Consider the following 144,179-nt stretch of genomic DNA (forward strand, 5'->3'; position numbering starts at 1 on the left):
ATTTCACAGTAACTTCATTGCGGTGTTAATGTAAGCCTTATATGTGACTTATAAATAAACTTTACTTTCTTACTTTACTTTTCTCTAGCCCAGCGGTCTCCAAACTCTGATGTGGATGCGGCCCCCGGGGGGGTGGATGTGGCCCACGGGCTGTAGTTTGGAGACTCCTGCTCTAGCCCTATTGTCCAAGGCAGAGTCGACATGGTTTTATGAAAGGAGAATTGGGTGTTTGGCAAATTTATTCGAGATTTTTAAAGGTGCAAGTCACCAGGGTAGATATAATAAATTGAGGATAACTTGATGTGGCTTGAATTCACAAAAGCTTTACTGCCAGCAATAAACAATTGTATAGACAAAAGGTAAGACTGAATTGATAATGCGACTGAACAAGCTCCTCCCAGACTCCAACTGTGGGATCTCCTCAACCCAGGGTGCATGCCCTCACTCCTGATTGGTTTAGTTTCCCACCTTGACAATCCATAGGGTCTGGCCTGATCACATGGCCCTCAGGCAATGCCCACTTAAGGGCTATGCTACAACAGTAGATAAGGGTGTAGCATAAACAGGGCCTAGTTTTAAGGCTGATAAAATTGGATATCCTAAATTAAAGAATTGGGCATATTAAAAATCAAACACAGTCAAACGTCAGGCAGGCCAGTTGTACAATACACAAACCTGTCTGGGCCTGATTCATCAGTCTCTCCTGCACACTACTGGTACTTAGCAAGAGATCGTTTCACCCCATTGAAATGCACCAGTCTATTGTTAGAAGCCCAGATCGGGCCAGACTTTCTATCACCAAGAGTTCCTGCAGTTGGCATGATCTGATAACAGGTTACATGTAAGCAGCAGCATGGAGATGGACACCTGAGGGCGGACCCTCGTGTCCTGTCTGTCAGGCATCAAGAAACCCACTGGGTATTGGAACCCCCCTCCTGGGACCTCATTGGCCGGAAGCCAGAGAAGTTTCTGGAAAGGCGAGCAGGCAGGGGATAAAGGAACACATTTTTTCAGACACCAGGGGTGAAGACTCGATGAAGGAGGTGACCCTTGACCATTCGGAAGGCCGACCAGAGAAGGAAGGAAGGAAGAAGCTGCCATCGAGACTCACCTTTGTGATGACTGACCAGAGGGACTCAGAGAATCGAGCCTGCAGTTTTAACCGAACCATCTTTGCAGGTAGTATATCTGATTTTGGGGTATCCTCTTGTTTTATATGGGTAATTTAAGGGTTAGTGTTGAGCCTTTACTTGTGTTTGTCCTTTGCCCATCTTGCAAGTAAGGGCACCGGGGTAAAACATTGGAATAAGTAAACTAGTCGAAAGCATCAGAGATTTTAAAATTATAACAAGGGGGATGTAGCACATTTAGATTTGCAGAAGGTTTTTTGTTTAATAAGATCCCACACAAGATGCTTTTATGCAAGGTTAGGATTCACGGGTTGGTGCGGGGGACACTACATGAACATGGATTAAGGATTGGTGAATGGACAGAAAAGGAAGAGTAAGGAAAACTGGGTGGGTCTTTATCAGAATGGCAAGATATAACAAACTGGCTCTTATAAGGGTTAGCACTGGAGTCAATAACAAGAATGAGGGGACTGTGTGTAATGTATTCATATTTGACGATGTTATAAAGCTAAGTGGGAAAGTAAGCTGTAAGGTGGAAACAAGGATTGTACATAGTGCTATAGACAGTTTAAATGATAGGGTAAAAGGTGACAAAATGAGTACTGTTGCGAATTTGTATAGAGTAATTGTAGATTGGTGTTTGGAAAATTGTAAAATTCTAGGGAGAAAGCATTGCATGGGCCCTTTAAAAGATGGTGTTTTTACTGTGCTTTAGATTAAAAAGTGCAAGTACACAGAGAGCACAAACTGAAACATTTGTATCAAACAGCCAAGCAGCAGTTTTTACCAAGTCTACAGGCTTTTTGAGTTTTTTGAATTTAGCCAATCAATTTGAATCAGGCACAAAGAACCGATTAAATTTAGATCTGGTGGTTTTGACAACCTAGGACCAATCCCATTGTGGGAAATATTGATAAGTCATCACGGGTATAAAAGAGGGGAGAGGTGCTGTGGAACAAAGAGAGAGAGCAACTGGCTCCTGCAAAGATAACAGCTCACAGTTCTGAGAGAGAAGTGCTGGCTCTCCTAGCTTCATCTATGTCTCAGAGAAAGTACCATTTAGATAGCAAAAGTCCCAAAGAATAAAGATGTTTCAGTCAGAAGAATCAACAGAGAAGACCCAAAATAATCCAGAAGTAACATAACCTGGTTGTAATTTGGAGAGTGATTAAATTCTATTTTTGTTAATGAGCGGGTATTGTATTTATTGGAACAACGTACCATTGGAATCTTGTTCTATTCAGGAATAGTTAAAAGTTAGAAGGGATTTATTTGGTTTGGTAATAGTTTAGTTAATTTGCTCACTGTTAGTTAGATAAATAAATTGTTATGCGTTGATTTTAGAGAGAGTGTCAGGGATCTATTTTGTATTTAACCACTAGAAGTTGCTGAAGAGCAGGTCACACCATTTCACGCATTTTTTACTGATTATAAGGTGAGGGACTCATCTTTGGGAGTTTTGGTGTTGGTTCTCAGAGGGGGGAATCAACTTCCGCTTTATAACAGCACTATGTGGTGAGGTGTAAAGTACTTTGATAGGAAGGATGCTAATCCAGAACACTTTTTTTGAAATGTGGGAGACAAATAAATACTGAGGAGGTTTGAGTATGTTTGTACGCAAATTACATAAAGTTAACATGGATGTAATTAGAAAGGCAAATCGTAGGTTAGATAAAAGCAAATTACTGCGGATGATGGAGTCTGAAACCAAAAGAGAAAATGCTGGAAAATCTCAGCGGGCCTGGCAGCATTTGTAAGGGGAGGAAACAGCTGACATTTTGAGTCCAGATTACCCTTTGTCAAATCTATACGGTATAGAGAGTTGGGGACTTTTATTCCCCCACTGTTCCCCCTATTTTATTCTCCCTTTACTTACCTTTTCTTCCCCTTTGTTTTCCTTCCCCCCCCTTTTCTCAATTTTACCTCTCTCCCACCCATCCCCCTCTCCCCCCACATCTTCATCTGTCACAGTTTACCCTCTGATTTCAGCTTCTCTGCCATTTGGCCTTTCCCCTTCTTTTTGTGGCTATTTCTCATCTTTCATTCCCTCACCCCGCAGTATAAATATCTCCCACTTTCCACATGCAACTTTCCACTGTGACAAAGGGTCATCTGGACTCAAAACGTAAGCTCTTTCCTGTCCTTACGGATGCTGCCAGACTTGCTGAAATTTTCCAGCATTTTCCCTTCTGAAATCATTTATTCGCCTTTCTGCAATGGGTTTGGAATATAGTAGCAAGGAAGGTTGGATTTATCCGGGAATCTTGTGATTTGACCTGCCATGGGAGATTCGGCAGCCCAGCCAATAATCCATTGGGAATGATTATCCCAGTCCGCTGCGCTGACATCAGCGAGGGCCATTTTACAGGCTTCCCGCTGAGTGCCTGGGCTTCCGCATATCTCCATGGCAAAAGTTTCTGACATAATCGTCTCTGCACTGGAAATCAGCGTGGAGCTGATTGCAATGTGGAAATGAGTATTTCCATATCATTAGCAGACCCAGGACTGAACTCTCTGGGCCCGTTAGCCTCTCCCCATCCAACAGGAGTGTTACACTCCAGCGGGGTTCACAATGGGGAGCTGGCAGCCCAACCACACTGGAGTGGAGAGAAGCCATTGAGGTGCCCTCAAGAAGCTGGGGATAAGGAGGACATCCTCTGGCAGTGGTAGCCTGGCTCCCTGGCACTGCCCAAGGGACATACTGGCAATGGCCAAGAGGCACCTTGGCACTGCCCACCGGGGATGGGGCATAGGGAGTGGGGCCTAATGGGGTTGGGGCCTATTGAGGGGGGGGGGGTCTGATTGGTGGGGGTGGGTGGTCCCATTGCCACTCTGCCAGAGGACGCAGGCAGAAGGAGGGAAGAGGAGATTGGGCTGGCCATCTGGATGGGTGGGGGATTGGGGTTGTCGGGGAGGGGGTTCTGGGCTTGAGGGGCTACAGGGCTGCCTGTCGGGGAGGGGGTGGTGGTCAGTACTGTCAGGGGGTTTCAGGAGATCAGGTCTGGCTAGGTGGAGGGTCAGAGAGATTGGGGCTTGCTAGGAAGGGTTGGGGGGAGGGGTTGACCTGGACAAGTCCAGGAGATCAGCGACCAATGGGTCGGGTGGGGGGGTTAGAGAGGCAGCAATGGCGGGGGTGGGGGTCACAGGCTGGCCAGCAATTGGGAAGCCGGCAATGCGGGGTCTCTGCGCATGCACCGATCTTGGTGCTGACAGATTAGCGCATGCGTAGTGGCACACTCAGCTCTATTATGCCAGCTTCTTGGGTGGGAAGAGGCTAGTCCCATTAGTGCACTCTGTATTTTCTGGATGCGCTCACCCCGAAACTGGAAAATCCCACCCAATGTCAACGGACCTTCCCATGATCCACCCCCCAAATTGTTACGATTCCCGTGGCAGGCAGAATGAGAAAATTCGCCCCAAAGTTTTGAAAAAAAATGTCATTAAGAAAAATGTTCCATGTGATTTATTGTTATTAACATAAATTTACTTCTGGGCAGATAGGGACAACAGCAAATCTTTCTCGGGTTTCTGTTAATATGAACTATTGGATCATTTCCAATTTTCCCTCCCTCTCTGTGAGGCTGTATTTCACCTCTATGCAATATCTCCCCCTGCTGGCTTGAGTAACATTGACCGTCCATCGTGGAAGGATAGAATCACAGAATCCCTACAGCACAGAAGGAGGCCATTCAATCCATTAGGCCTGTACCGACAACAATCCCACCCAGGCGCGATCCCCGCAGCACCACCCTGCTAATTCCCATGACATTAAGTGGCAATTTTAGCCGATGGAGACCATTCGGTCCATCGGGTCTGCACCGATTCTCTGAAAGTGTGTATTACCCAGGTCCACCTCCCGCCCTATCCCTGTAACCCCAGCATTTATCCTGCTAATTCCCTTAACCTACACATCTTGGGACACTAAGGGACAATTTGCCATGGCTAATCTCCCTAACCTACGCATCCTGGAACACTTAAGGGCAATTTAGCATGACCAGTCCACCTAACCTACGCATCTTTAGACTGCGGGAGGAAATCGGAGACCCAGAGGAAACCCACGCAAGAATGGGGAGAATGTGCGAACTCCACACAGTCATCCAAGGTTGGAATTGAACCGGAGTCCTGGTGCTGTGAGGCAGCAATGCCAACCACCGTGCCGCCAAAATGAACCCATTTGTTTTGACCGCATTTGTGATGGTGTTTCAAATAAGAACATAACATAAGAACATAAGAAATAGGAGCAGGAGTAGGCCATCTAGCCCTTCGAGCCTGCCCCGCCATTCAATAAGATTATGGCTGATCTGTCGTGGCTCAGTTCCACATTCCGCCCTCTGTCCATAACCCTTACTCCCCTCGCTTATCAAAAACCCATCAACCCGCATCTTAAAAATATTTAGCGAGGCAGCCTCCACCACCTCAACGGGCAGAGAATTCCAGAGATTCACCACCCAATAACCAGAATAATTCACTCTCCTGGTTAAAGGTTGATTACAGCCCACTGAGCACCCATGCAGACATGGAGAGAGTGTGCAAACTCCATGCAGTCACTCAAGGTCGGAATTGAACTCAGGTCCTTGGCACTGTGAGGCAGCAATGCAAACCTCTGTGCCACCGCGCCATCCAATCAAAGCGGAGGATGTGGGCACTGATCCCACTACCTTTCACATACCAAGCGAGAGCTAATTCAGCTTAGAACGTTCAGTCCCACCCAGCCCAAGCATAGAGCTCTCCGACGTATAGTGTCACAATTCTCACTCAGGTTTCAGAAAGGCTCTGCCGTTCTGTGACACCAGGGGGAAACCATGCACCACATGTTTCCGAGGCAACTTTGGTGATTTCCTGCAGAGCCTGAAAGTTTGTATAGCTAAAAGAAAACCTTTTGGCAGGCTATCAGTTTGGTCATACAAACATTGTGTAAGCTCGGTGTTTAAAGTGGTTTTCCAGGATTTAACATCAAATATTACGGTTTCAATAAGTACTGACGGTAACAAAGCATGACAGAATGTGTTGACATTTGCAGCTTTAGCTGTTTAATGCTTTGTTATTCTGAGGATTATTAGTTTTGATGGATCCATTCAGAAAGCCTTAGGCAGCCTTATGCTAAATCTGGAAGATTTTGAGCCAATGCATTCAAATCTCGGGTATCCAAGTAGAGATAAGCTGTTAAGAAAATATCTCCATGTTTATAGCTCCCTCTTAAGGACATAACTCTAAATATACTCAAAATCAACACTTCCTGATCACTTTTCCTTCCTCCTAATCCTCAGCCAATACTTGGGTTAGAATTCTCTGACCTTGCCCGGGGCTGGGATTATCTGGTTCCGCTGCTGTAAAAGAGTTTTGGTTAGGTTTACTTATTGGTGTCACAAGTAGGCTTATGTTAACGCTGCAATGAAGGCACTGTGAAAATCCCCTAGTCGCCACACTCTGGCACCTGTTTGGATACACTGAGGGAGAATTTAGCATGGCCAATGCACCTAATCAGCACATCTTTCGGACTATGGGAGGAAACTGGAGCACCCGGAGGAAACCCATGCAGACACAGGGAGACTATGCACAGACAGTGACCCAAGCCTAGAATCGAACCCGGGTCTCTGGCGCTGCGGGGCAGCAGTGCTAACCGCTGTGCCACTCTAAGCGCCAAAGTCACCATTCTCACTGGCAATGGTGGCAGACAAACGACATTGGAGAATTCAAGCAATTGTCTTTGTAAGGTTTAGGATTTTGAGGAATAAACCCTTTTACTTAATGAAATCACAAATAACATTATATTACGTTGTTAGCATATCTTAACCCAAACTAAAACTACTAAAATCAACAGACCACATCCCATCATAATATCAGAGTTTAAAGATTTACTTTGACGCAGATCAATTAAAACAATGCATTTGTTTTTAAAAAAGGGGTGTTACCTTAAGTTCAGACTTATTCCCTCAAAATTGATTTTAAAAATAATCTAAAAGCAAAATAAGGCGGACTTTTGAATCTGAATCAAAAACAGAAAATACTTGAAAATCATAGAATCAGAGAATCCCTACATGCAAAAGGAGGCCATTCAGCCCATCGAGTCTGCAACAACCACAATCCCACCCAGCCCCTATCCCCATAACCCTTACCTATTAACCCTACGAACCTCCTGACACTAAGGGGCAATCTGTGGAGAGAGAATAGGGCCAATGGCCGGAACTCTACCACCTCGACCATGCTGATTCCGGGTCAGATGAGGGTCCGACAGCAGAGCTATCCATTGACTTCGGGCGGGAATTTCTGGTCTCGCCCAAGCCAGACCGTAAAATCCCGCCCAATGTTTCGAATCTGGATCCAGACTTGAAACGTTGGCTCTATTCTCTCTCCACAGATGCTGTCAGACCTGCTGAGATCATCCAGCATTTTCTGTTTTTGGTTAAAAAAAAGCTAATTGTCTTGCGGCCATTAAGACAATTTACAGTTGCTTCAACTCAAGTCTTAAAGGAACTCTGTCAAAAATCAATTTTGTTTCTTCACAGCCTATCGCTTTCCTGTCCTCCAAATACCTTGATGGTTAATTGTCTAACATAAATTCAAACCGATCCTTTTTTTAAAGTTGTTAAGGAATAAATTCCAGATATATTACAAGATTCTAAAAATGAGAAGATTTTCAGTATGATGCAGTATTTTGCAGTATGTGCAGAATCAAAGCAATGTCCCACTCAATCATTTCAAAAAAGTCTCCCTGTATGCTGAAAGATTTGATTTGATTTATTATTGTCACATGTATTAACATGCAATGAAAAGTACTGTTTCTTGCGCGCTATACAAAGCATACCGTTCATAGAGAAGGAAATGAGAGAGCGTAGAGTGTAGTGTTGCAGTCAAAGCTAGGATGTGGAGAAAGATCAACTTAATGCGAGGTAGGTCCATTCAAAAGTCTGATGACAGCAGGGAAGAAGCTGATCTTGAGTCGATTGGTACGTGACCTCAGACTTTTGTATCTTTTTCCCGATGGGAGAAGGTGGAAGGGAGAATGTCCGGGGTGCTTGGGGTCCTGAATTACGCTAGCTTCTTTTCCGAGGCAGCCGGAAGTGTGGACGGAGTTAATACATGGGAGGCTGGTTTGCGTGATGGATTGGACTTTGTTCACAACGCTTTGTAGTTCCTTCCAGTCTTGGTCAGAGCAGGAGTCATACTAAGCTGTGATATGAAACAGTTAATCCCTAAAACTGAAGGACACGAAACAGTTAACCCTGGCACACAGGGGGAATGAACTGACCCCTGGCTGATTCAGAAACCAGACAATGATGCAACTTAACTGCAGTCACAGACAGCCAGCAATTCCTGTTTTGAGAATGATGTACACCTGAATAAGCTAAATGCCTGTCACTGTGGGAGGAAAATCACACTGAACTTGTGTTATGTGAACAGCAGGAGAATCGTCCATGCCCTTTTCAGTTCTGCGTGGCTCAGGATACTAAAAAGACCACGGATAAAGCAGGGAGGAGAGTTGGACAATCCAGCAGAATGTTAGTGGACTGCATCCCTGAGGTCAGTGACAGCTTGACTTAAATACAATGATAAAAGGACAACATCAAAGTGTAGATACTACAGCCAGGAGAAGAAGGATGGGGACAGGTCATCTCCAGATCCAGGTTTACAATCAACAACAGTAACAATCAGCTGTGTGGGTGACTGTAAACTTCAGTCAAGACCATAATGTTGTGAAGTTAAGTTTGTCAAGTGTGGTTCCTTTGAAAGCTGGTTTTGTCTTCAGTGCATGAATGTTTAAAACACAGGATATGTTACATTTGTAACAAAGACCAAGCATCGGGGTTGCCGGCTTCTGAATTTGGACAGCCTATCAGTTTAAAGAAGACATTCAGCTATCAGGAACTTATCATATTTGAACTTGGCTGTTGTTGATGCCATCTGACCACTCCTGGTGCAGGAAAATTATTAGATCATCAGGGTTATAAAGAGGAACTTAACTGCCTGCTTTGAGTTCAGTCCAGTTCAGTTCAGCTGAAGAGCTGCCACCTCTAAACACCTAGAGGGGGCAAGAGTGACTCCTGCAAACTTAGAATATCGCGTAAGAAAACTCCCCAAATTTCTAATGAAGGATACCAAAATCAGAAACAGTGTACAGATAGCAGAAGTGATGGAAGAACTCCAAAGGTTTGCCAAAGCTAAGACACCCAGTTGTATATTTTTTTGAGAGTGACTAAAATTCTGTTGTTAGTTTTTCTGGGGGCAATGAATGGACTTTGTACTTATTTGACCAACATTCCAGAAGTATCTTACTTTAATCCATATGCTACTTGTTTAGTTAAAATTCCCAGTTGATTAAATCAATAACATTAATTTTCCCTTAAAGTTAGTGTCTAGTATTTCTGTTAATAAACCTCCAAATGTTAATGAAGGACAGTTAACGCCTTCCCAAACAACTTTAGCAGATCACGAAGAGAGGTAGTCCTCTTTAGGGAATTTGGTCTGGCTTCTCAAAAAGAGATCAACCTCTGCTTCGTAAGAACATTAGAAGTGGGAACATGAGTAGGTCGTTGGCCCCTTGAGCCTGCTCCACCATTCAATAGGCTCATGGCTAATCCGACATTCCTCCCGTCCACATTCTGTCCCTTTCCCGCAGCCCTTGATTCCCTTACTGACCAAAAATCTACCTATCTCTTAACTATACACATGGGGCAGGGCTGCTCACGCCAATGGAATTCTTCCGTCTCACTGCAGTGATCGGAGATCTGGCTGAGTGCCAAATTCTCCATCCTCTCTGGCAGGGGCAAAGGGGTGTAAACTGAAGGGGAATTCCGGCCAAGGATCCTGCCCCCACTCCTCTCTGTGGTGAGGAGTTCCAAAGATTCACAACACTCTGAAAGAGGAAATTCCTCATCACTTCAATCTTAAATTGGCACCCCTGGTATTCTGAGACTATGCCCTCTTGTCCTACACTCTCAGCATTTACCCTGTAAAACCCCTTAAGAATCCACTACATTTCAACAAGGTCACCTCTTATTCTTCTAAATTCCAATGATTAGAGTCCCAACCTGTTTAATCTTTCCTCATAATCATAATCAGAAAGGGGTTTGTCCTGTGGAAGTTTCAGTCAAAGGGGTTTATACCATGTGTTGGGTCCATTCATTCATCTCTCTTTTATTGAACAGAACTTAAAAATATTAACATTACAGAAGCAGAAAAGAAAAAGAAAAGCAGCCTTGGGGACTGGCTCTTACTGCTAGCCCCTGTACTCAACACAATGAACTGAGCTTGAAACAAACTGAAAGCGCACACTAAAACACAACTATATTTTGACCATTATCTCATCATTGGAAATGTTTTCCTCAGACCTTCTCCATCTTCAAAAAACAATCCTTGCTGCTGTTGTTATACTGTTGTTTGCCTGCACTGTGTATCCTTCAGGAATGCAGTCAATTTCTATCCAACCTTTAGCCTTCTGATTCTACATGTAGTCAAGTCAGCAGTCACTTTTTTAAGCTTAGCAGAGTCAGTTGCATAGGCAGAAATGTTTTAAAATAATATTTCTGAAGCAAACAGGGCTAAGCATACATGTGATCTCTCACCATACTTTTGTAGGTTCAGTAAATGAACGAATTCAAGGTTGAACCAAATCCTTGCTGCTTGTACTTTGTTTCTGTAATTCCGGTGTTCAACAACCACTAAAAGGAAGGAGGGAACGTGACCCCTTGCAAAGCTTCAACGATCAAACTACCTCATCAACAGATTGCTGTCATAGTTCAGCAGCATACCTGCACTTACTATGAAATCGATGGATCATGCCTGCATGATGATAGATTCTTCAACTGACACCACTAAACATTTTGCCCATGAACAGCACAATGCTATGTCATTTATGTGCATCTAATCCAGAAGAGTTTCAGGTCACTTGGGACCCCCAGGATGTTGATGGTGGAAAATATGATGATAGTAATACCAATGAATGTCAGAACTAGGTGTTTAACATTCCTGTCAGCATTGGTCATTGCCTATTACTTGTGTTGAACACGTGTTACTTGCCATTTATTTGTCCAATCATGGATCTTGTCCAAGTCTTTGTTGCATGCTGACATGGACTGCTTCACTTTTTTGAGAAATTGCAAATGGAACTCATGATGTTGGCTACAGTTCACTCAGGAAGTTTGAGTTGCTGTGACAAAAGCAAATTTTATATGCCTGTTGGAATCTGGAGTGATGAGTAGTGATGGCAAGGTCTCCAAAGTTCTTTCCATCGCATAGCTGACCAGGAATCTCCTGCTCTTACCATCTGCCATTGATGTGTGTTGGAAGAACTTGCAGGCAGATGCTCAATCTGTTTGGCCACATTATAAATGAACCTTCCCGAGCTATGAAATCCTGGGATTTAAACCAGAAGCTTCTGGTTCAGAGGTATAATGGCTTTAATCAGGCAATGGATGTGGGCCTGTTAGAATATGAACTTCCTGATTAAGGGCCAAATTGATGGGCCAATCAGTGAGCCTCTTATTTTGTACTAAACCAGGTGTGTCAGTTCCTCTGGGACTCTGAGTGTAGACTGCTGACTGAAAACACTCTGTATGCTGTTGTCTGACTTATAAATAAAGGGATTTTGGTAAAGGGACTTCTGCCCTGAGGACTTATTACAAGAGGCCCAGATGCCATTCACTGTGCCAAAAAGACTTTCAAATGGAGCTGGAGACTAAGTAAAGATCAGCTTCTGATGCAAAGAAGGTTGTTAATAAAGGAGTTCAGGCATTGCACTATAAGACACTCCTACAGCAATGTCCTTTGCACTGTGATAAGTAGCCTTCAAGAATCACCAACCATCTTCTTTTGTACCAATCACGAGTCCAGCCACCATTGCGTTCTGCTCCTGATTGTCATAAAGTTCAGGTTTTGTTTTAGAATTCTTCAGTTCCGCCCTCAGTCAAAGGCTGCATCAATGTCAAAGGCAGTCACTCTCACCTCACCTTTGGATTGCAGCTCTGTTGTACCTGTTTTGAATAAGGCTGTGACGAGTTCTGAAGCCATGTAGGCCTGGCAGGCACAAACTGAGCATCAGTGACTTGGTGATTAGTGTTTAAGTGCTGCTGGATGGCACAAATGAGGGAAACAATATGCTCGGCAATTACAGGCAATCCAGCCTTTTGTTGAATTTGGCTAACGTTTAGAGACATTAGTCTGGAACAAAGTTAATTGGCATTAGGAAAGGTATGGGTTAATGAATGAATGTCAATGCAGAGTTATCACGATTGACAAATTTGATTTAATTCTATGTTGAAGTGATGGAGAGGATCGATAAGCAGAGTTGATGTTGTATATATGGGACTTCCAAAATTGCTTGCACCAGAATGACGTACAATATGCATGCAGACCAGAACTGTGCCCATAGTCAGAGCACAACAATGCACAGTGTACAGCAGGGGAGGCACTGGCATTGTGGTGTTATTGCTGGGCAAGTAGTCCAAAGACCCAGAGCTCTGGGGACCAACGTTCAAATCCCACCATGGCAGGTGTTGAAATTTGAATTCAACAATTAAAAACCACTAGACCCACTCTAGACCCACAGCAATGCGTTTGAACCTTAACTACCCTCTGAAGTGGGACTAGCTAACCACTCATTTCAAGGGCAGTTAGGGATAGGAGATAAATGCTGACCCAGCCCGTGATGCCCAAATCCCATGATCGAATTAGTAAAAAAAAATATTGAGTACATAGACCAGCATGGTAGTCAGACCATAACTGTGCTCAGAAGAATCTCAAAGACCACAGGGAACATGCTTCTTTTCAGTTTTTGCTGTTTTTACTCCAGTGTGCAAATATAAAGAAGCTTCCCAATTCCTAATATAGAAGCTGCTGAGAGTATATTTCCACTCAGCTCATTCTATTCATTATCCTCATTGGACTTCTTCCCTGCATGAGATCAGGCACCAGGGTGGCACAGTGGTTAGCACTGCTGCCTCACACAGTAAGAAGTCTCTCAATACCAGGTTAAAGTCCAACCACTTCATTTGATAGTAAACTCACAAGCTTTCGGGGTTTGCCCCTTCATCAGCTTGTGAGTTTACTATCAAATAAATTGGTTGGACTTAAACCTGGTGTTGTGAGACTTCTTACTGCGTTTACCCCAGTCCAACGCCGGCATCTCCACATCATGGTCTCACACAACGCCAGGGACACGGGTCCGATTCCTGACTTGGATTCACTACCTGTGAGGAGTCTGCATGTTCTCTCCGTGTCTGTGTGGGTTTTCTCCGGCTGCTCCGGTTTCCTCCCACAGTCCGAAAGACGTGCCGGTTAGGTGCATTGCCCATGCAAAATTCTCCCTCGGTGTACCCAAACAAGTATCTAGGGAATTTTCACAGTAACTTCATTGCAGTGTTAACATAAGCCTATTTGTGACAATAATAAATAAACTTAACCTCCTTTTCTTTGTGGGCTTCTGGTGTACTTTTTATTGATTTACAATCCAAACAAATTTTAAATCAACCCCCCTGCAATAATCTGAGGCAGTCATGGTCAAAAAGTAAATATTGATCATTTTGATACATTTTGTTTTTGCTTTGCTGCCACATTTTAGAAGAAATTCTGATTCCTTTTGGTGCAATTTTCCGTTCTTTCAGTTTTGTTAAGGAAACACCATGCAACTCTATGTGTAATTAGCATTTGAAAGTAAAATTAGATCAATATTTCGCAAGATTAAGATGGCTAGCAATTTCTGTATTGCAATAGCAGACCTTCTTTTTCTCAAAACCCACAGCAGCGTCAACATATTTGCTGATTTCAGATAAGCGACGGCAATGCACGGCTTAGGATCCCGAAAGATGTGCCAGTTACATGACGTTAACTCAGCATTACTGTCTGACAGCCATTAATGTCCTCAGGATGAAGACTGTGGCAATCCAGCTGAATTTAGGCTTAAATAAGTTTTATACACATATTGGCTATTAGCACAAAAGAAAAACAGAAAACTCTTGAGTGGGTCAGGCGAGAAAGACGGAGTTAAGGGGCGGAATTCTCCTATGTCACCACTGGTGGGGTCAATGATGGCTGAGGTGGGGGAATATCACGGGAGGTCCCAAAATTGGTTTCACGCCGGCTTGTAATTATAACGGGATCTTGCAATTCTGCCCATCGTGCCAGATTGAGACCCTCACTAGAGAGTAGCTTGAAACCATGCTGTACCCCACTAATGGGGTGTAGGTGAAGGCCCAGTCAGAATTTTGTCCCCTTGCCCAATTCTCTGTGATGCCAGCAAAATGTTTGTCAGTCGAGAACACGTCTAGGTCAAGGTGGGGGTGAAAAAGTTGTAACTTCCCTGAAGAAAGTCTGGGGCTGCCTTTGAAGTTCCATATCGGGTGGCACTGTGGCACAGTGGTGAGCACTGCTGCTTCACAGTGCCAAGGATAGCTATTACAGAGGCAAAAATACAGGATGACAAAGACTGGGAACTGAATATTTTGGTTTGATTTATTATTGTCACACGTATTAGTATACAGTGAAAAGCATTGTTTCTTGCGCACGATACAGACAAAGCAGACTGTAAATATAGACTGTAACACTACATTCGATACCCTCTCCTCCCCTTCATAGAGAATGAAAGGAGAGGTTATCCAATATAGAGTTGGAGTCATAGCTTGAGTATAAAGAGACATTGACTTAATGTAAAGTAGATCCATTCAAAAGTCTGATGGCAATAGGGAAGAAGCTGCTCTTGAGTTGGTTGGTACATGACCTCAGACTTTTGTATCTTTTTTCCAACTGAAGAAGGTGAAAGAGAGAATGTCCAGTGTGCGTGGGGCCCTCGGTTATGCTGGCTGCTTTTCCAAGGCAGTGGGAAATGTAGACAGAGTCATAGAATCATAGAACCCTACAGCGCAGAAACAGGCCATTCAGTCCATCAGGTCTGCACCGAACACAATCCCACCCAAGCCCTACTTCCATATCCCTACATATTATACCCACTAATCCCTCTATCCTATGCATTCCTGGACATTAAGGGACAATTTCTTAGCATGGCCAATCAACCTAACCCTGCACATCTTTGGACTGTGGGAGGAAACCGGAGTACCCAGAGGAAACCCATACAACACGAGGAGAATGTGCAAACTCCACACAGTGACTCGAGCCAGAAATCGACCCTGGAGCTGTGAAGCAACAGTGCTAACCACTGTGCTACCATGCCACCCAACTGAGTCAATGGTTGGGATACTGGTTTGCACAATGGACTGGCTATGTTCACTTTGTAGTTCTTTGCAGTCTTGGTCAGGGCAGGAGCCATATCAAGCTGTGATACATCCAGAAAGGATGATTTCACTGCTGCATCTGTTAAAGTTATTGAGAGTCATAGTGGACTTGCCAGATTTCCTTGGCATTCTGAGAAAGTAGAGGTGTTGGTGGGCTTTCTTAACTATAAAACATTGGAAGGGTTTGTGACATTTAGGAAAGAGAGGAAGTTAAGAACAATTTGAGGGAGAGAAGAGGGTTCCCAAGTCAGGTATTTTAAACTTAAATAAGGGCAATTATGAGGTGTGATAATATGAATAGGGCCTATTTTTAAGGCTGATAAGATTGGATATCCTAAATTAAAGAATTGGGTATATTAAAATCAAACAGTCAAAGCTCGGGCAGGGCAATTGTACAAATACACAAACATGTCTGGGCCTGACCCATCAATCACCCATCAAAGGTCATTGCACTCTACTGATACGTAGCAGGAGATCATTGCACCCCATTGAAATGCACCAGTCTATTGTTAGAAGCCCAGATCAGGCTGGACTTTCTGTCACTGAGAGCTTCTGCAGTTGGCTTATCTGATAACAGGTTACACGTAAGCAACAGCGTGGAAATGGACACCTGGGGGTGGACCCTGGTGTCCTGACAGGCAGACATCAAGAAACCCACTGGGTATTGGAATCCCCTCCTTGCTCATCGACTGGAAGCAAGTTTCTGGAAAGACAAGCAGGCAGAGGGATAAAGGGACACATCTCAGACACACCAGGAGCGAAGACTCAACGAGGGAGGTGACCTTGACCATCCGGAAGACTGACCAGAGAAAGAAGGAAGGAAGAAGCTGCCACAGAGATTTACCTTCGTGACGACGGACCAGAGGAACTTAGAGAATCGAGGCTGCAGTTCAACCAAACCATCTTTGCGGGTAGTATACTTGAATTCGGGGTATCCTCTTGTTTTATGTGGGTAACTTAGTTAATAGTGTTATTATTAATAAACCTGTTGAATCTTTACTTCTGTTTGTCCTTTGTCCATCTTGCAAATAGGGGCACCTATAAGCAAACTGGTTGAAAGTATCTGAGAATTAACAGATACATTTGGCACCCCAGATGGTCCTTCGATAAGAAGTGATACGTTTCTCCGAAGTCAAACCTTCAATTCTAGGCTCAATGTGATAAAGCCTACCAAAAGGCACAGTGTGCTGTCAGTGAGAGAGAGAGAGGCTATGCTGCAACAAGTAGAGGAAGTTAAATGTAAATGCAGTGATCTGCAGGCTGCAGCGAAAGTTTTGCACCAAGCAGGAAAAGCAAATACAGCCCATGCAACAGACCACTCCAAAAGCCTGCGCGAGATTGAAGATTTAATATTACAACTAGTCATTAAAAGGGGTGTAATGTATGCATACACCACTGAAACGGGGGATAGTGAGCCAGGGATAGAGTGGGGGGGATTTAGAAGAGGATACCTTCCCTTATGCAACAGCGAGTGTCACTGCCGACTGGAACACCCCACCCCCCCTTTCTTCCCAGTAATGGAACCAAAGGCACCAATTAATCCAGCCCCCATCTCGGAAAACTCACAATGGCGGACGGTGAGATTTGAATTGAATAAAATCTGGAATTAAACAGCTAATGATAACTGTCAGAGAAACCCATTTGGTTCACTGATGTCCTTTAGGGGAGGAAATCCGCCGCCCTTAGTTAGCCTGGTCTACATGTGACTCCAGACCCCAATGTGATTGACTCTCAAATGCCCTCTGAAATAAAGGGCAGCTAGGGATGGGTAATAAATACTACTGCAGCCAGCGATGCCCACATAAGGAATTAAAAGAAAGATGAAAACATCTGGCCTGTGGTGTGTAATCCCCTGCTGCGAGTTTAAGATAACTGCTATTTAAGTTGCTGTAAAATGACTGACATTTCATTCTATATAATTAAAAAACAGTCAAAACAAGAAACAATTTAATGAAGTGGCTTGCGCTGATGTTTGGAATAATTATATGATACAGTTCAAGCTGATGACATGGTAGGAAACCTACGAAGTGAGAAAAGGCAATTTTACTCCACATGTCTGTCATTCATATTGGAATCAATTTTAATCCTATCGGGTGACTCAAAACTTTCCATAGCCAGGAATACATGTAGTTGGCTCATTGGAATGCATATAAGACATAGGGAATCATAGAAACCCTACAGTGCAGAAGGAGGCCATTTGGCCCATCAAGTCTGCACCAACTCTCCAACAGAGCCTCCCACCCAAGCCACATCCCCAAAATGCCACACATTTATCCCGCTAAATCCCCCTAACCAGCTCATCTTTCGACCGTGGGAGGAAACCGGGGCACCCGGAGAAAACCCACGCGGGCACGGGGAGAACGTGCAAACTCCACAGAGTCACGCAAGCTCGAACCCAGGTCCCTGGCGCTATGAGGCAGCCGTGCTAACCGCTGTGCCACCCTAACCAAAAATAAAGTAACACCATTTTTTGTTTTAGATGGCTATGGAAAAACAAAGTTATCAAAATGAAGTATCAAATTGAAAAATAATTTTATTCTGTTTTGTTGATAGAATTCAATATCTATGATATCCAGTTGATAAAATGTCTCTAGATTTCGGCCACTTAATTCAATGATCCTGACCGGTCAATATTGGTTTAAAGTTTATTCATTAGTGAAACAAATAGGCTTACATTAATAATGCAATGAAGTTAGTGTGGAAATTGCCTAGTCGCCTGTTTGGGTACACTGAGGGAGAATTTAGCACGGCCAATGCACCTAACCAGCACGTTTTTTGAAATGTGGGTGAAAACTGGAGTACCCAAGGAAACCTACACAGGCACAGGGAGCACTTGCAGACTCCAAACAGACAGTCACCCGAGGCTGGGAATCAAATCTGGGTCCCTGGCGCTGTGAGGCAGCAGTGCTAACCACAGTGCCACTGGCGAAATGGAGAATTTAGCATGGCCAACGCACCCCTTTTGGACTGTGGGAGGAAACCAGAGTACCCGGCTGAGTGCTAACCAGTGTGCCACTGGTGAAATAGTTCAGGGAATCAATTTTTAAAATCACTCCCCCCCCCCCCCATATAAATAGACTTTACACACAATACTTGCAAAGGTATGCTCTAACTTAATGCAGCCGTGGCAATCACATAAAGTGCAACCCTGATCAATTTGGTTCAGTTTGGTTGAGAGTGGAGGTTTCAAGTAATATTTACATTACATGAAACGCAAAAGGGCAATACTGCAGATGTTGGAGATTTAAAAGAAATGCAGGAAATTGCTGGGGAGGGGAGAAATCATGCTGCAAATCTCCAGCAGGCCATGCACAGTCTGTGAATATCCAGATAGTCAGTACTGGTTAGAGTGTGACACCAGGAGAGTCAGTGGTGGTTTGACTGTGACACATTTTTTCCCTTTCGCTTCTGGTTTGCGTGAAGGGTGCGGTTGTATGTAGTTCCAACCCTTCTTCACTGAATGACACCCTGCAGAAGTTGATTTACCAGGTTTTTTTTTGAGGACTGATGTTTGCCAGTGATGGGTTGCTGTGGCTGTGAAGAGGTGAGTGAGACTTTAGAGTACAGTAATGTGCCTGAAATGTTGTCTGGGGTTCGATACTTTGTGACAGTGCTTTAATAACTTTGTTACCATTTTTCCCCCTCCCTCTCCCCTTCTGTGAGATTGGGTTCTGTAATCCTGCTAGAACTCTTTATTTTTCAAAATATCAGTAATGAACTTTATCACTGTTATCCCACCCGCTTAAAAAAAAACTCAACCTGTACAAAAGCTGTTTTTAAAAATTGTTTTCCTTCAAACTTGCAGTGGTTGGGTGTTTTGTTTTGCACTTGGATTTAATTGCAGAGAAAAATTTAATGGTTCTCCCTTTACACTATAATTAGTCAGGTCCCTTCAGTGACAATTTGACAGTGAATGTTTGTGTGGGCTTACATACGGCAAAAGTGGTTTCTGTGGACAAGTTCTGATTTAAACCCAGCAAAACTGTAACCTGCTGAAAACTGGAGGGGAAACCCGTCGGTTCATTTTGAGGCAGTGCATTAGGAAAATCCTCCACATGCTTCCTGATTTGGGGGAGGAAAAATGGTGAGATTCCCAGCCCTTCAGAAATGCAAAATGTTTTAGAACAACAACAAGTACGTATACACACACACACCACACACACGCATTGTGAATTTATTGAAACAAAGGGCCATTTCATTTGTGTTTTTGCAAGCTATGGTTGAATGATGGTCGTTGTGCTGGGAGAGGCGTTACTAGGCGGAACGAGAAAGAGAGAGAGAGAGGATAATTTTCTCCTCTATGGCTGGAGTTTGAAGCAACTTCCCACTGATATTGATGGTTGCAGTCAGTGGTTTTACAGGGCCCTGTGTCAGTGAGGAGAGAGTGAATAGTGTTCACTATTTTTAAAACAGTGCTTTCAGTTACTTCTTATTTCAGGTTTTGTTTTAAAGTGCAACTTCTGTATTCGAAGGGAAAGTGCTGCAAGTTTTTATGTTGCACCAGGAACATATAGAATTATTTAGAGTCTTGATATGCAGATGAACTTGCATGCTATCTTAATGAAGGCAGTGTCTACATAAAGCAGTAGATCAAGTAATGTTTACTGTTCTCAAATCAGGTTTTGAGTGTAACGTTAGTTTTTATTCATTAGTTAGATGTGGGCATTACAGGCATGTATTGTCCTCAACAAAAGATGTCCCTCGTTGCCCTTTAGAACATGGTGTGAAGCTGTCCTATTTAAATATGGTGTGGAGATGCTGGCATTGGGGTTGGGATGGGCACAGTTAGAAGTCTGTCAACACCAGGTTAAAGTCCAATGGGTTTATTTGGAATCATGAGTTTTTGGAGTGTTGCTCCTTCATCAGGTGACCTTCCTGATGAAGGAGCAGCGCTTCGAAAGCTCATGATTCCAAATAAACATTTTGGATTTTCACCTTGCTTTGTGAGACTTCTTACTATTTGAATACAACTGAATGGCTCGCTAGGAGAATTCATGAGCCATCTGGATTGTGGTGGGTCTCGAGTTATATGTAGACCAGACCAGGTGAGGAAGATTTATTTACTCCTTGAAAGGATTAATAAACCAGGTGGGGTCTTTGTTAATCCAGCAGGTGGCTTTATATTTCAGATTTATTCCACTAATTAAATTTGAACTCTCCAGCTGCCATAGTGGGATTTGAACTTGTGTCTTGAGATTATTAGTCTAGGCTTCCAGACTTATTGGCAGCCTTCATTCTCAGGAGGTCTGCGCTGTGTTGGTCCACACTGTTAATTGTTGCTTAGTGTGACTCAGGAGCCCCACTCTGTCTTGATGTTTTCTGCTGTAGAGGAAGGCAGCTCAATGAAAACAGAGGAAAGCAGAACCCCATACCATCTCAGTCCGCTGCTTGTCTTCTCCACACAGTCAGCCATCAGTGGTCATGGCCCTTGGTCACTGTCTCAGTTGCTGGTGTCATTGTCCACCATTTTCTTATCACGCTTGTAGGTATTCCGGTCATGAGGTTATGGGTGCCCAGTGGTCAGTTCACCAGACAGAAGATCTTTGGGTAGATAGCTGCCATCCACTGGATGAATGTGGCTGAGGCAGCACGGACTTCATTGGCTTAATAATCCATGTATGCTGATGGAGCTAGCGTGCTCCAGGACCTGTTGCCTTTATCCTGCCAAGGCATGCCGAGGATGTGTCTTCGGACAGCAAAATTAGAAACTGGATTACAAATCAGGAAAGACGACCATTATGCAATTGTACCATGATGAGATACAGAAGAACAGTGATAAATAGGGAGTGAATGGTTGGTCTATCTAGCCCGTCCTAAAAATTGATACCTTTTGTGTACCACAATACCTGTCCTCTCCGATCCATTTTGCACCATGTGCATTGGATGAGGAGGAAAAACCCACAGGTTTAAAAACTCAGGTCAACTTGGGCCAGGAAATTGCTTCCTGACCACCACACCCAGTTCAGAGGAGGTTCACTGGATTGATTCCAGAGATGAATGGTTTGTCGTATGAAGAGAAATTGAACAGTTTAGGCTGGCACTCTCTGGAATTTAGAAGAATGAGGGGAGATCAGATTGAGGTATACAAGATGAACCCAGATCCCTGGCACTGTAAGGCAGCAGTGCTAACCACTGTGCCACCGAGCCGCTCGTAGCAGACAACTGGAGCTGCTTACAGCTTTTCATCACCTCGGTGTCCCTCTTTAAAAGGGAACACATTGCATTCATATTAAAACATCATGAAGGCTGACAGAGATTGACAAGGGAGGAGATAGTGATGGGAAGACTTGCATCGTGAGATAAATAGGAGAAAAAAAGTAATTAGACACAGCACAGCAAAAAAACTGACAGCTATAAAACAAAAAGCATGGAAGACATTTAGTGAGAAACATGTTGGCAGAGAAGGTTCCTTTCTGCTGGAACAGTAATGGACAAGATTAGCTGAGCTGCATAATAACCATGGCAATTAACTTAATTTTCATAGAAAAAATGAATAGGGATCTTGCTTCTGATGGGCCCTTCGGCCTACCACATTTGCGTTGACACAGATGCCTTTCTAATATTTTCTTGCCTCTACATGGTCCCTATCCCTCTCTTTCCTGACTATTCATGTATCTATTGAACGTTGTTATAGAATCTGCATCCACCACCACCTCTGGCAGCACCTTCCAGGCATTCAGCACTCTGTGTGAAAAACTTGTCCCTTACAAATCTATTAAACTTTTCCCCCTCTCACTTTTAACCTATGCCCCTGAGTAATTTGACCCTGGGAAAAAGATTCTTGACTATCTACTCTATCCAAGCCTGTCGTAGTCTTGTAAACTTCTATCAGATCCCCCTTATCCTCCGATGCTTCAATGACAACAATCCAAGTTTGTTCAAAATTTCTTCATAGTCCAAATCAGGCAACATCCTGGTATGTCTCTTCTGGAGCCTTTCCAAAGCATCAACATCCTTCTGGTCATGTGCTCACCAGAATGGTAAACAACACTCTAACTGCGGCCTACCAAAGTCTTATACAGCTGCAACATGATATCCCAATTCCTGACCTATGAAGGCCAGCACGCCATATGCCTTCTTGGCCACCTTGTTCATCTGAGTTGCCACCTTCAGGGAACTGTGGATTTGCACACCTAGATCCCCCTAAATGCTAATATTTCCAAGATCACAGAGGGATTTGAAAACAAGGGCGCAAATTTTGAAATCGAGACCAGGAGTTGGTAAAACTGTGTGCACGAGCTTACCAGTAACAAATGCTGCACGTTAAATATACTATTCAGCATCACACTGCCAACCATAAAATGCAGCAATGGAATACTTAAATGGGTACACATTTCAGAGCAACAAAATCATAAAAGACTAAGTTAATCCCATGTGTTACACTGTCAGCTCCACTCGAATTTGGTTTTTATTTGGGTGTTCTTAAAATTGCAAAATATATGGTTTGATAATGGGTGAAGGTAGTTAGTGTATTATGACGCAAGTATAGTTTTGGATAAGCTCAAGTTTAAAGAGCCCAAGAGAACAGTTCTTGCTTACAGTAAGGAGTGCTTTATTTGGTTTGATTTACTTTTGTCACATGTATTAGTATACAATGAGATGTATTGTTTCTTGTGCTCTATACAGCCAAAGTATACCATTCATAGAAAAGGAAACGAGAGAGTGCAGAATATAGTGTTACAGTCATAGCCAGGGTGTAGAGAAAGATTAATTTAGTTCGAGGTAGATCCAGTCAAAAGTCTGACAGCAACAGCGAAGAAGGTGTTCTTAAGTCGGTTGGTACATGACTTCTGACTTTTGATCTTTTTCCCGACAGGCAAAGGTAGAAGTGAGTATGTCTGGGGTGTGTGGGGTCCTTAAGTATGCTGGCTGCTTTTCCAAGACACTGGGAAGTGAAGACAGAGTTAATGGATGGGAGGCTGGTTTGTATGATGAACTAGGCTTCGTTCACGACCCTTTGTAGTTTCTTGTTACCTTGGGCAGAGCAGGAGCCATACCAAGCTGTGATACAACCAGGAAGAATGCTTTCTATGGTGCATCTGTAAAAGTTGGTGAGAGTCGTAGCTGACGTGTCAAATTTCCTTTAGTCTTCTGAGAAAGTGGATGCATTAGTGGGCTTTATTAACTATAGTGTCGGCATGGGGGGACCATGTCAGGTTGTTGGTGATCTGGACACCTACGAAATTGACGCTGTCGACCATTTCTACTTGTGAGCAATAGGTGAAGATGCTGTTAACACATATATCTGTACAGCATAGAGAAATAGCTTAAAGTTAGGTAGACTGGATATAGCCAGGCACATTGATAACCCACATTATGGAAACAACTGTGAGTTTAGTCACAAACATAGGACATAAGGTTCGATGCTGCTAACACAGCAATAGTTAGGGATAATAAAAAGACTGCCTGTGATGTGGAGATAACACCAGAGGTGTGATGTGCAGTGAAGCATACACCACATCCTGCAGGAATGTAAGAGGCCCAAGTTACAAAAAGCAAATGGTCTGCAAGATGTGTTGTTTTTACAACTAAGCATAGAAGGGGGAAAAGGTCACTGAGATAGTCGGGACAGCAGTGATTAAGTTGGCAAAGGATTGATTACCGCCAATCTGAACTGGACATGTAACAGTGTTGGATAAGATGGATGAGTTTACTAATGCACTCTTGTGATAACAGGAGACATGGTTAGATGGGGAGTAGAGGGGATGGGAACTTGGGGCACCTCGAGCAAGTAGGGGAATGACAACACATAGATGGGACAGGGACAGGGACCACCAATTGGGGGAGAACAACACATTGCAAAGCCATTACAATGCTTGTAAAAAAAAGTATAAAATGTGCTGCAAATCTATGTAAGGTGTGCCTATTTTGTTGGACACCCGGTCTTGCAAGAACGTTAAATAAAAATCTTGCTCCTTCAGAACTTGACTTGACTAAATTGTTTGACTGTGAGCTGTGTTTCTCACATACTTCATCCCCATTGATGTAGACATGTGTGCCTTCCACCACTCTTCCTGAAGTTGATGACTATCTCCTTTGTTTTGTTGAGATTAAAGGAGAGATTATTGCCTTCGCACCAGTTCACCAGATTCTGATGATTCATTGGTGCTTTTACCATTTTGCATAGTTTCCCTATCCCCATTTCAATTACCATCTTGAAGCTGAGCCTTCTTGAACTGTCATAGCATTGTCACTTTACAATTAGTCTGTCTTTATTTCTCTTCCTTTCCCCTGCTTTTGCTTTCACTGACTGGGATTCCTCGCCCATTTTGAAGTATTTTCATTGTCCACAGCCGTATGCGTTTTGGACCTGCATTTAGATAGCACCTTTCGCAACCACAGGGCATCCCAGAGTTCATTTTGAGCCTTGAAATTCTTTGAAGTGTAGTCACTCTTGCAAGAGGGGGAGAAAAAAACGGTTATTTTCGAACACTTAGAGGAAGTCAAATTTGAGTGCTGCTGACGTGTGAAATAGTTGTTTTAGGGGAAGGGTTCTGAGGCAGTAAAAATCTTCAATTTCTGCGTTTGCATCTGGCAATATGATGTCTGCTGATACACTCCATGCAGTATTTGGCACTCCTATATGTAAGAACCACACCCATTCATTGCAGATCTCGTTGGAAATGTTTGTGGTGCAGACTAATAGTTCACAAGACAGGAGGAGTTGTGTTTCAATTCTGCTGGCTGTTCTAATCAATCTTCAATGTAATGCACAAAGTGAATTAACTTGAACCACATCTGCCATAATGATGTTTCCACTAAACTATAAATTGTATCCATCTCTCTCCTATATGGAGCCCACACTGGGGCTCAATATCATCAATTTAGATGAGTAAAGTAACCAAACTCCTCTAATTGTATTTACAAATAATATAGTGGGTTTTATAACTTGTTACTTTGTGCCTCATATACTGAATTATAGATGTTTTGGTTACATTGTGTAACAGGATGTTTTTTAGTCTTTTGTTATTTTATGTTTGGCTGTTGGAGCTCACCAAACTTGATACATTCGGACATCAATCTGCTTTTGGGCTCCGTTCCAGATTATCTGTCAGTTTACTCGCAGTCTTTGGCTCGGCCAAGGTTTCAACAAGCTCTATGTCCGCAGTCCAAAGATGTGCAGGTTAGGTGGATCGGCCATGGTAAATATGTGGAGTTACGAGCATAAGGCTGGGTAAGATACTCTGTCGGAGAGTTGGTGCTGACTCAATGGGTCGAATGGCCTCCTTCGCTGTAAGGATTCTATAGCTGAAGCTTTGGCACACGAGCAGCAGGCCATGTCCACATACAGTCCACGTAGGGCGGCACAATGGTTAACACTGCTGCTTCACAGTGCCAGGCATCTGGGTTCGAATTCCAGCTTGGATCACTGTCCGTGTGGAGCTTACACATTCTCCCCGTGGCTGCGTGGGTTTCCTCCGGGCGCTCCGTTTTCTCCTGCAGTCCAAAGATGTGTGGGTTAGGTGGATTGGCCATGCTAAATTGCCCCTTAGTGTCAGGGGGACTAGCTAGGGTGAATGCACGGTATTATGGGGATGAGGCCTGGGTGGGATCATGATTGGTGCAGACTCGATGGGCTGAATGGCGGCCTTCTGCACTGTAGGATTTTATACTGGTGGGCTTTCAAGCATATATTTTGAGGGGTGGGGGACAAACTGCATCTGAGCATCCATTAGAGAACGGCAGTGACAAGTGACGGAGGATGATTCTGGGAGAAGTTGGCTCACACACCATAACTAACAAGGGGATTGCAGAGGAGCTAATGTCAATGAACGGTAAAGCCTGACAAATTACATTGCTGTAGTGTTTTCCCCTCTCCTGTGTTTGCCCGGGCTAGGGTGGAGTAAAGGATACAGGTAGCCAATGAGATTAAATTGAGCCTTTACCTGTTGCAACTTTACAAAGCCTTTTGGCTAAGATGAAGTGTTACATCACACCAGGGAGAGATGCAGTGTCTTGTCTTGTCAGCTTGGATTTTGTTTGTCCCTCATGTGGAGTCCATGAATTGGATTCAATTTAAATAGCTTTTTTTAGTTTGGAATAATAAAAATACCAACGCAGAAAGAGAGAGAAGGAGGAGAACGGCTGTTAGATAATTGCTCGTGCCATAGGAACTGCAGTGTTTCAGCAGTGTGCATTGTCTTGATCAATGAGGATGGCAGGGATTTTGAGAAAGCTTGTGATGCGTGTGGCAGGCAAGATATGGGAACTAGACATCCGGGAAAGTCTCATATGCATGAAGTGCCAGAGGTTAGCAGTCTGTGAACAGCATGTAGGTGATTTGGAGCAGCGACTCTTTCCACTGCGTGCCTTAGAAGAGAGAGAGAGGTAACAAAAACAGAAAATGCTGGAAAATCTCAGCAGGTCTGACAGCATCTGTGGAGGGAGAATAGAGCCAACGTTTCGAGTCTGGCTGACCCTTAGAGGAAAATAAGTTAATGTTAGACAGTCACCACGGCATTGTCAAGGGCAGGTCATGTCTGACAAATTTACTTGAGTTCTTTGACAAGATGACACAGACAGTGGATGGGGGGAGTGCCGTGGATGTTGTATATTTGGATTTTCTGAAAGCTTTTAATTCAGTGCCACATGACAGGTTGGTTAGCAAATTAGAAATGTTTGGGATTGATGGGTCCTTGACAGCATGGATTATAAAGTTGGCTAAGAGATAGGAAACAGATGGTAGGTACAGGTGGACATTTCTCAGGCTGGAGACAAGTTGCTCCCCAAGGACCCTTGCCTTTTCTGATATACATATAAAATATACATTGGGCGTTTTAGAACGGAGTTGAGGAGGAACTTCTTCACTCAAAGGGTGGTGAATCTCTGGAATTCTCTACCCGTTGAAGTGGTGGAGGCTGCCTCGCTAAATATTTTCAAGAAGCGGGTTGATGGGTTTTTGATAAGAGAGGGGATTAAGGGTTATGGGGAGAGGGCGGGAAAGTGGAACTGAGCCACGACAGATCAGCCATGATCTTATTGAATGGCGGTGCAGGCTCGAAGGGCTAGATGGCCTACTCCTGCTCCTATTTCTTATGTTCTTATTGTTGAGGGCACAATCTCTAAATTAGCAGATGATACTAAGCTAGGGGGAATAGTGCATTGTGAGGGTGATGCTGAGCAACTTCAGAGAAACATTGGCAAGTAGGTCAAATGGCCAGATACCTGGCAGATAAATTTCAATGCAGCAAAATGTGAGGTCATGTATTTTGGTAGAAGGAGCATGGGGAGACAATACAGGCTCAGTAGTACAACTTTGAGGAGAGTACAGGAACAAAGGGAACTCGGGGTTCAAGTGTATAACCCTTTGAATGTGGCCAGGCAAGATGAAACAGTTGTTACAAAGGCTTTTATTATTCTTGGGTTTATCAATCGAGGCAGACAGTATAAAAGTAAGGAAGTGATGCCACACCTCTACAAATCATTGATCAGACCACATTGAGTATTGTGTTCAGTTCTCGGCACCTTATTTAAGGAAGAATATTAAAGCTCTTTAGAGACAGTGCAAAGGAGGTTTACTAAAATGATCCTATGAATGAGGACTCGAGGAAAGATTAGAGAAATTGGGCTTACTCTCCTTGGAGCAGAAAAGGTTAAGAGGTGACCTTACTGAAGTATTCAAAATGATAAATAAGGATATTCTGTTTCCACTATTTGGTATGTCAGTGACTAGGGATCACAATTTCAAGATGGCCAGCAAGAAAGCTAGGAGTGAGATGAGGAAAATATTCTTTATACAGAGAGTTCTTGGGATTTGGAACGTACTACCTGGGAGAATGGTGGAGGTCATGAGTCGCAAAAACCCAGCCTGCAAGTGCAGCAGGTGGTCAGGAAGGCGAATGGGATGCTGGCCTTCATAGCGAGGGGGATTGAATATAAAAGTAGGGAGGTCTTGCTGCAGCTGTATAGGGCATTGGTGAGGCCGCAGCTGGAGTACTGTGTGCAGTTTTGGGCGCCGCACCTGCGCAAGGATATTTTGGCCCTGGAGGGAGTGCAGAGGAGGTTTACTAGGCTGATACCGGAGTTGAGGGGGTTGAGCTATGAGGAGAGGCTGAATAAACTAGGCTTGTACTCGTTAGAGTTTAGAAGAATGAGGGGAGATCTCATTGAGACGTATAAGATGATGAATGGGATGGATAGGATAGAGGTGGAAAGACTCTTCCCGCTCAAAAAAGACAGTAGGACTAGGGGGCACAGCCTCAAGATAAAGGGGGGGCGGTTCAGAACGGAGTTGAGGAGGAACTTCTTCACTCAAAGGGTGGTGAATCTCTGGAATTCTCTGCCCGTTGAAGTGGTGGAGGCTGCCTCGCTAAATATTTTTAAGAAGCGGGTTGATGGGTTTTTGATAAGAGAGGGGATTAAGGGTTATGGGGAGAGGGCGGGAAAGTGGAACTGAGCCACGACAGATCAGCCATGATCTTATTGAATGGCGGGGCAGGCTCGAAGGGCCAGATGGCCTACTCCTGCTCCTATTTCTTATGTTCTTATGTTCTTATGTTTCATTCGTGGGAGATGGGCATCGCTGGCTGACCAGCATTTATTGTCCATCCCTGGTTGCCCTTGTTCAGAGGGCAGTTGAGAGTCAACCATATTGCTGTAGATCTGGAGCAAGACCAGGTAAGGATGGCAGATTTCCTTCCCAAAGGACATTAGTGAACCAGATGGGATTTTACAACAATCAACAATAGTTTCATGGTTATCAGTAGATCCTTAATTTCTGACATGTTTTATTGAATTCAAATTCCACCACCTGCCGTGGTGGGATTCGAACCCAGGTCACCAGAACATTAACTGAGTTTCTGGATTAATAGTAATGTCACTAGGCCATCACCTCCCTGAAAAAGGTGATGGCTTTAGTAGTATTATGACTAGACTAAAGTGATGAACTTTGAGGGCTACAGAAATAGGGTGGAGAATGGGACTAGCTGGGTAGCTGTTTTGAGAGCTGGTGTAGATTTGAGGGCTGAGTGGCCTCCTGAGTTGTAAAATTCAATGATTCTGGCAGTTCTTCAGAAGCTTTAACCTGTGGTGGTGAAGGACCCAGTTTCTGTGTTGCCACAATCAGGCACAGTGGAAGACTTGCCGCTGGAGAGGCTGTGCACTTACAAGGAGAGATTTAAGCTGAAAATGAGAATCAAGCTCGCACACACACAGTGCGGAGGACACTAAACACATCACATCAACCTTTTGGACATACTTCACCAATTAAAAAATCATTTTGCTTAACAAAACAGAGTTAATCTTTGCTTTAATAACAGAGCTTAGTCACAGTATTGCTTAAGCTAGTTCACACTTTAGAGATGTTTGAGAACTTAATGCTTGAGAGAGCTCACCTAATTTACAATTGGTTAAAAATGGAAAAGCTAGTTTAAACTGAAGGAATACAGATGAGGTTCTGAGACCAAATGAAGTACATCCATGGACCCAGAAGGAAATGGGAAAGCCTAGTACTAGGAATTATTGTCCAACATTTTGTTGGAGGATGAGAGGGTGACCAAGATAATACTCACTCGCCATACTAACCTGAGCAAGATCGGTTATCTTAACCTTTGCAATGGGGAACATTTGGACAATTAAGTTAGGCATAACATTTGTATTGATATTGGATAAATGACAAGGAGCCAACACCAGTTTTGGAAAGGAAAATCTGTATTTCCCAATCTTGAGCAGGTGACAGATAGGATGACTTGGGGAAATGCACTGAATTCATTTTATATGGATTTTGAGAAGGCACTCAATAAAGTATGACAATACTGTCGAAGGATATGAAACTTAGGGGAGGGTGGTACATCTGGATTAAAACGTGTTAAGAGTGAGGGAATGAGGTTAGGATTTCAAGGGAGTTTAAATGGATAGAAGCGGATAACCATGTCTCCACAGGATTCTCTTCATGTATTGTTTCTGTTCACTTTGTATGTCAATGATTTTGATATAGGGCTGGAGAGAATAGTTTTCAGATGATTCTGAAATAGAATACATTGTAAGTAATTCTAAACATCATTTGCTGAAATGATAGAATGGGCAAGAAAGCGGCAGCTGGAACTTGATTTTAGTAAATGTGAGGTGGTACATACAGGTTAAAACAAAGGTTGTAATTATTAAAACAGGTATTTTGCTTCATGCTGATTAGAAATGATTTGATTTATTATTGTCAGATATATTGGGATACAGTGAAAAGTACTGTTTTGTGCATGCTATACAGACAAAGCAACATTCATAAGATACATAGGACAGAAGGAAAGGAGTGAGTGCAGAATGCAGTGTTACAGTCATAGTTGGGGGTAGAGAGAGATCAGCTTAATGCAAGGTAAGTCTAGTCAAAAGTCTGATAGCAGCAGGGAAGAAGTGTTCATGAGCCAGTTGGTATGTGAAAGCTTCTAAAACTACTTCTGTGCTTGGCAGTACAGAAAACATTGAAGCAATGGCATGGCTGGAACACTGATTCACGAGTATAGGGTCTGCTATGCAGTAATATAAGGACAGACTCAAAAACTGGTGTTGTTCTCAGAAGAACAGAGGAGTGAGTGACGAGTTGATTGGTAAAGGAACGGGCAGAAATGGACTGTTTCCAGGGTCTAACAAAGGACCATAGATGCGCAAGAAAATGTTTGCGATCGGAAACAACACTCATTTTCATATTGTTCTGAGGTTGCAGAATGTGTATCTGGAGTTAGCAACTGAAACAGAGATCATAAACCATTTAATATATGTCTCTGCTTCTGGGTACTTTGCTCTAAGAAGGTGTTGGCAACCATGGGCTTCCTTTGGATCGATTCATGCTTAAAACTACTGCAATGCTGTTGCCTTCTGCAGTATGGCTGTTTGGCTAAGATTAAAAGTAAAGTTTATTTATTAAGCATAAATAGGCTTACATTAACACTGCAATGAAGTTACTGTGATAATCGGCCTAGTTGCCACACTCCGACACCTGTACGGGTACACTGAGGGAGAACTTAGCATGGCAAATTCACCTAACCAGCACGCCTTTCGAACTGTGGAAGGAAACTGGAGCAACCGGAGGAAATCCAGGCAGACATGGAGAGAACACACAGACAGTAACCTAAGCTGGGAACTGAACCTGGGTCCCTGGCACTGTGAAACAGTAATGCTAATCGCTGTGGCACTGTAAAGTTGATGAAGTGTTAGATCAAGCCCGGGATGGGATGCAAAGACTCATCCTGTCGGCTCGGATCTTATTTGATCAAGCCCAAAAAGGGATGCAATGTCTCATCTAGTCAGTTTGGATCTTGTTTGTTTCTTATATGGGGACCATGAATTGGATTTAATTTGAATTGGGTTTTTTGGTCAGAATAAAAGTATCGCAAAAAAAAGGCTGACCAGGGAGCGCTCCTGCTCTTGCTGCCTACCATCAGGCATATTGGAAGGATTTGCAACCTGTTGGGCCACACTATGAACACTCATTCCGTGGCTGTCAAGTTCTGTAGCGGGACTTGAATCTGGAACTTCTGGCCCAGGGGAAGGAACGCTATCCACTGTGTCAAAATCTCACACTACATTAAGTAGTTTAACATGAGGACGTAACGGCTTTGAAAGTAGCGTGGACACGTGGGTTTAGAATTGCTGCTCGTGTCGAAAACTCATCAAACAGGTTGGGCCAGGTACACAGCTTTAGTTTTGCATTTGCCTTCTGTTCGATTCACACCCCGTGGTAAAACTTTAGAAGGAAACAACACAGAAGAATTTGAGATTCAGATATATCCCTGCTAAAAGTGAACGGTTGAGTTACTAAAGGGGAAGGTGAGAAGGGTTCGCCATGGCAACAGTAGCAAGTATTCTGTCAGTCTGGTGAAGTTTAGTATGTGCCCTCTAAGTTGAGCCAGAAGAAGACCTTAAGTTGACCTCCAGTGTGATCACGTAGAAGTGGCACTGTTTTTGTTTGAGGGACATGATGAACCAGAAGATTATCTTGCAATTGAATCTGTGTCTATATATGCCGTGTTTATGAACCCAACTCTCCACTCACCTGATGAAGGAGCAGTGCTCCGAAAGCTCGTGATACCAAATAAACCTGTTGGACTTTAACCTGATGTTGTGAGACTACTTACTGAGTCCACCTCAGTCCAACGCCGGCATCTCCACATCATTTCTCAAGGACCACCTGGGTACACACAAAGATGCGGGAGAGAGGGAGGCAGCGAGAGTGAGCACCCCCCCGCCCCAATTCCTTGTAACCAGGATCTGTAAGCGGTCACTTTGGCCGGATACAGGAGCATATCCGTGGAATGGTCCACTGAATTCTGTTCAAAACCGGGTGGTCAAAAGCCAATGACAGTAAAGTGCGATCGTGCAGCAGTGGCATTTCTCTGCTCTTGTTTGATATGACGACGACGTACTTTCTAAGCAATGGTCCAGTACCTTAGAGCAGAACCACCTTACAAAAGAGCAAGGAACAGATTCACTTCCCAAAAACGATTGATGACCAAGAAAGACATTGAAGAACTGTTTAGATTTCCAAGGAAAAAGCCTGCTTTAGTATATAAGTATTGATATTTGTCAGACTGCAGTTAAAGAATCATTAAATTAAATTAAATTAAATCATTAAAGTTTAAGAGATCCGTGGATAGGTTTATGGACGAAAAGGGATTGGTTTAGGTTAGTGGGTCATTGTTTTGTAACTGGTCGGCGCAACATCGTGGGCCGAAGGGCCTGTTCTGCGCTGTTATGTTCTATGTTCTATAATTGACCTGTTTCTGAGTCAGAGGGCAGAATTTTCCAATCCCGCCCATGATGGAATCATAGTGGGCAGAACACGCACCATGCCTGTGTGTGGGATCTGCACGTCTGTGTGCATGTACGTAACAGTGAAAGATAATGTTAGCCTTGGTAGAAAATATTGTTTCGTTCCATGATCATAGAACAGAATCCCCTACAGTGCAAAATGAGGCCATTCAGCCCATCAAGTCTGCACTGACCCCATGCTCTACCCCCATAACCCCACGTACTCTACCCCACAAATCCACCTAACCTACACATGTTGGGACACTAAGGGAAAACTTACCATGGCCAATCCACCTAAGCTGCACATCTTTGGAGTGTGGGAGGAAACCGGAGTACGAGGAGGAATGTGCAAACTCTCACAGACGGCAATCTAAGGTTGAGATTGAACCCCGGTCCCTGATGCTGTGAAGCAGCAGTGTTAACCGCTGTGCCACCGTGATTGGACACTGTATAAGACAGATGGCAAACAAAAGATGAAATTCAGCTAACAAAGTATATTTGCAATTTAAACATAGCATAGTTCAGGAAATGTAATGAACCAAGGGAAGCAGATGGACTCGGATGCTGAAAACTCAAGGGTTTCACAATGCTGAATAGTGCTGCTAAGAATTAGGACACTTGGGTTCCCCATAGTTTTGTGTCAAAGCTGGTAACCTGACCCCTGCTGCATCACAATGAAGATAATTTGGACAAAGAGATGTCTGAGTAGATGTGTTTTTAGGTACATGTACGTAATGAAGGGTTTTGTATGGAATTCCCCAACAAGAAAGTACCTGGATGGGAGCTCCTCGTTTTCCCCACTGAATTGTCTGCAGGATAGATGTTTCGCTTGCTTGTGTTTCTTACTTAGAAAATCAGCATCGAATTGAATTGATTTCTGGGCTGGTCTTGGAGCCTCCTTTCATGTGTAGGATTCACTTCAGATACCATGGTCGCACAGTGGTTAGCACTGCTGTCTCACAGTGCTAGGGACCCAGGTTCAGTTCTGGCCTCCAGTGACTGTCTGTGTGGAGGTTGCACGTTCTCCCTGTGTCTGCATGGGTTTCCTCCAGGTGCTCCGGTTTCCTTCCACAGTCCAAAGATGTGCAGGTTAGATTGATTGATTGGCCATGCTAAGTTGACCCTAGTGTCAGGGGGATTAGCAGGGTCAATCTGTGGTGTTATGGGAATAGGGCCTGAGGTTGGTGCAGATTCAGTGGGCCGAATGGCCTCCTTCTGCACTGTAGGGATTCTATCAAGAAGGATCCAATGTTTAATTTTTACTAATGGAGGCAGGAAATAGAAAAGAGGGATCGGGGAATGATGTGGATTGTTAGTTCAGCTGCAGATAGAAGATTGTCCAGCTTTACTGTGGGAGGGGATCTGAAAGGCACAGAGTTTGATGTAGCAGGGATAAGGATTATACTTACTGCTGTACGTTTGCCAAAGTGAAGTCCACTAGCCAAGCTGCTTAATCTTGCTATCGCAGACTCGTTCAAATACACCTCGCAGGTGCCATAGTAAGATTTCAAAAGTTGGAACTCTCCTGGAGTGTTTGACGCACAGCAGGATTTTAATTCCTTGCGTGTATTTACAAGTCAAAGCCGGCATGAAAATACTGACAGCTGGGTGTTCAGGATTGTACTTCAGGATTAGGGCTATTAATTGAAGGTGGAGGTTTTGTCTGGTGGTGATTCGTACCAGTAACCTTCCATCTTGGCTAACTGGCTGCTTGTAATTCCTATTACCTGGGCTGCTGTGAATTGCTGTCATAATTAAGCCAAGTTCTCCTCATAGGTAATCCAATTGTATTTAATCGCACCGTGTTGTAACCTTGGAGGAGTCTCGCGAAGTAAAAGGGTGGCACCAGACTTAAAGCGCTGCATTTCAGTCTCAGTCTAGATTGTTTTGTGTCTGTGGCTTTGGGCTGAGACACAGGCTGGGGACCTTGTGGCTCACGAGAGTTTTGTGAGAAATGGAACATGATTTCATTTCCTGTTCTAGTTAATAAGAATTTCTCTTCCTTGATGCAGAATCTTTGTAATCGGGGAGGCGATGTCCTAGTGGTATTATCACAGAAACTTATTACAGAAACTTAGCTATATGATCTGGGGTCCCGGATTCAAATCTTGCCATGGCAGATGGTAGAAATTGAACCCAACAAAAGATACCTGGAATTAAGAATCTAATAACTGTAAAACCGGTGCGGATTGTTGGAAAAACCCATCTGCTTCACTAATATCCTTCAGGCGAGGAAATTTGCCATCCTTGCCTACATGTGACTCCAGAACTACAGCAATGTGGTTAACTCTCAACTGCCCTCTGAAATGCCGCTCAGTTCAAGGGTAACTAGGGACGGGCAATAAATGCTGGCCAGCCAGCGATGCCCACGTCCCACGAATGAAGTAAAACAAAGGGTCAATGACTTGCCTACAGAAGCTTCAATTTGTCGTCAGCTTTTAGCTTGATTCAAAATGGTGACTGGAATTTTGGGCCTACAGTGAACTGAGTGAGATTTCAAAGAGGGTGGGTGACTGGTTTAAAAAAAACACACTCTGTATTACTTCTGATGGTCCCTAAGGCTCACTGGTAACTTAAGTGCGCAAGGATGATAACTTGTTGCAGACACCACATGACTGATCGATTTCTGGGCTCTTCACCCTTTAGTTTGTTTCTTTCTTTTTCCTGCACTCACTATGACCACTTAGTGGTTAGCACTGCTGCCTCGGAGCACCAGGGATCTGGTTTCGATTCCTGGCTTGAGTCGCTGTCTGTGCGCAGTCTGCGTGGGTTTCCTCCCACAGTCCAGAAAGCATGCTGGTTAGGCCACGCTGAACTCTCCCTCAGTGTACCCAAGTAGATGCCGGAATGTGGTGACTAGGGGATTTTCACAGTATGGAATAAAACCAATAGAGTGCAGAAGGAGGCCATTCGGCCCATTGAGTCCGCTCCGACCACAGTCCCACCCAGACCCTATCCCTGTAACCCCACGTATTTATCGTGCTAATCCTCCTGACACTAGGGTCAATTTAGCACGGCCAATCAACCTAACCCACGTATCTTTGGACTGTGGGAGGAAACCGGAGCATCCGGAAGAAACCCACACAGACGCAGGGAGAATGTGCAGACTCCACATCGACAGTGACCCGAGGCTGGAATTGAACCTGGGCACCTGGCGCTGTGAGGCAGCAGTGCTAACCACTGTGTGGCCTTCAGATTCAAATTGCACCATCTGCGGTGGTGGGATTTGAACCTAGTTCCCCAGGTCTTACCCTGGGTCTCTGGATTACCAGTCTATTGGCAATGCCACTATGCCACCGCCACCCCTCGATAACGCCATTGCAGCGTTAATGCAAGCCTACTTGTGACAATAATAAATAAATCTAAATTTTATTTGCTTCATCACGATACATCATTTCTCTCCTGTTGAATGGATTTTTTCACGGCTGCGTTCTCTTGGATGTGGTTGCTAAACATGAAGGGAAAGTACTAATGATCAGCATTTAACTCCAGACTAAACCAAGAATCCTAATTCATTCGGGAGAGGCCCTTGTGTTTGCTACAGCACGAGTTTGAACTGCAGTGTTCAAAATGTTGATACCCTTCACCCACCAGAATCTTATCAATTCAGGCCCATGGCTCTATAATGGTATTCCTGTTTGGAACTAGTGGAGGAGGGAAGCCATTCATGGCAATTGGTGCAGCATTGCACTTCTTGCATCTTATATGAGCAAGCTCAGGAAATAGCACCCACGCTTCTGTGTCAGGACTTGGGGTTTCAAGTTCTGTTTGACAACCATGAAGCTTGCACTCTGATCTTGCACTGCCAGCTGCTTTGCCTAGGAAGCTGTCCTTAAGCTATAGTGCTGACGAAGATGCCACACCTGGTGGATAGTACTGCTGCCCCACAGCGCCTGGGACCTGGGTTCAAGTCCAGCCTCAGGTCACTGTGTGGAGTTTGCACATTCTCCCCATGTCTGTGTGGGTTTCCTTCAGGTGCTCCGGCTTCCTCCCACACTCTAAAGATGTGCGGGTTAGGTGGATTGCTAAATTGCTCCTTAGTGTCAGGGGATTACCTGGGTAAATATGTGGGGTTATGGGAATCGGACCAGGGTGGGATTGTGGTCAGTGCAGACTCGATGGGCCAAATGGCCTCCTTCTGTACTGTAGGGATTCTATGATGCCACTTGTACCATTAGTTCAGGAGGCGATTGAAGATCGCATAGAATTCCTACAGTGCAGAGTGTGGCCATTCGAGCCTAACTGTCCGAAAGAGCATCTTTACCCAGGTTCAGTCCCCTCATCCCCGTCACCCTGCTCATTTGTGACGGCTGATCCAGCTAATGTACATATCTTTGGATATTAGAGGGCGATGTAACCAATCCACCTAATCGACACATCTGTGGTACAGTCTAAAGAACAGAAAGTTCTTGAGTTCCAGTCAACAATTAACCAGTGGCACCAAGAGAGGTTAACTCTCCATTCATCCGACTGCAGTTTGTGATCTTGCAGATTGTTGGAAAGTAATTGATTGGTGGGGTTTACAAAGAGTTAATGAAGCTGCAAATGGTCATTTATGCTTTGCATCCACTTCCTCCGATCTGAATTGGCTTCACCCCCTCAGCATTACCTTCTATTCCTATCTCTCTCATGCATTTATCTGCTTCTCTCCTCCCCCCACCGCTCAATGTATGATAGGACCACTCAAAAGTCTGACAGCAGCAGGGAAGAAGCTGTTCTTGAGTTGGTTGGTACATGACCTCAGACTTTTGTATCGTTTTCCCGACAGAAGAAGGTAGAAGTGAGAATGTCCGGGGTGCATTTGGTCCTTGGTTATGCTGGCTGCTTTTCCAAGGCAGTGGGAACTGTAGATTGAGTCAATGGATGGGAAACTGGTTTGCGTAATGGACTGGGCTGCATTCACTACCTTGTGTAGTTTCTTGTGGTCTTGGTCAGAGCAGGAGCCATACTAGGCTGTGATACATTCAGAAAGGATGCTTTCTATGGTGCATCTGTAAAAATTAGTGAGAGGTGAGGCAGACATGCCGAATTTCCTGAACCTCCTGAGAAAGTAAAAGCATTGGTGGGCTTTCTTAATGATAGTGTCAGCATGGAGGGACCAAGGCAGGTTTTTGGTGACCTGGACACTGAGAAGCTTAAAGCTATTGACCATTTCCACTTCTTGCTGGGAAAGCAGGTCAGGAAACTGGAAAGTGATGAACAGAAAATAATGGGCCACGGACTTGCAAGTTCTGCTCCCTCCCTGAAATGCTGGAACCCTGAACTTGTTCCGTGTGTACGGAGCATTTTGAGACGTTTTCCGCAAGATGCGCTGACGAGCCAAATAAATGCAGATGACTCACAATATGGAGCACCTATTTATAACTTAGTGGTTGCTTTTTCGTATGTGCGCAACGTGTAGTTTCCAAGAAAATTAGTATGTGCAGGAAGCATGTAGATTAAAGTAATGCCCTGCCATGTTGGTGATCTGTCACCTACATATTGTTAGAAAGAATGTTCAATTGACTTTATAGCCCAATCATTGCCTTTAGTTGAATGAAGCTACACGCGTGAGCTTGTGCCCAAAACAACTGCACAAATACTTGCAGTGCTTCTTTTTACTGGGAGGTACCACTGTGGGCTACTGAACTAATTATCCGGAGACCTTGGCATGAGCACAGGACGGCAGCGAGCCAATTTTAAATTTCATTAAATGAATCTGGAATTAAAAAAAACTGGCATTGGTCTCAGTGACTGAAATTACTGGATTGATATTTGAAAAGTAAAGCTGGTTCACCAAAAACTTTTAGGGAAAGAAAACCTGCTGTACTTGCCAGTAAAGCGTGCAATGATTTGAAAGTCTCCACTCGGGCTGTGTACAAGCCAGCCCCTTTTCTATGCAAGTGCGGCCATGCTAATATATATGAAGGGTCCACACAATTAAATAAATCAACCTGCACTCGCTTAAAATTTTAATGGGAACATTGGTCCTTCTCTTTCTGCCCTGTATCTTTCTTCAAACAGTGGGGTTGACAATCAAGTGCCTTCTAAAGCAGTCCATGTTCAAATGCAACAAGATCTGGACAATATCCAGACTTGGGCTGACAAATGGCAAATAATATTCGCACCACACAGGCAATGACCATCACCAGTAAGAGACACTCTAACCACTGCCCCTTGGCACTCAGTGGTGTTACCATTACTGAGTCCCCAACTGTCAGCATCCTTGGGGTCACCATTGACTAGAAACTCAACTGGACTCGCTGCATAAACACTGTGACTACAAGAGCAGGTCAATGGCTAGGAATACTGTGGTGAGTAACTTATCTTCTGACATCCCAAAGCCTGTCCACCACTTACAAGGCACAAATCAGGAGTGTGATGGAATACTCCCCATTTGCCTGGATGGGTGCAGCTCCAACAACAGTTGAGAAGGTTGACACCATCCAGGATAAAGCAATGTTTTCTCTGGAGCGTAGGAGGCTGAGAGGTAATCTTATAGAGGTCTATGAAATCATGAGGGGCACAGATCAGCTAGATAGTCAGTATCTTTTCCCAAAGGTAGGGGAGTGTAAAACCAGAGGGCATCGGTTTAAGGTGAGAGGGGAGAGATACAGAAGTGTCCAGAGGGGCAATTATTTCACACACAAGGTGATGTGTGTCTGGAACAAGCTGCAAGAGGTTGTAGTAGAGGCGGGTACAATTTTGTCTTTTAAAAAGCATTTAGGTAGTTACATGGGTAAGATGGGTATAGAGGAATATGGGCCAAATGTGGGCAATTGGGATTAGTTTAGGGGTTTTAAAAAAAAAAGGGCAGCATTGACAAGTTGGGCTGAAGGGCCTGTTTCCATGCTGTAAACCTCTATGACTCTATAGTACACTTAAATGGCACCTCATCCACAAACATCTACTCCCTCCACCACCGGCGCTCAGTAGCAGCACGTCTACCATCTACAAGATGCACTGCAGCAATTCACCGAAGACCCTTAGATAGCGCTTTCCAAACCCATGACCACTTCCATCTAGAAGGACAAAGGCAGCAGATACACGGGAACACCACCACCTACAAGTTCTCCTCCAAACCACTCGCCATCCTGACCTGGAAATATATATAGCCTCTCCTTTGCTGTTGCTGGGTCAAAATGCTGGAAATCTCTCCTGAACAGCACTGTGGGTCAACCCACAGCACATGAACAAAGAACAAAATCAGCCCGGGAAACAGGCCCTTCGGCCCAACGAGCCTGCGCCGCCACCTGAACACCACCAGTCCCCCAACTCCACCCACGACCCCTGTCTAATGTTTTATGGCCATCCAGATTGAGGGAATCTGATTTAGGGACAATTTATTACCTCCAATCAGCCTAACAGCACATCTTTGGGGTGTGGGAGGAAACCGGAGCACCCGGAGAAAACCCACGCAAGCATGGGGAGAATGCACAAACTCCCACAGACACCGTCCCAAATCCATGTGTCTGCACAGCAATCAGCGATAGTCACTGAGCTGTCGTCTTGCCCAGTATCTGGTCCAGTTTAGGCACACTAACGACATGAAGCACTAGGCCAATCTCGAACAACCAAGAGCAGCCCCAGTACGACCCATCGCGTGTATGCCCCTCATTGGACACGAGGCGGAGCGACTTAAAACTTGTGAATGAAAAGAGAAAAAACATTATCATCATACCATATCCATTTACATTACCAGGGACGCCCCAATGCTAATGACCCTTATTTAAAACAATCTCCTATATCCACCCATCTCCAACCCAGTCATGTGCCTGTCTAAGTTACTCTTAAATGACTCTAGCGTGTTTGCCTCCACCACCTTACTTGGCAGAGCATTCCATACCCCCACTACCCTCTGTGTGAAAAACCTCCCTCTAATATCTGTGTTGTACCTCTCCCCCCCCCACCTTAAGTCCATCGCCCCTTGTCCTACGTGTCTCTATCGTAGGAAATAGCTTACCTCTGTTTACTCTATCTATACCCTTCATAATCTTATATACCTCTATTAGATTGCATGGATTGCAATGATTCAAGAAGGCAGCTCACCATCACCTTCTCAAGGGCAACTAGGGATAGGCAATAAATGTTGGCCAGCCAGCGCCACCCATGTCCCAATAAAGAAAAATGGCTGAGCAGGTCAATCAGTTGTATTCAAGGTGACTTGACACCACTTTTTCAAGGTCATTTCAGAATGGCCAACAAAGCTCGTATCCGGAGAGCTAGTTAAAACATACAGCCAGCAAGAGTGTTAACTGAACCGAAGCTAATGGAGAAAAAGATCATACATGATCCACAAAATCTCTGAGCGATGATCCCGATTTTCAATTCTTTTAATGTATTGAATGTAATCAAACCAAAAATTACCGTAACCGTAAATGATTCTTCTCCATAAAACTCCAGAAATTAAGATTGGTGTGGGATCAGACTTGGATTCTGATGGCCATTAAGATTGTCACAAAGCTGATGTATTTTCATTAGTTACAACCTATTGCACAGAGGCACACTGTACCTACAGTTCTGGTTAGTTATAGTTTGGCGTCGATGGTTTTACCTACCTGTATCCAGTTTAACCTGCATTTATTTTGTAACACAGTATCTGTCCTTGAGCACAGGAGGACAGGAAGGGCGGGGGGGGGGGGTGAGAGATGCTGACTTTCAACAAATCGTGCAAGCTCAAGGAACATTTCCCAATGTTTTTAGTTGAAAGACCCTTGTTTGAATGGATTGATAATCATGAACACCCTGCCTAGAATCATAGAATCCCTACATGCAGAAGGAGGTCATTCAGCCCACCAGCACCAACCACAATCCCACCCAGGTCCTATTCCCATAAACCCACATATTTACCCTCTACTTCCCCTACACTATGGGCAATTTATCACGGCCAGTCCACCTAACCTGCACGTTTGGCGTACGGTTGGAAACCAGAGCAGCCGGAGGAAATGTACGCAGAATGTGTGAACTCCACGCAGTGACCCAAGCTGGGAATCGAACCTGGGTCCCTGGCACTGCGAGGCAGCAGTGCTAACCACTGCACCATCTAAATAACATTATAACATAGTCACTATGAAGATGCTGCATCGAATTTTAATAGTGTTCTTAAGATAACGGGATTTTGGGTACGCCTGCTTCTTACTGCAGTCTTGGTCTGTGTTTCAGAACGCCACCCATAAATCATTCCTTGTAAAAAAAAATTTGTTGTCTCTCACAAAGTTGATTGAATTGTAGAATGTGGTTCCTCAATACACTCATCAAAATCCTACGTAATTCAAAGGAGAATTTGATTTACTCAGTCTGATAAAGGCCCAGACGAGAGTTGGCGAAGTGGTCAAAGGGCTGGAGGCTTGACGCAGTTAAAGCTTGCAGTATTGTTCAGCGCTTTAATCCAAAAAATCTCAGCATCTTAAATCAGGGAGCAGATTTGATTTGATTTCTTATTGCCACATGTATTTATGCAGTGAAAAGTACTGTTTCTTGCATGCTATACAGACAAAGCATAGCATTCATAGAGAAGGAAAGGAGAGAGCACAGAATGTAGTGTTACAGACATAGCTAGGGTCCAGTGAAAGATCAGCTTAATGCACGGCAAGTCCATTCAAAAGTCTGACAGCAGCAGGGAAGAAGCTGTTTTTGAATCGATTGATACGTGACCTCAGACTTTTGTATCTTCTTCCTGACAGAAGATGGTGGAAGAGAGAACATCCAGGTTGCGGGGAGTCCTTCATTATGCTGACCGTTTTGTCAAGGCAGCGGGAAGTGTAGACAGAGTCAGTGGATGGGGGGGTGGCTGATGCTCCTGAGAGTGAATGGTGGCAAGAAGGAGAGCCGACATCTGTCCACAGCATCCTGTTGTCCACACGTATTATTTCCTCGCCACATTCCACCGTACCCCAGAGCACCCCCACCCCCCCCAACACAACCCTCCACCACGGTTTCCCCTTCACCTGGAAGAACTTCTCTGTGGATGCCCTGTGTTTGGTGGGTCCCACTTTGAGAACTGCTGCCCCAAAGAAAAAAATAATTATTTATTGACAGCACGGCTTCTGCAAGTTGAATAATTACAGCTCTGTTAAATTTGACTGGCTTTGCTGTGTCGCTGTTCCTGAAGAGAACAGCCCCATTCAGTCCAACTGGTTATTTGTTTTTGTTCAGGGCTCCACGAGACAATGGAAACCGCTCGAGCAACGCAGCTGCACAGATGTCCTGTGGCTATTGATAATTATTCTCTTCTCCATTGGCATGGTAAGTTCAGCTTCAGTTTTTTTTTCCTTGTTGAAGGTTCTCCTTTATCAGAAACACTATATTCTTGGTTCGGATTTTATGGCTGGTGCCTGGTGTTCTTTAGATATGCTGTAGGATATACAGCACTGAAATGGGGTCTTTTGGCCCACCACTCCATGCTAGCACTTGTGGTCACATGGTGCATCTTCCATCTTCCCTCATCTAAATATTATCGAAATCTTCAATTCACCTCTCCCTGGTGTTTATCACCTGATGAAGGAGCAGCGCTGTGAAAGCCCGTGATTCCAAATGAACCTGTTGGACTTTAACATGGTGCTGTGACACTTCTTTCTGTGACCACCCCAGTCCAACGCAAGCATCTCCAATCATGTTAATCTTAAAATCCCAGCAGTGTAAAGGGAAGTCATTTGGCCCATCGAGTTTGCACCAATTCTGTGACAAAGAATCAGCCCCCTCCCTGTAAGCCCACACGTTTATCCCACTAATTCCCCCTAACCTACGCTGAGGGAGAATTTAGCATGGCCAATGCACCTAGCCAGCATGTTTTTCAGACTATGGGAGGAAAGCAGAGCACCCGGTTGGGGGGGAAAAACTGCACAGTCACAGGGAGGTAAGTGACTGTGTGGAGTTCATACTGAGGCTGGAATCAAACCCGGGTCCCTGGTGCTGTGAGGCAGTATTGCAACCACTGTGTCACCATGCTGACTCTCCTTTTGAATTCATCAAAAATATCACTTCAGCCACTTCCTATGGCAGAGAATTTCACATTTGCACCACTCTGGATCAAGGCGTTTGTTAGTTTACTCTCATTTCCTGCTTGGTGACGTTTTAAGACTGGTTTCTGATTTTTGCCTTTTCCCTCAAAAGGAAACGTTCTCTGCATGAAATCAAGCATAACATTTTGTAATGTTCAAGACTTCCGTTAGGTCACCCTTCGGTCGTCATTCCTCAAGAGAAAGGGGATACAGTCTAGTCCACCCTCTTCCTGATGTGGACAAACATGGATTTCTGGCATCGTCCTTGTAAATCTTCTCTGCACTTCTCTCTCATATGTTTACACAGTTGTTAGCACTGCGGCCTCACACTGCCAGGGACCTGGGTTCGATTCCCAGTTTGGGTCACTGTGCGAAGTCTGCACGTCTTGTTGTGGCGACTAGTGGATTTTCACAGTAAATTCATTGCACTGTTAATGTCAGCCTACTCTTGAATAACAAATAAACTTCAAATGTTGCTGCATTCTTATGACATCACGATGATCAGAACGTTGCACAGGATTGTAAATATGCTCTCACCAAGTTTAGCATTACTATCCAAGTTTTCTCAATTCTATCCCTCCTAGAAATAAAGCCTTTTAATCCAAAAGGATTGCTGTCTCCTATCACCAGACCCTTGCAATGATAATTTGATTCCATTTGCTAATCTGGGCTATTTAGTGGATTTTTCATAGATTTCACCATCAATACTGCCATGAGCAAGGCTCATTCGGCCCATTTACGGTTGCGCCAACAAACCCATAAAGCCTCAGGGTGGGAAAGCATTGGTAGATCTGCAATTAGCTAAAACGGAGCCCCAAGCTGACCCAGCGGGAAGCAAAAAGTCCTGCGTGTGTGAAAAATCATGTCCTTCAGCTGATTAGTCTTGCGACCAGTCAGAGGTTTACAGCGTGGAAACAGGCCCTTCTGCCCAACTTGTCCATGCTGCCCTTTCTTTTTAAACTCTGAAGCTAGTACCAATTGCCCGCATTTGGCCCATATGCATTTATACCCATCTTATCTACGTAACTGTCTCGATGCTTTTTAAAAGACAAAACTGTACCTGTCTCTGCTACTCCCTGTGGCAGCTTGTTCCAGACACTCACCATCTTCTGTGTGAAAAAATTTGTCCCTCTGGATCTTTTTGTATCTCTCCCCTCTCACCTTAAATCTATGCCCTGTAGTTTTAGACCCCCCAACCTTTGGGGGAAAAAATATTGACTATCTAGCGGATTTATACCTCATTATTATAAATCTCTATAAGATGACCCCTCAGCCTTCTACACTCCAGAGGAAAAAGTCCCAGTCTAGCCAGCCTCTCCTTGTAACTCAAACCATCAAGTCCTGGTAGCATCCTAGTAAATCTTTTCTGTCCTCTTCTAGTTTAATAATATCCTTTCTATAATAGGGTGACCAGAACTGGACACAGTATTCCATATGTGACCTGACCAATGTCCTGTACAACTTCAGTAAGACGCTCCAACTCCTGTAGTCAATGTTCTGACCAATGAAACCAAGCGTGCTAAATGCCGTCTTCACCATTCCGTCCACTTCTGACTCCTCTTTCAAGGAGCTATGAACATGTACCCCTGGATTTCTTTGTTCTGTAACTCTCCCTAATGCCCTACCATTAACTGAGTAAGTACTGCTCTGCTTCAATCTACCAAAAGGCATCACCTCACACTTATCTAAATTAAACTCCATCTGCCGTTCGTCAGCCCACTGGTCCAGTTGATCAAGATCAGTCATGCTTTAGAGAAATTAAATGTCCTATTTCCCCACTCCACTCTTTTGAGCATACTGTCTTGCGACACTACTTGTAGCAACCTTGATTTTAATATCCGGGAGATGGTGATATAGCGTAACCAGACCACTAATCCAGATTTCTGACTACAAATCCAGATACCCAACTACTAACTCAGAGGCCCAGGCTAATAAGTTCAGAATCAGCAATTGTTACCCAACTGAGTAATGGGGACATGACTTCAAATTCCACCATGATAGCTGGTGGAATTTGAAATTAGTTATTAAATATGAAAGAAAGAAGAAAGAAAATTACAGCACAGAAAGAGGCCTTAGGGCCCTCCAAGCCTGCATTGACCATGCTGCTCAACTGAACTAAAACCCCTAACTGTTCTGGAGACATATCCCTCTATTCCCATCCTATTCATGTATTTGTCAAGACACCCCTTAAATGTCACTATCATATCTGCTCCCGCTACTTCCCCCAGCAGCGAGTTCCAGACACCCACCACCTTCTGTGTCAAAAAAAAACACTTGCCCCATACATCTCCTTTAAATCTTGCCCTTCGCATCTTAAACCTATGCCCCCTAGTAATTGACTCTTCCACCCTGGGAAAAAGCTTCTGACTATCCACTGTGTCCGTGCCCCTCATAATCTTATAGACTTCAATCAGGTTGCCCCTCAATCTCCATTGTTCCAGTGAGAACAAACCAAGTTTCTCCAGCCTCTCCTCACAGCTAATGCCCTCCATACCAGGCAACATCCTGGTAAGTATTTTCTGTACCCTTTCCAAAGCCTCCACCTCCTTCTGGTAGTGTGGTGATCAGAGCTGAACACTATATTCCAAGTATATATCCAAGAAATATCAAAGCTGGTTTCAGTAATGGTGACTATGAAGCTATCATTGCTTGTCATATATAAAAAAAACCATCTTGTTCACGGATTTCCTTCTCTGAAGCATATTAACCGTCCTTACCTAGTCAGGTCTAAATCTGACTCCAGACCCATTCCAATGTGATTGACTTTCAACAATCCTCTGAAATGGCTCAACAGTTCAAGGGTACTTGGGGTTGGGTAACAATTGCTGATTCTGCCAGTGATGCCCACGTCCCATGACAGAACAAAAAGAATATTAGCAAATTTGTGGACTGGCATACTTTCACATCCTTCTCCTAATCCCAAGCTTGGAGGAATATGCTGTTGAGGGTTCTAGTTTGGGCAGAAGGGAGAATTGTGTTTATTCTTCCAGACCATTCTTTATTGGTAATGTATTTCTGACCTATTGCCAACAACTTTATCATGCCGCTTTCAGAAGTAGAAACAAACAGGAAGGCATATGTTAATGTCGGTACAAAGGTGCAACTTGAAAGAACCAAACTGACCATGCATTCTTTCCTGTTATCTTGCCTGAGGGGAAATTGTGCAAGGCTGAGTTTCTGAAGCCTTTCTGAACACCTGAATGAATTGACTGGAAGTTCTGAGCAAGCAGTGTGACTAGTGTGTAGGCTAGTGTGTGTCTGCTCATGATCTAACTGCATCATCATCCTCAGTCCTGTGCTTTCACCAAGCTGAGAACATTGCTACTTCTCAGGGTCCCTCTGATTTTGTTTTTCCCTTGTTGTTTAACTCCTCTTCTCGCTGCCTTCCCCCACCCCTGTCTTGTTCCCAAGGCAGATACACCAGCTGTGGGGTCATAACTCTCACGGGTCGACAATTCATGGGTGCATCTTAAGTAGGATTTTCACCTTTTAAACCTAAATGGCTGACGTCTGCAGACTGATCGGCTGTGGGTGAAGTTTTTAAGCTTTATTTAGGAGTGTCACATGTCGGCTTACATTAACACTGCAAAGAAGTTCACTGTGAAAATCTCCTTGTTCCCACACTCTTGACTGTTCGGGTACACGGAGGGAGAATTTAACCATGGCCAATGCACCTAATCAATACGCTTTTCAGGCTGTGGGGGGGCGGGGTGGATACCGGAGCGCCCGGAGGAAACCCACGCAGACACGGGGAGAATGTGCAGACTCAGCACAGACAGTGACCCAAGCGGGAAATCGAACCCGGGTCCCTGGCGCTGTGAGGCAGCAGTGCTAACCACTGTGCCACTGTAAATAGAGCATGATCATAAACTCAGCCTGATACTGTGCACTCTGCTGTCCACAAGTGCGTATTTTCTATTTGTGATCTCTAGGCAACGATAGAGTCTGGAAGAATATTTCCTCCCTACCCAGCAACTACCGCCTCCTCCCTCCCCCCAATTCAGGGATGGACCTCAGTAACTCTATTGTCCTGGCTGATATCAACAGTTCGTTCAAATTGGGCAATAAACCTGAGTCATCCCATAAATTAGGAATAAATAGTGATGAAAGATTTCCCAAATCCAGAAACATGGTGTACTGGCACAGATAGCTGTGAACTTAAAAAGTCTAAAACCTCCATAGTGTGGCCCTCGAGGGTCCCTAGTCTATTCACATACAGGTTGTTCTACTTGAGAAGGCAAGTTGATGAAGAAGGATGATACTGCAGCCAACCTTATTCAAACCTACATTTATTTACAGGCTGAAATGTTACAAGCATTCACCTCCTAACTCGAACACCTCAAAATGTAATAAAATCATAGAATCTTACAGTGCAGAAGGAGGCCATTCAGCCCATCAAGTCTGCACCAACCACAATCCACCTAGGCCCTATCCCCATGCGCTTACCCGAGCTGGTCCTCCTGACACTAAGGGCCAATTTATCATGGCCAATCCACCTAACGTGCACATCTGTCGGACTGTAGGAGGAAATCGGAGCACCTGGAGGAAACCCATGCAGACACGGGGAGAAAGTGCAGACTCCGCACAGACAGTGACCCAAGCTGGGAATCGAACCTGGGTTCCTGGCGCTGTGAGGCAGCAGTGCTAACCACTTGCCACCTGTATATATGTGTATATATTTGTTCAAATGAATTCCTAATTGATGTCCTTCCTCTGCACATAACTAAACAGAGTTGATATACAATTATAGTATAAGGGCTGCTTGGTGGCACAGTGGTTAGCACTGCTGCTTCATAACTCCAGGGACCCGAGTGCACTTCTGGCCTTAGGTGACCGTGTGGAGTTTGCACATTCTCCCCATGTCTGCATGTGTTTCCTCCGGATGCTTTGGTTTCCTCCCACAGTCCAAAGATGTACGGTTAGATGGATTGACTATGCTAAATTGCCCATTAGTGTCCCAAGATGTGTCGGTTAAATGGATTAGTCACAATAGATGTGTGGGGTTACCGGGATATGGTGGGGGGAAAGAGCCTCAGTAAGATGCTCTGTCAGAGAGTCAGTGCAAACTAGATGAGCCGAATGACCCCCTCTGCACTGTAGGGATTCTAATACAGGTGAACAATTTGACAAATGTGCGCCCTAAACTGCTCAAATTGGGCATTACTGATGTACTTTTGATGTGCTATGACTGTCAAAACTGCAGTTTTCTTTGTGTGAAGCAATTTGTAATGTACTGCCATAATACAGATTTGACCCTCAGCTTTTGATATGTTCTTTTTAAGGTTGTCATATGTGGCTTTGCAGTAGCTACTGGAGCAGCACAGAGGCTGATTTCTGGCTATGATGCTTATGGAAACATTTGTGGACAAAAGAACAACAAAGTGGAGGGAGAAGAATGGAGTGGCCTTGATCACACAGAGAATAAGTAACTATGTCATCAGCATTCCAGAATGATGTGTTATAGATGTGGCACTTTATCAAATGGCTTCTTGGAATCTTATGTCCACCGGTTCCCCTTTGTCCACAGCACAGCTTATTTCCTCAAAGGACTCCAATGAATTTGTTGAACATAATTTTCCTTTCACAAAACCATGTTGCCTGTGCCTGATTACCTGGTACAACGTCATTAATAATGAGGAGGCAGTACTCTTAGAACATAGAAAAACTACAGCACAAACAGACCCTTTGGCCCACAAGTTGCACCAATGATATCCCTACCTACTAGGCTTACCTATAACCCTCAATCCTATTATGTCCCGTGTACTCATCCAGAAGTCTCTTAAAAGACTCTATCGAATTTGCCTCTACCACCACCACCACCACCACCACTGACGGCAGCCAATTCCACTCACCCACTACCCTCTGAGTGAAAAACTTAGCCCTGATATCTCCTCCGTACCTACTCCCCAACACCTTAAACCTGTGTCCTCTCGTAGCAACCATTTCAGCCCTGGGAAAAAGCCCCTGAGAATCCACCCGATCTATACCTCTCAACATCTTATACACTTCTATCAGGTCACCTCTCATCCTTCATCTCTCCAAGGAGTAAAGACCGAGCTCCCTCATAACGCATGCCACCCAATCCAGGCAACATCCTTGTAAATCTCCTCTGCACCCTTTCAATAGCTTCCACATCTCTCCTGTAATGAGGCGACCAGAACTGAGCATAGTACTCCAAGAGGGGTCTGACTACGGTCTTGTAAAGCATATTATTATAATACATTACTGTTGTGTTATAGAACATGCTAGAACCCATACCTTTTCATTCTCGAGATTTTATTAGCAATCTGGTGTGTGGCATATTATGTGGAATGTGAATTTGTTGTCTGATAATGAAAAATGCAAAGTTTCATTTCTGAATGTAACAGCTGAGATGCTTAAACATTATATTGAAGCTCCAGGAACCCTTAATTAAAATTGCCTTTTAAACATTGCAAATGAGGTAAAGTTTTGGAGAAGGGGAATTGGGAGTTGGGTTGTTGCCTGATGACAGGTTCTCCGCTTCCACATGAAAGCCTCTTGAGTCCTCAGCTTCAAATATTGCTACTGATTGTGCCTCCAGAGCTCTGGAATGTGGACTGAAGAAAGATAACCCTTCTGCAAACTGTGTGTGCAATGATTAGAACATCTCGGAGCTTAACATATGTATACAGAGGTGATGTTTCCCTCTGTGTGATTTTGGAACCAGCCAAAGGGATTTTTTTCACCTCGTAATCTTATATGGGAGTAGAAGTTATTAGCTTAGGTAAATTAAAGCGGGATCTGCCAATCTATCATGAACAAATGACAGGTCTTTATTTTAAAATTGTTGACAACCTTATTAAAACAATTAACAAACTAAATAAACTCTCCAATAGAATGCTGTCCGAATAATACAAGAATCATGAATGAAACAAAGGCTTATAAATTCCAGTCATTCTCAAAAAGACACAGACACACACACACGTGTGCTCTCGCTCTCACACCCGCTCGCGTACTCGCTCACTTATCAGAAGTCTGAGATCTTTGCTGTTCAGGTCTGATACACCTTCTGAGTTGGTCTACTTTCCGACTGTAGTTGGTAAGTTTTATGAAGGCGTACGTTAAACTGCAGGATTCTATATGAGAGATTCACCTCTCCGTCCATCTGACTAAAGAGATGGCAAGGTTACTCTAAAGTTATTTCCCCTTGTCGGGGTTTAAATACTGGAATTACCTCACAGTAGTCCTACGATCTGAGTGGAGGTCACAGAAGGAGAAAGCCATGGGGGGGCTTTCAAAATAAGGGTGGAGAATATGTTGGTTCCAGTATTCAATTTTACTTGATGGAAAAATATGGCTGAAGATGTGCTTTTTCCACTATAACCTTTGTTTACTTTTTTATCTCCCTCAGGTATGTTTTTTTCTTGGATCCTTGTGACATTGATGTGAAAACTTTCAGGCTCAAATCCAAGGCTCTATGTGTAGCCAAATGTCCATACACTGACCTGAACACACTCCAGGAAATCTACAATTTTGCCATACAAAATGGTAAGATTAAATATGTGGTCGTGGGAGTGAAAGGGGAGGAGCAGAATCTGAGTTTAGAGTGTCGTTTATTTCCATTGTGACCTTTGCTTATTTTTGAAATGATCCAGAGCAAGGTGGTATAACCTTCAGATTGAACGTGAGGGTTCGTGACTGACCCCTCTGCAATCTTTTTCAGTTTGGAATGTGGGAACCAAAAACAGGCACAGGCCATTTGGCCCCTCAAGCTTGTTCTGCCATCTAATAAGATCACGGCTGTCTTGATGACCTTAAATCTGCATCCCATCTAGTCCCTTGTAACCAATCACCACCTGGTGATTGGTATGGTAGCACAGTGGTTAGCACAAAGGCTCTCAGCGCCGGGGACCCAGGTTCGATTCCAGGTTTGGGCCATTGCCTGTGTGGAGTCTGCACATTCTCCCCATATCTGTATGGGTTTCCTCTGGGTGCTCCTGTTTCCTCCCGCAGTCGGAAAGATATGCTGGTTAGGTGCATTGACCGTGCTAAATTGACCCTCAGTGTGACTCGAACAGGTGCAGGAATGTGGGGACTAGGGGATTTTCATAGTAACTTAATTGTAGTGTTAATGTAAGCCTACTTGTGACACTAATAAATAAACTTTAAACCTTGCTTATCAAGAACCCATCCACCTATGCCTTAAAAATATTTATAGACTTTGCTTTCACCACTTTTCCAGAAAGAGTTCCTAAGAAACTTAACCTTTTGAGAAAACTTCACTGTCTCTCCGTTTTAAATGGACACCCTCTTAATTGTAAATAATGACCCCTAATTCTGGATCCTCCTACAAGAGGACACATCCATCCTGTCAAGACTCCTTAGGATCTATGTGTCATCTTTTACCCTTCTAAACTCCAGTGGATGCAAGCCTCACCTGCCCAATCTTTCTCAGAAGACAACACACCCCTTCCATGGTTTAAGTCTATTAAACCTTCTCTGAACTACTGTCAATGCATTTACAGCCTTCCTTAAATGAAGTTTTCAATACCGTGCACAGTACTTTAAATGTGGTCTAGTTCCTGATCCAACTGAAGAATAACCTCCCCATCTTTGAGTTCAATCCCTCTCGCAACAAATTGTATTTGTACTTGAATACTAGCCTTGTGTGGAACATGCACTAGGACATGCAGCTCCCTTTGCCCCTCAGGGGCAAATAGACTTAAACCATGGAAGGGGTGTGTTGTTTTCTGAGAAAGATTGGGCAGGTGAGGCTTGCAATCTCTCACCATTTACATAAATGCTCTTTTTTTTAATTCTTCCCGTCAAAATGGACAATTTCACATTTTCCCAAATTATACTCCATTTTCCAGATCTATGCCTACTCGCACAACTTACCTCTTTTTGTAACCTCCTTGTGTCCTCTCACGAGTCATGTTCCTACCTGCCATTGTGTCATCAGCAAATTTGGAAACCATCCCTTTAATCCCTTCATCCAAATCCTTTGTATTAGTTGTAATCAATTGAAGTCCCAGCACTGATTCCGGTGGCACGCCACTTGCCAAACCGAATCCGATCCCTTTATGCCAACTCTGTGCTTCCTGTTAGCCAGCCAATCTTCTGTCCAGGCCAATACATTACCACCTGTACAATGAGCTTTTATTTTCCGCAATAACCTTTTGGTGTGGCACTTTATCAAATGGTTTCTTGGAATCTAAGTAGAGAACATCCATTGGCTCACCTTTGTCCACAGCACAGATTATTTCCTCAAAGAACCCCAATAAGTTTGTTAAACATAATTTTCTTTTCACAAAACCATGTTGACTCTGCCTGACTTCCTTGAGCTTATCCAAGTGCCCTGCTTATAACATCATTAATAATGAGGAGGCGGTGGCCTGTTGGTATTATCAGTCGACTGTTAATGCAGAAACTCAACGAATGTTCTGGGGACCCAGATTTGAATCCTGCCTCAGCAGATGGTGGAATTTGAATTCGATAAAAAATATCTGAACTTAAGAATCTGCTGAATCTACTATGAAACCATTGTCGATTGTCAGAAAAACCCATCTGATTCACTAATGTCCTTTAGGGATTAGTCTGGGTCTGGCCTACACGTGGGCAATAAATGCTCGATAGCCAGTGACGCCCATGTCCTATGAATCAATAATAAAAGTCCAATGTTGTATCCATTCTCTTAATGAAAAATCTCAAATAGCTGAATTTTGGTACCCCAAAGACCAGAGTGATCAATGTTCATGTTTTCCTAGTACATGTTGCCTGTTCTTCAATAAATTATGCTTTCTCAGCTGATCATTCTTTATTCCTGAAAATTGTTTGGAGACCTTCTGTACAGATATTTAATATGCTGACTGTAGTTTCCATTGTGCATTATTAATGCTGAGATTATATAAACTGCTTTTGAGTCCTTCACAGTTCCCAAACTTGATGAACTTACAAAATTCCTGTCAGTTTCTTCCTCAGCCTGATTGTCCTCCATTCTTGACTGCACTTTTTGCAAGAAACGGTCTACTTCTCCTACCTCTGTCTCACTCTTTATCATCGATGTCTCATTTCTTTCTGAATCGCTGCTGGCTTTCATATATAGTCCTTTATTTGACATTTTTAGCCTTTTGGAAAGCTGGTGCACTCAGGGAGATGGAAAGCAAGCAGGTTGCTAGAGCAACGAGATGCTTCACCAAGTGGTACTGAATGAGGAGCTAGTCGTGGCCAGGAAGACACAGGTTCATTCATTTTGAGAGGTCACCAACTAGGGACAGTGGTCATGGGTGTTGGTCTAAGGATGTAAAGGAATTGAGCCTGGAAGGAGTTTGGGCTGTGATAGCTTTTTTAAAAGTTATTTATTAATGTCACAAGTAGGCTTTACATTAACACTGCAATGAAGTTAATGTAAAAATCCCCTAGTCACCACACTTTGGTGCCTGTTTGAGTACACTGAGGAAGAATATAGCACGGCCAATGCACCTAACCACATCTTTCGGACTGTGGGAGGCAACCAGAGCACTCGGAGGAAACCCAAGGGGAGAATGTGCAGACTCTGCACAGGCAGTGACCCAAGCTGGGAATTGAACCCTGGTCCCTGGCACTGAGAGGCAGCAGTGCTATCCGCTATGCCACTTAATCAGTTGAGGGGGTATTAATGCTTGGCAGGAATCAGGTTGGGTTGTAGACCTCGAAGGAAGATCTGAAATGGGGTGAGTTTGGGAGGTTAGAAATTTGGGACAAATAGATGTTTTCTGGGTAGTGTGCATTTTTCTTTCCCTCTGTCTTTGGATCTCTTCAGTAAATCGGGTCGCTGCATACTTTTGTTTGCATGGTATTCTAAACAAGTTGACCATGTTTGCTATGTCATGTAAAATGTTTCTGTACAGAACTGTTTGTAGCCATTTCCATCTGGTTGCATTTTTTTGGGTGAATGTCCGGATGCTGTTAGTTTCCCTGAGGTGTATATATTATTGGATAAGGTTTCAGCGTTGATTTTTCCTAATGTACAGTGTAGATGCAGGTCATCAAATTACATTTAAAAAATTTCAATTCTTCTTTGTTTTAGGATCAAAGCTGTGTGATTATAGCGTGAAAGAAGAGGATTATAGATCAGCCGGTCAGAATTTGTGTCCTAAACTTCCTGTTAAATCCAGGTAGGCAAATTAAGATGATCTATTTAAGAAACTGCACATCACAATGTACATAACCCCAGTGATTAAATTTTAGAGATCACTTTTATGAAGAAATGTGTTCTGTGCCGTGGGTAAATGTGAAGATTCTCCAGAAGTGGATTATCGAATGACATGAGTTGTATGTGAAGTTTTCTGTCTGCATGTCCAACAGAATTAAAACTTGAGCAATTCCCCATTCAAACTTGGTGATATTTCATATGACTGAAGTGTATTCATATTTCCTAACTGAGCAGTTATATATTAGAGAGGTGATGGCCTTGAGGCCTTATCGCTAGTCTATTTATCCAGAAACTCAGCTAATGTTCTGGCAACCTGGATTCGAATCCCATCGCGGCAGATGGCGGAATTTGAATTTGATTTTTAAAAAAAATCTGGAATTAAGAATCTTTTGATGACCATGAAACAGGTGCCGATTGTCGGAAAAGCCCACCTGGTTCACTAATGTCCTTTAGGGAAGGAAATCTGCTGTCCTTACCTGTTCTGATCTGCAAGTGACTCCAGAGCCACAGCAATGTGGTTGACTCTCAACTGCACTCCTAGGGTGACTAGGGATGGGCAATAAATCCTGGACTGCCAGTGACATGTCCCACAAATTAATTAAAAAAAAAGTGTCCATCCTGGATAAATGTTCAAATAGGCAGTACTGTGTGCTTCATTGAGTTGATGCCCTGTTATAAGCAGTTTAAAAATTTCCTGTGTTGTGAAGGGCTAATAGATGTTGCAAAATATAGATATATTAGGCTTTTTTTCAAGCACAAAACTAGCCAAGGATCCAGGTTCAATTCTATCATTGGCTGACAGTCTGTGTGGAATTTGCATATTCTCCCTGTGTGTGCTTGGATTTCCTCTGGGTGCTCCGGTTTCCTCCCACAGTCCAAAGATGTGCCGGTTAAGTGGATTGGTCACACTAAGTTGCCCCTTAAATGTCCAAAGATAAAGCTAAAGTTTGTTTATTTGACACAAGTAGGCCTACATTCACATTGCTATGAAGTTACTGTGAAAATCCCCACGTCGCCACACTCCGGCATCTGATCGGGTACACTGGGAGAGAGTTTAGCACGGATAATGCATCCAACCAGTACGTCTTTGGAAATGTGGGAGGAAACTGGAGCACCTGGAGGAAACCCACGCAGACACAGGGCGGAGGTGCAGGCTCCGCACACAGTGACCCAAGCTGGTAATCAAAACTGTGTCCCTGACGCTGTGAGGCAGCAGTGTTCACTGTGCTCCCCCACTTGTGCAGTTTATGGGGATATAGGGATAGGAGTGAGCCTGGGTAAGATGCTCTTGTCGATGAATTGATGCAGACTTATTGGGCCAAATGGCCTCCCTTCTGCGCTGTAGCAATTCTATGAAACTTTAATATAAATCTTGCTGCCACTACTTTGCTCTGATATTTTACTATGACCAATGATAGTGTTTTTCACGTGTTGGATTTTCCACTCTCTGCATTCTGTTACCACAGAATCACGGGCATCCCCACAGTGCAGAAGAAGGCCATTTGGCCCAACGAGACTCCACTAACACCAATCGCACCCAGGCCCTATATCTGTAACCCCACGTATTTATCTTGCTCATCCCCCGACACTAAGGGTCAATTTAGCATGGCCAATCCACCGAACCTGCACATCTTTGGAGTGTGGGAGGAAACCAGAGCACCCGGAAGAAACCCACACTGACACAGGGAGAATGTGCAAACTCCGCTCATGATGACCCGAGGCCAGAATTGCTCTGGGCTCCCTCATGCTGTGAGGCAGCAGTGCTAATCACTGGGCCACCTAATCATGTTTATTGCTTCTGATATCCCTGTTGCTGAGGTATGCATGCCATTTCTCTGGATTTTGAGAATTTAGTTTGCATTTATTCCATCACCAAGTGGACCTTGTACTCTTAAAGTCACCATCCTATTGCCTTTCAGAGTTAGTTAACAAAGCTATCAACTCCCAAATAGCTATTTTCTTATTTGAATGTTTTCATTGCCACGAAGTCACTTCTGTTTTAGTTATTCTATCTAAATAGCTTGCCCTTGTTATGTACCTCCAAAACCCGAGCTGACTGTTTGATAATCCACTTGTCATCATCTTTGACAATGCCAGGACCATTTACTAACATAAGATCTTTGACCCAAAGTTGTGTTCATACCCAAATAGTTTCCCTTGCATTGTATTTGCATCCTCTGACTCTTGTTACAATTAACTCAGTAATTCTGCACAGGCTCTTTTATCTCTCTTGGTCTGTCCATTCTCGATGTGGAGATGCCAGCGATGGACTGGGGTAAACACAGTAAGAAGTCTCACAACACCAGGTTAAAATCCAACAGGTGTATTGGACTGTTGGACTTTAACCTGGTGTTGTGAGACTTCTTACTGTCCATTCTCCACAGCAATGACCTCCCATTCCCGTAATGACTTAGACTTTCTTCTCACCCAATATTTTGCTGTGCTCAGAAACCAATTAGCTTAAATTGTGTTTGATGACAAAGTGATGCCATCGACAGACTCATGCGATCTGAACCATGCGCCTGCCTGTATGTTGTAACTGCAATAATATGCAAGGGACCAATAATTATTGCTTAATCACGGCGTGCATCTGAGACTATGTGGGAAGCCCACTAGTCTACTCGGAAGGGTGGTAAATACAACACAATTGGGGTTAAGCATTGAGGCTCAAATGGGATTTATTTGCAGGTGAGGTAATTACCCATGAGAGTTGTATAGAGGACAGACTGGTGGTATAACACTCGACTTATCCAGTTTATGAGATGCTTTACTACAAAAACAAGCCATCAAAAACCTTTGTCATTCGAATCATAGTGAGTTCAGTGAGTGCCACATAGTAACTGGTTCACACGTTGTAGGCAGTGTGAAGCACGGAACTGGAGATACGAGCTGCTTCTCTCTGGTGCCTCTTGAGTCATTTAGATTGATATTAATTAACATATTAATAAGTTCATTATTTGAAACTTTCCTTTGGAGAAAATATGATGGACTATTTTATCTTGCATTAACATGCTTTATGATGGATTTATAAGATATTACGTTGTGTGCGATTTTATTTCTCCCACTACAAACGGAGTCCAAGGGGAAAAAAAAACATGCAAGCTCATTTTGAGTTTGCTGAATATTTTGCAATTTAATAAGGAATGATGTGGAGGACCAGTTACAGGTTTAACGTTTATTGAATACATTGTTTTTAAAAGTGTACGCGTGCCTTATCACTGCCGTCAGTCATCTCCATTATTGATATTGGTTTGACATTACTTTTTTTTTGTCTTTTTGTTTTTACACCAGTAAATCTATCCCATTCTTCCATCGTTGTATCCCAGATGGAATTTACTGCCTTGAAAAATTTTTGGAAGGCCTCACCAAGTTCATCAGTGACAATAGTGTCTTGCAGAGAGTGATTACTGGAGTAATGACCAGCAAAGAAATTATAGTGGGACTTTGCTTTTTATCTCTAGGTAATGATTCTTGAATACATCCTTTATTTTAAAGAAAACAATATTAAATCCAGAGTTGCATTACTGAGTAATTTAATTTAACTTAAGTGCTTTAGTTATATTTCGCAACTAATATTATCCCAAGCAATGTACACCCTGTTTATTTTGCATTCTGTTGTTTGATACAAATGTTAGTTTGATTTTAGGTATTACTATGTTTCAACTGATTGAAAGTTTTTTGCGTATGGCCGCAGGCATTCAGTAAGTGTATTCTCCTCTTGTATCTTTAACCCAGAAGCCATTTGTTTCATTTTTATTTGCTGTTTATGTTTCCTATTCATTTGTCATAAATGTGATTTCTGTGCCACTTGGGGCATTTTGAATGGAAATGTGGAATCAGCAAATGATTGACATGGTGTAGAGATGTCAATTGCAACTTGAGCTCTTGTCTGATAACTACCTATTGAGTAAGGTGGATCAGCATGCTGATAGAACTGGGCAAAAATCAAAGCAGAATTCGTTACATCTGAGACTATATCTCCCATGGCACTGTTCATTGAAGCCAATTTATATTATTAGAGATACAACAGAGAAATGGCAAAAGCAAAAATACTGCAGACGCTGGAGATCTGAAATAAAACCATAATGGCTGAAAAAGTAAGTCTTGGGCTGGCAGTACTTGTGGAGAAAGAGAAGCCATTAAAAGTTTGAGTCCAATATGACTCCACTTCGGATTAGAAAAAGTCATAGTGGACGCAAAACGTTAACTCTGTTTCTTTCTCCACAGATGCTGCCAGATCTGCCGAGCATTTTTCAGTCCTTCACATTTCTCTAAAATAAAAATGTAAAGATTTCTTTCTCTCTGCATTTCTGTAACCTTAGATTGTCCTCATGTTTTGGTTAATAGTCAAATACTTCTGAAATCTAGTCGTTGCTGCATTTTCTACACTACAGCAGTGAATTTGTGAACAGCAAATTTGTGCAAACAGAAATACGATAATGACCAGATGATCTGTGTTGTGGAATTGGTCCAGGGATGAACGTTGGCGAAGACACCAGGGAGAATGTCCCTGCTCCTTGCATTATATTCAGCTTTTCAACAAGAGTCCATTTCCTTTCTAGTTCCTCTAAACGTTCCTGTTTTGAAACCGAATGTTAGAATACATTTTGAGACTAGTTATAATCAAAGCAAGTTGATGTGTAAATTCGAAACTCACAGTTTAATCAAAGCTGAGGAAGTGCAGATTGTCAGGAAAGGCTGTTGTACTATTTAAAGGAATTAAAATGGACCTGCTGCTCTCCCTTTGATGTGGCCATGATTTGTTGCAGTAATTTCCTCAATGTCCTAAAAATAAGCAGATCCTTTCCTCCTCAACTGGTCCTATAGTCAAATTTTTCCCCTCTACCCTGTTCAGAATGTAGCAATCTGGAGATGATTGCTCCTGATATCTCGTTTCCCAGTCTAATACTTAACTCTTTTCAATTTCAAAATGCACTTATGTCTATGACAATGCACCATGACTTCCAAGTTTATCATTGCCTTTCCAGCTTTTCAGTTAAGGTGAGTAACTCTCCTCCTGGCTCCCCAAAGCCTGTCCACTTATCTGCAAGGCACAAGCCAGGAGTGTGAAGGAATACTGTCCACTTGCCTGGATGATGACAGCTCCGAAACTACTTGAGAAACTCATCACCGTCAGGGACATAGCAGCCCACTTATCTATCACCTTAAAGAGTTCAGGGTTCAAATTCCTGTTCGGGTGTTGCTTATAGTTCAAACTCTTCAATTCCTGCTGTTACTGAACATCAGTGCATCATCTACCACATGCTTTGCAGCAACTCATCTTCCAAGCACATGATCATTACCATCTAGAAAGATAAGGGCAGCATATGCATGGGAACACAACCACCTGCAAGTTCCCTTCCAAGTCACGCACTATCCTGACCTGGAGTTGAATAATGTCTTGAGTGTCACTGGGTCAAAATCTTGCAACTCCCTTCCTAACAGATTGGTGTCCATTCACCACATAGGAACATCCTTCCTTGGATTGGAGGGCCGGGACTGCACACAGTGTTCCGAGTGTGGCCTCACCGAGGACATGTATAATTGCATCGGGGCGTTCCTTCTCCTGTGCTCTAATCCTTTTGCTGGGGGGGGCCAACATATAATTTGCCTCTTTTGCTGCTGGCTGCACCGGTATGCTTGTCTTCAGTTGCTGATGTATGAGGACGGCAGGTTTTGCTGGACATTCCCCTCTCCTAATTCCTAGCCATTCAGATAGTCCGGTACACTCATCCTTTGACAAGGTACCGCAGGGTAGGTTGTTGCGTAAGGTTAAATCTCACAAGATCCAGGATGAAGTAGCTAAATGGATATAAAATTGGCTTGATGACAAGACAAAAGGGTGGTTGTAGAGAGTTTTTCAAACTGGAGGCCTGTGACCAGCGGTCTGCCTCAGGGATCAGTGCTGGGTCCACTGTTATTTGACATTTATATTAATGATTTGGATGGGAATATAGGAGGCATGGTTAGTAAGTTTGCAGATGATACAAAGATTGGTGGCATAGTGGATGGTGAAGAAGGTTATTTCGGATTGCAATGGGATCTTGGTCAATTGGGCCAGTGGGCTGACGAATGGCAGATGGAGTTTAATTTAGACAAATGTGAGGTGATGCGTTTTGGTAGATTGAACCAGGGCAGAACTTACCCAGTTAATGGTAGGGCATTGGGGAGAGTTACAGAGCAAAGAGATCTAGGGTTACATATTCATAGCTCCTTGAAAGTGGAGTCACTGATGGATAGAGTAGTGAAGAAGGCATTTGGCGTGCTTGGTTTCATTGGTCAAAACATTGAATACAGGATTTGGGTTGTCTTATTGAAGTTGTACAAAACAATTGCAAGGCCACACTTGGAATACTGTGTACAGCTCTGATCACCCTATTATAGAAAGGATATTATTAAACTTGAAAGAGTGCGGAAGAGATTTACTAGGATGCTACCGGGACTTGATGGTTTGAGTTACAAGGAAAGGCTGTATAGACTGGGCCTTTTTTCTCTGGAGCATAGATGGCTGAGATGTGATCTTATAAAGGTCTATAAAATAATGAGGGGCATAAGTCAGCTAGATAGTCAATATATTTTCCCAAAGGTAGGGGAGTCTAAAACTAGAGGGCATAGGTTTAAAGTGAGAGGGGAGAGTTACAAAAGTGTCCAGAGGGACAATGTTTTCACACACAAGCTGCCAGATGTAGTAGTAGAGGCAGGTACAGTTTTATCTTTTAAAAAACGTTTAGACAGTTACACGGGTAAGATGGGTATGGAGGGATATGGGCCAATTGTGGACAATTGGGACTAGCTTATGGGTTTAAAAAAGGCAGCATGGACAAGTTGGGCCGAAGGGCCTGTTTCCAAGCTGTAAACCTCTGACTCTGTAGACTGCAGTGGTTCAAAAAGATGGCCCTCCACCAGAGGGCAATTCAGGATGTTCCTAATTGGGCAACAAAGGCGGGTCTAACCAGCAATTCCCACATCCCATGAATGAACAAAAATAATGTTCTCCTTTGGATGGACATGGGAAGACTGATACCTGCAACAATTGCAAATAATTGAAGCAAGCTTGCAAGGCCAAATGGGCTACTTCTACTCCTATGTTCCGATAAGGATACCTAAACTATCCACAGAATCCCTACAGTGCAGAAGGAGGCCATTCAGTCCTTCAAATCTGCACTGATGGACAATCTCCATAACTTTGCGCATTTATGACGGCCAATCTGTCGAACCTAGATATCTTTGGACTATGGGAGGAAACTGGAGAAAACCCAAGCAGACATGGAGAAAGCCCAAATTCTACACAGACAGTGACCCAAGGCCGGAATCGAACCCAGGTCCCTGGCAATGTGAGATAGCAGTGCTAACCACTGTGCCACCATCCCTTATTATTTCTAATAGACTATCGACCTTTTGTCCTATTAAAGCGCTTTGCTCCACTGTGCTGCACTGTTTTTCAGGGTCACCTTCCTTTTGAATGGAGTCACTGCTATCACTCCACAACCTCCTTGTCCAACTCTAACTTTTTGACAGTTCATAATTTGCAGTTTCCTTACTGTTGAGTATTCTGCCTTTCTGGAATGGTATCCAGAAATGTTCCTGCTTCATTGATGTGAGGTATGCTGTTCCAAAAACACCTTTTTTTTTCTTCTGATATTAAGTGCAAATGCCCTTTCTTTGATCCGCAGAGTATCAATAAATGGTATCAATACCACTTATTGCACTCCATATTAGAGCTGTTTCCTATTCTTACATTTATTTGCTGCCTAGCTTTAAGAATGTAAATAATATCTGTATGTGCAACCGTTCTGCTATTTTTATCCTCCAAGGTAAATTTAATCAGCCGAATTTGTTTATTCTTAATCCTTGACTAGGCGTGACTTTAAATGAGCGTAAGAGATAAGTCAGCTATACTAGTTCTAGATTTGGTCTTAAAATAGAATATCCTCCCTCCCAGAGGAGTATTTATGCTAATCTAAGACAGCTCTGAATGAAGCATATGTAATAGGTATATTATCGCCAAAATAGCACCCGAATTAACTACTCTCAGTACATAGAATTCCCCTCCTTAAGAATTCTGGGGAAGTTCAGGTCCTGAGATGTAAGGACTGAGTCGACAAGTTTTACAGTGCCTACTTAATGTGGTTTTAAGATTTAAGCTTAAATCAGATTGTGGTAAGGGTTGCAATATTACAACGTGTGAAATAATCAAATGCAGAATAACAAATGCACCAAAAAATAAAAGTAGGATATCACAAACAGATGATATACTTATATTGCGAGTATAATTTTAGTATAAAGCACAGTTTTATCTTGGCTCGGCTAAGCATGAGGAGATCTCATGCTTAGAGATATAAGAACTCTACTCTTGTGGTCAGTGACCACAAGGTCTAACCTCTCTTCTACTAGAGGCTAAATTTAAAGAAATTTGGGGATACGTTTAGAGACCAACTAACCTTTGCACGTTACCAGCATTTTTTGGCAATCTTTTGCTGATTTATAGAATCATGGAACCCCTACAAGTGCGGGAGGCGGCCGTTTGGCCCATTGAGTCTGCACCAATTCTGTGACAGAACATCTTACCACCTCAGGCCCTGTGCCCACAACCCCATGCATTTACCCCACTAATCCCCTTAATCTACGCATCTTGGGCTACTAAGAGGCAGTTTAGTATGGCCTAGCCACTGAACCTGCACATCTTTGGACTCTGGGAGGAAAGCGGCCTCCAGGAGGAAACCCATGCTGACAATGTGCAAGCTCCATACTGCCCAAGGGCAGAATTGACTGCGGGTCCTTGGCACTGTGAGGTAGCAGTGCCAACTTTTGAGGATCAATTAATGTATATGTGCTAATATTTTCCGTTTTAGCTTGATACCAGCAGCCGCAAGGCTAGCTGCATTATTTCCTGCATGTAGTGTTTCCCCTTTTGCTATCTTGTTCTTGGCAAAGGTTCATATTCTTAATTAATTGGGCTAAATCCCTTCAACCAGCAACAAATTTCTAATAAACAAACTTATTAACTTCTTACAATCGAGGTTAAACTCTCACTGGAGCTAAAGTCCACGCTCTGATCTCTCTCCCCTTTTGTAACTTATTAGCTAATGGCATCTCAAATGAACTCATGGTTAAGTTGTAGCAACTTTAGCCCATTGACAGCTAAAAGTTGAAGTAAATTTAAAATAATTCCGATTCTGTTCGTTAATGTGTGTGTATATGTTCTATTAACATTCAAGGTTTTGGGCCAAGTGCTAGTAAATGGGATTATGTGGGAGGTCAGGTGTTTCTCACATGTCTGTACAGACTCGATGGCCAAAGGGTCTCTTCGGCACTATATGATTCTGTGTAATATAAATGTATAATCGATATAAAGATATCAATACTTGTATCCTGTCTTCCCATTTTGGGTAAATCCTACCTTCCATCTGGCTTCTCACTAGCTCCTTCCCATGTGTGGATCTGGGAGTATCAGGAGGGAGGGTGTAGTGTGTTGCAGTTATGCTCTCAGCCAGGGTGGGTGGGATTGCAAGCTTCAGAAACACTGGTTAAACTGGTAGAGTCTAGGGAACATGAGCAAAGAGAGTATGTTGGTGTGGACGCACTTGAGTATGGTCGCGAAGATCTGAGGCGATAGCTGGGGGTCTCGGCATCTGGGATCGAGGAACAATATGGAGAAGATCAGTTTCTTTTTAGGACACTAATCTGAAGACCTGGAGCCTGTCATTGGGAACAGGCCACATAGGAGAGAAAAGGATGTTTGCAAATGAAGGCTGTGAATCTCCTATTTGATGTGAACCAATATATCTTGATTATGCCTAAATTAGCCTGTTTAAAGTTTATTCATTAGTCACAAGTAGGCTTACATTAACACTGCAATGAAGTTACAGTGAAAATCCCCCAGTCGCCACACTCCGGCACCTATTTGGGTACACTGAGGGAAAATTTAGCATGGCCAATGCACTTAACCAGAACGTCTTTCAGGTTGTTGGAGGAAACCCACACAGACATGGGGAGAACATGCAAACTCCACTCAGACAGTGACCCAAGCCAGGAATCGAACCCAGATCCTTGGTGCTGTGAAGCAGCAGCGCTAACCACTGTGCCGCCCACAATTATCTGAGCCTTTAAACTAGCTGGCACTTGTCTAAGCAACATTACGTGACTCAGGACGTTAAGGATCATCTCTCTTACGTGAGGATCCCTGGTTGTCTCTACCAGATCCTACTTCTGGTGTTATCTGATGCTACAGTCAGTCTTTCTCACCTCTGTGTTGCTGCTGGGGTGGTCTTAGTGGGCCCATAAGTTCACCTGGAAACCTTATTGCCGTAACTGTCGCCCTCTGTGGGAACGTTGCTGTAGCTCCAGATTGGAGCGCGCAACACGGCAGGGTTACTTCAAGTTGTATAAGCACGACTTATCTCAGAAACCAGTTTATTGACCAAGTGTTCATACCGTATTGTTGGCCGAAAGATTCTGGGATTGGGACCACCAGAGGCTTTCAACCTATCCCCACGCTGTCCCATCGTGACCTTCGAACCAACTTAAATACCCGTTACTCTGACGCACCTTCCAGTTGCCTATCTTTTCCTGTGCCTCATGATGTGAAACTGTTCCTCTTGATGGAGGGATCAATGAGTGGGGGTGGTGGATGGTGCATAGATTTAAGGCAAGGGACAGGAGGTTCAGAGGGGATTTGAGGAAAATCGTTTTCACCCAGCAGGTGGTGGGAATCTGGAACTCGCTGTTGGAAAAGATGCTGGAGGCAGAGACACTCGTAACATTTAAAGAAGCATTTAGATATGCACTTGAGATGTCCAGGCATGCTAGGCTTGTGGACCAAGCGCTAGAAAATGAGATTTAGAATAGTTGGGTGGTTTATCTTTGACCAGCACAGATGCAATGGGCTGAATGGCCTTTTTAAGTGCTGCATGCCTCTCTTTGACAATGAAGTATTCATCAATTTAATGAAATAGCAAAAGCGCACGCATATAACTGCGGGTGCTGTCATTGCAAATTGCGAATGTTGATGGATTCCACGTTACATGTTATAATCGTGCAACTTGTGCCTCATAGAAATGTGTTGAATATTGCATGTCCCTTGCCATTCCTGTTGCGTCCAGTTGGCTCACAATAAACCAGTGCGGAAATTTGATTCAGAAGCACAAGAACGTGAGGGGAAACATGACCAGTTGGATGAACCAATTAAACCACTGTAAGAAGTCCTTTTGCCCATCATTTTGTTTCTTATGACTTTAATTTTTCATATCCAAAACAGAGCTAGAAACAAAAGCAAAAATTTCAAACAGTGTTTAAAAATGTGGCCTGATTGTATTTACCAATAGAGTGTCTTAATTTCATAAAATCCATAGAATCCTTACAGCACAAGAGGAGACCACTCGAGTCTGCACTGACAACAAACCCACCCAGGCCCCCATCCCTGTAATCCCACGTATGTACCCCATTAATCCCTCTAACCTGCACATCCTGGGATACTAAGGGGCAATTTAGCATGGCCAGCGCACCTAACCTGTACATCTTTGGAATGTGGAAGGAAATCAGAGGTAACCCGTACAGACATGGGGGAGAATGTGCAAACTCCGCACAGGCAGTGACCCAAGATGGGAATTGAACCCAGGTCTCTGGAGCTGTGAGGCATCAGTGCTAACCACTGTGTCATCGTGCTGCCCATAATATAAAATTTCTTTCAGTTACTCCATTTTATTTTCTTTTTTGTTGCATCCATTTTGGAGACTCCATTGTCAAAGACCTCTGATGTAGGAATCTTGATCTGGATGAAAGCTTCCATGAGGCAGCAGGTCATAGACATGTTTTCCCCATCCTTCTGGCCTGGTTTGGAATTCAGGTTCCCAGAAGGAAGAAACTACTGTACTGCAACAGATGCATGCAGAGAAAACCTACTCAGACACAGGGAGAGCATGCAGACTCTGCACAGACAGTGACCCAAGCCAGGAATGGAACCCAGGTCCCTGGCACTGAGAGGCTGCAGTGCTAATCACTGTGCCATTATGCCACCAAATACAATGTTTGTGTTCAAACCTTATGTATCAATAATGCAGTTCCTTTAAAATTCAATCCTGCATGTTATTTGACGTTAATCCTTTTGATATTTTCACAGCTTTATCGATGCTGTTAATGGTCGTAATCAGATACATCTCTCGAGTGCTTGTTTGGATCCTTGCAATTCTCACTGTCGTTTGTTCGATTGGTAAGTTGATTCTAGTAAGCAACAAGAAATTTTTAAAACTGTGCTAAGCGTTTGGGTTTTGTATGTATTTATATCTTGCAAGTTCCTTGTTGTAAAAGAGAGTATTTCCCTAATCCAGATATAGTGCTCTGATAATTACTGGCATGAACTTAGAAACACAGAGGGTGGGATTTTACAGCCGCACTCAGGTGAGACTGGAAATTCGTGCATGAGGCCAATGGAGATTTCTGTTGTTGCACCCTCACCTGTGCCAATTCTGTGGTGGGCAAGATGGTAGAGTTCTGGCCAGAATCCCTACAGTGCAGAAGGAGGCCAGTCAGCCCATTGATTCTGTTGATTCTCTCAATAGAGCATTCCAACCAGGTCCTGTCCTTAAACCCCACCTATTTAGCTCACTAATCCCTCTAACCCAAACGTCTTAGGACACTGAGGGACAGTCTTACCATGGCCAATCCACCTAACCTACACATCTTTGGACTGTGGGAGGAAACCAGAGCACCTGGAAGAAACCTACGCAGATTTGGGGAGAACTCCACACAGACAATCACCCAAGGCTGGGACACTGGTTCTGTCAGGCAGCAGTGCTAACCACTGTGCTATCCCTTAGATGCCAGAAGAAGAAAAAAGGTCCTAGATTTGTTGATGCAACAATAGTGTTGCATTTCAGATCTAATTGTGTAGTATCGGCCCCTTCCATAATACTAAAATCATTTTAATCAAAGTCACGTTACATCGATCATCTGAGACTGCGTTCTTGGCATACCATTGCTTCTCCCCATTCCTGCCCTCACTGGAGCCATCCACGTCGTTTTCATTCAACCCATATCCTCCGAGCCCAGCCTCCTTGATTCCATTCAGCTTTATCCATTTGAATCAAAACCATCTCCAGCATGATATCTCTTCTTGCTCCCATACTGTCACCGCTGGAGATATCCAAGGATTTAAAGCCAACATTTCAAGTCTAGATGACCCTTCATCAGAGCTTTGACGAAAGATTATCTGGACTCAAAGTTAGCCCTGTTCTCTCTCCACAGACGCTGTGATGTGAGTTGCTGGCGTTGGACTGGGATGGGCACAGTAAGAAGTCTCATGACATCAGGTTAAAGTCTGTCAGGTGAATGATGAAAGAGCAGAGCTCCGAAAGCTTGTGATTTCAAGTAAACCTGTTGGACTTTAGCCTGGTGTTGTGAGACTTCTGACTGTGCTCACCCCAGTCCAATGCCGACATCTTTACATCATTGCTTAATTTAAACTCGAATGCCCCCAAAACACCCCCTCCGTATTCCAGTTTGCACCAAAGCCCCGTCGATCATATGCTCGCCGAGCTGCTTTTTGCTTCCAGTTCATCAACAATGCCTCAAATTTAAAATACTCGCCCTTGTTTTCAAATCCATCAAAAGACTGGCCTTCCCCCTTATCTCAGTGGCCTCTTCCAGCTCCACACTCTGCTGAAATCTCTGCGCTCCTCTAATTTCCCTTTGTTTTCAAATGCTTTGTCTTTGACCATTTCATGGCCAACGTTCCCCTTTTCTATGCACAGGGGGTACAGCTGTCCTTTGGTGGTTATATGCCACAGAGAAAGCAGCTAGAGACAAGGAGCCGATAGGAAATAATGTGAGAAAAGACAATGTGAAGGCTCTCTTGGTGTATGCCATTGTCGCGACAGTCGTCACGGTGAGTGCTCCACCTAAAATGTGTTTAAGAGCAATTGTTACTGTTTTACATGTAGATACTGGAATGGCAGGCAGACTGTGGTTTATAACTGACTTTACTCTGAGGAAGGAGAACACTGAGGGGTGATACTGATAGATATTTTTGGGGTTATGGAAAGGTTTGATATGGAAGACATATCTTAATCTTGCAGACAAGGTCATAGCTAAGAGCCACAAATATAGTTGGTGACTGGTCAATCCAGTAAGTATTTCTGGAGATGTTTCTTTAACCTAGTTGGCAGTTAGAATGTGGAACTTAGAATCCTACGGTGCAGAAGGAGGCCATTTGGCCCCTCTAGTCTACACTGACCACAATCTCACCCAGGTCCTATCCCCATAACCTGACGAATTTACCCCAGCTAGCCTCCCCGACACAATGGGGCAATTTAGCATGCCCAATCCATCTAACCCACACGTGTTTGGATTGTGGGAGGAAACTGGAGCACCCGGAGGAAGTGACCACGTGAGGTGCAAAGTATAGCTGCATTCAAGGGGTAAGCTTGATGGAGAAACAAATAGAGAGATGTGGTGGGGCTAAGTTAAAGAGGGTGGGAGAAGACTAGTGTGGAACATTAACGCTAGCATGGACCTCTTGAGGTGAATACTTTCCAAGAGAGGGCCCAGTGGATGGTGACAGTAATCTGCATATATCTTTCTTACAAATCCATGTGGACGAGGTTGAAGTACAGGTGGCATGAAGCTAATGGCTGGGGCACGGGGAGGTGGGTTGCCTGATCTTATCTTACAAATAGTTACAAATTTTTTTTTACTATTTGACGTTACCATTTTAAATTCTGGTCCAGAAAAATATCTCTGGTGGCAACAAGTGAAGCATTTACCAGATGGCTCCATCTTTGAAGATCATATCTGTTAGGAAGCTACCGTAGGGAAAGAATTTGTGGGAGTTTGCGCATTCTCCCCGTGGTTGCGTGGGTTTTCTCCGGGTTCTCCGGTTTCCTCCCACACCCCAAAGATGTGCTCTTAGGCTGATTGGTGTAACAAATTGTCCCTAAATCATTTTCCCCTCAACCTGGCTTCCAATGTGGGTGCCGTGCCCATAGACATGGGTCAAGGGTGGAAGAGGGAAAGCACAATGTTAAAATGGCGGTGCGGGCTCGTTGGGCCGAAGGGCCTGTTTCCCATTGTTCTTTGTTCTTTAACATTACTCTGATGGCTTTGGGATCACCCATAACCTTCCAGAGCTGTCTCCTAACTTGTTGCACCTTGCAGTGGTGATATCACTGCTGCCTCACACAACGCCAGGGACCCAGGTTCAATTCCCGGCTTAGGTTGCTATCTGTGCAGAGTCTCCATGTTCTCCCTGTGTCTGCGTGGGTTTCCTCCAGATGCTCCACATTCCAAAGATGTGCTGGTTTGGTCCATTGGCCATGCTAAATTCTCCCTCAGTGTACCCGAACAGGCGCCGGAGTGACTTCATTGCAGTGAATGCAAGCATTCTTGTGACTAATAATTAAGTAATCCTTTTGCCTGTGAATGCGTGGGTTTCCTCTAGATGCTTCAGTTTCTTCCCATGGTCTGAAAGATGTGCTGATTAGATGGATTGGCCATGCTAAATTCTGCCTCAGTGTACCTAAACAAATGTGTGGCAGCTAGGGGATTTTCACAGGAACTAATGTAAGCCTAATTGTGATACAAATAAATAAATAAATGTGGCCGACAGTTAGATCTTGCAGGGTGAAATCTATTGCATAATGTAGATGGTAATCGTGAATGAATATTGCATCTTTTGTTATTTGAAAGACAGCCCGATCAAATGTTATGATTGCAGCATGTTTTAATTCTTATGTCCATGTTAAATTTAGTGTTATGACCTATATTTGCTTTTTTGTTGGCATAAATGTCACATTCAAATGAACCAGGATCTGTTTAGTTAAATAAATGTGTATTTGTAGTCCTTGCAGCAACTTGCAGTCTGCAGCATTTTCATTAGGTGAGTGAGGAACCATGTGTGGTTGCATGTGGGTCAAGTGTAGCAAAGGAAGGCCAGAGTTGGAAGGAAAATGGCATGTGCAAGTCTGTATGACTAAAGGTCTTTTCAGATGAGCGAGAGGTCACTGGGGGTGCTAGCATTTGAGGGCAAGGATATGTATGAGTTGGGGGCGGGGAGGTGGGAGAGCGTGGAAGGAAGTTGATGAAGGTCGACAAGGGCATGTTGTGTAAAGAGTTATACATGGAAAGTTGGTAGACATAATGTTGGGGTAATTAAGGCTGGGGCTGAAAAGGGCTAAACACAGTAAGAAGTCGCTCAATACCAGGTTAAAGTCCAACCAATTTATTTGATTGTAAACTCACAAGCTTTCGGGGTTTGCCCCTTCGTCAGCTTGTGAGTTTACTATCAAATAATTTGGTTGGACTTTAACCTGGTGTTGTGAGACTTCTTACTGTGTTTACCCCAGTCCAACGCCGGCATCTCCACGTGATGAAAAGGGCTAAGCAGGCATGCCACTGAAGTGTGCAATGGTGAAGACAGATGATCTCTGAAATGGTTAGAATGGCGCTTGAAGCTTAGCTTAGGAAGTGAAATGGTGCACCGTCGGGAAGCTGCCAGAGAAAGTGAGTGGGAGGCACTGAATGGATGTCTTGTTTTCTGTCACAGTACACGTGACTAGCCAGGAAATTTGCAATGTGCAATCTCCTGCGAGAAAGATAGTTGCATAAAAGCAATTTTGATGTCATTACAAATTAAGTTGGTTGTTTTAAAAGTGTTCACATTTGCTGTTTCCTTTGCCATCTGAGAAGCCCCTTTTGTTTAGCAAATGTTCTGCTTTTATACAATTTCCAACACTGCCTTTCCTCGGCCAGACAGTTGAGTTCCCAAGTCTCCACAATTAAACATTGAAGGCATCCCTCCAAAAGTATTTGCCCAACTTCATTTGAAGAAGAATCTGAACAATGTTGCAGACTAACACTGGAGCAGCAATGCACTGCATCTCAAGGGCAACTAGAGGTGGGCAATAAATGCTGGCCAGCCAGCAATGTCCATGGCCCACGAATGGAGAAAAAAATCCCAAGATTGCTGTAGCTGCTTCTGATATCTATCTTAAAATGTAATGGAAGGAAAGTAATGTCTGAACATTTTATTTTGCAGGTCATTTTACTGTTGTTGATGCTAATAATGAGGAAGCGAGTGGCTCTTACAATCGCCTTATTCCATGTGGCGGGGAAAGTGTTCGTTGCGATGCCACTTCTCGTCTTGCAGCCACTCTGGACCTTCATAGCCTTGGCATTATTCTGGGCCTATTGGGTTGCAGTCTTACTTTTATTGGGCACGGCAGGTATGACAATGTATCTGTGTAATTTACCTTTCTTCAGCTAGCTTTGACAAACCTTAATCTCCAATTTTTTTTTGCCACTTGCTTTTTTTTAATCCCATATTTAAGGGGAGTGTTTTGAAAATCTTGGTGCAGGTTTTTAAACGTGTTAGGAATATTTTTCTATCCTTCAGATTTACAGCCTCTGAGAAATGATAGAATTACCTCCTTACCAAAAAGCAAAGTATAGGTCATCGTCAAGATGAAACAAGGCCAGTAATAATACCATGCATCTCTGAAACAAAGAGTATTAAAGTAAAATGATATTGTGCGTCAGGTCTGTCATATGAGGAGAGACTAAGTCGGTTAGGATTATATTCATTGGAGTTTGGAAGAGTGAGAGGGGATCTCGTAGAAACTTATGAAAATCTAACAGGGTTATACGGGGTAGATTCAGAAAGAATGTTCCCAATGGTGGGGGAGTCTAGACCTGGGGGCCATAGTTTGAGGATAAGGGATAAACCTTTTTAGGACTGAGGTGAGGAGAAATTTCTTCACCCAAAGAGGGATGGATGTGTGCAATTCCCTACCACAAGCAGTTGAGGCCAAAGCATTGTGTGATTTCAAGAAGAAATTAGATATAGCTCTTGGGGCTGAAGAGATCAAGGTATATGGGGACAAGAGGCATCAGAATAATAATTTTGGTCACCTGTGATCAAGGTGAATGGCGTAGCAGACTCGAAGGACTGAATGGCCCACTCCTGCTTCTATTTCTATGTGTGACTACAAACTTGATCTTTGAATGTATCGATTACAGTGTCAAGGAACAATATCTATGCTATTACTTGTTTTACAGCCTTCACATTATTATGATGATGATTATCTGTGTGTGTGTGTGTGTGTGTGTGTGTGTGTGTGTGTGTGTGCGCGCGCGCACACAGGCAGACTTCCATACACACGTCCCCCTGCCCATCAGCATGCACACCCTCCCCAACCAATCCCCCATGCGTGCACCTCTCTCCTCTTTTTCGCCCCCCCCCCCCCCCAACCTGTGCGCACACCTCTCTCCTCCTCCCACCCATGCACACACCTCTCTCCTCCCCAAGCACATGCACTCTGCCCCCACACACCCCACACTGTTGTTTATTGAAGCTTGCTGTGTTCATATTAGCTGTTGCATCCCACTGTTACGACAATGGCTGCACTGCGGAAGTGCTCCATTGCCTGTTAAGCACTCCGAAATGTCCAGTGCTAATGCAAAAGGCTAAATGGATGCCTGTCTTTCCTTCACGTAAAAAAAAACTATCGCATTGGGGTTTGTCAGTGGCCAAGCATTTGATTTTTATATTTTTCCTAAATGCACATTTTGAAACCAGAACTTCTGATTTTTTTTTGTCGCTTCCTGTAGGACATCGTTTCAAAAATAAGGATGGGAACATTGAATTTCAGATGATTGGGCCCTTGCAGTATACATGGATTTATCATCTTGTTGGCCTGATCTGGATTAGTGAATTCATATCGGCCTGTCAACAGATGACTGTGGCTGGAGCTGTGGTAACCTACTATTTTACACGGTATGATGTTTCTGGGGAACTACCCAACTTGTAATTGCATTAATTTTATTCTTTCACATAATGTAGGCATCACGGCGTTTATTGCCAACCATTAATTGCTGCTGCCTTGACCTGCTGCAGTCCGTGTGGTGTAGGTACAGTGCAGTTAGGGAGGAAATTCCAGGATTTTGACCAAGTGACAGTGAAGAAACTGGTGATTTTTTTTAAAAAAATTCATCCATGGGACATGGGCGTCACTGGCTGGGTCAGCATTTATTGCCCAACCCAAGTTACCCTTGGGACTGAGTGATTTCAGAGGGCAATTGAGAGTCAACCCTATTGCTGTGCCTCTGGAGTCACATGTAGGCCAGACCAGATAAGGATGGTAGATTTCCTTCCCTAAAGGACATTAGTGAACCAGATGGGTGTTTCCGACAATGGTTTCACGGTCATCGGCCGATTCTTAATTCCAGATTTTAGTTTTTATTGAATTCAAGTTCTACCATCTGCCGTGGTTGGATTCCAACCCAGGACATTAGCTGAGTTGCTGGAATAATCGTCTAGTGATAATACCACTAGGCCATCGCTTGTAAATAGTTCATCTGATACAGTTCCAAGTCAGGATGACTTGACGGGGTGCTTGCAGATGGTGGTGTTCCCAGGCATCTCTTGCCCCTGCCCTTCTAGGTTGGTCGAGTTTGTGGGTTTGGAAAGTGCTGTCAGAGGACATTGAATATTTTGGAGCAGTAACAGTTTATTATATCGTTCATGTCCCATTTGCAGAATCTTACGAGTGTGTTTCACAGAATCAAATTCACAAAATTGTTACAGCGCAGAAGGTGGCCATTTGACCCATTGTATCTGCACCACGTCTCTGAATGAGCTTTGCCGTTCTCCTGCCTTTTCCCCGCAACCATGCACATTCGTCCTTTCCAGATAATGGTTTAATTCCCCGTTTGAATGCCTCGATTGACCCTGCCTCCACCACGCACTCTCAGGCAGCGCAATCCAGACCCTAAAAACTTGCTGCGAGGAAGTATTTTTCTCTTTGCTTTAGCTTCTTTTGCCATTTATTTTAAATCTGTGCCCACTATTTCTCAACTCCTTCATGAGTAGGAACAGTTTTGCTCCATCTACTCTGTCCAGACCCCCCCTTGATTTTGAATACTTCTGTCAGATAGATTCAACTTCTCAAATCTACTGTCATAACTGAAGCTCCTTAACCTGAATTATTATTGTTAATTGTGAATATTTCCTGTACTGTCTCCAATTCCTTGACATCTTCTGTAAAATACTGCACCCCTTGCATCTTGATGCAATGCTCTAGCTGAGGCAAAATTCAGAACTTGTAAAAGTTCAGCATAACTTCCATTCTCTTGTACTCAGTGCCCCAGTGCCCCTGGGCAGCACAGTGGTTAGCACAGCTGTCTCTCAGCGCCAGGGACCCGGGTTCAATTTCCAGCTAGAGTCACTGTCTGTGTGGAGTCTGCACATTCTCCCCGTGTCTGCCTGGGTTTCCTTTGGATGCTCTGGTTTCCCCTCTCAGTCTGAAAGACGTGCTGGTTAGATGCATTGGCCATGCTCAATTCTCCCTCAGTGTACCTGAACAGGTGCTGGAGTGTAGCGACTAGGGGATTTTCATAGTAACTTAATTGCAGTGTTAATGTAAGCCTACTTGTGACAGTAATAAATTAACTGATAAAATCCTAGGGTACTGTATGCTTTAATAATCACCCCCTTGACCTGTCCCACATTCAATGATTTATGAACATATATACCCAGATCCCTTTGCTCTTGTACTTCCTTTAAAATTGTACTCTTTATTTTATACTGTCCCTCTAATTCTCCCTACCAGCACAGTTAAGGACCCCAGGCACCCTGGACATGCTATCTTCCACCTTCGTCCATTGGGGAAAAGACTCAGAGCTCTGAGATCACGTACCAATTGACTTAAGAACAGCTTCTTTCCTGCTGCCATCAGACTTTTGAATAAACCTACCATCTATTGAGCTGATCTTTCTCTTTACCCTATCTGTAACTGCAACACTGTATTCTGCACCCTCTCCTTTCCTTCTCCCCTTTGTACTCTATGAATGGTATGCTTTGTCTGTACAGTGCACAAGAAACAATACTTTTCACTTTCTCCCAATACATGTGACAATAATAAAGCAAAATGAATCACTTCACAGTTCTCAGCATTGAAGTTGCCACCATCTAGGTAAATATAGAGAGGATGTTCCCGATGTGGGGGAGCCCAGAATTAGGGGTCACAGCCTGAGGATTCGGGGCAGACCATTTAGGACGGAGATGAGGAGACATTTCTTTACTCAGAGTGGTGAGCTGTGGAATTCGTTCCCACAGGAAATAATTGATGCCAAAACATTGAGTGTCTTCAAGAAGCGGCTAAACAAAAAAGCACTTGGGTCAAACGGGGTCAAAGGTTATGGAGAAAAAGCAGGTTTAGGCGACCAAGTTGGACAGTCAGCTATGATCGTGGTGAATGACGGAGCAGACTCAAAGGGCCGTATGACCCCCTCCTGCTCCTATCTCCTATGTTTCTACGTCTATGACTACCCATTTCACTGACTTGATTACGTCTCTTTGAAGTTCTGCACTACAGCTCTCACAGTTCACAATGCTTTCAGCTTTCATACTATCCACAAACTTTGAAACTGAGTCTTCTGCCCGAAGGTCTAGATCATTAAATATATCTCAAGAAAAGCAAGTTCCATGACATTGACCTTTGGGGAATCCCACTGCAAGCCTTCCTCCAGCCCACAAAACATCATTCACCACGCCTCCCTCGTTTCCTGAAATTTAAACAATTTCACATCCCTAATAGTAGACAGGAAATATTGTAGACGCTGATATTGTGGACAATCCCCCTCCCACCCCAATCTGTATCCGCTTTCATCTGCTGTCCCTTTTGTTCCATTAGCTATAATTTGATGCTTAATTCTGTAGTGCGGCACTGTATTGTCCTCTTCAACAGACCACGTACATCACCTGAACAGCATTACCCTCAACAACCCCCTGTTACCTCTTCAAAAACAAAGGTCTAAGGTTAGTTAGACACACCTTTCCCTTAAGAAATCCATGCTGTCAATTAACCAACGTTCATTCACGACTATTAATGTTGTCCAAAATTATTATTACTATTATTGTTTCTAGAAGTTTCCCTACCACTGACCTTAAACCGACTGACCTGTAGTTCATAGAATCCGTAGAATCCCTAGAGTGCAGAGGGAGACTATTCGGCCCATCGAGCCTTTACCAACAACAATCCCACCCAGGCCCTATCCCCATAACTGCATGTATTTATCCTTCTAATCCCCCTGACGTGAAGGAGCAATTTATCATGGCCAGTCAGCCTAACCTGCATATCTTTGGAGTGTGGGAGGAATTCGAAGCACCCTGAGGAAGACCTGGGGAGAATGTGCAAACTCCACAGTCATGGTCGGAATTGAACCCAGGTCCCTGGTGCTGAGAAGCAGCAATGCTAACCATTGTGCCACCTAGTTACTGGGCCTATCATTATCCTGATCTTTGAACAAGGCTGTATCACTTGTCCCATTGCAGCATCCCGGGGTGAGGAGGACTGTAAAATTATGGTCTATCCAATTTCCACTCTTGCCTCCCTCATATCTTTGGATGCATACCATCTGCTCCTGGTGTCTTATCCACTTTAAGTGCAACCTAACCAGTACGCCTATATCAATTCTAAACACTTTGTATCTGAATGATCTTCCCTTTGACCATTACCTGGGTAACAACATCTTCCTCAGAAAAGACGATGTGAAGTGTTCATTTAATATCTTGACTATGCCCTGTGTCTCCATCCATGTATAAATCCCCTTTTTTTTGGGTTACTAATTGACTGTAGTCCTCTTAACACCCATTTATTGTTTATACATCTATAGAAGACTTTGGAGTTCCCTTTTATGTTTGCTGCCAGGATTTTTCCGAAATCCCTCTGTATTTCCTTTTTCACCTCCCCTGGGAAACTTCTATACTCGGCCTGGTTCCCGGTTATTTTGTCAACCTGAGGGCCAGCAGACAGGCAACACAGCTATTGGGCCTCATACTCTTGGCTGCAGAGAAATGTATCTATCCTGATAACTATATGTTTGAAAACTGACCCAATGGGTCTCTGCCTGTGTGTATACTCCATGAGTCCCCTCTCACTCTTAGTTCATATCAGCCTATCTGCATATATTTTTATTCGTTCGCGTTTATCTAGCATCCCCATGAATGCATCTACGCTGTTCATATCAGTTACTCCAGACAGTAGCCAGTTCAACATTCCAACCATTCTCTGTGTAAAGAAGCTACTGCCACTTTTATTGTATTTATTTGTGATTGTAACCCCCTAGTTTTGGATTAAAGTTGAAACACATTTCTACATTCGCCCTACTGATCCCCTTCTTAATTTTAAGGATCTATGTTGGTCACCCCTTGTTTTTTTTTCCACAAGGACCGTCAGTCCTTTTAACCTCTTCCAATAGTTATAACCTGTAATTCTGACAATCCTTGTAAATCTTTGCAACCCCCACCGCCCCCCAGTTTTGATGTCATCCTAGTAAATCATATGTTCCTCGCTGTGTATTACACAACAGCTCTCGAGAGATCCTAACTATTTTTCGGCTGTGTAACTAACTTAATTGATCCAGAAGAATCAATTCATGCAATCCCTGCAGTGCAGAAGGAGACCATTCAGCCCATTGAGCCTGCACCCAAGTCCTATCCCTTTAACCCCCACATATGTACCCTCCTAGTCCCCCTGATATTAAGCGACGATTTATCATGGCCAATTAAGCTAACTCGCACATCTTTGGACTGTGGGAGGAAACCAGAGCACCCTACCCAGAGGAAACCCACGCTGACGTGGGTAGAATGCGCAAACTTCACACAGATGTGACCCAAGGCCGGAATCAAACCCAGGTCCTTGGCACTGTGAGGCAGCAGCGCTAACCACTGTGCTACTGTATCACGGAAAGCAATGTTTTTCTTTGTAGCTTGTGATCTATAGTGTTAAATAGAATGATGCTGTTGCAGGGAAATGTATTTTGTTGTACCACTTTGTAACTGGCACGGCGGCACAGTGCTTAGCACTGCTGCCTCATAGCACCAGGGACCCAGGTTCGATTCCGGCCTCGGGTGACCATCCCTGTGGAGTTTGCATATTCTCCCTGTGTCTGCGTGGGTTTCCTCTCACAGTCCAAAAGATGTACGGGTTAAGTTGATTGGACATGGCAAATTGCCCCTTTGTGTCAGGGAGATAGCAAGGTAAATACATGGGGTTCTGGGGATAGGGCCTGGATGGGATTGTTTTCAGTGCAGGCCCAATGAGCTGAATGACGGTCTCCTGCACTGCAGGGATTCTATGATTCTAATGTTGCACATTCTAATCTCTGTCCAAGCACTTCAATAATAAACATCTGTACTTCAGGGAGGTAATATGAAAAGCAATGTGGAGCTTATTTAACTATACTGCTGCCAAATGTAACCAGAACACTTTGGTTGATAGAGAAGTTGACTCTCCAATTAAGAGCATAACCCGAATCTAACCCTGAAGTAAATGATGTGTTAATGGTAATCTCAGCAAGATAAATCTAATTGTCCAAACTGATTATTGATACAATAACAGAGATTAGACTTTACATTTAAAGCACCACCTGGTGGTGGTTTTGTGATATTGGTTCAGCAAAAAACTACGCCCACTCTGCCACAAATCTCATTCGACATTTTGTTCCATCAGATTAATTCAGAAGCGGTTTTCCCTTTCCAGTGTAAGAGATTGGCTCATTCATTTCTGGAAGGGCAATGAATCTTCCTTTTTCTCGATTTCCAGCAACGCGCCCTGCGCTTCTTATATTTAAGCATAAGTAGAAAGTGTTTCTTGTCCCATAAGACCATCAGATATAGGAGCAGAATTGGGCCATTCAGCCCATCGAGCCTGCTTCGCCATTTGATCATGACTGATGTACTTCCCGCTGTGCCCTCCAGTGTCAGCCCAGTCTCTTGTAAAAGGATCAAGAACGAGAGGGCACAGATTTAAAATGATTTGCATCATAGAGAAGTGGTGGCCTAATGGGATAATTGTGAGACTATTAATCCAGAAACTCAGCAAATGTTCTGGGGACATGGGTTCAAATCCCGTCAGGGCGGGTGGTGGGATTTAGTTCCAGATTCTTTTTATTATTGAATTCAAGAATTTGCTGGTGATCATGAAACCATTGTCAATTGTCGGAAAAACCCACCTGGTTCAGTAATGTCCTTTAGGGAAAGAAATCTGCTGTCCTTAGACAGTCTGGCCTACATGTGACTCCAGAGCCACGGCAATGTGGTTGACTCTCTCCTGCCCTCTGAAATGTCCTAGCAAGCAACTTGGAATGGGCAGTAAATGCTGGCCAGCCAGTGACGTCCATGAACCATGTATGAATAAAAAGAAACAGAAGCCAATGTGAGATGAGAAACATGGTCAGTGATTCCTCTTGTGACTTTCTGGTGTTGGGTTTATGCAAAATCAGTTCCCAAGGGGTTCCACAGATTGCAAAGTTTGAGAGAGAGATTTCAGAGTCCTCTAAGTTTTATTAATGAATTGAGACATTTTTGGCAAATAGAACCTTTAAGTTTAATAAGTGTGTTTTTCATAGCTTTAAGATTTATCATTTACTTCCACATTTGAATTTCTATATTTTACTTTACCATTTAGTCTACTTTGTTAGCGATCTCTTGGACAGTCGTGCGATCTGGATATGGATATTTTGCATACATGCTTCGGTGCTGATTTGAGGCTTGGGGAGCTAACAGGGACAGCTGCTGATTGCCTTATTGCTCAATTATCATTCCCTTTCATACTCAAACTTCCAGTATTCACCACAGCAAAAATTTAATTCAAATATTGAGAATTTGTCTCCTATCCTTTACGGAACATGTTCACTGATGTACAGAATTGTTGCATTGCGGAAGGAGCCATTTGGCCCATCACGTCAACGCTGGCTTGCCAAATGAGTACCTTGACTTAGTGCCGTTACCTTGCCTTTTCCCCATACCGCTGCACATTGTTTCTATTCTATTGGGTGGCACAGTGGTTAATGCTACTGCCTCACAGCACCAGGACCCGGGTTCAATTCTGGCCTCGGGTGACTGTTTGTGTGGAGTTTGCCACATTCTCCCTGTGTCTGCGCAAGTTTCCTCCGGGTGCTGCAGTTTCCTCCCACAGTCCAGAGATGTGCGGGTGAGGTTGATTGGCCATGCTAAGTTGCCCATAATGTCAGGGGGCTCATGAGGGTAAATACGTGGGGATGGTACCTGAGTGGGATTGTTCTCGGTGCAGGCTCCATGGGCCAAATGGCCTCCTTCTGCAGTGCAGATTCTATGAATCATCTAATGCCCTTGACTGAAGCTAGCTCCTCCACGCTTCCAGGCAGTGTGTTCAGGAGCTGAACCACTTGCTGTGTGAAAAAGCTTTCTCTCACATCACATTTACCACTTTCGGAAATTACTCCAAATCTGTATCCTTCTCGTTCTTGATTAAGAGTGGGAGCACTTTCTCCTTATCTACTCTGTTCAGCCCTTTCATGATTTTGAACATCTCTGTCGAATCTCCTTTTAGCCGCCTTCTCTCCAAGGAGAACAGTCCCAATCTCTCCCATCTATCCTCATAACTGAAGTTTCTCACCCCTGGAACCATTCCTGTAAATCTCGTCTGCACTCTCTTGATTGCATTCACATCTTTGTTACAGTGTGGAGCTCGGAACGGAATAAAATAGTCCAGCTGGTGCCTCATAGTGTCGTGTGTGAGTTCAGCATGACCTCCTTGCTCTTGTATTCTGTTCCTATTAATACAACCCAGAATGTTATGTGCTTTATTATCTACTCTCTCCACCTGTTCTGCCACCTTCAATGATCTATGCTCATATACACATCAATACTTTTGTCATGTAACTTCTGTTGAATTTCTCTGGGTGAGATGGAAAAGACTTAAATGGGGCCCGAGGGGGCAATTTCTTCACACAGTGGGTGGAGCGTATGTGAAATGAGCTGCCAGGTTGAGGCAGGTATATATAATAGCAACATTTAAAAAGCATTTGGATAAGTACATGGACGGGAAAGGTTCAGAGGGATATGGGCCAAATGCAGGCAATTGGGCCTAGGTGTAGGGTACCGTGGTTGCATGGACCGGTTAGGTCGAATTACTGTATTGCTCTGTGACTCAGTACTCTTGTGAGTTATCTTAACACCAAACACAGCACGAGCCACTGGGAAACTAAATACAGCTGAACCTGGTACGGCACCGATTGCAAGAATTAAAATTTAAACACTTCTTTGGAAGTGTTTTTTTTCATTCATTCCCAGAACCTGGGTGTCGCTGGCTGGTCAGCATTTATTGTCTATCCCCCCATTGCCTTTGGAGGGCCATTGAGAGTTAACATTGCCATGGGCCTGGAGTCACACGTAGACCAGACTGGGTAAAGACAGCAGACTTCCTTCCCTCAAGGACAGTAGTGAACCAGATGGGTTTTTCCGACAATTGACAATGGTTTCAAGGTCATCAGCAGATTCTTAATTCCAGATTTTTAAAAAAATATTGAATTCAAATTCCAGCCAAAGACTGTGGCAGGATTTGAACCCAGGTTCCCAGAATATTAGCTGAGTTTCTGGATTAATAATCTAGTGATAATACCACTAGGCCATTAGCTTCCCTAACCATTTGGTACCACTTTAGAAGCTTTTCTTTGTGCTTATTTTGATTAAGGCCTGTATGACAAATAGCCAGTGAAAGTATTTATTAGACTATGAAGGCAAAATCATCTATTCCATATCTGTACAGAATCTGCCACGTACTATGGACATTGTTCTGATAATTCAATACAATTCAGAAGGGAAAAATTAAAAGACCTCCAGTTAGGTTTATTTGTTGTTTTGAGTTACGAATGATTGTGATTGATGCATTTTGAGAATCACCGGAAATGAATTCTTTCCCTCAGGTTCCTTTCATTTCCACATTTGAATTTGGAGTGTTTTCCAAAACAAGAACGTTTAAAATATTGCCGTACCCTTTGTGCAAAATGGTCTTTTCCGTGTTTGTGTGCGTCAGTGCGGCATTTTGGGTTCTGCCACACCGACAGTGATGACTGGCTTATCGAGGTTTTTCACCTTCTAGCAGTTTTGGAAGACAAATTGAAGAGAGAACAGTAAGAAGTCTCACAACACCAGGTTAAAGTACAACAGTTTTGTTGGAATCACAAGCTTTCAGGGCACTGCTCCTTCCTCAGTTGACTCACCAAGCTCTGAAAGCTCGTGATTCTAAATAACCCGATTGGACTTTAAGCTGGTGTTGAGATTTCTTATTGTGCCCAACCCTGGTCCAACACCGGCATCTCCGCATCGTGAAGAGAGAGTGGAAGTGATTGTGGATGTAAAGCCTGGCTCCTTAGCATTTTTCAGGTGCGATTTGTGGGTTGATTATAGTTGGCAGGGCAGCCTAGCAGGACTTTCAACTCATAGGTTAGCCCAGTTTTGGATATTGAGTGCCTTTGTTTCCCACATGGAAGCAAGATTGTGCATTACCTTTTGTGTATTTGTATTTTGCTTGGCTAGAGAAATATTGCTTAAAGTAAGATTTCTTTCCAGTAAGTAAGTTGTTAAACTAGCCTTGATGGCATCCATTTCTGCAGATTCAAAGCAGCTTGCTGGAAATGTTTGTGGGCTTTATTTATGAATAAACTGAGATTTAAAAGCTTTTTACGCAGCTTTACCTTTACTCAACATTGTTTTTGGAGTAAATCCAAAACTGTTCTCCTGTGCATGATTCTAATTATTTTAACCTCAGAGGTGTTTTCTTGCTGAGTTTGAATGAAATGATTTAGAGATTAGCATTGGGAGCATATTTACATTATGTCGTTGTGGATTTGGTTGAAAGCTAGTGCATATGCACCGGTGGACAGTGGTTAGCCCTGCTGCCTCAACACCAGGGACCCGGGTTCGATTCCCAGCTGTGCGGAGTCTGCACATTTGCCCTGTGTCTGCTTGGGTTTCCTCTGGTTGTCCAAAAGACATCTGGTTAGATATGTTGGCCATCTTAACTTCTCCCTCAGCGAACCAGAACAGGCGTGGGAGTGTGGCGACTGGAACAGTCACTTCACAGTAACTTCATTGCAGTGTTAATGTAAGCCTACTTGTGACTATTAAATAAATAAATGCTGCAACTTCACAACACTGGCAGACAAACAGCCTTTGAACTGAGTGATTTGCTAGGCCATTTCAGAGGGCAGTTGAGAATCAACCACATTGCTGTGGCTCTGGAGTCACATGTAGGCCAGACCGGGTAAAGACAGCAGATTTCCTTCCCTAAAGGACATCAGTGAACCAGATGGGTTTTTTCTGACAATCAACAATGGTTTCATGGTCATCAGTAGAAGTTTAATTCCAGATATTTTTTATTGAATTCAAATTCCACCATGTGATGGGATGGGATTTGAACCCGGGTCCCCAGAAGATCAGCTGAGTTTTTGGACTAATAGGATGGTGACAATACCACTAGGCTATCGTGTCCTCAAACATTGTTGCAGATTGTCACTGGCTGGTTTGCTTTCCATATACATTTAACAGCCTTCCCTTTGTAATACAGTTTAGAAAGAAATACCTGCATTTATATAGTGCCGTTCACCCGTGTTCAGAATGCCAGAAGTGCTCTACAACCAATCAAATCCTTTTGAAATGTGCATGCTGTCATCATGTAGGAAATGCAGCAACCAGTTTACACTTAGCACAATCCCATAAATAACAATATGATCATCAGGTGATGTGTTCTTTTTGGCGGTGATTGAGAGGTGAATGTTGGCCAGGAGAATTTGTAGTTTAATTGTTTGGCACTTCTTGGGTAGTGTTTTCCAAAGAAGGTAGGCACCTTTCAATGCCTACATCTGCAGCACTGATGTCTCATTGGAACAGGCTCTACTAAGTTCTACACCAATTGCCGGGCAAGGACAGATTTAATGTATCCCTTGTGGTTTTGGGTATTTGTCAGAAATGAATCACTGTTCCAGTTTGATTGGAATGTGCTTGGCAGCTGGAACAGCTGTCAACAGCTGTACAAACAGTTACCACAGAGTCTCCTACTTAATCTTGTATCATGACGTTATTACCAATGATGCAAACATTTTTCAATGGGAAGTAGCTCCGATTGGGACGTAGCTCCAAGCGATGGGCTGAGGCACCTCTTTCATGTGGCTGCATGATTGAGGTATTGGTGCGAATCTGCTTACAGTGGAAGTAGTTCTCCAGCCTCACCCTTGGCTCAGATTCTCCTGCCCTGCTGCAGTGAGTGGGGTTTTGACTGAACACCAAATTCACCATTCTCGCAGGCAGCAGTGGCAGAGTGTGAGGGACCAGAGGATCCTGGCCCATATCTGGATTGCCATCGAAAGCACTGTTTGATCTTAAGCTGTATTTAAGGAGAAACTGAGAGCCATGTAAAGTCATTCCCATCTATTTTGATTTGATTTATTATTGTCACAGGTATTAGTATAGTGAAAAGTGCTGTTCCTTGCATGTCTATGGGGACAAAGCATACTGTTTATTGAGAAGGATAGGAGAGGGTACAGACTAGTGTTACAGTCTTGGCTACGGTGTAGAGAAAGAACCTACAGAGAACAGCTTTGTTGTATCAGCAAAGTTATTCTGAGTTTTCCTACTTTTTAAATGTATTTAAAAAGTTTTCTGTAGGGACTACTTTCTGACGGTAAGTGACTTCAACCCAATGACTTGAAGCCTTGAATGCTGCTGCAGGAAACGTCCAGGGAAATTCTGTCCCAGTTGGAAGTACAGAGTGTTTTAGACGCGATGCTTGCCCTCTTAATACGATCAGACACTAATTTCCAGTTGCTGCCTTTATCCCCATTTGTGCAGGGACAAGCAAAACTTGCCAGCGACTCCGATTCTTTCATCTATATGTCGACTGATTCGATACCATCTAGGAACAGTGGCCAAAGGCTCCTTCATCATCACTTTAGTAAAGATCCCGCGGTTGATCCTCATGTATGTCCACAACCAGCTCAAAGGCAAGGTAAAAGTTGTTTGTGGCACCTGTAGAACTTTTTTCAATTCAACTTTTCGTTACCGCAGCTGATCACATTTGAAACCAATAGTTGTATTAACAGGAATGGCTTTTTGTTTTCATTTAGGAAAATGCTGTTGCAAAATGCATGCTGAAGGCTTGTATATGCTGCCTCTGGTGTTTAGAGAAGTGCCTGATGTATCTTAATAGGGTACGTTTTTATTCATTTTTCACTAGAATTCAACTTTTACAGTCAGCTAGATCTCTAAACATGAGCCGTTTTAACAGCCTGTTACTCTGAAAAGCCTATCTGAAATATATTTGGCATTGTACCACAAGTTTACTGAGTAGATGTGGATCTGTTCTAGTCTTTTGTCTGTGTCATTATACAGCCGTGCCTGCCACAGATGTACACATCCGGATTTAATATACTTTAATGGCCTTTTGTAGCTTACTGGATATGATTGGATTGGTCCACGTTTTGATCACACGATCGCAGTTCTCCCTCATTTCAAGTCAGTTACGTTATTTATTTTTTTTAATGTTATGTCAGTTACATTTATCATGGTTAAGCAAAACAGTTGACAGGTGTTAATTTTCTTTGAGCACATCCCAGCGCAGCAACTGGTGGAATTTAAATCTGTGCGTTGATTCTGTGATGTAATGGTTACCTCATCTGCATTATATTATGGTCCTCTGGTTCTGAGAAATAGGGGATGGCTGGGGTACTAGACTTTCCGGGGAGGAGAGACTATAAGACGTAGGAGCAGAATTAGGCCATTTGATCCATCTGCTCCGGCATTCAATCATGGTTGATACCTTTCTCAGCCCCATTCTCCTGCCTTTTCCCCATAACCCCAATCCCCTTCTTAATAAAGAACCTAACTGTCTCTGTCTTAAAGACACTCAATGACCTGGTCTCCACAGCCTTCTGCGGCAAAGAGTTCCACAGGTTCAGCACTCTCTGGCCAAAGAAATTCCTCCTCACCTCTGTTTTAAAGGATCGTCCCTGTAGCCTGAGGCTGTGCCCTCTGGTTCTAGCTTTACCTCCGAGTGGAAACATCCTCTCTACATCCACTCTGTCCAGGCTTGCACTAACACTGCAATGAAGTTACTGTGAAAATTCCGTAGTCGCCACATTCAGGCACCTGTTTGGCTGCATCGAGGGAGAATTTAGCATGGCCAATGCACCTAACCAGCACGAATTTCAGACTGGGAGGAAACCAGAGCACCCGGAGGAAACCCACACAGACATGGGGAGAACACACACAGTGACCCAAGCCAGCAACCGAATTTGGACTCCTGGCGCTATGAGGCAGCAGTGCTATCCACTGTGCCATCTCCAGTTGAGTTTTTCCAGCATTTTAAGAACATAAGAACCAGGAATAAGAGTTGGCCGTTTGGTTCCTCGAGCTTGTTCAGCCATTCAATAAGATCATTGCTGATCTTTTTGTGGACTCCACTCATAACCTTTAATTCCTTTACTGTTCAAAAATCAATCTATCTATCTTTGCCTTAAAAACTTTCAACATGGTAGGCTCAACTACTTCACTGGGCAGGGAATTCCACAGATTCACAACTCTTTGGGTGATTTGATTTTGGTTTGATTTGATTTATTACTGTCACATGTATTAGTATACAATGAAAAGTATTGTTTCTTGCACACTATATAGACAAAGCATACCATTCATAGAGAAGCAAAGATGAGGGTTCAGAATGTAGTGTTACAGTCATAGCTAGGGTATAGCGAAAGATCAACTTTAACTCAGTCCTAAATCTGCTCCCCCTTATTTTGAGGTTCTACCCCCTAAGTTTAGGTCACTTGCCAATGAAAACAACTTCCCTACTCCAATTTATCTATTCCCTTCATACATTCATCCTCTTCATGAAGACATTTTCTGTCTTCATTTTAAATTTCCAGCATCTGCAGTATTTTGTTTTTATGACCTTTTACTAATTTGATCTTGTGTCCACTTGTTCAACTCCCACCATTTAATTTAAAGTATGCTTTTTTTCTTCCATGTAGCTCAATAACCTTTCAGTTTTGCTCATGCCATTCTGTACATGTTCAACACATTTAGAACTCGTCTATCGAGGTGCTTTTTACTTCTTCCTTCAGATGGTACAGTGGTTAGCACTGTTGTCTCACACCACCAGGGCCCTGAGTTTGATTCCAGACTTGGGTCATTGTCTGTGTGGAGTTTGCATATTCTCCTTGTGTCTGTGTGGGTTTCCTCTGGGTGCTTTGGTTTCCTCCTATAGTCCGAAAGACGTGCTGGTTAGGTGTGTTGGCCGTGCTAAATTCTCCCTCAGTGTACCGAACAGGTGGCGGCTAGGAGATTTTCACAGTAACTTCCAGTGCAGTGTTAATGTAAGCCTACTTGTGACACTAATAAATAAGCTTTAAAACATTTTGCCACAAGTTGCCTCATCTGTTTCCCTTTCTTTTGTGCAGCATTTTACACTGGTCTGCATTAAATTTCTTATTGTTCCATCCACTTGCCTGGTTTATCCGAGTTGTTCTATAATCTGAACTATGTCCTCTGTGTTCTGCCCCTCTGAGCTTGATGCCCCTTGAACATTAGATGATTTTGGATTTACTGTCTGAATCTGGGTTGTTGCCAATAATTTTACAACAATAGCCCACTGTCTGAATTCACCAAGTTAGACATAGCTTCTAAGAAATGTTTGCAGTTTCCTGGCGTTCATTTGACTGCTTTAGTGAACCTGAACACCGGCCACTACTTCCCCAAGTGCTCCCTGACCTTTCAAATCGCCCATTTGTGTGAATTGGTTGTCTAGAGTACTGAGGGGTATTTCCTTTGTGGTTAAGATTGTTAGATATTGACGGAGAAACACTGCAAAAAAACTTTCACGTTTTCTCAAGAGTTTATTTTTTGCTGGGAATGAGGCTTGCTTTTGCCTAAGATAGAAAGAAAAATACTGCGGATGTTGGAGAGGCATCCGGACTGAAACGTTGGTTCTATCCCCTCTCCACAGATGCCTGCTGAGATTTTCCAGTGTTTTCTGCTCTGGTCCCTGCTGTCCACCATATGCGTTTTGGGGTTAACCAGAGGATTGTGCTGTGAAGGAGTTCCAGGGATTTTCTTTGGAGTGTTAATGGTCTTTTCAACGTGTTCTGTTTTGACAGAACGCTTATGTGGCGACGGCCATAAACAGCACCAACTTCTGCACATCCGCCAGGGACGCCTTACTGATCCTGGTGGAGAACGCTTTAAAAGTGGCTGCTATAAACACAGTCGGTGACTTTGTGCTGTTCCTGGGAAAGGTTTGTATCTTCTAGGTCTGATATGGTGACTCATGTTACGTGTTTGTTTTCCAGCAGTCCCCACCTCAGCAGACTCTTAGGCCTGACCCCTATTTTACAAATGGCTTATGATCCTCAAAAGATTTATTAATCGGTTTCTTAAAGAGTTTTATCTTAAATGACAGACGTAAGAGCAAAGGTCACTGAGCCTAGGGGTGAAAATGCGATAAGTTAGACAGCGGTTAGGAGACAACCAGTTCGGATTTTTCAGAAGTTATCACTTCTGGGAGGAAGAGAGAGCTTTTGGTTTGATTTACTTAATGTCACATGTATTGGGATACAGCAGAAAGTATTGTTTCGTGCACGCTATATAGGCAAAACATACTGTTCATAGAGTACGTTGTGGAAAAGGAAAGAAGAGGGTGCAGAATGTAGTCATAAAGTCATAGAATCCCTCAGTACAGAAGGAGCTCATTTGGCCCGTCAAATCTGTACTGACAACAATCCTAGCCAGGCCCTTTCCACTTATCTACTCTGCTAATCCTCCTGACAAAGGGGAAATTTAGCACCGCCAGTCCACCTAACCCGCACAACTTTGTGGAAGGAAACTGGAGCACCCAGAGAAAACCCACGCAGACACGGGGAGGACATACGAACTCCACACAAATAGTGACCCGAGGTTGAAATCGAACCTGGACCCCTGGCGCTGTGAGGCAGCAGTGCCAACCACTGAGCGCCCTTTGTGTTACGGTCACAGCTGCGGTCCAGAGAAAGACCAATTTAATATAAGATAGGACCATTCAAAAGTCTGATGGCAACAGGGAAGAAGTTGTTCTTGAGCCCGTTGGTACGCGTTTTCAGACTTTTGTCTCTTCTTCCCAACGGAAGAAGGTGGAAGAAAGTATGTCTGGGGTGCGTGGGGTCCTTGCTTATGCTGGCTGCTTTCCCGAATGTTTCTCCAATTCTATCCCATCCATATATGTGTGGGTTAGGTTGACTGGCCATGATAAATTGCCCTTTTGTGTCGGGGAGATAAATATGTTGGATTTCAGGGGTAGGGCCTGGGTGGGATTGTTGTCAGTGCAGCCTCAATGGGCCGAATGGCCTCTTTCTGCACTGTAGGGATTCTATGATTCTAATTGCTATTCTCACTTTAAACATCTCAATCAGATCTCTTTTCCCCTTCCCCCAGCCTCTATCTCTTATACTGCAGGGATTACAAGTCAGATTTATGGAACTTGTCCCAGTAGGGAATGGGGTGAGAAGAGAAACGGGCCTGATTCTATCAGTAGGCACTAAACCTTTCAGTTCTCTGCTTCATATTAACTCTGTCATAATTCCTTAATGCTGCTGCCTTCCTCTCTTACGTATATCATCAAAAAAATTAGTATTTCCTTGGATACAAGTTGATATCTATTGTCTCATACTAATACAGGAGAGGGGGTTCACAGGTCTGCTTTACTTCGTAGAATCCCTACAGTGCAGGAAGAGGCCATTCTGCCCATCGAGTCTGCACTGACTCTCTGAAATGGCACGAAACGGGGAAATAAGAATATTACTCCAAAATGTTTTTGTATACTTTAAAATGGAACTCCAGTTAAGCAGAGAATTAAGAATACTGATCCGAACTAGTCTTGTATACTTTACTAGGATAAGGGAAAGAAAAATACTACTCTGAACTATCTTGTATATTTTAAAATGAAACACCAGTAAAACGGGGAAATAAGAATGCTGGCCTGAATGTGTTTTTTTTTTGGACTTTATTCATTCTCCTAAACCCTGCCCAGAGTAAAACCCTAGAAGTGCGCAATGTGGGCAACAAACCTAGCCATTTTAATTTCCGTCAACTGCAACATTAAAAATAGATGTTTGTGTCACTTTAAAATTCTGGGCTGCGCCTCTACTGTCCATTAGTGTTTCTGCAATGGTGCCAACTTTGTAAGTGCATGTAAGGAGCCACTTCACCGTTATTTGAGGCTTGGCTGATCATTTCACATTTAAAATGAAGATTTGTGCCGCCTGCAGCCATTTTACTCAGTGGCTGGCGCCCCATCTAGCGATTTGAGAGTTCTGTAGAAGGATTTGAAGATTTTATTTTCCGATAAACGGTTTGACAGCTCCTGTCTGTGTTTTAAGTACCTCCGCATTTGAAAGTATGCACACTGAATTGACACGGTTGCAGAATGTTTGTGATCTTTTACACTGTTTGCTTGCAGTGCCATTCAGTAACTTGTTATTCATCCTTTTGTTTCCAGCTGCTCATTGTGCTAATCACAGGTTTTATCGGGATCATACTGCTCAATCACCAACGTGATTACACCGTGTGGGTCCTACCGCTCATCATAGTTTGCCTGTTTGCCTTCTTTGTGTCACACTGCTTCTTGTCCACGTACGAGATGGTGGTGGACGTTCTCTTCCTCTGCTTTGCTGTTGACTCCAGACACAACGATGGGTCTCCCGGCCGCGAGTATTACATGGATAAAAGTTTAATGGTAAGTTCGTGGGGAGCTTTTGTGAGTGTCCTGACTTCAAGAGATTGCCAGCAGCTTTGTGTCGGCAATACATTGCCACGTTTTGTGCTGGATTAAGGTTAGGATTTTGCCATTTTGGGTTTGTGTTGTGCCAACCTGTGGTTTACAGCCTGGGCTCCAGATCTATCCACGTGCTTCAAATTGACTCATGGCAGATGGTGGAATTTGAATTCAGTAAAATACATCTGTAGTTAAGAATCTACTGGTGACCGTGAAACCATTATCGAATGTCAGAAAAACCTATCTAGTTCACTAATGTCTTTTAGAGAAGAAAACCCTGGTCTCACCCGGTCTGGCTTACATGTGACTCCAGAGCCACAGCAATGAGGTTGGCTCTAACTGCCCTCCAAGGGCAACTAGGGATGGGCAATAAATGCTGGCCAGCCAGCAGCACTCATATCCCAGGGAGGAATAAAACGTTACACCTTTTATTTCTCGATGCTGCTGTCTTCCTCTCTCTCCAATACCATCAAAAAATATTAGTATTCCTTTGGATGTAAGTTGATATCTATTGTTAATGAGCTGAAATAAGGCATAAAATTTGTGGAAGCATGTCAAAAAATGTTTTAACATTGCTGCATCCAGTTTAGCAAATGTAAGACTTAATAGTGCCATTGAAAGACACGCATTGGCAGGACAAAAATTCTTTCTTTCATAAATTTAACAAAATGGTTAAATATTGGGGCAACACAGTGGCACAGTGCTTAGCACTGTTGCTTCACAGTGCCCAGGACCTGGGTTCAATTCCGGCCTTGGGTCACTGTCTATGCAGAGTCTGCACATTCTCCCTGTGTCTCTATGGGTTTCCTCCCACACTCCAAGGTTTGGTTGATTGGCCATGCTAAATTGCCCCTTTAGTGTTGGGGAGATCAACAAGGTAAATATGTGGGATTACAGGAACAGGGCCTGGGTGATATTGTGGTCGGTGCAGAGTCAATGGACCAAATGGCCTCCTGCACTGTAGGGACTCTATGACCTGACTTATTGTTCAGGTGAACAAGCACTTGAGAGAAGTATAATCAGATGTTCTTCAGGTTGCATTCTTCATGGCTTTTTAAGTTCTAGTGGTTCTCGGTTGCATCTCCAACTTTTAGTGTATTGTTTTGTTTCTATTCTAGGAATTCATGGAGAATAGTAGGAAAGCAATGCGATCGGCAGGTGGTGGTGGAGCAGAGATGAAACCAATGGTAGGTGCCAGTGAGGAAATGGCCACCCTCCAGGAATTTCACTGTTACTACCTGTCCCTTTGCATCTTTGTAGACTGGTCTCACTCTGGTGAAATCTTTGCTTTGTGCATCACCCAGGATATCCTGCTCTTCCTCTTTCTCTATTTGCCGATCAGCTGGATGGGAGAATTATTTTCCTTATTTCGTACCCCTTCTGTAGTAGCAGTCAGCTGACACCACAGGTGGCACAGTGGTTAGCATTGCTGCCTCACAATGCCAGGGCTCCAGGTTCCATTCTGACCCTCGGGTGATTATCCATGTAGAGTCTGCACGTTCGCCATGTCTGCATGTGTTTCCTCCGGATGCTCCGGTTTCCTCCCACAGTTCTAAGATGCGCTGGTTAGGTGGATTGGCCGTACTGCATTGCCCCTTAGTGCGCCAAGTTGTGTAGACTGAGCGGATTGGCCATGGGGAATTGCTCCTTCAGTGTCCATAAATGTGTAGATTAATTGGATTAGCCACAGTAAATGCGCTGGGTTATGGTGATAGGGCAGTGAGCCTGAGAAAAATGCTGTTTCGGAGAGTCAGTGCGCTCTTAATGGGCCAAATGATGGCCTCCTGTGCTGTAGAGATTCCATGGAGTAGCACTTATCTTTTAGAAGTGTGCACATTCCATTCTGTTTCTGACTGTAATATAAACCAGGTGTGGAAATTTAATCCCATCACTGATGTGGTCTGCATAATAATTTATCCTGCATTTTTAATTATATCTTGCACTATGGGCTCAGCCTATAGTTGCCCAATCAACTTTACTCCCTCCTTTTGCCAGGCAGTGTAGCATCTGCTAACCCCGTCCACGATTTGACAGAAATCGTACAATAGCAGTCGATGAACTAAGAAAACCTTGGTGCTGGGATTCGGGGACCATACCTCTTTGGCGCAGCTCAAATACTGTTCCTTATACAAATGTGACATTTTGTCAGAGCTTCCTTGCTGGAAATATGCCTCGTTGTTTTTCCTTCGCACAACCTTTAAGTTGTATTAATCCTTGTCTTTTTTTTTGTTTGAACTTAGGAGTAGATTTACTCAGCTTCATGTACGGCCAGATCACACTAGCAACACCCATTTCTTTCCTTGGCTTTTTAAAGCTGGAACAAGCAGGCTTTAATTCATGTTAAAATCATTTTTTTTTTCTTTTGTAATGACCGAAAAAGATGTAAATTGTTGGCTGGAATGGAATGACCTGGGGCGTGACCATCCACGCCACGCTCCTGCTGCAGCAAAGTCAGAGAATTTTGCGGCCAGCCAAATCTCCGCTCAGTGCGGTGTGTTGGGAAAATCTCGCCGGTGTGAACGGTGGTAAGATTCCAGCCCGTGTGTTCAAATGTACAAACGTTTGCACGTTATTGAGGATATGTTGTCCGTTGTTCAAACTCTTGCCGTGAGATGGTGTGATCTGGTTCACTTTCACCTTGTAAGTTTTTTTTTCCTTGAGATGTTAATTTCACCGCGTAGATGCAGCAAATTTTCAGAAGTCTAGAATGACAAATAACACGTTGGCTGGAATCTTACTGTCCTGCCCACCAGGGGAATTGGAGTGGGCGAGGGCAGCCCACGGAAAATTTTGTTGACCTTGGGGTGGGATTTTATGGTTTCAGGACAAGCGAGGCCGTAAAAACCCACCCATTGTCGTCTTTGAAACTTTTTTTCCTCTTTGTTCATTGGTACCTTTGAACTATGACATTTTAAAAATCTCCTGGTGCACTTTTCCCATCACCTAATTATTGCAGTGGGGAGGTGGATTTATTACAGAATTGTGCAGTGGCTGAACTACACTCCCTTGTTCGAGCCGTCTTTCATTTACCATTTCATTTTCGTTTGCATGTTGTGAGGGGAGTAGCAAATTTATTTCTAACTTGCTTTCACCCTCATGACTTTTTTTGTCTTTCAGTATTTCAGTTTTTATATTGCATGTTACAATGTGTGTATTTTGCTGTGTACAAATTTGTATTCCGCACAAGCATCCCTTGTGTTGCTGGCTTGCTTATGTAAAAAGAGAAGTGTATATAAAAGGCATCTGGCTTGAATATTCTTTAAAAAAATTCTCCCGTGAAGAAAGGGAAATCTGTATTTATAAAGCACCTTCCAAATTCTCAGGAACACCCAAATGCTTTACAGCCAATAAAGTATTTTTGAATTATGGTCAGTGTTCCTTTGGATATGTAGCTCCCAATTTGCACAAAAAGAGATCCCAGAAACAGGCATGTGTTAATGGCCATATCATTGGTTTTAATGATGTTAGTTGAGAAATCAATGTTTGCCAGAACTCCTCTGCTGTTCTTCATAATTTGCGCCATGTCTATCTCAAGAGGTAGAAGGGGCTTTGATCGAATATCTCGCCCATCAGACTGTCTTTGACAGTGCAGCATTCCCTCAGTACTGCACTAGAATGTCAGCCTTGATTTGGTGCTCAAGTCTCTGGGTTGAGGATTCAGTCCACAGCCTTCTGATCTTGAAGCTAAAAGTGGTAAACACTGTTTCACAACAACCTAAATCTCCATGATAGGAGACTTAATGCCAAATATGCATGCATTCAGCCACTATCTGTCACTCTTGGTCTCAGTCTGTCTCTCTCACAATCTGATGGTAAACTCATGCCATTGCAATTAGCAGTTTATGCTAAACTTAGATCAGTTAGACCTTAGCTAGAATATTGTGTACAGTTCTGGGAGCCACATGAGAGGAAGGATGTGAAAGCATTGAGTGGCACAGTGGTTAGCACTGCTGCCTCACAGCATCAGGGATCAGGTTCGATTCTGACTTTGGTCATTGTCTGTGTGGAGTTTGCATTTTCTCTCCCTGTCTATGTGGGTTTCCTCTGGGTGCTTCAATTTTCTTCAACAGTTCAAAGACGTAGGGGTTAAGTTGATTAACCATGCTAAAATTGATCCTTGTGAGATAGATTAGCAGGGTAAACGTGTGGGGTTGTGGGAATAGGGCCTCGGTGGGGTTGTGGGAATAGGGCCTCGGTGGGATTGTGGTTGGTACAGACTTGAGGGCCAAATGGCCGCCTCCTGTACTGTCAGGATTCTATGACAGAATGCAGAGGACGTTTACAAGAACAGTTCCAGGGATGAGAAACTTCAGTTATGAGGGTAGGTTGGAGAGGTTGGGAGTGGGTTCTCTTTACAAGAATGCGAAGAGGAGATTTGATAAAATGCTCAAAATTATGAGGAGGCTGGACAGAATAAATGGGGAGAAACTGTTCCTGGTCGTAAAAGAAGCAGGACTTAAAAGGGCACAGATTTGAAGTAATTTCCAAAAGAAGCAAATATATTGTGAGAATTTTTTTTGGCGGGGGGGTTCTGGAATGCATTGTCAAGCAGTGTGCAGGAGGCAGATTCATTGAGACATGCAAGAGGGCATTAGATGATTATTTGAATAGGAACAATAGGCAGGGAGTACAGGGAAAAGCTAGGAGAACAGCACTAAGTCACAATGCTGGTTTGGTGAACCAGTGCAGTTACAATGGACCAAATGGCCGCTGCCTCTGCAATAATGTTTCTGTGATTGAGTATGACTTTTCCCAAAATTAGTGAAATGTCAAAAGTGATTTTTAACCAGTGAGGAAGACTAATCTCACAAGATATAAACTTATGCAGGTTTTGGAGTGACATGGGTCAATGCGGGTTACGTTTTTCAAGTAAAGCTCTTGCTTGATGAGCAGTGTCCAGTGATTTCCTTCAGGCAGACGGTCCCTTTTGGGTAATTCTCAACAAATGGCTTTGAAGCAATTTGGCAACCATTAAATTTATTTATTGTCTAATCAGTGAAGTGATGGGCTACTCCATAGATGGGTAACTGAATACATTATTAGTATCAATCAAATTTTTGATGCAGAGTCCTTCAGTATCTCAATTTTCAATAAACGCACAGCTTCCATTTTGATTGTATTTCTCAAAAAAAACTGTCTAAAACCAAGAACCTCAGTGAAGGAAAAGCTGGATAGTGCTTTGAGCTGCTCGATGGTGGTGAAAAACAGTGTATAAATGCAAGTGCTCCCTTTTCTGTATGTTCTCAGTGCTGCAGGAATTGGGGTTGTATCCTTTTGCACTGAATGATTAAAAGGTTTTCATTATCTTGACCGTAATAATCACGGGCTAGTCAAACCACCAGCAATCGGTACGACTGTCTCTCAGGTATTTTGCTTAATGAGTGAGGTACACTCATTGGAATTCAGAAGAATGAGGGGAAATCTTATCAAAATATATAAGATTATGAAGGGAATAGGTAAGACAGAAGCAGGGAGGTTGCTTCCACTGGCTGGTGAATCTAGAACGAGAGGGCATGGCCTCAAAGTAAGGAGGAGCAGATTTGAGGAGGAACTTCTTCACCCAAAAGGTTGTGAATCTGTGGAATTCCCTGCCCAGTGAAACAGTTGAGGCTAACTCATTGAATGCTTTTAAGGCAAGGATAGATAAATTTTTGAACAGTAAACAAATTAAGGGTGATAGTGAACGGACAGGTATGTGGAGCTGAGTCCATGAAAAGATCAGCCATGATCTTATTGAAAGGAGGAGCAGGCTCAAGGGTCCAGCAGGCCTACTCCTGCTCCTAGTTGTTTTATGACTGATGATGAGCTAGATGGTTGCCTGTAATCTAGCACAAGTATTCCACTATCTTTCAGGACTGTTCAAAAGAAAAACAGTGGCAGTATCAAAAACTCTTCTGATTTTGCAAATGAGCTTTAAAACATCTTGGGATATATTTGAATTAAGGTGCACCGAAGATTTGAATTTATAATTAAACAAGCCAGAAATAAAAAGGGATACTTGTTCTTCCCAATCAAATGTTGATGCTGTTGTTCATGTCGTCTAAGTTTGCACTGTTACTGCTGTTTATTTCCTCTAGGCCTCTGGAGCTGAAAACATTTGATTACAGCAAATCTCTGGAACACAGCAGGGAACACAACACAGGACTTTATAAACTGTTGGATTTTTGTGTGACTCCCTAATAGACTGTAATGTGGAAGGGAGCACAATGGATCAAAAATGTGTTTTTTTTAAATATAAAAACTTGCTTTTAAGATTTTTTTTAATTTCTAACAGGAACATTGCCAATTTGCTCAACATTGGAACCTATTGAAAGCAAAAGCTCTTTGGTTTCAGTTGCCTAGTCTAAGAAAAAAATCAGTTACTTTCTGGCCTCGATATGGGTGAATCTTTTGTAATACTATAGACACTATATTATGCTTTGTAGGTATAATGCTTATACTCTTTGTATGCAGTTCTTGCAGAATATTTTGTAAAACAGCAGCACGGCAATACAGATTATTATGAACGGCATAATAATATTATAAATAATCTCTCTTGAGGCTGAGCAACTCACTCCTGTCCTGTTGCTAGATTCATAGTGGAATCCGCATTCTAAACGCTCAGGATAACAATGTCTCCTTTTCAGTAACTTGTTCCCATCTGTCGAACTAATCGACCTGTAGGATGCCCCTAAGGTGGGCCGGTGACGTGTTGCAAGATGAGTGCCAAAGTGTAATGCGGGTAAAATTAAGTTGCGCGGCGGGGGTGGTGAGGTGGAATGAAAGAAGGGTGGTTCATTCTCTGAATGTGCAACTCAAAACAAAACCTTCCTGACCAGGGTTCATCCAGTGCTTAGCTGAATGGTATGGATCACCCGCAAGCTCTTAAGGAGGGACGCCCGGCCTTATCTGAGTCAGCTGTATGGAACACAGAGGGTTGACGGAGCACCGCGCTTGCCCGTGTATCCTCCAGATTGGAGAAAGGGAAAGTTACCTGGTGTCCTGGCTCCTGGTTGCTATCAACAGGTTCCTGCCGGAAGTGCACCTACACGAGTGTCGGCTGAGCCCAAGTCTGGGTGTGATGTGCTGCTTCCTGCCTCCTCGTACAATCTGCTGATGCTTATGGATCACTGTTGAATAATACCTTATAGGTGGGTGAAGTGCAGGGGGAGATGATCTGGGCTGTGTAGCTGGGAGAATGCTACGAGAGGGAGAAAATTGGTAGATAAAAGCTTTAAGGTTTTTTAAATATTTGGCCTAGGTCAGGCTCTATTGAAGGAGTTCCTTTTTCACCATTTTTATGTCGATTCTCCACTTTCTAAGTCCAGGGTGACTGAGGACAGGGGGTGGGGAGAGTGTCTGGGGTTATTGGGTTTGAGAAATCTTGGTTATACAGAGGCAGCCTTTTCACCCAACATTGAAAGTTACTGCAGAGAGACACTTGAGACAGCCACCCAGTAAGTGGTCATTGGCATTAGATGCCATTTATGTTTGTTTTCTTTTGCTATCTTATTTACCCTTTAACAAGTTGTCTAAAATGAAGCTGAAAAGAAGGTCAAATCGTGCAGCGAAACATTCTTAAAACTTGATTACGCTACCATCACGAAATTCAACTGTGCAGAAACTGCGTTTCTCTTATACTGCCAGTGTTACTTGCTCTGCAGTCTGCAAGTAAGGCCTGGATGATTGGATGTCAGCGGACATTTCCAGAAATTCCTGGTTATCATTGATGGACTGTGGACCATTAGTCACCACACTTTACATCTCTGGTATGTCTTTGGCAGGAGGCAGGTGCCTCTGACTGCTTTCTCGATGATTCTTAGTGCACTCCACTAGTTTTGGGCAGTGGGAAATTCATGGGACCATACACATCTTCAACCTTTCTGTTCTGTCTATTGACTTTATATCTACCTACGGATAACTCAGTTTCTCTCTCCATCTTGTTCTGCTGAGTAGTTGCTTCTTCCAGTGCTTTGTCAGTTTCGATTGAGAAGTGTGGTAGGGCTGAGGTCAAATTATGTGGTGAGCCTCATTTTGTGGTTGAATCATGAACTTATTTAGCATCGCAATATGGTTCAGTCATGCAATTAGTGAACTAGAAGGACATAATAGTTGACCTTGCTAATTCCTAGTAATTTTAGTTACTGTTTGAAATCTGCAATGTGACTCCTGGGTAAATGTGATCAAAGGAAAAGTACTATAAAAATCCTTATACAAAGGTGGGCATTAGAAAACCAATAATTATCACTTCTAAATGTACTAGGGCTGTAAAAATTAGCTTTGGTTAGTTGTTGACTCTTCTGTTAGTAATTTAAGAATTGCATTTTGAACCTTTTTAAAAGGGAGAGGTGCAAAGACTGCGACAATGCAATTATGCACTTGCCAAAGTGTGTTTTCAGTAGCTGTTGCGATGTTACTTTCCATCCTCAGTTAACATCGCTGAACATTGACAGGATGGAGTCTGTGGCCAAAAACCACAGGTTGTTGAAATCTTTCTGAAGCAAAATCTGGACCATTGAGGCCAGTGCAGAAAATTTGATATATATGTTAGTGAAATCCGGTGTGTGCAGTCCTTTCCTGGCTCTTATTCCCACAATGAAATCAGAATTTCCCCATCCCCTATTAGTGTTTAGAACAAGCAGCAAGATTTGTTCTTAAGGGACTAAAATTGACTTGTGTTACAAGTTTTGAATTGGAAGACTTTTTTTTTCACCAAGTTCACAAAGTTTTGGGTGGCCTGGTGGCACAGTGATTAGCACTGTTGCCTTGCGGTGCCAGGGACCCAGGTTCGATTCCTGTGTCTGTGTAGGTCTCTTCCGGGCGCTTCGGTTTCCTCCCACACTCCAAAGATGTGTGGGTTAGGTGGATTGGCCATACTAAATTACTCAGTGTCAGGAGGTCTAGCTAGGGTAGATGCATCGGATTATCAGGATAGGGCCTGGGTGGGATTGTGGATAGTGCAGACTCAGTGGGAGTGCACTGTAGGGGTTCAATGATCCATTCACGTACAGAGACTTTCCCTATTAAATATGCTTATTTGCCAATTCAAGTAACTACGCCAGCGGAATGGAAATTAATCTGCAGCTGCGTCCAGTGAAGCATTTGATACTCTCGTTAGTTGTCTCGTCTACTTTCACTGTCTATTTGCCATTGTAATTACAATAGCTTACCATGTAACAGTTGCAGTCTTTTACATGTGAAACCATCCAGAATATGCTATTGAACCAAATAGTTGGAAATTGCTCAGGGTGGAAGTTTTGTTCCATGTCCCAGTGGCAAATTCTGCAAACAGAATCATGTGTGTTGTGTTCAAATTATTCTTCCTGTTGGCTGTAAAGGTATCTTGTATCATGAACAATTTACTTGCAATCTCACATACTCCTCAATTCTTCTTAACACCATGCAGTTTAATTCCTTATGTATCCCTTTATAATATTTGTACATTAAAATTTTGTTAATAAAAAACCTTTGTATCATTGATTAGCTCAGTTGCTCTTCATTACGTGCAAAGCATTATATTCAGTTTTGACTCAGGTTTGATATTTGCGCATAGGAGCCTTTTTATTCTTGCTAGTTGCTAATGGATCAAGGGTGCTGGTGATAACTGGACTTCTGAAAGAAAGCAAGTCAATACCTAGTATTTAATAAAGGCTACAAATTGGATGCAGCCAAGCACAAAACCTAACCCAGGCAGAACAATTCTAAATACTGAGGACTGGTATGGGAGTGCATCGAGATGGGCTCCATGGATCTGGGATCAAACTGATGATTGCACCTTGTTTTTCTGGGATCTTCCTCTGTTTCAGTGTAATTTAGCATTTAATACAGTGTGACAAGACGCTAAATGTCACTGAAGGAGAGGCAGTTAAAAGAATTTGAATTCATAGAATCCCTACAGTACAGAAGGAGGCCATTTAGTCCATTGAGTCTGTACCAACAACAATCCTACCCAGGCCCTATTCCTGTAATCCCACACATTTACCCTGCTAATACCTGTGCCACCAGGGTCAATTTAGCATGGTCAATCAACCTAACACACACACCTTTGAGTAAAATAGTCTACATTCTTGTGACAATTATTAGAGTCATTGAATTCTACAGCACAGAAGGAGGCCCATCATGTCTATGTTGGCCATCAAGCACCTATCCATTTTAATCCCATTTTTCCAGTGCTTGGTCCACAGCCTTGTCTAGTATTTCAAGTGCTCACCTAACCGCTTCTTAAATGTTGTGAAGGTTCTGCCTCTACCACCCTTTCAGGCAGTGAGTTCCAGATTCCTATCACCCTCTGGGTGCAAAGGCTTTCTTCAAATTCCCTTGAACTTTCCTGCCCCCTGGTTGTTGCTCCCTCTATTAAGGGGAAACGTTTCTTCCTATCAATGTCTGTCATAATTTTGTACATCCCAATCAGGTCCCCCTCTGCTCTGAGGAAAGCAACCCCAGCCTAACCAGCCTCTCTCCATGGCTGAAACGCTCCAGTCCAGGCAACATCTGGGTAAATCTCCTCTGCAGCCTTTTTTAGTGCAATCATTTCCTCCCTAGGATTCATAATGTGGAAATGTCAGTGTTGGACCAGAGTGGGCGCAGTAAGAAGTCTCAGAATGCCAGGTTGAAGCTCAACAAGTTTATTTGGAATCATGAGCTTTCGGAGCGCTGCTCCCCCTTCAGGTAAGTGGCGAGGTAGATTCACAAACACAGTGTATTTGGGCAAAGACACAGTTGCAAGATAATTACAGATTGGAATGTGAAGAATGGTTGGAATGTCAGTCTTTACAGGTAATCAAGTCTTTGCATGTACAGAGTGGGTGAGTGGACTGAGTAATCATAACCAAGTTCCGCACACATCAAGATGACCTCAGCAGGGATCTTGGGTTCATGTTACACTACATGGGGATGGCATGGTGGTACAGTGATTATGTGGGTATGCCGGCGTTGGACTGGCGTAAACACAGTAAAAAGTCTGACAACACCAGGTTTTAGTCCAACCTATTTATTTGATAATATTCTCACTAGCTTTCGAGGGGACAGCCTCTTCGTTAGCAGTGCTACCTCACAGCACCAGGGACCTGGTTTGACTCTTGGATTGGGTCACTTTGTGGAGTTTGGGTTTCCTCCGGGTACTCCTGTTTCACCCCTCAGTCCAAAGATGTGTGGGTTAGCTGGATTGGCAGTGCTAAATTTCCCCTTAGTGTTGGGGGGGCTCTGGCTAAGATAAATGGAGTTATGCGGATGATTCCTGGGTAGGATTGTGATCAGTGCAGATTTAATGGTCCAAATGGCCTCCTGCACTGGAGGGATTCTGGGCTTTCGAAATCCTATTAACTGCCCTGAATTGAGACAATTCACACCTCTTTAACCTGTGGTTATCCCCCTCTCCATTCACACTGTTTGTGCCTGTAAAGATTTGAATTCATTCTTTTTTTTTGATGACCTTTTTATCGTGCTGTTGGCCTGTTCTGTTGCCTTTTGCATGTTCACTTTTAGAAACAACATGATGCAAGCTTCTGTTAATCTTTACGATGAGCATTCTGAAGCAGATCGGTTGGCTGAAATCAGACGCGAGTTTTGCTTTACTGTAATGAAACCATGGCTGCATTTCCGCTTTGGTTAAAGCCCTATTTTTAATTTTGCAGCCTAGCTTTTGAAGTAAAGGTGCATCAAAGGCTAATGCTCTCCATGGGCCACAGAGCTGCTCATTATTCTCCACTGTGGCGCAGTGGTTAGCACTGCTGTCTCTCAGCATCAGAGACCCGGGTTCAATTCCAGCCTCAGGTGTGGAGTTTGCGTGTTCTCCCCATGTCTGTGTGGGTTTCCTCCCACACTCCAAAGTGTGGGTTAGGTTGATTGGTTGTGATAAATTGCCCCTTCGTGCCAGGGGGATTGGGCTGTGACTATGTGGCGTTACAGTAATGGGGTTGGGACCTGCGTGGGATTGTTGTCATTGCAGGCTTGATGGGCCAAATTGCCTCCTCCTGCACTGTAGATCCTGTGATTATCCTCACCTCTGGACCAATGCTTTGTTTCTTTACCAACCACCCTTGCCACTTGCTCCCATTCCTTCCTGTGGGTGCACATCAAAGGCTTCCTGCCCCTGAATAAATCTCTGCTGGCCTCCACTTGCATCACCAGTGCCTCCAGGATATATCCCTGAATCAGAGAGTCCTCTCCATGGCACTTTTGGGGCACCTTCCTTCAGCCAGAATCTTCTGCAATGATTATCCAGCCGCCTTCACTCCGTTACTTCATATTCACTTTGAGAGGGACTGATCTTTTCCTTTTTTGAAAGAGGCAGCATGTTTCTTCCCACAGTTCAAAGATGTGTGGGTTAGATTGATTGGCCATGCTCAATTCTCCCTTAGTGTCATGGGTATTAGCAGGCTAATTATGTGGGGTTGTGGAGATGGGGCCTGGGTGTGATTGTTATCGGTGTAGACTCCTGCACTGTAAGGGTACACCAACTTTCCAGTAAAGCATCCTACTACTGCCTTATCCTTGTAACCCCACACATTTACCCTGCTAATCCTCTAACCTACAAATTTTTGGACACTAAGAGGCAATTTAGCTTGGCCAATCCACTTAACCTGTACAACTTTGGACTGTGGGAAGAAACCAGAGTGCACAGAGGCAACCCATGCAGACATGGGGAGAACCTGCAAACTCCACACAGGCAGTGACCCAAGACCTGTTTTGAACCCGAGTCCCTGGTGTTGAGGCAGCAGTGCTAACCACTGTGTCACAGCAGTCTGTGTGGCGTTTGCACATTCTCCTCGTGTCTGTGTGGGTTTCCTCCCACCGTCCAAAGATGTGCGGGTTAGGTTGATTGGCCATATTAAGATTGCCCCTTAGTGTCCTAAGATGCTTAGGTTAGGGGGATTAGCGGGTAAAATATGTCGGGAAGTGGGGGTAGGCTTGTGTGGGATTGTGGTCAGTGCGGACTTACTGGGCTGAAGGGCCTCTTTCTGCACTGTAGGGTTCTATGATTCTATGGTAGTGTAGCAGAGAGAAAACTGCAGCACAGGATCCGCTTGTGGCCACACTGCAATTGTGAAAACAAAGTGGGAGCACCAAAATTGTGTGTTTTCAAACTCCATTGAACACGCCACAAATACCAGTCCCCGTGGTTAAAAAAACAAAGGTGGGAATTTTCTGCTCACGCCCGCCCTGAGATCAGAAATTCCTGTCTGAGATCAACAGATCTTGGTCTACCAAATTTTCCAATGATGCCCGTGGCAGGCTGGACTGGAAAATTTACCCCCAAGATGAAAATTTCTAACCCTTGATAGCCAGAGGAGGCAATAGCATAGTGTATTGTCACTTGGCTGGAATTCGAGAGACCCAGTGTAGATATTCTAGGGACCCAGGTTCGAATCCCACCATAGTAGATGGTGACATTTGAATTCATAAGAACACAAGAAATAGAAACAGGAGTAGGCCATCCAGCCCTTCGAGCCTGCCGCGCCATTCAATAAGATCATGGCTGATCTGAAGTGGATCAGTTCCACTTTCCCGCTTTTTCCCCATAACCCTTAATTCCCTTGCCTATCAGAAATCTACCTACCTGTGACTTAAATATATTCAACGAGGTAGCCTCCACCACTTCAATGGGCAGAGAATTCCAGAGATTCACCACCCTTTGAGTGAAGAAGTCCCTCCTCAACTCCGTTCTAAACTGCCCCCCACCCCCTTATTTTTGAGGCTGTGCCCTCTAGTTCTGTTTTCCTTTCTGAGCGGAAAGAATCTCTCTACCTCTACCCTATCCAGCCCCTTCATTATCTTGTAAATCTCTATAAGATCCCCCCTCAGCCTTCTGAACTCTAACGAGTACAGGCTCAATCTATTCAATCTCTCTTCATAAGCCAACCCCCTCATCGGTATCAGTCTGGTGAACCTTCTCTGTACTCCCTCCAAGGCCAATATATCCTTTTGAAAATGCGGGGACCAAAACTTCACACAGTACTCTAGTTGCAGCCTCACCAGTGCCTTGTACAGTTGCAGCAAGACCTCCCTGCTTTTATATTCTAGCCCCCTCGCTATAAAGGCCAACATTCCATTCGCCTTCTTGATCACCTGCTGCACCTGCAGACTGAGTTTTTGCGATTCGTGCACAAGGACCCCCACGTCCCTCTGCGCTGTAGCATGCTGCAGCTTTTCACCCTTTAAATAATAATCCCTCCTACTATTATTTCTACCAAAGTGGATAACCTCACACTTGCTAAAGTTATACTCCATCTGCCAGGTCCTCACCCACTCACAGCCTATCCAGATCTCTCTGCAGACTTTCCATGCCCTCCGTGCAATTTGCTTCTCCACTCATCTTCGTGTCATCAGCAAATTTTGTTACCCTACACTCAGCCCCCTCCTCCAGATCGTCTATGTAAATGGTAAACAGTTGAGGCCCCAGCATCGATCCCTGTGGCACTCCACTAGTCACCAACTGCCAACCAGAAAAGCATCCATTGATTCCAACTCTCTGCTCCAATTGAAAAAAAGAATTGGAATTAATAAAAATAACAAGGGAATTTTCACAGTAACTTCATTGCAGCGTTAACGTAAGCCTACTTGCGACTAATAAATAAACTATTAACTTTGAAAGAAATCTGCTGTCCTTAACTGAATTGACCTACATGTGACTCCAGACTCTCAGCAAAAGCTTTTAAATTAGGCAATAAATCCTGAACCAGCCAGTGATGCCCCCATCCCATGAATGAATAAAAATAAAGTTTGCACTTGGATTTGAAAATGCCTAGAAATGGTAAAGGAGCTGAAAGTATTGTTTTAAATTTCCATCAATAAATAGAAGTGTCTTGTGCACTTGCTGTGGACTGTGAAGTATTGCTGTCTCCTCTGGGCTCTGACATAAGCAATGCATCAGTAAGTGCCATCCATTATACAGAATTGCTGTTTTTTTTTATTGTATTCATTACTTTTTAAACCGAAATGCTGCCTCCCATTTCAAGGAAATTTTAAATTAGTGTTATTGTCATTCATTGAAGGATGAAGCAGCTATGATTCTGAAGCACTCTTGCTTGTTATTGATAGCTTTGTGAAGCATAGTTAAAGCAATGAATAAGCAGGGCTCTTTGCCAACATTTGTTCCTTGCCCAGTAGGATTTCTAGATTATTCCATGCTGCTTTTTTTTTCAGCCGCTGTCAACATGGTGCACAGTTCCACACTGCTACGTTTCCCTTGCCTGTGCATCGCCGACATTATGAGAAACCTATTTCCTCGTGTCTGCTTTTATATAATGCCTTGCACAATCTTAGGACTTACCAAAGTGCTTTACAATTATCGGAAATGCTTTTAAAAATGTAGTCATCTTTGTAATGTAGGAAATGGGGCAGCCAATTTCTACATAGCCAAACCCATAAATAACAATGAGATAGTGATTAGATAATCTCTTTAGTGTTTGTTTTATTGAATGAATACCTCAGACTCCTGGTCTTCATCAAATATGCACTATAAAGTTTGAAGATGCAGGGCATTGCTGAAATTCAGTCTATACTTTTACCTCCCAATTCCTGTTCATTTGATACTTTCCATTTGATGAAATATCAATCTGCCTTACCGTGAATTTATGGTAAGGATGACTTCCTAGTGGGAAGGAGGAACTCAATAGCTTCTACGTTTCTTCTTTTGATTTGATTCATTGGATTTGATTTATTATTGTCACATGTATTAGTATACAGTGAAAAGTATTGTTCCTTGTGCACTATGCAGACAGAGCATACTGTTCGTAGAGAAGGAAACGAGAGAGTGTAGAATGTTGTGTTGCAGTCATAGTTAAGGTGTAGAGAAAGATCACCTTAGTGCGAGGTAGATCCATTCAAAAGTCTGACGGCAGCAGGGAAGAAGCTATTCTTGAGTCGGTTGGTACATGACCTCAGACTTTTGCATCTTTTTCCTGATGGGAGAAGGTGGAAGAGAGAATGTCTGGGGTCTGCGGGGTCTTTAGTTGTGCTGGCTGCTTTTCTGAAGCACTGGAAAGTGTAGACGGTGTCAATGGATGGGAGGCTGGTTTGCGTGATGGACTGAGCTTTGTTCATGACCCTTTGTAGTTTCTTGCAGTCTTGGGCAGAGCAGGAGCCATACCAAGCTGTGGTACAAGCAGAAAAAATACTTTCTTCTCTGCTAACAAACCCACTACTGCTGCCTAAATGTGCTTCTCCATTGCAAAGTGTTATTGACTACAAACATGCTGATCCGAACATCAGCAACATTCTATACTACAAAGTAGGGGAGTTCTGCTGCCTGTTGGTATTAGAACTACATTGCTAGCTGCCACTGCATCTCCACTTCAATGTAAAAACAAGGAGCTGGACCTTTTCTATTTATTCCATTGCAAACTTACTCCTGATAGGGCTTTAGTAAAGTCGCATCAGCATACAAAATGATTACGGAATAGAAGAAGAAGTATGTGGGGATACTATTCCCCAAACCCTATCTTTGTGCATGATGTTTTAAGAAGAGGTGCACTCTGGAGATCAACTGTCTTTTTTTTTTATTTTTTCGCTTTTCTCATCTCTGTCCCCCAAGATGACTTTACTCAATGAAGCTGAGTAGGTTAAAATTGGGAGCTTATTATATAACATTGAATTCATCAATTTCAAAAAAGGTATGTTTGAGGTATTCACTATTGATGCAAAAAAAAATACAAATACATCATGGACATAAGCATTTGTTGTCTTCTTACAATTCCAGCTGATAATTTTGGATAAGTCTGATCCTTAAGTGAAATCTGGTTTGATAGAGCTTAACTTTTTTTTTAGAAACTAGAGGAAAGTGACTCAACAAATTCACAAGAGGTTCATGATGAACTTTTAACATAAAGAATGAAACATATATTAACCAAGAAGGAAAATGAACAATATTACTGCAGTTAAAAGGAGTTGGCAAGATCTCAGTACAAACACCAGAAAATGATTCAAACTCACTCTATTCCTTTTATCCTAGAATTACTTTTAAAAGGCACAAAAACCCAGTGAAGCTTTACCACTATCTGAAGGCCAAGGTGTCTAGTTTGAACTGGCTCAGTTATAAACAATTTTCTTCTGGATTTTTGAGCATTCACTAAATGCTTTTCCCCAGCTGGTATCTCTCCAAGACACCCAAATCATACTCACTATTGCTTCAATGCAAAGCACACATGTGCGCCCTAAACACCATCCACAACAGCTTTGCAGTATTTCTGGTCAGAGAGATTAGAGGTATACACGCTTGAGTTTCCTTTCAGTCTATCTCTGCTCCATTGTGTCCTTGTCATTAGGCAACAGTATAGCTTTTTTCCTACCTTATATTTTCCCCTCCAAAATCAATAAACTGCTAACCTGTTTGCAGCTAATCTCTTCACTTCAAGGGTTGTAAAACCTCACTAAAAATGCACATTTTTAAACAAATCCAGAATACTTTACCTTTTTGCCAGGGGTCCCTCAGACTTCGCGACACCAAGCTCTCAAAAATCCTAAATTAAATTGAAACCATGAGGCATCTTTCTTAACAAAAATATAAAGTAAACTTGGTTGTGCATTGTCCCTAACAATCTTCAAGCCCATTATGCATCATTATTGTACTCCAGTTTACACAAACAAGAATGGACATGAGAAATGCTGTGTAATTTAAATAAAGCTAGAAAATGTCAGAAGTACACAGATCAACAAACATTAGTAAAGGAAGACTGGTCAGTTTAAAGTTTTAAAGTTTATTTATTACTGTCACAAATAGGCTTATGTTAATACTGCCAAGAAGTTACTGAGAAAATCCCCTATGCGTCACATCCGGCACCTGTTTGGGTACACTGAGGGAGAATTTAGCACTGCCAATGCACCTAACCAGCATGTCTTTCAGACTATGGGAGTAAACTAGAGCACCTGGAGCAAACCCAGGCAGACACGGGGAGAATGTGCAGTTTTTGCACAGACAGTGACCCAAGCTGGGAATTGAACCTGGTTTCGTGGTGCTGTGAGCCAATTTGAGTGTTTTGGATCAGAACAGCGAAAAAGAATCGAGGCCCTGAGGGGTATTAGATGACAAGAATTAAAACGGAGGGGTGACTCATTGCAAGCTTTAGCCAGCAAACAAATTTTTTTTGCAAAAATTCCATTTTCTGAAGGAAGCAAAAATATGTTTTAGAAGATTTAAGTTGGCACATAGCCCACAGTTCTAATTCACTCCAACATCAGACAAAATTGGAACTAGCTAAAAGTTGACATTGTATCGAATGTTAAATAAGTAACAAACCAAGGTTAGAATACTACATTTTGTTATATTTTTCTTTAGGCATAAAAATATGTCAACAAACAAAATTGAAGCTATTCATCTCTCAAATGTCAAACCTTAATAATTAGATTCTTCGCATCTTTTGAGTGCACAGTTGAGAAAGATGTGGGGCGTGGAACAGGTTGAATGTATCTCAGTGGCCAACTGTGCCAAGCTGAGTTGCAAGTCTTAATCAAAGACAAGTGGAGGGGCGAGGTTGGGGCTCAAGTGGTCAATAGAGGACTGAGTGTTCAAATATGCATTATGAGGATGGACATGGGTGACCTTGTAGAGGTTTATAAAATCACGTGGGGCATAGATAAGGTGAATGGCCAAGGTCTTTTCCCGAGGGTAGGGAAATCCAAAACTAGAGGGCATATGTTCAAAGTGAGAGAGGAAAGATTTAAAAGGGACCTAAGGGGCAACTTTTTCACATGTGGTGCAAGTATAGAGTGAGCTACCAGAGAAGGTGGTAGAGGCTGGTACAGTTGCAGCATTAAAATGCCATTTGGACTGGTACATGGAGAGGAAAGGTTTAGAGGGATATGGGCCAAATGCAGTAAAATGAGACTAGTTCAGTTTAGGAAATCTGGTCGCATGGATGAGTTGGGCCGAATGGCCTGTTTCCATTCTGTATATATCTGTGACTCTATGACACGTGACTTGTAACAGGTCAGAATGCACCAGGATCAGATCAGTTGATGATAAGGTAGAGCGGTTTGATTTTTGCAGCCTGTGGCAATGATCTCTTATTCAGTCATTGTCCAGTTGAGATCTTGAGGTGAAGCTGGCATGAATCAACCAGAGATCTCTCACCCATCTATTTTCCCTTTTCTACTGCCCGTGTATATATCTTATTTTAAGGACCAGGGGAACACCCTTGTCAATCATTTATTTAATTACAATTACCCAACTGTCCAATTACATAGGAATAGATCCTCAGGGTGGATCTCCTCCCTCACCTAGGATCTCATACCATGAGACTGTCCTTTTGTTTCTCTTTTGGATGTTCATTTTGTTATCCTCTCTAAGGCAGTCTGATTTGATATAAGAACCATGAATTTTCTTCCTTCACCTGTTATCAGGGCCAGGCAGGCCTATAGAAAGACCTAATTCCACATTGGCCAGATAAAAGTACTCCCTGAAAAATCTTATCTAACAAGATCATTAGCTCAGTCAAACTGCTCAGCAACTTCCCATAACTATAGAAACCTACTTCATACGATTCTTTAATCCTGCTGCTTCTTAGAGGATCAGGAATTGAAGATGTCGCACATCCCGCACTATGCCAATTATCAAATTTTAAAAATGATTATAGAATCATAGAACCCCTACAGTGCAGAAGGAGGCCATTTGGCCCATCGAGTCTGCACTGACCACAATTCCACCCAGGTTCTATCTCCATAACGCCATGCACTTACCCTAGACAATCCCCCTGATATTAATCCACCCAACCCTTAGATCTTTGGACTGTGGGAGGAAACCAGAGGACCTGGAGGAAACCCACGCCAAGATGGGGAGAACGTGCTGTCTCCACATAGACAGGGACCCAAGCCGGGAATCGAACCTGGATCCCTAGTGCTAACCACTCTGCCACCTCCCCCCCTCCTCCTTCATGACTATAGCTTTAAATTGCTGAGTAAATGAGTGGGTCACGTGATTGGCAACCTGGCTGACACTAAGCCTGGGCGTTTGATTGCTAGAGTTTAGCTTTTCAGAACCTCATTTGGAATATTGTGTACAATTGTGTACCTTTGGTGAGGATACAGATGAGGTTTACCAGAATGTTGTGTGGTCTGGAGGGTATTAGCTGTGAGGAGAGGTTGAATAAACTCGGTTTGTTCTCACTGGAACGACAGAAGTTGAGGGGTGACCTGGCAAAGGCTAACAAGATTGAGTGACATGGACAGAGTGGACAGTCTAATGCTCGTTCCTAAAGTAGAGAAGTCAAGTACTGGGGGACATAGGTCTAAGGTGCATGGGGAAAAGTTTAGAGGAAATAGGTGAGACAACTTCTCTTATACAGAGGGTGGTGAATGTCTGGAACACGCAGCCCGGGGAGGTGGTGGTGGGAGCAGGTACAATAGCGGCATTTAAGGGGTATCTAGATGAACACATGAATAGGATAAGAATGGAGGGATACAGATCCCATAAGTACATAGGATTTTAGTTTAGATAAGCATCATGATCGGTGCAGGCTTGGAGGGCCGAAGGACCTGTTCCTGTGCTGCACTGTTCTTTGTTCTTGGTTTACTTCATACACACAATACAGGAAGGAGCTTTGCAAGATCTGCCCCTTTTTGATTTGATTTGATTTATTACCGTCACATGTATTAACATACAGTGAAAAGTATTGTTTCTTGTGCGCTATGTAGACAAAGCATACCGTTCATAGAGAAGGAAATGAGAGAGTGCAGAATGTAGTGTTACAGTCATTTTGCAATTGTACAATAAAAAAGGAATAAGGGGACGGAAGGGGTTAGGGCAAGACCATGATGAAATAATAAGAGTTATGGTTTTATGTGAGCCCAGAATCAAATGGTGTATTACTACAGTGGTTAGCAGGCTGAAATTGCTGCAAAGGCGATTGGTGGATTTCCTTAATGGGAGAAGGCACTTGGAGGTACTTCTATGTTCTATGAGGGTGAGTGAGGTTGATAGGCATTGATACAGGAGTTTCAGTGCTTCAGCAGTACACAATGCAGATGAGGGTTAGACAATTAACCTGGGCAGACCTCTTTCTGCTGATAGCTGTCAGATGGAATCATGTTAGACTGCCTGGGTTCAGTTTCACACGGCAATGTTACAAGTGCTAGCAGCTTGGGGGAGGTCACGTTCTCCCACTTCTTCCCCTGGGCAAAGGATGTGTCATCGCAGATCTGGAATCATGAGGTTTTTAACAGAGGAGTCCCGATCCCTCTTAGCCTTTGTGGACAGGCTGGGCGGGATTTTAGAGCCTCGCTTGAGTGAGACTGGAAATTCCCGCCCGAAGAGATTTCCGTTGTCAGACCCTCGCCTGCTCCGATTCTGTGGCAGACAAGGTGGTAGAGTTCCAGTGACTGTATCTGCGGCCAGAGATCTGCCTTAGAAATGTAAGCACAATAAGTGTGTGACATGGTGGCACAGTGGTTAGCTGCCTCGCTTTATCAGGACCCAGGTTTGATTCTGGTCTGAGGTGACTGCGTGAAGTTTGCACATTCTCCCAGTGTCTGCATGGGTTTCCTCTGGGCACTCCGGTTTCCTCCCACAGTCCAAAGATGTGCAGGTTAGGCGTACTGGCCATACTCGATTGCCCCTTAGTGCCCCAAAATATGCAGGTTAGGTTGATTAACCCCTTAGTGTCACAAGACGTGTAAATTAACAAGGTAAATACATGGGATTACAGGGATAGGGTGAGATGCCCTTGGGGAGTCAGTGTAGACTCAGTGATCTCCTTCACTGTAGGGAGTCTGTGATTCTACTTCTTTGGAATTTGATATTCTGCAGTCATAAAAAGCATTAGCACCTCTAACAATAATGAGCTTCCTACCAGTTTTTGAAAGTTAGAAATTTCTCTGCAATGAATCGTGCTTAATTAGGATACATCCTTGGTTTATTTTAAGAATAAAGTAGTTTTATAAAGTAGCCAAGCTGACATAAATAGATATTTTCCTTCATGTCGTCTGGCTGAGGCAGTAGTATTTATGCTTGGAGACAATGGCAGTGGTCTCTAACTCCACAATAGGCAGATCCTGAGTCTCCCAAAGCCCTCGACTAGAATCCATCAGTCTTGTACGTCTCACAAGCCAAATCTCCATTCACAGAAGCCGGACTGGGGATTCCTAGCCGTGGGCGAGTTCAGAGACATGGTGGCACAATGGTTAGCACTGCTGTCCCTCAGCGCCAGGGACCCAGGTTCGATTTCCGGCTTGGGTCACTGTCTGTGCGGAGTCTGCACATCCTCCCCGTGTCTGCGTGGGTTTCCTCCGATGCTCTGATTTCCTCCCACAGTCAGAAAGACATGGTGATTAGATGTATTGGCCATTCTCCCTCAATGCACAGACATCAGAATGTGGCGACTTGGGGATTTCCACAGTAACATCATTGCAGGTAGAATAAGCCTACTTGTGACTAATAAATTAATAAAATTTAAAAAAAAATTCTGACCCTAGAAAGTTGTTATAGGTGAACAGTTATGCCATGAAATATCCATTTATTTTTACAATGAAGGTGGGGGGTGGTAAATGGATGCAAAATTAATGCATTTTCCACTGCCGTGTGGAAAAGGGCAGAAGAAGCCTTTTGTTTTGAGATCATGGTCACAGGCTTCCCTACAAGTCGATGAATATCACAGGCAGAGATTCAATATGGTCTGCAGGATGAAAATGCTGCTTGCGTTTGTAAGCTGGAATAGGGAAGGGACATCTCTAATCGAAGAAACCCATCCTGCGGCCGTGTAAAACTTCCGGGAAATTTGTTCTGGCACAGACAGGGGAAAGAAAAGTAATTGAAACAGGATTTACTGCCTGTGGTGGAAACTCTCCAAAAGCCTTGGAAAGCATTTGGAGACAATCACTCAAAGTTACAACTCTGTGAAGGTGTTGGGGGTGGGGTGGGAGGTGGCATTGGATATGGGAATCCATTGGAAACTGGGAGCCACTTTGGACAGTTTGCTATAAGGACTCTAATTCCGTGGAGTGCTGTGAGTGCCAAGTATAAAAGGGGAAAGTTCACCTCTGTAGTTTGAACTATAAGTTGCCTACAAAAAGTAAAGGTGCTCAGCCAGTGGTGTTTTTTCATCACTTGAACAGTGTTAAAACATGATGTGGGGACGCCGGCGCTGGACTGGGATGGGCACAGTAAGAAGTCTCACGACACCCACAGGTTAAAGTCCAACAGGTTCATTTGGAATCACGAGCTTTTGGAGTGCTGCTCTGTCATCAGGTGAGTGGAGAGGTAAGTTCACAAACACAGCACACGATATAATTACAAACCTGTAATTATCCTGCAGTTGTGTTTCCCGATATGCGCCGTTTTTGTCAACCTAACTCTCCACTCATCTGATGAAGGAGCAGCGCTCTGAAAGCTCGTGATTCCAAATGAACCAGCTGGACTTTAGTCTGGTGTTGTGAGACTTCTGACTGTCTTAAAACAGTGAAGTTTTGGTGTGCCATTCTTTCAGCTGACAACTGGAAGTTTGAAACTTTTAAAAAGTTATAGATCTCTGCAGAGATGATAACAATGCTTTGAGGCAAACTGGACCATTTTTAACCAGCTGGAAAATCTCCTGATGGCCCACTATGCTAAATAAGTTGTCAACCATCAACCCGTTTGTTGATTCAGATTTGAAGAATGTTTGAGTTTCCATGTAGAAAATGGGAGAAATCTCACCATCTCCCAAGCCCCCAGAACAGATTTTGTGCTTTATTTCTTTGCAGCTACTTTTGGCAGAGGTAGTTTGGGTTAGTTAACTTACGCCATTAGGAAATTCTCACTTTCACGCTCCAGCACTCTTCCCAGAACTTTAGGGAACAGACCCGTGAGGATCGCACCTGGTTCTGAACTGTTTTTCTTCCAGGTGCTAAGGACAGCTGTTGAATCCTTCATAAAGTGTTCTGGCAGTGCTCAATGAGATTTGAAAAGATCATTCTTATACCATCTGCTGCTGGGATTGCTGTCTGTGAAATGCACTCTGCGCAAGAAGGCATGCACGGGGTCATAGAACAAGCAGTTGCTTTTTACATTCTTCTATTTGGTGAGCTGTGCAAAGGAAAGACTTGCATTTGTATAGTGCCTTTCACACTCTCTGTACATCCTAAAAGGGACCTTTCTCATTGATCAATGAGGAATCCTGGAAGCCCATTTGCTCTCAGACTGCTCTCACCAAGAAATGGCTTCCCAATGCAGCTAGTAGTTAATTATAATGATTTATTATTAATGAGGTACTCCTACAAGGTTGCAATATTCCTAACTGCTGTTATGGGCTTGTGATTATCAAGAAGTAGGAGCAGAAGCAGGCCATTTGGGCCATCGAGTCTGCTCCATCATTCAATGAGATCATGACTGATCTGATGTGATAGTCCATTAACCGTTGAGTCCCTTACTGATTAAAAATCTGTCACAGAACCCCTATAGTAAAGAAGGAGGCCATTTGGCCCATTGAGTCTGCACTGACTACAATTCCACCCAGGCCCTATTCTCGTAACCCCACACACTTACCCTGCCAAATCCCCCGACACTAAGAGTCAAATTAGCATGGTAAATTAACCCAACCTGCACAACTTTGGACTGTGGGAGAAAACCCATGCAGACACGGGGGGTAAGTACAAACTCCTCTCAGAAAGTGACCTGAGGCCCGAATTGAACCTGGCTGCCTGACGCTGTGAGGCAGCAGTGCTAACCACTGTGCCACTACCGTGTCCATCTCAGCTTGAACATTAATAACTTAACACTAACGATATAGAATTTTGCCACCACCCAGCAAACGCATACCTTGTACCTTCAATAGAACAGATGAAATTTTCAGAATTTTAAATCAGCCTTTATTCATGTTACAGTGTGGAAGTCTGCCTTCCACAGGATGGCATACAGACTTAGAGTGATACATGGCATGCACAATTATATCTTTGCTTATCTTACATGTAATTTGCATATGCCAATCACAAGTTTGTTTGTTCTGAATGCAATAATATCCAAATGTAACTAATAGTTCTGATGACTTTCTTTCTGTAGGTGAATATAGTTAAACAATTATATCCTCTATATGCTTGTCTAATTACAATGATTTATTACTAACGAGGTTACAATATTCACAACTGCTGTTATAGGCTTGTGATTATCAGAGTTCTCACCCTCTGTCCCCTGGTTAGCCTGTTTGTGATGCTCAACAGTAAATGCCTTGAAACATCTTCACAGCAGCTTCCCAGGGAACTGTGTTGTATTTAATCTCCAGGGCAGCTCTGCTGCATTCAATGCTTTTAACCACTTCACAGACCTCTGTGGTAAAGTATACCACACTACCTCTCTGAGAGAAGAAATTCCTCCTCATCTCTGTCTTAGATGGGTGACCCTTTACTCTGAGGTTATGTCCTGTGGTTGTAGACTCTCCCACAAGGGGTAACAACCTCTCAGCATCTACCCTGTCAAGCACCCTGAGAATCCTACATCAGACCATAAGAGCTAGGAACAGGAGTGGGCCATTCAGCCCTTCGAGCCTGCTGCACCATTTAATATGATCAGGGCTGATCTCCATTAGATTGCCTCTCATTCTTTTAAAACTCCAGTGAATACAAGCCCAACCTACTCAACCTCTCCTCATAAGAAAATTTCATCTGTGTTGTCTGATTCTAAGATTCTGTAGAATAGTACAGAAGTCTATGCTTCTATTCTATGCATTCAGAAGAATGATTCTCAATGAATCTAAACAAGTAGAGCCCTTAACTTGATTTTTGTTTTCATTTATTCACCAACTTTGTATTAAGAAACATAAGTTTCCATCTGGTTGATGGTAATTATCACTGAAAATAAATTTAGATGATTGTCAATTTGAGTTAATCATTTTTTTTAATCAAGGGGATTAGATGTAGTAGCCTTGCTTTTGAGGCAGCAGATTGTGGTTTTAAGCTTCATGTGAGGTAGCAAGTACTTTAAGTACAGTATTAAGGGAGTGCTGTATTATCAGCAGTCTTGTCTTTGAATAAGGGGGCAAGGGTTGTCAAAGATCCCATGGCAACAGATGGAGAAGTAGAAGACATTCTCTTGGGAGGCCTGCTAAAACTCTTCAATTAACTATAAGCCAAAAATGAAGCGAAACATCCCACAGGTTGTAGTGGAAAACCTCTCTAGCTAGATTGTGATGAGAATGTGGAACTCACTATCACACGGAGTGGCTCAGGTGAATAGCACAGATGTATTTTAGGGGAAGTTAGATAAATACATGAGGGAGGATGGATATGTTGTTAGGATGAAGTGAAGAAACCTCATGTGGAGCATAATCAAGGACTGAGCACAATTTGACTCCAGAAAAGAAATTGGACTTCAGAAGTGGTAGATTGGTTGTGAAATACTTGTGGGGTATCCTGAGCGTGGACTGAGGCTTTCTGTCAAGGCAAGTTTGTAGTTTCTCCACAACAGTAGCGCTTTATTCAGTCTGGATTAAAAGTTATTCTTGTTGTTCAAACTGCATTCAGTGCTCAGTAGATGTATGAAATAGTGCAGTACGCAATCAGAATGACTTCTTCCTGCAATCTTTTAAGTTTTAAAGTTTATTAGTGTCACAAGTAGGCTCACTGCCATGAAGTTAATGTGAAAATCCCCTAGTTGTGACACTCCGGTGCCTGTTTGGATACACTGAGGGAGAATTTAGCGTGGCCAATGCACCTAACCAGCATGTCTTTCAGCCTGTGGGAGGAAACCCAAGCAAACACAGGGAGAATGTGTCGGCAGTGGCCCAAGTCAGGAATCGAACCCAGGTCCCTAATACTGTGAGGCAGTAGTGCTAACCACTGTGCCATAGTACACATTGTAGTGGAAATAATTATGGTAATTATAAACAATAGGTGAAAATTAATTCCTTAAAACCACACTTAAAACCAAGTGCAATTCTGCCCTTTAAGTTACAAAAAAGAGCTATTGTATAAGATGTAGAAAATAAAAAGACGATAACAGAAAAGAATGCACAGTTGGGGTTCTCTGTGAAAGAGGAGACCAAGGAGTTACATTGTGAGGTCTTTGAAGTTACAAAAGGCTTTCATAGAAACATAGAAAATAGAAACAGGAGTAGGCCATTCGTCCCTTCGAGCCTGCTCCGCCAGTAGTTTTGATCATGGCTGATCATTGAATTCAATATCCTGATCCCACCCCCCACCCCCCACCCCACTCCTCCATATCCCATGATTCCTTTAACCCCAAGAGCTATATCAAATTTCTTCTTGAAATCATACAATGTTTTGACCTCCACAACATTCTGTGGTGGTGAATTCCACAGATTCACTGCTCACTGGGTGAAGAAATTTCTCCTCTCCTCAATCCTAAAAGGTTTACCCCTCACCCTCAAACTGTGACCCTTAGTTCTGGACTCCCCCACGATTGGGAACATTCTTTCTGAATCCACCCCGACCAATCCTGTTAGAATTTTGTAAGTTTCTATGAGATCCCCCCTCACTTTTCTAAACTCCAATCAATACAATCCTAACCAATTTAGTCTCTCCTCATTTGACAGACCTGCCATCCCAGGAATCAGCCTGGTAAACCTTCGCTGTACTCCCTCTATAGCAAGGACGTCCTTCCTCAGGAAGGTTTCACAGGACTAGCTGTGAAAATTTCCAATTGTAGGAAGTTCCGAACTAGGGACAATAAATATGAAATGGTCACTAATAAGGAACTCGGGAGAAACCTCTCTAGCTAGATTATGATGAGAATGTGGAACTCACTATCACATGGAGTGGCTGAGGTGAATAGCACGGATGTATTTTAGGGGAAGTTAGATAAATACATGAGGGACAATGGATATGTTATTAGGATGAAGTGAAGAAGCCTCATGTGGAGCATAATCATTGGCGTAGACCAGTCAGGTAATGATCCGTTCCTGTGCTGTAAACTTGAAGTAGTTTTGTAGGGATGATATTTTTGGGTCATACACCAGCATGGCAATCATCATGTGTCACCAGGTTTAGATTCAATTGAACATAGCACACTGGCAGTCCTGTTTCTTGAGTTAAGCAGCAGGGACTGCTTGCTATATGAAAATCAAATGACATCGCTTCACTGTAGACGGCTCCCAAGAATATCTCCTGAACATGTTCATTTCGACGCAGTTATTTCTGCTGTCACTGTATGATTTTTAATACAGTCTGAGAAGGATCTAACTGGAGGCACAGTGCAAATGTCTTGCAGCAACCTAAGAGTTAAATAAAACTGGGTTAAAAGAAAAATGAGGGACTCGTTACCTTGAAAAAACAAAATGAAATTAACTGAAAAATGACGAGGAGATCTGGGAACCGAAGTGACATGTAACCAAAAGATAGCAGGTGAGTTCTCATTCTCTGATGCATCTCTGCAGTCAAAATTTCTTTGTTAGCTGAATCATTCAAACACACCTGTTCCCTGCAGATAAGGGGAGATAATCAAGTGATACGGGTTGTATTAATTTGCGTATGTACATAAAACTTTGCAAAACATAGGGTGGGATTTTACGGTCTCGCTCAGGTGAGATGGGAGATTCCCACCGAGGTCAACGGAGATTTCTGTGGTCGGACCCCTGCCTGCTCTGTGGCAGGTGAGGTGGTAGAATTATGGCGTTAGTCATTCACCTGACGAAGGGACTAACCCCGAAAGCTAGTGAGTGTACTATCAAATAAATCGGTTGGACTTAAACCTGGTGTTGTCAGACTTTTTACTGTGTTAGTCACAGATGCATTGGATCATACTGAATGCTGGATTCTTCCATTGCAAGGATTATTTTAGATACCCAGTGTTCATTTGCCCACACAAACATTCAGGTTGGTGATACAATTATATAATGGCTGAGAATTAAAGTGGAAAATGAATTTTCAGTGCTTGCTGACTGCAAGATGACTAAGGGGAACATTTTGTTTCCCCCCATTGTGGGACAGTCCAGAACAAGAGGTCATGGACGTGGGGGAGAATTTTCTCGTCCCACCCATCACGGGAATTGTAATGGGTGGAGGGCTGACTACGCAAATGACCGTTTGACCTCGGACTGGATTTTCCGGTTTCGGGGCAAGCCCGACTGGAAAATCCTGTCCATAGAGTGAGAGGAGATAGGTTCAAAACTGAGGTGAGGAAAAATGACTTCTCTCAGAGGGTTGTGAATCTGTGGAACTCACTGCCCCAGCGTGCAGTGGGGGCAGAATCAACCAACAGATTCGAGAAAGAGATGTATTTCTGATGGAAAGTGGGATAAAGGGCCATGGGGAGCAGACCAGGAAGTGGAATTGAGACCAGGATAAGATCAGCCATGGTCATGTTAAATGATGGACCAGGCTCGGCAACTGAATTGCCTATTCTTGTTGCTATTTCCCATGTTCCTATATCCGCAGTAACATTGTAGCAAGAACAGGTGTCAGTCACTATTGAATTCTGAGCATTAGTTTTCACATCATTTCAAAATGATTCTACCTGGGATTTTTGAGGACATTATATTGGAGAAGGTTACATACCTGCTGAAGCATATTTCACTGAAATACAATCTGAGCTTCTGGAAACTCAATGGCAAGAAGAAGGAACTTGCATTTATAGAAGACCTTTCATGACTGTAAAAGTGATTTACCACCAATGCCGCACTTCTGAAGGGCAACTCCAATGATACAGGAAGAAACAGGGCAACCAATCTATGCACAGTAACAGCAAAGTCTCACGAGCTGACAATCTGTTTTAGTGGTAAATATTGGCCAGCACAATGGTGTGAAATTGTCTTCTCTCCAAAATACTGCCTTGGCGTCTTTTACATCCGCTGGAGAGCAGAGATGTAGTAGCTGGTGGGGGAGCGAGGAGTGAGGGCTGTCTCATTTTACCATCTCACCCAAAAGCTGGGCCCATCAACAGCACAGCACCCATTCAGTACTGCAATGATTCCTACAGAGAAGAAGTGTTACAGTGCAGTTGTCACTGTTAGCAGAAGTTAAATAAAAAGCTTTATCCAACTACAAAAGGTTGTGAATGAAACCCAGTCCAGCACGCAAAACAGACTCTGTCTAAATTTCCTGCTGCCTCAGAAAAGCAGCCAGCATAATTAAGGACCCCATGCATCCCAGACATTCTCTCTTCCAGTTTCTTTCATTGGGAAAAAGATACAAAAGTCTGAAGCCACTATCACTGTTACAAGAACAGCTTCACCCCTGCTGCCATCAGACTTTTGAATGGCCCTACTTTGCATTAAGTTGATCTTTCCCTACACCCTAGCTATGACTGTAACACTACATTCTGCACTCTCTTGTTTCCTTCTCTATGAATGATATGCTTTGTTTGGATAGAATTCAGGAAATAATACTTCTCACTGTACACTAATACATGTGATAATAATAAATCAAATCAAGTATGACTCGGAAATACTTTATAATGGAGAAGGAGATGCCCGATCTAACAAAAGAATTTGTCTATGTAAATAGAACTTCACTATCGCCTAATGAGAGATTTCAGATATGTGAACTTTGTGAATGGTTTGGTGTCATTGGGCCTCAACATAGAAATCAGCATTCAGATCCAAACACCAGTGAATGAGCATAACTGGAATCTAATTTAATGTTTTGTCCAGTAACTCAAAGGAATAGGAGGCGTTAATTGAGAATTATGACTTTGTACTGGAAACTATTATGGTAATTAAGTTATGCCATTTGGAAAAATACCAACTGATATCCTTATTTTGTAGATTTACCTCAACATTATCCATCTGAAATATTTGGGGAAGAGTGCTAGTTTAGGAAAAAAAAGGGAATTTGGGAGACATTTATACAATGGGTAAAGGAGAGAGGTTTCACATTATCCCTTTGTTACCTCCTCACTGGACTTATACAATGTTCACTTGGCTGCGTTCCCACTTTCCAACCTCAGTAGATTTCAGCTCATCCGCAACTTAGTGGACCCAACTCACAGCAAGTTATAGAATCCCTAAAGTGCAGAAAGAGGCCATTCAGCCCATCAAGTCTGCACTGCCCACATCCCAGCCAGGCCCCATCCCCATAACCCCATGCATTGACCCCACTAGTCCCCCTGATAATAAGGGGCAATTTAGCATAGCCAATCCACACAATACGCACATCTTTGGCCTGTGGCAGGAAACAGGAGCGCGCAGAGGAAACCCATGGGGAGAACTTGCAAACTCCACACAGATAGTCACCCAAGCCAGGAATCGAACCGGGTCCCTGGTGCTGTGAGGTAGCAGTGTTAACCACTGTGCCACCGTGCCGTCCATAAGTTCCATTAACCCATTCCCACTGTGTGCTGACATATTGACTCTTGGTCCAGCGATGTTTCAAGTTTTAAATTCTCATCCTCCCCTTCAAATCCCTCTCTGACCAGAGACTTCCCTTTTTGCGTAACCGCTCCCCCAACCCAACAACCATCTGAGACATCGTTCCTCCAAGCCGAGCCCCCTATCTATTCCCTCCTGCAACCCGTTTGCCTTCTCGCCTCTTGTCCTTCAAGAAACCCTTCAATTTTACCTCTTTGTCCTAATCTTTTTATAAAATGAGTGGTCTGGACTGCTTAATAAAATGATAAAGTCCAATTCAACTTTAGCTTTCAAAGGTGATTCTGGTAAATGCATTAAAGAAAAGAATGCAGGAATAAGAGAAGAAGGAATTTGGCATGCTTAGTTCCATTTATCAGAACATTGAATACAAGAGTTGGGATGTCTTGTTGATGTTGTACAAGGTATTGGTGAGGCCACACTTAGAATTCTGTGTACAGTCTGGTCACCCTATTATAGAAAGGATATCATTAAACTAGGAAGTGTGCAGAAAAGATTTACTAGGATGCTACCGGGACTTGATGGTTTGGGTTCTAAGGAGAGGCTGGATCGATTGGAACTTTTTCCCCTGGAGCGTAGAAGGCTGAGGGGTGATCTTATAGAAGCCTATAAAATAACGAGGGGCACAGATCAACTAGATAGTCAACATCTTTTTCCACAGGTAGGGGAGTTTAAAACCAGAGGGCAGAGGTTTAAGGCGAGAGGGGAGAGATACAAAAGTGTCCAGAGGGGCAACTTTTTCACACATAGGGTGGTGAGTGTCTGGAACAAGCTGCCAGAGGTAATAGTAGAGGCGGGTACAATTTTGTCTTTTAAAAAACATTTAGACAGTTACATCGGTAAGGTGGCAGAGAAGGATAGGAGCCAAAAGCTTAGTGGTTAAAATGAAAGGTGGCAGGGACAAGTTGGGTTGAAGGGCCTGTTTCCATTCTATAAACCTCTATGACTCTATAAAAGAACGGGGACCTGGAACTAACTGGATTATTCTTTGAAAGAGCCAGGACTGGAGGGCTGAATGGCCTCCTTTTATACTCCTCCTTTTGTACTCCTCCTTTTGATTCAGTCCTTTTTCTCACGAGTGCTAAAATCTCTCAATTGCCTTGTGTCTCGTCTCATGTTCGGGATCTAAATGGGATTCTTTGAGGCTTGTCTGTCTCCCAGAGTAAGCTGCTTGAGACTGTAATTTGTTAAAACCATTATTATTTATTTATACCTCCGTGTACATCTTAAGAATTCTGCATGAGATTGGGAGTTGTCCTTCCTCTGGATCTCTGTTAGCACTGCTGCCTCACAGCGCCAGAGATCCGGGTTCAATTCCCGGCTTGGGTCACTGTCTGTGTGGAGTCTGTATATTCTCCCCGTGTCGGTGTGAGTTTCCTCCCACAGTCCAAAGGGTTAGGTACAATGGACAAATTAAATTGTCCCTCAGTGTACCAGCACCAGAGTGTGGCAACAAGGGGATTTTCACAGTAACTTCATTGCAGTGTTAATGTAAGCCTTAAAAGTTAAAACTTACCCAATCATGTGATTTTACATCATTGTTACATCAGCGATAGGGGCTTTTGATGTTAACCCTTTACAGCTTGGCGTAGAACTTCCCATTCCAGGACAAGGTCCCATGGCAGGAATGGGAACGGGGAATGTTCCCCACAGTGGAGGGCTGTGGACATTGATGTGGTGTGGTGTAACCCTGGCCTAATTAATTACTCCTGAGTTTTGGATGTTGCAGTGGATGATGCTGGATGGCCGCTGTCATACGTAGCCAAAGGTGCCCAGACATCAGCTTCTCTACCATTAAAGGAGACGATCTACACTCCTGGTAGATCCTGCAGATGAAACTTCCGCCTGGTAGTTGTTTCACCCACCCATTGATGCACCGGGTGTTCTATGTTATAATGTAACCAATGGTCACATGCTGTGAGGGTCAGCTGACCTGGTATAAATAGAAAGCAGATGGGCATTGTGGGGAGCTTGTGTGGCCTAGGGAGTGGCCCCAACTATTGGAATAATGAAGTTTCTTTACTCAAACTTTTGCTTTGGTTCACTTTCTGAAGTTAGTACTTTTGTTGCCTGCAACTGACGTAATCTTACTGCCGGATAAACATTTCACGGTCCTCAGTTTCCCTCCAGCTATCCGCAAGCTGCCCCAGGCTTTCTTGCAGGCAAGTCTGACACGTGTACGCCTTGTGTGTCTGTTTGAAACTGGCGTGATAGCCCGTCGGTGGCACGGTTTATCTGATGGTGGGTGGTCGGGGATGCGATTCCAGTTGTGGCTTCATCTGAACGCCATTAATGAGATGCAAAGTGGTTACTTGCTGGCCTCTGGCGGGAATGGGAAGCCGCCATGATGGGCAGGAGCGCAATTTCCCGCTGTCGTGTTAGCCTGCGGGAAACCAATTTTTCAGCTTCTGCCACACTGTTCCCCACCCAACAGCCCATCGTTAAACACACCGCTGGACGGGAGCTCTGGAAAATTCTGTCCTTGGTTTCCTATTTGTTTGATAATTCTTTTGTGAAGCACCTTGGGATGTTTTTACTATATCATAGCGATGGCTATATAAATGCAGCTGACGTTTGCAATAACTAACCATGTGTACATGAACTTTTGAAGAAGAAAAGTTTATTTAATATTGTCGCAAGTAAGGTGACATTAACACTGCAATGAAGTTGCTGTGAAAATCCCTCTAGCCGCCACACTCTGGTGTCTGTTCGGGTATGCTGAGGAAGATTAAGCAAGGTCAATGCACCTAACCAGCACGTCTTTGGACTGTGGGAGGAAACCTGAGCACCCCGAGGAAACCCATGCAGACACGGGGAGAATGTGCAAACTCCACACAGACAGTGACCCAAGCCAGGAATTGAACCCAGGTCCCTGGCGCTGTGAGGCAGCTGTGCTAACCACTGTGCCACCATGCCTCCCAACGGTCTGATTAAAGCTACGGAGGTGAGCATCATGAGACATGTTCAGGCACATAGTTGATTTATTTTGTTTCTGTAGCAGTGACAGAGATTTTGATGTTTTGCCAAAATCAATTTATCAAGCGCGGGTTGGGTTGACCCTCGTGTCAGGGGAATCAGCAGGGTAAATATGTGGGGTTAAGGGGATAGGACCTGGGTGGTCAGTGTAGACTCGATAGTCCAAATGGCCTTCCTCCAGGGGTCAGTGCTGGGGCCTCAGCTATTTACCATTTATATAGATGATCTGGAGGAGGGAACCGAGTGTAGGGTGTCGAAATTTGCTGATGACACCAAGATTGGGGGAACGGCAAATTGTGCGGAGGGTGTGGAGAGTCTGCAGAAGGATCTAGATAGGCTGGGCGAATGGGCCAGGAAATGGCAAATGGAATTTAATGTTGGCAAGTGTGAGGTGGTCCACTTTGGTAGGAGGAATGGTAGGAAGGACTATTACTTACGTGGCGAAAAACTGCAGCAGGCGACGGTGCAGAGGGACCTCGGGGTCCTTGTGCATGAGTCGCAAAAACCCAGCTTGCAGGTGCAGCAGGTGGTCAGGAAGGCGAATGGGATGCTGGCCTTCGTAGCGAGGGGGATTGAATATAAAAGTAGGGAGGTCTTGCTGCAGCTGTATAGGGCATTGGTGAGGCCGCAGCTGGAGTACTGTGTGCAGTTTTGGGCGCCGCACCTGCGCAAAGATATTTTGGCCTTGGAGGGAGTGCAGAGGAGGTTTACTAGGCTGATACCGGAGTTGAGGGGGTTGAGCTATGAGGAGAGGCTGAATAAACTGGGCTTGTACTCGTTAGGGTTTAGAAGAATGAGGGGAGATCTCATTGAGACGTATAAGATGATGAATGGGATGGATAGGATAGAGGTGGAGAGACTCTTCCTGCTCAAAAAAGACAGTAGGACTAGGGGGCACAGCCTCAAGATAAAAGGGGGGCGGTTTAGAACGGAGTTGAGGAGGAACTTCTTCACTCAAAGGGTGGTGAATCTCTGGAATTCTCTGCCCGTTGAAGTGGTGGAGGCTGCCTCGCTAAATATTTTTAAGACGCGGGTTGATGGGTTCTTGATAAGAGAGGGGATTAAGGGTTATGGGGAGAGGGCGGGAAAGTGGAACTGAGCAGCGACAGATCAGCCATGATCTTATTGAATGGCGGGGCAGGCTCGAAGGGCTAGATGGCCTACTCCTGCTCCTATTTCTTATGTTCTTATGTTCTGCACTGTAGAGATTCTATGATTTCATGCTTCAAGTAATGTTACAACATGTGTGCAAGGAAATCCACCAGAGGGCAGCAATAGCTCAGTCCAACTCCCCAGTCGAATGGAACGTTCTGCAGACAAAAAATTCGGGACGAAAGAGAAAACAAAATCTGCTGGAAGTTGTTGCAGCACTTCAGAATCCAGAGGAGAGAAAGTGGGAGGGTTATTGGGAACATCTGAGGGAAGAAGACTGTTAGGATAGCTCTCACAAAGAGCTAGCATCGACATGATGGGCCAAATGGTCTCGTTCTTTGATTTTTTTTGTGAGATTGTTCAAAGTGTTGGGTTAATTTGCATCACTCAGTGGCAAAACCGCCACTCTTACCATCCTCCTCCCATCTGGCTGCCTGTGGGCCACTTTCTACTGATGTTTCTCCCGACCTGTTCTATTTTATCTCAGTAAACGTAGGTAATTCGTTGGAGGTGAGGGATTGCAGTGAGGGAAATGGGGAAGAGGCCTGGTGCGATGACGCAGCCTAGTTTGACCCTGGTTTTCACTGAGACAGGGTTGGGGGGGGAAGGGTTGAACTGGGTTCCTTTTAATGAGGGTCACAGCTTACAGGTCATCGTGAAGAATGGTGACAAGCTTCTGAAGGCGATCAGATTTGAGCAGGATGTTTCATAAGCCTCCATGTTTGACAGGGTCATGTGTCGAAGGAGGTCACGTACAGTGATTGGTGCTGTTCCTTGGAATTCCACCCCCCACCTCCCCCCACTACCCCATCTCCTTGGAGTTGGCAGCTACTCTGGATCCAGTACCCCCCGCTGCTAAAATATCCAACAGCAGCACCACGGCAAGGAGTGGCATAGCGGTTAGCACTGCTGCCTCACAGCGCCAGGGACCCGGGTTCAATTCCCGGCTTCGGGTCACCGTTTGTGCGGAATCTGCACATTCTCCCCGTGTCTGTGTGGGTTTCCTCCGGGTTCTCCGGTTTCCTCCTGCGGTCTGAAAGACGTGCTGGTTAGGGTGCATTGGCCACGCTAAATTCTGCCTCGGTGTTTACACGAACAGACACTGGAGTGTGGCGACTGGGGGATTTTCACAGTAACTTCATTGCAGTGTTAATGTGAGCCTACTTGTGACACTAGCAATAAAATAAGAATAAAAAAAAACATAACTTCAGGGAGCTGACACAACTAGGATTGCCAACTGCGATTAAATGTATTCCTGGAGGTTTCACCATGTGACTTGCTCCCCAAGGTCTGACCACTCTTCACATCCATCCTTGTGACACACTGCTCTCTGATGCCAATTGGAAAGCGAGAAGACTCATTACCCAATCAGATCATGCTTGACTGTCAACCAAACAGCCATTGTTTTCTATTTTCAACAATTCATACCTGGGACAGAGAAATGATTAATTTCTTTTTAAAAGAAACTCCTTAACCTTGCCATGATATTACTCCAAGGCCACACACAGCAAGTGTCCTGGAGGTGGATCCTCCTCTCCACTCCTGGAGAATGTCAGCCGATTTTGTATGGTTGGCAAACCCAAGGCACAACACAGCTGCCTGCCACCCAGCAGACTGGTAAAATCCCAGCCTTTATCCCGTAGTTTCACCGTGCAGGATATTTTTCCTTTCTTTAAGATTCTGCTGCTTGTTTAGAATTTCCGGTTTGGATTCGGGGTGAATCACATCACTGGCAGGGTGAAGCTGGTTCCCGAATACATTACAGAACAGCAACACTCCAGGAGTTGGATGGTGTCATTGACCATCAGAGTAAAGCCCAAGGATATTCTCAATGTCACTGAAACAATCTCTGTCTCTAATTATTTGCAGACACATGAAGTTGGGGGTGGGCTGAGGGCGGTTATTGATGAATCTTCAAGTTTTGGCACTTTATCAGCCAGCGGCAAGATCCTAGGATCAAATCAGGTAAACTGAACTGCAGCGATACCAAGTTTTGCTTCACTTTATGTTACATGAGAGCGGCATGGTTCAATTCCCGGCTTGGGTCACTGCCTATGCGGAGTCTGCATGTTCTCCCCGTGTCTGCATGGGTTTCCCCCGGCTGCTCCACTTTCCTCCCACACATAGGTTGAATCTGTGGGACTAGGTAGAGGCCTTTGGCCCATCGAGTGGGACTAGGTAGAGATTCAGTGCCAACTCGATGGGCCAAAGGCCTCTTGGTCCATTGAGTCTGCACTGATTCTCTACCTGGTCCCACTCCCCTGTCTTACCCCGTAACCTTGCACGTTCTTTCTTTTCAGATAGCAATCCAATTCTCTTCTGAATACCCCGATCAATCCTACCTCCACCATCCTCTCAGCAAGTTTGTACCTGACTCCAACCACCTCTGGGTAGAAGTTGTTTCCTCACATCACTTCTACTCCTTTTGTCCATTGTTTTAAATCTGTGCCCTCTAGTTCCTGATGCTCCGTCGAGAGAGGGGTCAGTTTCTCATTATTTACCCTGTTCATTCCCCTCAGGGTCTTGAACATCTCTATCAAATCTCCTCTCAGCCCGCTCTTCTTCAAGGAAAGCAGTCCCAACCTCTCCAATCTATCCTGGTAGCTATTTATCCCTGGAATCATTCTCGTCAATCTCCTCTGCATTCTCTCTTCATATCTTTCCTCGAGTACGGCTCAACTTAGTGCGAGGTAGGGCCATTCAAAAGTCTGATGGTAGCAGGGAAAAAGTTGTTCTTGAGTTGGCTGGTACGTGACCTCAGACTTTTGCATCTTCTTCTCGATGGAAGAAGGTGGAAGAGAGAATGTCTGGGGTGCGTAGGGTCCTCAATTATGCTGGCTGCTTTTCTGAGGCAGCGGGAAATGTAGACAATGTTTGGAAGACATGGTGCATATCAGAGTGGCACAGTGGTTAGCACTGCTGCATCACAGCGCCAGAGACCTGGATTCAATACCGGCCTTGGGTGGAGTTTGCACATTCTCCCTGTGTCTGCGTAGTTTCCTCCAGGTCCTCTGGTTTCCTACCACACTCCAAAGGTGTGCAGTTCTGGTGGATTGGCCATGATAAATTGACTCTTAATGCCAGGGGGATGAGCAGGATGGTTACAGGGATAGGGTTGGGTGGGATTACTATTAGTGCAAGTTCGATGGGTTGAATGGCCTCTTCCTGCACTGTAGGGATTCTATGATAAAGGTTTGTTCCCTAGTCTGTGCTTTTCGTCCTTGTAAATCCAGCCCTCCCCCATAGCTAACATACAATTTCCCCAAGAGGCCTCAACAACTTAGTTCTTATATTAATAATGAGAGCAGTGTGGGACTGGAAATCTGGTCATTTTGTGGGAGCTTTGTTAGGCCTGGCTGGAGGTAACCTTTTTTTTTAATAAATTAAACAATTAAGTCGGAAAAGCAACGTGCTTCTAAATGCGTTGGCCTTTAAGTGCTGGCTCAGTCCTATCTCTGAGTGGTCTCTCAAAGCACTTTGCAGCTTAGAGTAACATCTGACTGGATCCATCACCTTGTGAAGCCAAAAAGGAAGTAACTGATATAAGAAGACATTGCTTGCCAGTCAGGTCTTGTAGCTGTCTGCATTCTGACTGGGACTAATTCTTCTTTGAGAGAATATTAAGTGAAAATTCAAAAGTCTGAAATATAATTGATCTATTTGCATCGCTTGAATTAAAGTAAAATGCAAACCATAGAGAAGCCATTCAACTTCATTAATTGAGCCTGCCTTATTGGTCTTCTGAAAGAAAATCTTTGCGTGGAATTCTCCCCCCAAAAATTCTAAGTGCTGAATTTGTGGGAGAACTGGAGTAATTCACGCTGGTTTTTTTCAGTACGAGTTCACGCTAGAATGTCTCGCACTGTGCAACGCAGAGGCCACCAGTCTGAATATCATTAAAACTCAGTGGCCCCACACTGTCCGCCTCCCGATTGCTGACCAGCTCGATCGCTGGCCAGTTCTGTGACCCCCCCCCGCCTGCCCCACAACGCTGCCCTTCTGTCCCCCTCCCCACGGCCTGACCGCAAGCCTCCCCATCAATTCCCGAGCCAGCCCCAACTCCCCGCCCCCCCCCCCACTCTCCCAGAGTGCCCGTTCTTCAGGCCCCTCCCTGCCCCACAAGAGTTGCCCCCCCCGCCACCCCGAGCAATGCTGATACCCCACCCTCCCCCCAAACAGAATACAGACCCTCCCTCCGACTGACATCCCCCCAGCCTGCCCTGACCTCCCACCCCGCCCGCAGTGTCAATCCACCTCCCGCAGATAGACTCCACCCCCGCACCCCCCCCCCCCCCCCCCCCCCCGACACCCCTCCCCGGCCACCCCCAGCAGACCCACACCCAACTTGCCCTGATGGCTGGCCTTCCTCCTGTCCCCATCAATCGCCATGGCAGATTGGAGGTAGGAGGTCCCGCTGCCATCAATCGCCCCCGAGGCCCTGCCTCCCATATGCAGACCATGCTGGAAATCCGACGCTGGCAGAGGCTAGTGGGGCGCGAACCCCACGCATCACCCCCATGTAATTCTCCCAGTCTGTTGCACTAAACAAAATAGCGCAGTGGACGAGGAGAATCATGGCCCTGGTTTGGAAATGATTAGTGGACTTTTCTGCCCCCTAGTGGTGTCAATATATTAAATCATTTAGATGATAGATATCCCTGCTTATTCGTTTGTCATGAGGTGGAGATGTTGGAGTTGGACTGGGGTAAACACAATAAGAAGTCTCACAACACCAGGTTAAAGTCCAACAGGTTTATTTGGTAGCAAAAGCCACTATCAGGTAGTCTCCCAGCGAAGGAGCAGTGCTCTGAAAGCTAGTGGATTTTGCTACCAAATAAACCTGTTGGACTTTAACCTGGTGTTGCGAGACTTCTCACTGCTTTCATTTGTCAAACAGCAGAGAATCAGCGAAGATGCAGAGTTTCTCTACATTTTCTTCCGGAGAACTGGGATCTGCTTCAGTCGGCCTCTGCAATTCGGTCTCATTCGCCAGCTCTCTGCACAGATATTCTGGGTGAAATTCTCCCATGCCCCACCGACGGGTTCAGTGATGGGCGGGAGTGGGGAGGGGGAATTCGCTGGAAGACTCAAAAAGCGGTTGTACGCTGGTGTAAACTTCCTGGGGTATCTGCTGCTGCTAATGGGATGCGAGTGAAGACTTATGAGGGGAGATCTCATTGAGACGTATAAGATGATGAATGGGATGGATAGGATAGAGGTGGAGAGACTCTTCCCGCTCAAAAAAGACAGTAGGACTAGGGGGCACAGCCTCAAGATAAAGGGGAGGCGGTTTAGAACGGAGTTGAGGAGGAACTTCTTCACTCAAAGGGTGGTGAATCTCTGGAATTCTCTGCCCGTTGAAGTGGTGGAGGCTGCCTCGCTAAATATTTTTAAGAAGCGGGTTGATGGGTTCTTGATAAGAGAGGGGATTAAGGGTTATGGGGAGAGGGCGGGAAAGTGGAACTGAGCCATGACAGATCAGCCATGATCTTATTGAATGGCGGGGCAGGCTCGAAGGGCCAGATGGCCTACTCCTGCTCCTATTTCTTATGTTCTTATGTTCTAACCAGAAACCACACCCCTCCTCTCCCCCCAACCCAATTCTCTGTGACACCAGCAGGAAAACAGGCCAGAGGCTGCCAGTGGAGTTTGGGATGGGGGAGGGGAGCCAGCGATGCTGACCCTGGAATGCCACACCAGTAGGTGGGGGAACATTTATCAGGTGGAACTTCCAGCTTTAGTGTCATCGAGGAGATCTATCTTCCAACCTCAAGAGTGTTCCTGGAGTTCTGTCTTCTTTCTTCAAAGTGGAAGGTGGGGAAGCACTGATCTCGCCATGCAGCTTTGTCCCAGACAGGAGAATTCTGCTCTATAACTTATTACCCTCCCTCCCCACTCATAGACATTAACAATACCTTCTGCAGCCTTAATAAGAAACAGTTCAAATGATACAAGTATTTGTGTTGTGACCAGAAAATCCACACATTTGCATCTCAGGCCAATCTGTTACTCGGATTTGCTGATCGTAGGGTAGGACTTTCTGGCTTTGGGGTGCGTGCGACCAGGAAATCCCACCCTATGTTTCAGTGTTTCTCTGCCCTTCATAAAATAGCGATGGAGGCAGAATGAGGTCCCTAAATGATCAATAATCGACCACTTAAGGGCCTCAATAGGTCTGACAGTGGGCCGGGCTGCCAAGTGCCTGCCCAGCCACCAACTGAATGGAATGGATTGATAGGGGTGGCACAGTAGTTAGCACTGCTGCCTCATAGCACCAGGTACCCTGGTTCATAGAATCATAGAAACCCTACAGCACAGAAAGAGGCCATTTGGCCCATCAAGTCTGCACTGACCACAATCCCAACCAGGCCCTACCCCCATATCCCTACAGATTTACCCACTAATCCGTCTAATCTACGCATCTCAGGACACTAAGAGGCAATTTTAGCATAGCCAATCAACCTAACCCGCACACCTTTGGACTGTGGGAGGAAACTGGAGCATCCGGAGGAAACCCACACAGACACGAGGAGAATGTGCAAACTCCACACGGACAGTGACCCGAGCCGGGTAATCGAACCTAGGTCCTCGGAGCTGCGAAGCAGCAGTGCTAACCACTGTGCTACTGTGCCGCCCAAATTCAATTCAGGATTTGGGTGACAGTCTGCGTGGAGCTTGCATGTGTCTCCCCATGTCTGCGTGGGTTTCCTCCGGGTGCTCCAGTTTCCTCCCACAATCCAAAGATGTGCAGGTTGGGTGGATTGTCCATACTGGATTAACCCTGGTGTCAGGGGAATTAACAGGCTAAATATGAAGGGTTATGAGAATAGGGCCTCAGTGGGATTGTGTTCGGTGCAGACTCGATGGACTGAATGGCCTCCTCCTGCACTGTAGGGATTCTATGACGTGAGGGGGATGACGTTGCTAACTTGTGATGGTAAACCTGGGCGTATGTCACACTGGTAGAGATGTGATTGCAGGAAGAAGATTGGCGCCCTTGGTGTTTAAGCCAACTCCTCTCCCTAACCCCTTCCCCAAGATTTGTGGGCAATTAGCAGTGAATATTTGAAGCAGCAACAAGTACAGCAAATTGGATAGGCCTTTCAGATGGGGATCTCCACTATAACAGCTGAATAAAACTGAGTTAAATGAGGCAAGGTTATACACATACAAGTGGTAAAGGGGAAGCTTAATTATCACCATGCATTAGCATTGCTTTGACTTTATTTAACCTACAAGACACCTTTCCTGCACAATTACAGTATGTCTGGATGATAGCATTACTGCATCAAATCCTATTTTGTTGGCTTATTTATTGCGGCACGAACGCACTGCATTTTTTTATCAAAGTGCGACTGTGAATACAGTGACTATGAACGTTCAGTGAAATTTCATTCTCTTCAAATGGGGAGGGGGAGATTCTCACCGCCCAAACATTCAAATCCATTAACCGCGGACTCCAAAAATTTGCCTGCTTTGGGAAGCAGTTGCCGTGACAACCTGCACATCACAATCGAGGGAGAGAAAGGCCATTCTGTGTTGCATTATTGAACGGAGATGAGGTGTCCGGATTGTGGCAGCCAGCTTTCAAGGCTATTAAAGCCAATCTCTCGTGGTTTGCCGTGATTATCCGGAGATTAGTGTTCAGGCACAGCCTTGTTTGCCCGTTTGAGGCTTTGCGTCCGTGTTGGAAAATACAATTGAGCGGATTGTACAGTCTGATGGGTTGCCCTGTGACTAAAATGCCTGCAGATAAAATCTGAGTGTAATAGCCATGTTCTGCTGAGCCGCAGTAGGCTGCCCAATACTCTGGGATTGTATAGACTCTTGGGAATTAAGAAAAAAGAACATCGGGGCATTTAAAACAGCAATGTTTTTTTCCTTTGAAAACTTTCATTATAATGATGTTGGGGATGGGTTGACTGATGGTTAGGGATGATCCATTAAGTAACAAAATGTCTTAGGTAGATGGGCCACGCTAAATTGCCCCTTAATGTTAGGGGGACTAGCTAGGGTAAATACATGGAATTAGAGCCTAGTGGGATTGCAGTCAGTGCAGATTCGATGGGCCAAATGGCCTCCTTCTGCACTGTAGGATTCTAGGATTCTATGCTTATCCTCCACGCTGGCTCCCTGCTGGGGTTTGGAGGGTCAGTAGAAGGGTACCTCAATCACAAGGTGACGGACACAATCCTCAGCTGAGGATTTAAACTTTCTTTTTAAACGTATTTGTTAGTGTCAGAAGTAGACTTACATTAACACTGCACTGAAGTAATTTACTGTGAAAATCCCTTAGTTGCCACACTCCGGAGCCTGTTTGAGCACACTGAGAGAGATTCTAGCATGGCCAATGCACCTAACCAGCACGTCTTTCAGACTGTAGGAGGAAACCGGAGCACCCAGAGGAAAACTCAAGCAGACACGGGGAGAAGTGAAGACTGCGCACAGACAGTGACCCAGGTAGTGAATTGAACCCAGGTCCCTGGTGCTGTGAGGCAACAGTACTAACTATTGTCATTTAGTTTATTACCTGCATGCCACATGTGCCAACACTGAAATAGCTGGTTTGGTCTTTTCAGCTGAATTTTCTTCCGGTGTTTTTGTTGTGTCTTTTTCTCAGAGTCATAAATAACTTTCTTTGACATCTTGGGCCGCTCGGTGGCACAGCTGCTGTCTCACAACACCAAGGACCCTGGTTCAATTCTGGCCTTGGATGAATGTGAGAATGGAGTTTGCACATTCATTTTGTGTCTACGTGGCTTTTCTCTGGGTGCTCCGGTTTCCTACCGCAGTGCACCTTAGGTGGATTAACCGTCCTAAATTGTCCATTAGTGTCCAAAGATGTGTAGGGTATGGGGATTAGCAGGGTAAATATATACAGGGATAGGGCAAGGGTGGGGTGCACTGTGGAGAGTTAATGCAGACCTGATGGGTAGCATGGCCTCTTTTTGCACTGTAGGGATTCTATGATTCTCTGCTTGACAGCAACAATAACTTGAATTTATAAAGCACCTTCAAGGTACAAAAACATCCCAAGGACTAGCACAGGAAGATTTAAAGCAAAATTTTACATCAAGCCAGGTAAGATAATATTAGGGCTGATGGCCAAATTCTTGGTCAAAAATGTAGGTTTTAAGGAACATCTCAAAGAGGAAGGAGAGATAACGAGTAGAAATTTAAGGAGAGAGTTCTACAGCTTGGCAGCTGAAGGCACAGCCTCTGAGTGAGAGAGGAGGGGATGAGGGAGGAGAGGGGAGGGGAGTGGATGGAGTGAGAGGGAAGGGAATGAGGGAGGAGGGGGGAGTGGACGGAGTGAGAGGGAAGGGAATGAGGGAGGAGAGGGGAGTGGATGGAGTGAGAGGGAAGGGAATGAGGGAGGAGAGGGGAGTGGATGGAGTGAGAGGGAAGGGAGTGAGGGAGGAGAGAGAAGCGGATGGAGTGAGAGGGAAGGGAATGAGGGAGGAAAGGGGAGGGGATGGGCCACTTTTACTCTTCCAGATTGAGATGATTCAAACCAGAATTTTAATTTTGAAATTCCCTCCAAAATAGAAACACCAGTTTGTAAAAGTATAGAGGATGCTGGAAAAACTCATCAGGTCTGGTAGAACCTGGGAGAGAGAAACATGTAGAAGTTGTTGAATCCTAGAGATTGAATTATTACACTGTTGAAATCACTACAGATGGAACAAACACCATCAGGCAGAACAGAATTTCCAAAACGGGGCAAATGAGCTGGCTCCCTGATGTGTGTTGTCAGACTTCTTACTGTGATTGCCGGGAGGCCAGAGGTGATGTGAGGGGTCTTGAGACATGTTACTCAAACCTCAGCCAAGGAAGAAGGCTGGGAAGTGAAGCTGAGACATTTAGTTGGAGGAAAGTGTGATTGGAAGATAAGTAAATCAGGGCCATCCTTTCCATCTCTTCGCAGTGACCTCACACTCCCACCTTTAAATCAGAAGATGATGGGTTCAAGTCCCATTCTTCATCACACAATTTCATCGAATCATAGAATCCCTACAGTGCAGAAGGAGGCCATTCAGCCCATCGAGTTTGCACCAACCATATTGTAACCCGAGCTCTATCCTGTAACCCCACGTATTTACCCTGCTAGTCCCCCTGACGTTCAAGGTTAATTTAGCATAGCTGACATTTCTGTGTATTACTGAGGGAATACTGCACTGTTGGAAGCATTGTATTTTGCATGTGACGTTATAGCCAGGCCATATTGGATGTATTCAGAGAAGATCAAAGAGGTTCACCACATTGTTCTAGCCAATATTTATCACTTGTTCAATCTCACAAAAACAAACTAACTGGTCATTTATTTTATTGCCTTTTGTTTTGGGATCCTGCTGTGTGAAAATTGGCTGTCACTTCATTGGTTGGAAAGTTCTTTGGCACATTCATAAGAACATAAGAAATAGGAGCAGGAGTAGGCCATCTAGCCCCTCGAGCTTGCTCCGCCATTCAATAAGATCATGGCCAATCTGATAGTGGTTCAGTTCCATTTACCCACCCGCTCCCCATAACCCTTAAGTCCCTTATTGGTTAAAATTCTATCTATCTGTGACTTAAACACATTTAACGAGGTAGCCTCTACTGCTACATTCGGCAGAGAATTCCAAAGATTCACTACCCCCTGGAGAAGAAGTTCCTCCCCAATTCTGTTCTAAATTGACTTCCCCCTATTTTGAGTCTATGCTCCCTAGTTCTTACCCGAAAGAACCCCCCCCACCCCCACCCCCACCCCCAGTTCTTGTTTCCATTGTAAGTGGAAATAATCTCACTGCTTCTATCCTGTCTATCCCCTTCATTATCTTATATGTCTCTATAAGATTTCCCCTCAACCTTCTAAACTCCAAAGAGTAGAGGCCCAGTCTACTCAATCTCTCCTCATAAGTTAACCCCCTCATCTCTGGAATCAACCTGGTGAACTTTCTCTGTAGCCCCTCCAAAGCTAATATATCCTTTCTTAAATAAGGGGACCAAAATTGTACACAGTACTCCAGGTGCGGGCTCACCAGTACCTTGTACAGTTGCAGCATGACCTCCCTGCTTTTATACTCCATCCCTCTTGCGATAAAGGCCAACATTCCATTTGCTATTCTGGTGTATAATAATCACTTCTCGGCGTTTTGGCTAAGATCAGGTGTAGTATCGACGTGCTGCGTTTGGTTGAAGTCATTAGGTTACATTTTAGCTTCATTTGAAGCAATTTTTAAAAGTGGCATCTCGGCCTTTTGGCTAAGATGCAAATGAGATCAAGCCTTGGAGGAGGAGCTAAGCCTACTCCAATCAGCTTGGATCATGTAGATCAGGCCCAAGACAGGAGGTGAGAGCCCTGTCTTGTCAGCTTGGAACTTGTTGAGACTCTGAATTAGACTTGATTTGATTGGATTGGAATAAAAAAAAGTCACACATCTTTTTCTTTTTAACATTTCATTTTTCCTTTCTTCCTCTATCAGAAATCATAAAATCCCTACAACGCAGAAGGAGACGTAAGAACATAAGAACATAAGAAATAGGAGCAGGAGTAGGCCATCTAGCCCTTCGAGCCTGCCCCGCCATTCAATAAGATCATGGCTGATCTGTCGTGGCTCAGTTCCACATTTCCGCCCTCTCCCCATAACCCTTAATCCCCTCTCTTATCAAAAACCCATCAACCCGCGTCTTAAAAATATTTAGCGAGGTAGCCTCCACCACTTCAACGGGCAGAGAATTCCAGAGATTCCAGACCCATCAAGCTGAACCAATTCTTCAACGGAGCATCTTATCCAGGCCCCATCCCATAACCCCATGCATGTGTGTGTGTATATATATATATGTATATATGTATATATATATATACATATATATATACTATGGCTAATTCACTTAAACTAAATATCTTGGGACATTGAGGGGCTATTTAGCACAGCCAAACCACTTAACCTGCACATCTTTAAACTGTGGAAGGAAACCCACACAGACATGGGGAGAATGTGTAAACTGCACACAGACAGTCACCCGAGGATGGGATTGAACCCGAGTTTCTGGTGTAATGAGGCAGCAGTGCCACCATGCCACCCAAATCATCGCCTTTAGCAGTGGATGGGAGAATAGTCAAGAAACCGGAGCAAAAATTATTAGACAAATTAACTCTCACCTGGTTTTGAACAAATTTACCTCTGACTGAAAGATAATGGCAAATTAACTGTGGCTTGTGGCACTTGTTCTTCAAGTGAACCAATCAGAAAACCAGAATGTCAGATAATGGCCAATGTCCATAAAGGACCATAGACTTTGCTGCCCATTAGAGGGAGATAATTGTCAATATTATATAGTATTATATTGGCTAACACTACTGCCTCACAGCACCACGGACCTGGGTTCAATTCCAGTCTTGGGTCACTGCCTGTGTGGAGTTTGCACGTTCTCCCTGTGTCTTGCGTGGGTTTCCTCCGGGTGCTCCGGTTTCTTCCCACAGTCCAAAGATAGGTGGGTTAGTTGATTAGCCATGCTAGATTGCTCTTTAGTGACGGGATAAATATGTGCAGTTACTGGGACAGGGCTTGGTTGGAATTGTGATTGGAGCAGACTCGATGGGCCACATGGCCTCCTTCTGCACTGTAGGATTCCATGGTTCTATTCTATCATTGAAGGGTCCCACTCTGCAGCTGGGCAGCAAGGTGGGGAAGGTAGCTCTCCAGGAACTACCAGGGCTGACCCGGGGATTGATCCCACACCGTTGGCATCATTCTGCATCGCATGCTAAAAGTGATATGGAGCAGTGATTTCTCGAGGTTAATGGGTTTGTGAAAAGCAAATGTCTAACGGCTGTCTGAATGAAAACCCAAGGTAGCCTTTTTGACAGGTGAAGGGAGAAATTGTAATGGCAACATCTCAGTGCGTGGAAGCAGAGTTCCCCATCGTATGTGATGTGCTGGGTCCTTTCAGACCTGTCTTCATGTTTCACAGGGAGAAATGGGAGTTGATGAATCAGTGTTGTCACCTACTTTGGGCGGCCTGTGATTCTATGGAAACAATGTCAGTTTTGCTTTGAATCACATTGATTTGCCAGTGTAAATAAGAAAGATAACGAAATATGTCTTACGCTGCTATTAGTGTGATAAGTGGTTAATGGGAACAATTTTACCATGCAACCTTCCCTGCTGCTGGTATAACTCGCACTTAATGAGGGAGCCCTAGGCAGAGTAAGGGTACATTTATTTATTATGAGGTCTGTGTTAAAAGTATAAATAACTGTGCAGCTTAATAACAGGAATATGCTCTTGATTATCAAGCTTAAGTATGCATAATCGTAGAAAGATATTGTATAAATATATTGAGTCTGTTTTATTCATAGATTAGGAAGTTGTCCAAAGGAATGGCATTTGTATTAAAGAGGGACAGCTTGTTAAGCCTAATGGTCTTTACCTGCTCTTGAAATTATGTTCTTGTACTCAGCAGGAGGCAATTAAATGTGCTTGAAAGCTATTTGCATCAAGAAGCTGTGGTTGTTGTGAAGGTTGCAGGTTCGGTGGAGACACTTCTGTGCCATATTGTGCAGCAAGCATCTGATTAAAGCACAAGGCGATAGGATTAGATGTCTGACTACAGCGCGCAACTGCTGCCATTGCAGAGCCCCAATCATTAGAGGGAAGATACAGAAGCGAGTGCTGCCACTTTGATATTAAGATATGCTAATACTACCCAATCTCTAAAGGCATTCTCGTCAAAGCACACCGTCAAACTTTGCCAATGATTGCTGAACGCTTTAACCAGCTCAAGGCTCAAGAGGATGTTATTCCGTGACTCACGGCGATTTCTCAGAAAGACGGTTTCTGATTTCTTTTCCCAAAGGTAGGAGAGTCTAAAACTAGAGGGCACAGGTTTAAGGTGAGAGGGGAGAGATACAAAAGTGTCCAGAGGGGCAATTTTTTCACACAAAGGGTGGTGAGTGTCTGGAACAAGCTGTCAGATTTAATAGTAGAGGTGGGTATGATTTTGTCTTTTAAAAAGCATTTAGACAGTTACATGGGTAAGATGGGTACAGAGGGACATGGGCCAAATGCGGGCAATTGGGACTAGCTTCTGGGTTTTAACAAAAAGGGTGGCATGGACAATTGGGCTGAAGGGTCTGTTTCCGTGCTGTAAACCTCTATGACTCTATAAGTGTGCCATTGTAAGAAGGCAGACACATCAAGGTCAGAACTTGCCAGCTGTTCATACCAGTGGGATCTTCTGAGCCCACCGACAGTGCACCGCTGCCACAGGTTTCCTGCTGGTAAGGAGAAGATTCATTGGGAAACCCCATTGATAATGCTAGGATCAGAAGATCCCACCACCGGCTAATGTTGGGCCACCTCCGCTGTGCCAAAAGACATGACGGATTGCACGGAATATCCACCCCAAGAATCGGAGCTGGTGACCAGAATGAGGGTGGGCTTTAAGGAGTGTCTTAAAGGGAGATAGAGAGATAAACTTGGAGAGATTCAGGCTGGGAATCCCAGAGCGTGGGAGGCATGGCTATCAATGGCAGAACGATAAAAATCTGTGATGCACAAGAGGCTAAAATTGGAAGTCTCGAAATCTGAGAAGGATTTGAATTTCTTCTGGGACTTTCCAATCCAAAAACTCAAAGAAATACCCAGCGCAGTGTTCCTTGGAACTGTGCTGGAGTGGAGAAGTGTTGGGGAAAGTGAGAACTCATTCTCTTTTACTGAACCAGCTGCCATATTCTGTCTGATGACCTTAAACATTCCAATCATTGAATGTACATTAGTGAGTGGTTAGGTGGGTGAAATGGGTAACTGAGTGAGGTGGGTGAGTGGGTGAGGTGCGAGAGTGTAGGTGGGAGGGTGAGAGGGTGAGACGTGTGAGTGTGCACCTGGGGGGGGTGAGGTGCGTAGGTTGGCAGGTATGTGAGGTGGCTGAGTATGTATTCTGGTCAGGTTGGGGAGAGGGTGTGGTTGGATGGTTGAGGGATAGTTGGGTCAGTTCTGGAGATAGTTGTTTGGTAAGGACCTAGTCTGGTCTGGGCAGGGGTGTCATCGGATCTGGTGGGGAAGGTGGGTAGTCTGGTTGGGTCAGTTTGGTAGTCAAGTACTTGGGTGTCAGCATGTAGTCAGGTCAGGGTTGTAGTTGGCTGGTTGTGGGGATAGTCAAGTGGTTGGGGGGGACGTTGGGTTGGATTGGGAGGTAGTCTGGTTGGGTGAGTTTGACGTTCAGGTGTTTGATGTTGGTAGAGTTTGGGATGTAGTTGTATTGCAGATGTAGTCAGGTTGTTGGGGATAATCAGGTGGTTGAGGGTGGATGGTTACCCAGGTGTTAGACAAGCAAATTCTCCCATCTGATATTCTGGGGTCCGTGATTGCTGGCAGCATTCAATCCAAACTCTGGAGGCAGCCCCAGGCATTGTTCAGGTGAATCTCCACATGTGTACACATGGTTCCAGACATGTTTTGCACCAGTGTGTTTTCCCGCTGGCATCATGGAGAATTGGACGTGAGAGGAAGACTCTGGATGGACCTTCATCTGCATTCCATTAACGGGATCCAAATAAGATTTACACTTGGCCTCCAGTGGCCTTCCCAGTCCACCACGTCGGGCACGATGGAAAATCCCGTGGGAATTTTAGGCCAGTGTGGAAACGATTTCTGGGCTTCTCGCCAAATTCTTCTCCCACCCCGTCTATCATTGAACCTGCCTGTACGGGCATGGGAAGATTCTGCCCTATGTTTTGAGTTGGTCCAACATTTCCTGGGGAACTATCCAAGTGCGTATGTGTCCCAAGTCTCCGGCTCTAATTGAGTCAGAGACATTCAAAGCAGGGTCGTGGGGAATTGCCTAGCAAAAGTTCCACATAGGTCAAGACTTCGATATGGTCCTGACACACATCTTCAGTGGTATGTTGGGTCACTGATGATCCAGAGACCAAAAGATTTGAGCCCGTAATTATAACAACTTTGGCATTGCCTAAACCAAACATCTGCTTTGCATTGGCTCTGCACCAGCTATTTTTAAATGAAGCACTGTTAAAGAATGAACTTGCAATTTGATAATCTTCCTTTATGATCTCAGGATGTCGCAAACTGCTTTACGGTCAATGAAAAGCTTTGAAATGTGATCAATGTTATAATGAGGGAAATATATAGTCAGTTTGCACACAGCAAACTCCCATAAAGAATCAATGAGATAATAAATAGATAGTCTGTCTTCAATGAGGTTGATTGAGGCGTAAATGTTGGTCAAGTCACTGGGGAGAAGATCCTACTTTTCATTGAAATGGTGTGGGATATTTTACATATCCGATAGGGGACATGGTTTAGCACTACATCCAGAGGACAATACTTCTGAAGGTGTAGAACTTCCTCACTGCTATCCTGAGCTTTGGAACTCAAGCTTCTGGAGTGGTCAGAGATCAAAAATCTAAGGCTTCAAACACCAATTAAAAGCCAATTGCTTTTGAATGGAGAATGTGATGCAGCTTGTTTATTCGATGGGCCTCCTTCTGCACTGTGGGGATTCAGTGGGATTTATTCTTTCAACTTGTTCATGATTCTGATCACAGAATCCCCTCAGCACATTTGGTCGATCTAGCCTGCATCACCAACAATCTTACCCAGGCCCTATCCCCGCAACCCCACATATTTACCTTGCTAATCCCCCGTGGTGCTAAGGGGCAATTTAGGATGACCAATCCACAAAACCTGCACATGTTTTGGACTGTGGGAGGCAACTGGAGCACCCGGAGGAAACCCACACAGACATGGGGAGAATGTGCAGACTCCACACAGACAGTCACCCAAGGCCAGAATTGAACCTGAGTCCTTGACGCTGTGAGGCAGCAGTGCTAACCCCAGTGACGCCGTGCCGCCTTGCATCAGTAATTTAGAAAATTCAGTTGTCCGATGGGTATTGGGTAGGTGCAGAATTCCTAAATCCCTGACTCCCCAAGAGTGACAGCTGGGCCTGAGAAAATGGTCCCTTGGATCTTCAGTGCGTCGGTAACCTTCGAACTCAATACTCCTATTTTAG

General features: G+C 43.9%; 1 protein-coding gene across 2 annotated transcripts; it reads left to right on the forward strand.

The window, feature by feature from the left end:
• The first annotated feature begins 18,741 nt into the window (after positions 1 to 18,741).
• On the forward strand, positions 18,742 to 101,290 carry LOC145342899 (choline transporter-like protein 1). Of its 2 annotated transcripts, none has more exons than XM_080188473.1 (16): positions 18,742 to 18,896; positions 43,226 to 43,315; positions 49,353 to 49,495; positions 51,443 to 51,579; positions 55,100 to 55,187; positions 58,517 to 58,686; positions 67,344 to 67,433; positions 68,974 to 69,107; positions 72,255 to 72,441; positions 73,826 to 73,991; positions 85,887 to 86,043; positions 86,162 to 86,245; positions 89,186 to 89,323; positions 91,558 to 91,794; positions 92,952 to 93,020; positions 94,074 to 101,290. In XM_080188473.1, exons 1-16 carry the CDS (start codon positions 18,873 to 18,875, stop codon positions 94,077 to 94,079), a joined length of 1,920 nt encoding a protein of 639 aa, XP_080044599.1. In that variant the 5' UTR covers positions 18,742 to 18,872; the 3' UTR covers positions 94,080 to 101,290. The 2 variants fall into 2 exon arrangements, with proteins under 2 accessions (XP_080044599.1, XP_080044598.1); XM_080188472.1 differs by having other exon boundaries at positions 97,911 to 101,290.
• Positions 101,291 to 144,179: the final 42,889 nt, after the last annotated feature.

The sequence above is a fragment of the Carcharhinus amblyrhynchos genome, chromosome 5, assembly GCF_965287045.1.
Source record: "Carcharhinus amblyrhynchos chromosome 5, sCarAmb.v2.hapA, whole genome shotgun sequence".
NCBI lineage: Eukaryota > Metazoa > Chordata > Chondrichthyes > Carcharhiniformes > Carcharhinidae > Carcharhinus > Carcharhinus amblyrhynchos.

Bases quoted from the DNA above. Each gene is read 5' to 3' on its own strand.
- LOC145342899 (XM_080188472.1), top strand. From the start codon at position 18,873: ATGGGTTGCTGTGGCTGTGAAGAG. The intron at 18,897-43,225 runs GTGAGTGAGACT...GTTTTTGTTCAG, and splicing joins GTTGCTGTGGCTGTGAAGAG to GGCTCCACGAGACAATGGAA. The intron at 86,044-86,161 runs GTAAAAGTTGTT...GTTTTCATTTAG, and splicing joins ACAACCAGCTCAAAGGCAAG to GAAAATGCTGTTGCAAAATG.